A 144,179-nucleotide genomic window follows, 5' to 3' on the forward strand; every position below is an offset into this window, starting at 1 on the left:
GCAAAGATCCAGCCCAGCTATCAGCAAAGGGACTAATCAGCCTGTGTCCCTAAACCGCAATGCAGCATGCACATAGGCTAGAGAAGCACACCAAAGTCTCTCCCTCAGAAGGCTTACTAGCAAGGCCAGCCCCAGAATTTCTGCAGAACTGGCCTGGAGCCACTGCTAACTGTGCTGACTGTATTCGCGACCATACTCATTTTACCCATCTTCCATCACCAGGGGACTATGCCCCACTGGTGCTCATGTGAGCAAAACCTATTATCAGGGTCAGAGCGTTTGCGTAGTGCCTCCACTTTAGGATGACTCGATCTTGAAAGCTCCATAAGGTTTTTAGCAACTCCCTTTTCCAGCACCCAGCTACAGCCTCTCTGAGGGGAGATGGAGTGGAACGAGAGGAGCAATGTCCAGCTTTCCTCCTCACCCCAGACTCCAACTTCCTCCAATTTACAGAATGATTGGTACACCATCAACACATTGCCTTCAGGGAGAAGAGCAGGAGGAAGATGGTACGGATAATCCCTTTGCTAGTGAAATACTGCTCTGGGCCATTGTTTCACCTGGGGTGGGGGTGGACAGGATCTCAGCCCCAGTCCATCATGCTTGGGACTTTGGCAGAAAAGGGTTTAACTTTTCATTGACTAGCATTCCCCAGCCAAGCACATGTTAAGGGAGACTACAATACACATCCAGCTTCCAAAGGGTTAGCAGAGCAGGCAGGAGAGGAAAGAGATGGATTTGGCTCATAATAGTCAAATTTCAAGGGTCCTTTCTCCACAAAAAATAGGTCTGCAGTCAGAACAGCCGAAAGCCGCAGGGAAGTCAGGGGAAGCGGGGGCTGGTCTGGCTGTTATAAGTGTTTCTGTTGCTCTTCAAAGCTGAATGCTTTTTCAAAGGCCTAGCAATGGATATTGATTTCAGTCTGAGAGTAGCAGCCTTGTTCCCACCCACCCTCCCACCCACCCTGAAGTGACTCTCTCAGCAGGGTGCACTGTGGCTATAAGTCTTCTGCTTAACAGCAAAGCAACACATTCTGGCAACATCTTAAATATATTCATAGGACATCTGTGACTGGGTTTGGAGCGGAACCAAAAAGGGAAAAGGGAAGAGGAGTGAACAGGAAGAGGGGGACAAGGGAGGAAAGGGATGGGAAGGTTTAAAAATGTTAACTGTTCATGAAAGATAAAAGTCATCTTCTGATATAGCAGCACTTTAGCAGTCAGCCGCGCTGAGTAGACCCTGTCTGAGATCAACCGCATGCCAACTTTGTTCCAGAAACAAGTCTGAGAGCCTCTCTCTTCAGCAAGTATTGGTTAGGTGGATAGTTCTTTTGTCCTGGCATTGGCAGATAATTTAAATACTGCAGCTTAAATGAGTCCTGGGAACAAAAAACAGAACAAACCAAACAAACCCCATTTGTACTAAACCTTTTACCGATTTAAAAGAACATCTGATTGACCAGAGTGTTTGAGAAAATGAAGATGGCTGATCTGACAGCTCTGGAGCATCACTGTATATTTGCCAATCAATCAGGATACAGGATGTGCCCTATGACAGAGCATTTTCTTGGGGAAAATGTCACTGTGGACACCCCTCTGCAGAAGCCTGGCAGCTCTTCTACCATTTTTCCAAACTACTAACAGTAATGGTGCATGTACCCACCAAAGTGGGCAATCTTGCTATCTCACTCCACTCATATACATCAAATCCACTCTACAACTGACCCAAATATATGAAATATTATGTCTTCCCCACACTGTGTTAGCCAAGACAAAAGGGCAAGATGATGAGAAAACCATCCAGGCTCTGACACAGACAATTTAACACCCATGCTGTGTTAGAGAGAACGAGGGTTAGGCCCTACCAGTAAATGATTTTGCACATTGATGAAGCTCGATTTAATTTGCCTGGGCTTGTGCCTCAGTGTCTCCTCCTCTAGCCAAACTGTTCTCATGAATCAGCTTGCTGCAGAGCGAGAATGGTCACTTCAGAGGGACGGAATAAAGCTGATGCTTCTTGGCAAAACTCTCCTGCCTGGAGACAACTGCCCAGGGTCAGGCCATCTGCATCCCCTTGTTAGGCAGCAGCTGCTCTATTCAGTCTGCAGAAACCCTCTTCCTTCTGGACAGCAGCGATAGCTGATTTAATTATTGATGATGATGGACAGAGGAGGAGGAGTTCTTCAGGAGAACTCACAGGCACCGCATGCCACAAATCCTAAAATAAAGTCCCTATCCTAAGGTACCAAAACCATTCCTGCCCTTCTACAGGACACTGTAATTACTGTCCTACCAAGATGAGAAATACTGATAGACCCAGCTAGTTATTCCAGTAGCATGCACCTTTGAGCCTCTTTTTAATTTTTTAAATTTTTTCTTTACCTGTGCGAGTGTGAGGTACAGTGTAGTGTTATTTATCTTGAGATGTAGGTGTACGTTCTGGACGGGGAACGAGTGGATTCTGCTTGGGCAGCTGGGTCATTCAGAAAATCCCAGATGAGGATGGTGTCATCATGTGAGCTGCTAACGATCTGGAACTCATCAAACTGAAGTCGAAAGACTCTTCCAGAATGCTCCTAAATGCAAGTGGGAGACACAGCATGTTACTTCACAAACTTGCTGGCACCTGGGATGGAGCCAGGAAAATGAACTTGGGCTTGGATTCTAGTGTTATATTAATTTCTCAGTAAACCTCACATGGCACACTGTGCATCACCAACACAGAGCATAAATTAAACCCTCTTTCAGTGAAAAGGGTATGCTATATCTGAGTACTGGGCTCACAGGAAGTTTACATTACAGTTATCCCATTACTCCTTAAATCCCAATATTAGCCACGCACTATGTGGAACAAACCAAGCTCCCTCCACCACACAATTCAGTCTGGCAATGTGGATAGGAGCACTGTCTTTCTTGTTCATGGTGAAACTCTTTCCCAAAATCACAGCATCCCCAGATGCAGTAGGTTACCGGGGCAGAGATGAAAACTTTGCATTCAAGACTTCGCACCACTTCAACTGCTGAAGAGGAAAGAGCTTAATATTGGAGGACTCCAAGGAGCCTGTTGTAAAGTCCAGTGACACAGTAATAATTCCTCTTAAGCAGTTCTAAAAATATGAACTAGAAAGGGCATTCTTTATAGGCAGTTTGCATTCTGCTCTGAGGCTGAGTGGAAACGGCATGACAATTTGGCAAGAGTTCAGACTGTAATTAACAGGAGGTAATGGCAAGATCCTGGATATCAGAGAGCAAATTCAGTATGCTTTTCCTTTTGTGTTGCCTATTTTTTCTTGGTACTTACACTGCTGCAAGAGTGAGCAGTGGCATCCTCAGTCAGAAGGGAACAGAAACAATGCAAGTAGAGTGACCCCTAACTCTTCTGTTAACAAATATTTCTTTTTAGAGCTCACATGCTATAAGGGGTCTAGGGTCAGGAAAAAAACATGCTTTAAAATATTTTAGTACTGCAAGTACAGTTTCTCAAATATTTCGTCAAAAGAGAATTGTTAGCTACTAAGTGGGAAGCCTCTGTCTTATGGCACAGGACTACAAAAATACAGCTCTCTTTGCAAACCACAACAGCTGTTTTAAAGTGAAACTCTGCATTTTTAAATTAAAATTAACTGAAAATACACACACACAAAAGTCAGATTCTATTTTCAAGAGAAATTTTAAAAAAGGTCCAGTCATTGGAACCTTTCTGATCCTCTAACCTTAACTCAAATTTGTCTTAAAAACACTTTATGGGTTTCTGTCTTCCCACCTATTCCAAAGAGAAATGTTCTTCCAAAGCCTGCGTTGTAGCAGTGAAGTAAGTGAAGTTCTTGCTAAAAAATATCACTACAGCAGTCATATTCACCAAGGGACTGCTCACAGAGATGCTGAGAGAAAGAGAGGTTCTTCCAAATCCTGTTTCCAAAACTCCCAGTTTTTCCCAGTCACTGTAGGCTAAATAAGGCTGCCCTAGAAGTTCCACACAGCACCTGCCCTTTGCTGTTGCAGTGGCAATAAGCAGACTGCACACCCTCAGCTGAGGCCACAAGGACTTGAACCTCTTAAGGAAAGCTGAACTTGTGTGCTTATTCTGTGCCTGGAAAGCTTCTGTCAAATACATGTGGCTGCTGTTCCAGCTAACGGAAGACAAAACTGGAAGGGACCTGGCATGCAGCGAGCATTTGTTATCTGTGCACTTTCCTCCTACTGTTTGAAAATTGAACACGAGCAGCAGGAGACTCACGATGTTCATTGTGCAGCCAGGTTTAATTTTGGAGGCCGAGGGAAGAGAAAAAAAAACCAAACAAACCATGGGTAAGCGGGTATAAGGACGCCCTGTTGTCATAAAGATGAAAAGTCCTAAAAGCACCACATCAGCCTTCCCTGCCCCCCTTCTTCTGGCCCCCTCCAATGCTATCAAATGGGGATTTATGAGTATCCATGTGTTGAGGTTCCTACAGTGTTTCCATCCCACCGCTTCTGATTTATAATACAATTAGCTGGGGCACTTTGGCTGTCCACTGCTGGAAAATGCAGAGGAAATCACACCAGTTAAATTAAGTCTACAGGTTACTAGGCACACATTTGTCTCAGGCTGGAGCAGGAACACTGCTAATACCAAGTCGAAGTCTTAGATTCTCAGGATATGTGCTCATGAGCACAGAGTTGTTTCACAGTTTGCAACTGGGTGGCTGATGACAAAGGGTTTTTTTGGATTTCAGCCATGAAACTATTTGCAGTTCTGTTTGGCTAACAAGAAGGTTTTCCAACATAGTACCTGCAGGCATCCAAGGCTCTCACAGACTCTTACTCTGCAGCTTATGGTCCAAATACACGTTTGGAAAAGAGTTAGCATGGCTTAATCATCTACTGCCTGTCAGCTGAGTCACAGTAATCCTCACAGCCTGCACCAAATGTGAAGTAAAGTAGTTTAGCGAAATCTACAGCAAAACACTAGCAATTCAGGTGGCCAATGGGGGTGTGTGCAGAAGGTCAGCTAGTGCAGCTCAACTGGTAACCACACTTCTAGAGAATCAGACGGCCTTGGTGTGATCTTGGTTTAGAGCACAGGCTACAGTCACATGCCACAGCAGGAAAAGGTCTAACACACCAACTCCAACACTGCCCAAATATTTCTTATCTAAAAAATAAATAAATTTAGTCCTTCCTCTTCAAGGAGAATTTGGTACTAGATTGAAATCTTCCTTTATCCCAAGGGCAAGTGCTGTCAGAGCAGCAACAATACAAGTATTTGGGGGTGAATGTGATGGAGGAATGTTTCTAGGAACCTTCCCCACAGACTTGGCTGTACTGCCGTTTTTCTCACAACCTTCCCATATTATTCTAAGACCAGTGCAGAGCCACTGTTAAGCATGACTGTAAATGCTGTTAACGCTCACACAGTGACGTTTTAACCACACCACCATCAGACCTGCGCTAAGTATCAAGGGACAGCATGAGAGTAGCAGTTCCTGTTTAAGGATGATGCAATTTCATTGTCTCTTCCAGTCCTTACCTTCTCTTTTCTTGAACACCCAAAAGCCAGTTAAAAGCAATTACAAGGGTGTTTCTGTTCTTGTTCCTCAAGTTTGGAATGTACTACTTTGCTTTAAGAAATTTCATGTCAAAAATTCAGACAACGTACTACTACATCATTAGGTAAACACAGGTTAAAGTAAACCCACTGGCACATGGATTCCAGTACAGACAAGTCTCAAAAATTGATTTAGTTATTAACTTCAAATCACAGAACAAAACTGTTAAAAAGTGAAGGAAACATCCACAGGTTCTAATTTTTAATGCTTTACAGTTTGCAATATTAAAAAAAGGTTAGAGACCCATAGAAGCCAGACCCCTAGAAATGACTTCTAGATCCTGCAGACTGGGGCTTCTTGGGATTTCATGGCTCAAGATAGTCTTGAACAAGCACACTTTTCTGCCCCCTCCACCACCCCTACCAAAAGCTCTTACCACAAGGGTTCGCAAGCAGAGGGTCCCTGCTGGAGCACGGGGGTCCAAAGCAGCCACAAGATCCCATACTTTAATTTTCCTAGTAGTGAAAAAATAGACAAACACCATGGCTCTGTTGAAGGGAAAAGAGCAAGTGCTCACAGAAAAATATTAACTCTTAGTACAGCTTAGCTAATACACCAGTTCAAGGAAAATTACAGCAGTTGTTCTGCGCTTGAGACTTGGTTCTTGCATTTTCCCTTTGTAAAGCTTAAAGAGCTTAATGGGAGAAAAAAATATGCTGTCAACAAAGTAAACCACCTAAAAAGCAGGTGGTAATATCTAATAGAAACACATGGGAGCACGGACACCTAGTCTGTAACAGCAAATGGTCCAGAAGACATAACGACAGATGGTAAAGCTCATTCTTACCAGTGATTCAGCTAGAAGAGGTTTCAGGTAGAGTTGGTCTGATATTCTTAAAAGCTAAAGAACTGGACCACACACATCAGGTCACACTGACTTACTTCTAAAGATGAAAAAAAGGTATACTTTGTAGCATGGTCCTTGTTTACTGGCCATGAAAAGGTCCTCTTGGTGTGACAGACTGGGAGTCTAATATTTATAATGAAAATACAGCAAAGTGGGATGTGAGACACTGAGAGAGACAGGAAGATACAAGGTATTGACTACAGTGACAGCCTCACCCATCATATGCCCCGCTGACTATCCTCTTGTTATCAAAGCGTATGCATCTCACCAACTCTTCATGGCCTTCCAGTACTCGTAAACATGCCCCACACTCAATATCCCACAGCCTGAAAGAGAGTAGAAAGAAGCACTAAGAATTTTTGAATATTTGATCATTGCAATGAAATATTTTGTCTTTGCTTGTAGTTAATGGAAACTTGGAAGTAAAGCTCATGATGAAACAACAAAGAACAAACAAACTACATTCATCACTCTTTTCCTGCTGTTAAACGGATGCATGCTTCTCAACATGACCCTGTTATGATACAGTATCACATGGGAAATGAGTCAGAGATCCAAAAATTTTAAGACTGGTTGTGTCTAATATCTATTGCTCTAGTAACAGAGGGCATCTCCCAGTTATCTTCACAGTAAGCCTCATAACTTTATTTTACTGAAGTTGATTTTTCATAAAAGTATCCTGCCTTGATTTTAAGACGTTAAGAGAGGGAGACTTACCAATCCCCTTGTCAGCTTGTTCCAACTGCTAGGATCACCTTCACAGGGCATGTGCCCCCTTCTGTTCCCCTACATGCCTATTTCTGATTTGGAGACTGCCATCAGTCAAATTAAGACACCAATACAGTGGTGAAAGGTAAAAGAATTAACAAGCCCTTTTATTTGCCATTTCTCCCACTGAAGGTATGTTAAACATCTAGGCACCTTATACATAAGCTAAAACGGGCACTCTATGTTTACTATTTTGTTATTAATTTTCTTCTTGCTCTCAAATTATTCCTATGGCTCTCTGCTAGCTGTTTCTAATAATCCAATACTATAAAAAAGTTCTGGCACCAAAACCAGTACACATTGTCCCAGTAAGAGACCCAGCAATGTGTTATTTTCTCAACTGTAAATATCCCAGAGTTTTGGGCTTTGTGAAGTATTTTTAGCATGGAGAATAAACATTAATTTTTACACTTACTCATGACCTTGAAAAACACTTAAGAAATGCTTGAAACAGTTATGAAGTAAGCTTATTTGCTTTCCATATTTTGTCAGCTCTTTGACACAACTCCCAATTACCATGGATAAAGAAAGATTATTTGCCTACAAGAACCGAAATTCTTTGTCATGTATTGTCTAGAGGTGTTCCACCTCTGGCTAAGACACGCTCTCCTCATACAGTAATCTTTTAATAGCAGTATCTGCTGCAGCTCCCTAACACACAGCTAAAAGAAAGCAGCCACAAAGGTTCTTAAATGCTCATTCAATTAGCATTCAGACTGACATGAACTTCAAAATAGTGAGAAATATGGGTGGTTCAGGGAATTTCTCTGGGTGACACATCTCGAAACAGCACAGCTGCTGAGGGGTCAGGTCACTTTTCCTTGAGAGACAGACAAAGAAAGAGACAAATTGTCCCCACATATTTTACTCCTGAGGTCCCCCAGGGAATAATCCAGATCCAGTGGATGTGTGCCCAAGGTTGGTGGATAATGATTGCAGCTGTCCTGCCACGACAAGCTGCTCTCACTTTAGACAAGAGAGGAATGAACAGAACTCTTTTGTCACTGTAGAACTGGAAAAGGATTTGTCTATGCACACGTTTGAGGCCAACAAGGAGCAGAAGGTGATTCTTTGATCTGTGAAGTTGATCTTTCAGGAATCTGTGAAGATCATAACAGTTTTCACATGAGTACCAGTACACCAGTCAAGGTCAGAGCAAGCAGCTCCATGGCAGAGGTCAGCCAAAGGCACTCTGGCTGGTCAAAGAGCATTAAGTCTCTCAAGGACTGTAAACAGGATGGACAATGCCAGAAATGAACTGGTGCAGAAAGGTTTGAAGAGCAATCTTGTGCCAGGAACTTTTGTGCCATTTGTTTCCATTCCTTGCCATCAATCCTGAGATTGCCAGCAGCTCTGGGAGGCTGCATCACACTAATTCAGGTCTGTATTTTCAGTCCCAGCTTGAGGCTTTACCTGAATCTGAATGGGATTAGATGTTCATGTCCCTAGCCATGTGGGGAATGGGCCTTCATGTACGAAAGGGACAACTGCTATATAAGAGCAGAATCTCCTAGCCGAATAGGTGCCAAGGGCACCTCCCAGATTTAATAACCTTCTCAAATTTCTACTTCTTTAAATAGTCAAAGGACCAAATAGTAGGAGAACTACTCTTAAGGCTTAAGAACTAACTAAAAAAATTCACTACAAAGCATATGCAGTCAAAAAAAACCTGCTGCTCTTCCTTCCTATAGCTTTGGGCGAACCTCTGGAAGTAGAGATAAAGGCTGCAGTTATCTCAGCCTTTAATTCAGTGGAAGTCCTGGCAGAGCTGGAAGATGTACAGAAGGCAGGTGAGCCTAAATCCCCGTATCCTAGAGAGAATGCTCTTGTCTGAAGTCCTGTATCAGATCCCTATGTGTGCACACACTGGAGGTTGAATACACACATGCAAATCAACCACTCTTTTAAAAATTAACTGAAGATTATATAGTCTGATTCTATTTTCTTGCTCTGAATTTTCTCTTTCTTTTCATTTTTTTCTATACCACACTTGTCTGTAGCAATTAAGAACTTTGGCCCTAGAGGCTAAAATACTGAAGTGATTGGACTAAACTTGAGGGACTTGTTCCTACCAGACAGAAATCCGCACAGTGATAGCGATGCCTATGTAGCTGTCTCCTTTTACGCTGGTGAAATTCTGGCCTAAACCAAAATCTAAATAGCTTTTATACATGGGGTCTTCTTACAGAAGAAAGACACCAATTTCTCAGCAACTTCACACGTCCTCACGTTTGCAGTTGCAAAACTAGACATCACAGAGTCATTTTTCGAAAAAAGTTTCCCAGCAACTGAGGAACAATGAACTTCAAATTCTGTATCAGGAGGCAGCCTCTACTAAAGGCCAACACACAACATCTGGCATTTTACAGTGGATTAAAATAAAACATACAAAGCACCAAGCTACCCACAAAGATGACTTAGTAACCTGCCCTTTCTTAATCACCCTTCCACTGACTTGTGACCTCTGCTAATGGCTGGGAGAAAATGATGTGACCAGGTAAGTCTTGTGCCTTGCCCACACAGCTGCCAAACTTGGCTTCCATTAAGATTCACTGCCAACATTCCTGAAATTCTAGCACAATTTATCTGTCAGGTAGGGATTTTGTCCAATGTAAGCACAAAAGTGACTGTATTCATCTTTAGTGCTATCACTATCTTGACATGTATTTTTATTAGCATTGCAAGTCATATTTTAGATCCTTCCCTAACTCCTGTAACATTTAACTATTTGCCCAACTATTTAACTATAAGACCAAGTTTCACAGTACAATTGCAGGTTATTTTTTTTTCTATTTGGAGTGCAGGAGTTCTCACCATGTATAAATCATGTTAATCTTATGCAAAGTCTGTAGCAGTTCTTCACCTGATTAAGAGACAGAAGTTCCAGCTCTCTTGGTCATGCTCTCAGACAGCCCTACGCTAAAATCTGGCACAACGACCTGGTGATGTCAGCCAAAGGACCACCATTTTCCTACGGAATGTGAAGCATGGAGAGGCAGCATGTTGCAAGCGAAGTCCATAGGCAAACAGTAGCATGAATCGTTCCCACTGAGGAGAAATTATTACTGACATGTAAAAGCAAAGGGTTTCTGCTTACACTATCCAGCTTTCAAGTTTTATCAGAAGGCAGAAAAAACAAAGACAAAGACAAAAGGGAGGTTGCTCTTACTCTTGTTTGCACAACAGAGCCGTTCCCCTATGTCACGTACACTGCTATTCAAGCTTGCTCCATACACCCGAGATTAGTGGGACAACCCTCTGCCAGCAGCTGCAGGATGTAGGGAGAAATCCTGACACGATACCAGGAGGAGTTAAATCTCAGATTGCAGCCAGGGCAGCTGGAGAAGTGCAAAAGGCAGCAAACTGAACTTCATGCTCTAAACCAGCTGTTCCAAACTTAACCAGGTGCCAAGTACCACAAGAAGAGTTTGGCGAGAGTCCAGGAGGATTTCTGCAGAGGATTAAATGCCTCTTACTGCAAATCTGACCCCTTTAACTAGACACATAGCCCAATTAAAATATTGCAAGAGGACATCATAGGAAGTGGTACTTGCCAGCTCCTTCATACACCAGAATTGTCAGAGCAATGCAACTTGTGGATTAGTATGGGACTCTTGAGATAGAGAGGATGAAAGACAACACAGTAAAGCAGGCTTCTACTATCTCTTTCCAGTAGTTCCCAATGTTCTATACCAAAGAAAGCATATTTCAAAGACGACAAGGGTACAGAGCATTTGCGTTGCCTAACCTCTGCACATCCCAGGCAATCAGAGACAATGTGCTTGCACAGAACTCTGGAACGGGGAGTGTGTCTCTCACCTGATAGTATTATCTGAAGAGCCGCTCACTACTAGCCTGTCTCTGTACTGCAGACATGCAATGCCTCGTTTGTGGCCATTTAAGGTGCGCACAAATTCGCAGGTACTAGTGTTCCATACCTGTGACAGGAAGTGGGGAGGGAACCACACAGAGACAAAATTATTAAGAAGAGACTAACAAAAGCCGGTATCTGTACGATATACAGGTCCATCCAGAATGCTCTTAATTGAAGATGCCATCATTAACACCAGGAAAATTACCCCTCCAATGACTTGTGAATATAGCCTGCAACTGTTAGAAGCTTGGGTCAATGTACACAGAGGATCTTTGCCACACCGTATGAAAATTAGCTTTCAAAATCAGGCTTTAGCACTCTTGGGCTATGATTTAGGCTACACAGGATCTCAATTTTCCTCAGTTTTAATGCCACAGATTGGGATCATAGCAGAACGCTTAAGTGACTCCTATCCACTCACTTTCATGTTTGCCCCCATGCTGCCCTCTGACAACTGTTCGAATGACTGACACTGAAACAGATTATGGAAGTGGTCAAGCAAAAAATAACACAGAAAAAAAAGCTCTTCTTCAACTGCATCTGTACCTGGGCCTGATTTGCCATACAGCTCTGTAACCAAGTTGTGCAAGCTCAACAGAGGAGGGACGAGTAGAAATGAGCAGCAGGAAGAGCACTGCTTCTAAAGGAAGATCTGTGTAATAACTGCCAAGGACCATCTTCCCTGTCTGGTCACTGTTCTTAGTTATTAAACACCCCACTGCTGCAAATAACAAGCCCCTGAAACACCTCACCTTTATAGTTCTGTCACCTGATGCTGATACAATGTACTTGTCATCAAAGTCCACTACATTGACGGCAGCTCGGTGCCCTACTAGCACCCTCCTCAGGGTGATGTCTGTGGGTGAAGCCATGTCCCACACAGCAATGGAGCGGTCTTTGGAACATGTCACCATCATGCCATTATTGAAGCGGAGGTGCAGTACTGCTTCACAGTGGTGAATCAGTGTATTCAGCATCTCGCCTGCATTCACGTCCCATACCCTGCAGTTTCAAATTTCAAACCAGAGACAACAGAGTTAAAAAACTATACAGTGGATTTTCTGCAGAGCAAGACAGGAACAGAGAGAGGTAATTGACTCTCTAGCAATATTAGAGAAGCAAACACCAAAGTTATATCTACATCTATTAAATAGTTTATTAAAAGATGCATGATATAAACCTGTTGATTATGCACATATTGAGACAGTCCAGCAGCCAAAAACCCTGCAATGCAGTTAACACCATAAAAATAGTCCAGCCAGTACAAAAAAGCATTCTTTAATTAAGGGAATTTAGTGCTGAGGAAAGTTATGAGATTGATGGCCTTAAAGACTGATTTTCCTGGTTGTGTCAGCTTACCACACACCCCATTTCCAGTCAATGAGTACTTAATCATGACCTGTGGAGAAGCAAGTTCAGTGACAGGTTTAATTTTTGACCTCTCTCACAGGACTATCAACTCAAAGGATAATTAATACAGAAGCAGAAGACAAGATAATGCTTTTCAAACAAATATAAGTAATTGCCACAAGTTGCACCACGAATTCCATTTACCCTGCAGTGCATCTGGTACACAGCTACATTCCAGGAATGTGCTGAATACCCAAATTAAGACAGAGCATTTATGTCAATTTAATGTTATTGGAACCAACTGTTTCAGCTGAAAGGTAATTTAAGATGAAAGTTAGACAAAGGCTTCATACAGAAATGAAGATTTTAAGCCTTAAAAATGTTTCTTTCAGGCTATTCTGTTGGCAAACTTCTTTTACCCACCATAAAGAGATTTATTTTGGCACTCACACACCTATATCCCAGATACACTATGTGAGAGCAGAAAATGGCTGTATCATCAGGCACATCAGACATTGCAGAAGTTAAAACTTTCCTGTGCCAATAAGGCAAGCAGTAAGAAAAGGCAAGATGTGAGAAAGACTTCTAATGTCTTATTTTCTAAGTTATGGAGGCTGAAGTGCATCAACTTATGGACTATAAATGAGAAAGAAAACTGCATTCTGATTACAAAATGCAATGGAGAAAAACCCACAGACTGAAGACCTCAGCCATTAACACGTGAGCAGTTTGCAGACAGGGTTGCCAAACAAAACAGGAGCTGGAGACCTACTGACTTCTTTGGACATGTGCATCCCTGAGATCTCAGAAGCATTAAGAGCCCATCTGTACTGTATATTGGATGAAGCCCCTCTTCCTGGGGAGACCCAAGGATAAAAGTGATGCATCCTACGTGCCTCTGGGGTCTGCACAAACATTTATAGATACAGTGGGAAACAAAGTATTTCTGGGCAAGTAGCCAGTCTCTAATTTGGCCTGCCCGGCCTGATATGGAAGACAATAGTGCTTGGTACAGAAATCAGCCTCTGCTTTTGTGATCTGTTTAGCACAGTGCAGTTTCCACACTGTCTCCGGGCAGGCAGTGTTGCTGAAATTCTGGATTCTTACTAATGATAGGACCCCAAAATCTAGCAGCACCACAAGACTGCATGCGTCACATGCCAGGAACTAAATTTAATGGTTATTAGCTTAACAGTGGTAGTTTACATGCAAGCACGGTGATAATCATGAGGGGCTTGCAGCCATAAGAACACATGCTAATAGCTTCAGAAAAGGCCACTGACACAGCTTTTTGGTGTCTGTATGTTCACTGCACGGCATTGTTTGTACTCTGACAAGAAGAAAATATATAACAACATGGAGAAGACAGACTTGTTCCTTCACATCCAATTTCGTATTGCAATTCACTAACTCATATGTGCCTGTATTTACACTGAAGGTCTTAGGCTCTCTGGGATCCTGTAACTGTCTAGTGGACTTCACATGTGCACAACATGCACCACAAGTGCTGACTTGAGGTGTCCAGCCTTTTGCTGGAGACTGGACGGAAAGCAAGGTTAGAAAGACTGAATGAAAAGAAACATCATGCTGAAATTTAAAGTCACAGGAGATCTAGTCATACATCTTTTGTCAAAATTAACTGACAATGGATGACTAAATCTTCAAACTTGCTTGGAAAACTACAACCAACTTTTCTTAAAAGTTATTCTCAGGGAGAATTTAAAACATACTCAGGGAGTGTCAAAACATGCAAAACCTTGGTGAAATGCCAGATGGCCTTCCTAAGTCATCTTGACCTTGAGTGGCCTTTGCTTAGGTTCTCATTTCTCCTTGACAGCCATTTGCATGGACATCTGATAAACAAGGACAGTACACTCCTGAACAAATATGCTGAACTACTTCACGGAACCGACTGAAAAGCACACATTTAAGAAAAGGTCATTTCAGCAGCTAAGCAAGGCTAAAATCTTAGAGGCAAACAGAAAGCTCCAAATCACGAGCACAGACCTGACTGTTGAGTCCGAAGATCCAGTAATGATCACCCGTTCATCGTACTGGAGGCACAGGACAGAACCCGTGTGACCGGTGAGAATTCGCTTGCATTCCAATGTATTCTTATCCCAGATCTAAGACAGCAAACATTCAAGACCAGACAGCTCAGTAAGATTTTAATCTTTCAGCACTTACTGGTTTCACTGGTCTGTTTTTTACTACAACACATCATCCATAGTGCAGTTAGAACACCTTTAGTGGCATCTGTAGAGTCTTCTACAGGCTCTTTGGTGCAACACATTAACATCTTTGATATTACTGGCTTTACTATGAACATTGATTTTACCCTTCTCATCAGGGTACAGGGCACAGTAATTACATCCCCTGTAATTACTGATGGACAAACACTCTGCTAGCAAAGTCTGTGTAAGAAAACAGGGTCTCTCTTGCCAGATAAAAGAGGCATACATGCTGTGCAGGTGTGAGGTGGGGGAAGGAGAAGGCTAGGTTACTAACCAGAGATAGAGTAGGTGTCATTGAAATTAGGACACTATTATTTATGGCATAGACACTGCATGCCATTAGTATGCCCTTTTGGAGCATTCTTACCTTAATAGTATTGTCTCGTAGGCCACTTACTATCTTCTGATCATCATACTGTAAACAATAAACCCCTTTGCTTGTCTCACTTCGGCAGTGGATCCTCTGTAAACTGTGCCTTCCACACCGCCAGTTTGACTCTATTGTCTTGAGGAGAGACAGGAGACAACAGAGAGGTAAAAAGCACAGAACTATCTCCCCATTTTTTGGTTGTTTGAGAAGACAACAGATACTTTTCTTCACGCTTTTTCCTGCAGTCAGGCCCGTGCAATGACATAACTGCCTTCTAGAAGTAGTAACACAAATAACAAAACCAATTAAATGGACACAAGCCTGGAAAAAATATCGTGGCTGAACTTGTCTGTGTTATCTGGAATGGTGAGGGAAAAGTGACCTAAAAGCTTTTTTTCTGTCTCTAACCTTTAACCCCTGTGACTCAACAACTAAACAACTGAAGACAAAGTCTCATTGGAGCTCTAGGGAAGTGCTTGTACAAACTTGTCACAACAGTGCCTGAGCACCGCTTTTGCCATTAGGAAGCTAGCAGAACATGGCATTTTGCTCACACTAGATAGATACAAGGCAACCATCCTCAGTTGCTTCCTGCTTCCCTGTGTCTTAGGATTGCAGTCTTTAGCAACGCACTTTCTCCTTACAGAGCCCCGTAACATCTTATTAGGTCTCATCTGCACTTGGTAGAGTAAACTACTGTGGAACAGAGAAAATCAAGATGGTATGGTGTTGCTGTGACACCTGACGTGCAAGGTGTAGAGACTCCACCTGCAAACAGCTCACTGAACAACCCAACTCACCCTCTGTCTAAAGGAGCAGCAAAGCTTGGGACCTTATATAACTATCCCAGATCTACAAACTCTGGACAAAGATGGATACGTCAGGTTTAATGAAATATTTAATCAGAATGAAATGTTCTCAGAATTTCAACGTCATGAATAAATCAGGGAGAATTAAAAAGCCCAAACAACATCACCGCATCTGGAAGTTGTTTCTTACCTCTATGTCCTGTATAATTTTGGGATAAAGTGCTCTGTAGAAGGAGTTGGGTGGTGCAGTCCCATCAGGAGGTTTATTTTTAAATAGATATTGTCCCCTGGAAGACAAAGAACACTCCCATTGAACACAAATCATGTTTCAGCATTTTGGAGAAAGGTCCTCCTGGCATTTCACAAATGGGTAATCACTGTTGAAAAGCACAGACAGATTCATATTCAAACTTAATTTACTCAGTAAGACGGGGTGGTTCCTTGTTTGTTCGGCCTGCAACATGTCAGTGTTGCATTTTGACATTGAAATACTCACGAAAAATCTGTGCCTACTCACTCGGGGAAGGGAAATATATTATCTATTACGGACATGAGTCCATTCAACTCAACAGGAGATGAGAACGGTTCATGCCCGCAATACACATACCCATATCAGAGGTCACCTTTATTTTAAAGTGTACAAATAGAATGAAAGAAGCCAAGGTACCCTCAAACTCACCGTTCATTCAAGGCTAGCTTTTATCTGCATTAGCAGGAACATATCGGTTTTGGTACGTGGACATTTTATTACCACTACTATATTTTGGTAAGCAACACTTCATCTGTGGGGCCTCCCTCAATTCAACACTGATTTGGAATACTCATGTCCCAAGCTAGGTTTTTGCTACAAAAAAAATCTGTAAACGGCAATCACTACCTACTGTGTAAAAAACTTTAATTTCTCATCCTGAAGTTAAGAAGCCACCATACACGGTGTGGAAGCTAGTAAACCCCACCATGGGCGTACTAACTGCTGTTCTGCCTGGCAACATGCCTCACAAAACGGAGAGAGGCACAAATGCCTCCGAGTGTAATCCTGGCATCAGAGGCACAGAGTTTACACTGGGCCAGCTCTCCACTTCTCCCTCCCCTGCTCCATTATGGCATAATTAATTGTTCAATACTTCCTTTCACATTTCTTTCTTGTCCCTTCCATACAGCATACCTTGAAATTCATTTGAGAGACTACATTAGCTGCCCTGATGTACTTGAACTAGGGAAATCACAACAATGAACTGAAACTTTTAGGTTAGAAGGCAGTAGCAAATTATAGGACTGAACAAACAAAATAACAAATGCTTAAGATAAGAACTTCTGATAATTCTTTAAATAAAGTACTTCAAGTACGACTTGAGAGAAAGGTGCTTTCCACTTTGGACAGAGCAGTCATCTGAGTCTTCAAATACAGTGACCAGCAGCCACTCATATGGGGACAAACACATGTGAAGAAGTGACACATGGATGCAGCAAAACCACTAACTAGATGGTTGCCTATTTACTGTGACCCAGTCTGGAAGTACATACAAGAAAATTAAAATTACTGGCCCAGGGAGACAAAAAAATCCTTTGGAGATACAAAGAATACCTTGGGTACATCCTAGAAGACTTGGGGTAGGTCTACAACAATCTGTATACAAGCCTATGTGCCTGAAAACCTGTCTATTGTTTCCAACTTTACTAGCTGATCTAATACAAGGTCGTGCTGCTACCTATAAGCCCTGTCTTGCTGCATGTAGAGTCAGCTGTTTACAGCTCAGCTGAAGGATTGCTTGGAATTTCCACGGCATCCCAGTGGCTGTAGTGCTGTGGCTCTGGGATAAAAGGAACTATTGTTTGCAGGTTTTGATGACTGGCCAATTCAATCAAGTATTCAGATGGACACAATTGTGCCCAGATTTTGGGCTTCTGGTTTTTATTTCTCTAAATCTGTGTAACCCTTACTGCTTCCTGACAAGCTGTAAGTGAAAGCTACCATGCTGCGGGACTGGGTGTTTCTGTTATAAACCACGAGCTGAGATCGCTGAAATCAGACAGCCCCCATGCGAAGTGAGGAGCTGTAAGCAAACACCACCAGTCATCTATCATTCTGAACTGTCCAGTTAGTCACTTCCTTGTGCCATGCACAGTGATAGCGTTGATTACAAGCTATAAAGCTCTATCTGGCAGAAATGCAATTACACTGGATATTTCTTGTCTGCCTCTCTTAACAACCCCACCATGCCTGCAGTTGTATCTTTTAGAGCTAATCAGAGGACAATCTGAAAGACAGGGCACAACTTGCTCCTGTTGTGTCAAAGCAACCTCCAGGACACAGTGTAAACCTGAAGAAGAGGTGCAGTAACAGGGTGTGACTGTCCTTTGAGATGAGAAGCAGGATTTTGCAACTCTTTTTTTGAAATGTCATGTGTCTGTATGACTGGTAATTGATGCTAATGTTACTTCTAAAATCTGGAGGGAGCAACTTGAGAACTATTAGCTATGACCTCTGACGAGATGTAGAAAACAGGTAAAGTTCCACAGAACAGGAAAAAGACAAATGTAACTCTTGTATTTTAAAAAAGGGGAAGAAGGTCCACCAAGGAAACTGGGGACCATCCAACTCAACTTTGACAGCTTAGCAGTTCTAGAGCACACGGTCAATCAATGAGTGCCTAGAAGATGACATCGTGACAAACAACAGGCAGCACTGATCAATCAGAATACACCATGTCAAACTGACCTAATTTCTTCTCCCGGGCTATTCTCATGACTTCACAAGAGAAGTATGATCTTGGAAGAGCTCAGGGTGGACACACAAATGGCTGGAAAGGACATTTTACCGATGGCACACAGTCAAACAGGATGGCAATTGTGATCTTGTATGGAGTCTGTCCTAGATGTGTCATTATTGAGCATTTTCATTAATGACAAAGAATGGGACAGGGAGTGCATTTACTACCTGGCCAATGACACTAAAGCTGGGAGAAGCCACAAGCACTTTGGAGGACAAGATTAAACTCATAATGCTCCCGACAAAATGGAGAAATACCAAGCAATAAATAGAATCTAATTCAATAAGGACAAGTGCCAAGTTCACCACTGAGTAACAACATAAGTATACAACATAAGGAATAATCACCAAGTAGAACTTCCACAGAAAGGGTAATTTATTTGATAACAGTATTATATCACTGTTTAAAACAAAAGCTGATGTTCTACTGGAAAGCGTAAAATGGAGAGTCCTCCACATGGCATGGAAAGCAATGCTTCCCACACCACCAAACTCTGGTGATGCCTTGGCAGAATTAAGACACCCAGCTGATGACACCATCCTCCAAGAATGCAGCAGAGTAATTGGCGAGGGTCTAAACAGAGAAAACCAACAAAGACAACAGGGCAAGACAACACAGGATTATGGTTGGTTAGTGCATCCAAAATGGAGGAAACATGATCGTCTTCCAACATGGAAAAGATTATTGCAAAAAGGAGAACAAGAAACTGTCATGTGTGTCCACGTGGGCTAAATATAACATGCCAAACTGTAGCTAGGAAGAGTGTCTAGATTTTAGGAAAAGCTTTCTAACACTAAAGTTAGTGAAACAGTGGAATTCCTTGCCCAGGCAAGGCCTGGGGAATCTCCATCTGTGAAGGTTTTTAAGAACAAGTTAGACAAACATCTAGGATGACTTAAGAGAAACATAGTTCCGCCTTTGCGAAACAGGAGGCACTAAATAACCTCTCACGGTCCTCTTCGGACTTACGGTGACCTCAACAATACAGAGCAAAAACAGAAGTGCTGGAGAGAACAAGGGACTAAAGGGAATGCAGAAGTTACCACTGCCATGCTTGTGTTTATTTTACACTCTTTATAAACATTACACTATTGGAAGAAGATCAAAATAGTATTTATTTTTAAAGGATCTTTCATAATCCTGATTTACTTGCTTTTACTTCCTGAGACAAACAGTATAACAAAATTCACCATAAAACAGGAGTCTTTGTTTGCAACTCTGTATCTTTTTAATAGCAACCAAAATGCCTGAGCTGTCACTTTTATCTTGTTTATGAAATATTCATACCCAGCTTCCTTTCTGCCAACATCCTAGGGACACCCTTGGAAAAGAAAATTATGTATTAAAGGACATACCCCAGAGAGGGAAAGTTCTAATGAAATGTTAACAGAGCAGCTTCAAACTTGAGTGAGACCCACATTGTAGTAAGGCTATTCCAGATGATTATTAACTAATCTATCTGCATTTCTAAAGTCCCCTATTCTCCGCGGTACCTACCCTCAGCTTCCAGTTTGAAAATTAAACAGATATCTAATAGTGAAAATCTGCTGAGGAAAACAAACAGACCTATCAGGAAACAACTAATTCATAGCACATGCTGCCCCACTGCCACTCCTAAAAAAGCTCTTCTGCTCTGAACTGCTGCCTAGTTTAGTGTTCCCCTGGGGCATACACAGCTTCTTAATTCGAACTGAATGACAGCTGGGCTTAAAAATCTCAGCCTGTATATCTCACTTGTCACAGTGGGATAAGAGCATGATCAGACGAGGAAGGTGAGGAAAAAGCCCCACATTGCCTGCATAGCCAAATGATGCCCTACCTCCCCAACCCGCAAATTTTGATTTAAGCAACTGTCAGGTTTGGAACCAACATGATGTTTCAGGGTGCTAAATAACCCTCTTCAAACACAGTTTGAAACACACAGCACCTACTGGCCTGAATGGGGCCAAAAGAGGTAAAGATGCAGTTTCCTCACCATCCTCTCCTCTCTGACAACCCCCTCCACAGGGAGTCTGTCCTGACCATTCTCTCGATGAGCTTCTTCCACAGCATGCCATCTGACGTCACCCGGTACCATTCCTTGCAGACCAGCTCAGCAGCACACAACGATTTGGCATCCAGGTATGACAGAATGTTCTCAGCAATGTGATCCAATCCTCGCGCTGAGGTAGGAAAAAAAAAATTATTTGCTGGGGAGACACAGATAGTTTAAAACAACTCCCCTTTTAGTACAAAGATACCCTCTCTTTCCATCTCCTCTTCTGCATGCAGAGCTGGACCAAATGCACAGAAGAGCATTTGCGGCTAAGTTCAGGAGTGAACAGCGTTCTCCAACTTCCTTTGGATATAACACAACAAGTCATTAAAAATAATAAAGAATCCAAGAAGTCATTCCAATCTATTTCGATGGGTTTTAGCACTAGGGGGATATTCTATGGATGGCATTTCCAACTCAGCAACGCAGCCCCCAAAATCTCTCTATATTAGGACCATTTCTCATCTCACTGCTACAGCTGTTCTCATGTTCCAACGGCTCAAAAGCTGTTTTTGCTAAAGCAGTAGCTTTTAAATGTAATGAAGAAAAAAATATATATTCCCAATGTGTGCCCTGAAGGGTAGTGGTACCTTTAGACATGGGGGAGGGAAAGATATGCAGATGCACAGGGAAGTCGAGAGGGAAGGAAAGGCTGTGTAAGGAGAAAGTGAAGCAGGTTTACTAGTTTCATTTGTTTTAGTGGGTGGAGGAAAAAACATGCACCAAAATGGTATAATTTGCAAATATTTTCCGGTGAATACCAGGACTGGCTTTGTTTCAACATGGCTGGAGTGAAATGTAAAAGCAATTGCCTGGTTAGCACCAAGCAGCCCAATGTAACATCTGTGTAGCTGGGGGCCAGGGAAGGTTATGCTACATTTCTTAACTGTATGGATGTATATAGTAAAAATGTGCCCTTACCCACTCAAATTTAATCACCAGCAAGACTTCAAGAAAATAAGATGCCTATTAAATGAGATGTTACATAAATACAGCTTCTCTTGGAGGTTGTGTAATTCACAAGTGAGACACACCATCAAGAGATTATCTCACTTCACAGGTAGAATTCCAGAGGCTTTATGAAAGTTGTAGTTTAGACATCACCATCCCTCAGGCATAATGTTCAGACCAACCAAAAAGGAAGCATGGCAGATTGGTATTACATGCATCTTCCCCCGGTTCACATTTGGGACAGTTAAATACATCTTCTCTTGCTTTTAAAACAACAGCCTCAAAGACCAGGCCCTGCTCGTGACAGGGAAAGAAAAAGCAGCAAGTGCATTTTTACAGTCATATGCCTGTGCTTCAGCTAACCCAAATTGGGTGCAATCAGCTGATTCTGATTAGAGTTCATGAGATGCAAAAGGCCCAACCTTTGTTTTTGTTAACTGAAATATCTCAAAATTATCTCCCAATGCATGAAACCAAGAAAATTCAGCATGGCTCCTCCTGATCCTTTCAAACATCCTAAATTTATAATACATTTTGGATAAGACACTCTGCCCAGCATTTTATGCTTCCATTCATATGTACAAAAAGCATGTGAATGATACCATGCACAGCCAGAGAGTGCAGAAAGAGGTTTGACATTTCTTATCTTTATAGATGCAAAATTAAATGTCAACCTGCAAAATAAAAGCATCAGCAGCCTTTATTATGTATTTAATCTGAAAAGATATATAGAGCCACTATGTAAAATTATTTTAAAAAAAAAGAAAAAAGAGTGTTAGTAAGTTTAGATTGACTCTACAGCAATTCGTGGAAAGAGTGATACGATGTTTTAGTGAACTGGAATTTGCAGGAATTCTGCAATTTGGTAGGGCAGATATGGACATTGTGTCCCCCTGCTTCCCCACCCTAACACCTGCAGTCCTGAGCTCTCTCCACTTGGTGGAAATGGCATATTTGCTTTCCCAGTCCGTGTTGCTTCCAGACCCACCAGGATGTTTACAAATGCCTGCCTATGTAGTATCCCCACCAGTGGCTTTTTGTCAGCAGTGTCACAGCAAGAAATTATTTTATACAGGCAACAATCAGTGGCTTTAGCAAGCAGGGCTACATTGCATAAACTGGGCACAGTAATCTTTACCCACAAGTCTGCCTCTGACCCACCTGCCCCTTCCGGATCATCAGTAGCTGCACTTTAGATCTTGCTGCAATACAGTGTTGTAACTACTTCCATGACTGTAAGTCATCCTTTGCCATTGATTCTAGATCCTTGGCAGAGAAGGATACTAATGTTTTGGCATCTCCTCCTCACATTTATAAGTGGATAGGAAGAGCTATTTTGGCCTGGCCGCAAACTTAGTTTTGTTATTTCGTTTCTTTGGAACAGCACAACTCACTGAGACATATAACTAACAATGCATGGCTCCCTTAAAAAAGAGAAATCTCTGCTCACAAAAGTTTTCACTAAATCGATGTGAAACATGATTAGCCCTTCAGCCCTCCATACCAACAAGAATGTTTCAGTTATTTCACACATGAAACCCTTAGAAAAATGACTTTCCTCATAAAAAATGTTAAACAGCTTAGAAATGCTGAGCAGAGACCTTATTTTTCAGAAACAGAACAAAGTTTGTTAAGTACACAGTTAAGCTGCATTTTCAAACAACCTTAATTCTGTTCAAAGTACTGGGAAATGTTCTGAGCCAATTTTACTCTATATTAGTAAAATGTGCTCATGATCTAAAACTACCTTTAATTCTGGTCATTCTTTGGGACAGTGCTAGGAGGACAGAGATAAGATGCCTCATGATTTTGAAGTAGCTTTATTGTTTTATCTACTCAAGGGGGAGAGCAGGAAAGAGAATGAAGGAATAAACTCTCTCCTAGGCAGTTTCTTACCTTCCCCTTTCCAATTCCCCTCATTAGAAACCTGCCTATACTCAGGACATCCTCATCAGACTGCAGAGTCTGCGCCAGTGTAATTCATTGCCATTAATTTTCTCCCTTAGAGCTATATTCACTAGGACATTAGCACTTTGCAAATATGCAAATTGATGCACATACATTATTTAAGCACACAGTTCCCACAACTGTTCAAATACTCACATATTAGCTGCCTGATTCCTACTTGTTCTGCATTCTGAGATAGTAAAATTAGCTGCTTCCTGGGTAACTGTGGAAGGACTACTAACAAATATGGTATGGCTAGGAAATTTTGAATGCCTCTGAAAATATTTAGAACGTTTGCCCAATATTTTCAGGAAAAGGCCTACAGGATGAAATTAAGCAAGTGCAAATGAGATGTGTTGGCTTGCTTTGATGGAGTTTTGTGAAGAAAGGCCTGGAAAAACTGTATGTAACTATATGTATACTTCCACTTTAGAAGTGGGGAAACCAATGCACTTTCAAAATACTCGCTATTTTTCTGAAACAGAACAGCTCCACCAGTTATAATGCTGCTCTAAGTACATGAGATTATTGCCACTGGACTACTAAAAACAATCATAAAGCAGGTACTTAGCATAACTAAGATTTTTTTTTAAAAATGGTACAACAGCCATTTGATTACTGGGCACAATGAGCTTAAAAATCCAGTGAGTGTACATATTTAACTTCATAGCAAAACTCCTCCAGTGCCTTTATGCTGTGTACAATTCACGGTCAAATATGCATTTTTTCCATCTTTTAACCCTAGATCTTAAATTCCGTGTTGAGAATGCCCTTCTGAAGAGCGATCAAATGACTGGATTGAACAAATTATCGGAGTTCAGCAGTTTTCCAAAGGTATTCACAGAAGAAACTTTGGGCAAGAAACTCTCCTATTCAACTAGCTATTGAGAGACAACACCTGTAGCACTTCTTGCTCAGGTCCATCCCAAATCCCGTCTATGCCATAGGAATGCTAATCTATTATCTATCTATCTATCTATCTATCTATCTATCTATCTATCTATCTATCTATCCATCCATCCCTACCTACCTACCTACCTACCGAGGTATGACCTAATGGTCTGAAAAAAAGACCAAAGAGCTAGAAATTTCTGTCTGGTTCTGAAACTCTACTACTGTATATATTTTGTCTCCCACTGCCTCAGTTTTCCCATCTATAAGAGAGGGCCAATACAAAACTGCACGTACACTACTTTATGTGTGCATTCTGTGAGATACACCCAATGTCGCATCTGAGAACAGCTGGGATAATATTCTCAGTGGAAAGCACTACAGAGGTGCAAAAAATAGAACACCTCCATCCTTTGATATTAAGTCCTACATCCTCTATTAGCAATAAACACATAATCAAAGCAATGGCTTCAGGAAGGTATTTTACTAGGAAAGAGAGACAAAAAAATCTAAGTAAGAAAAGAGAAAACCTCAGGTGAACAACCAGAAAGAGTAGTAGTTTTAATTTTAAAAATTTTCGTTATTCATGCATCGTGGTGGGCATTATGAGTACAACTACTTGCCCTGTGGCTTGTGATGACTATCCTTATGATACATATATGAGCTACCATTTACTCCTAGCCAAACCATGGTGGTATTAGATCATGCCTTGAGAGACGGTAGGAATACAAAATAAAATACTACTGCATTTCATACTGGTATAGAGCTTTTCATTCAAAAAGCTATCATCTATTTTGCAAACTGACCCTAGAAGAGAACTCTCCAGCAGAGTAGGCCAGAGTGGAATAGTTTTCTGAAAGACAAGATGGAGGAGCAAGCTCCCTCTGCAGGCAGAAATACCTGGCAGTGCAGTGATGAAGTCCCGCTGTAACATGGGTTTGAGGTATGAGTTTATATGTCCGTGCTGGTAGTGACACATCTGGGAGATGAGATGCTCCACGAACTCCACCTGGTCAGACTCGGACCACTGTTCAAAATACTTGACGCAGAGTTCCTTCTCCTTCTCATAGCTTGCAGACAGTTTTCTTTGCTTGGGCACAATCATACTGGAAGTGCCATTGGCAAGTTTTGTCTGTAAACAAGAAGGAGAGAAACAACCCAAATCACATATATGAAAAGAAGTTCAAGTGGTTTTATGATTTTTGTTTTTTTTTTTTTAAAAAAAAGAGAATAAAAAAAGCACTCTGATACATAAATTTGGCCGAGGCCATGTATCCCATTTGGTGCTGTCAGTCGGAGCGCAGCCACTGCGAGCCGTAACCCCTGCAGGACAATGCTCTGGCTCATGCCAGAGCTGCACACAAAGGACTCTGGTTAGACAGGAAACCTTGAGTGGCAATTCAACATAAACACAATTTTATTTCCATCTTGCAGACAGTAAAATGCATTTGTATTCCTAAACTACAGTTACCAGTTACTTCAATGAACCAACAGAAAACCGCATTTGTTTTTTGGTTTTGGTTTGCATTTTTTTTCCCCCTAAAGAATTGGCTGCTGCTAAAATACATAAGGAATGCATGAAATGCATGAGACAAAAATTGATAGTGCTTCTTTTGAGTATAAAATTATACCTTGAGAGCAAAGCCAGCTAAAACACACCCTGATATTTGGTACATACTTCTTTCACAGAGTAAAAGGTTTTCAACTTTCTGAGCACTGTTAATATGTTGTCAGAAGGACTCAGCTCAAAGAAGAGTTTCAGGGACAAAATAAAACACTGACATTTCAATTTACTACTTGATAGCAAGACTTCTGCTTTCTAAACAATTTAACTGGAAGAAAAGTGCACATTTTGCATTACAAGGGTATCCTTTGTTCAAGTAAGATTAACTGTTTGCTGGGAAGTTATTTTTTCCCCATACTGGCCAAATAGTTTGCATTAAATGCTGAAGATGTGATTTTCTCTCTTTCATTGTAATGGTTTAACACCAGACAGCATTGTAACAGTCAATATTACTGTTTATACTATTTATAAAATACACTTAGAGGTTCACTATTAATTATCAAATAATTAGACACAAATTACAGATATCAGAATATATAAAACGTTTATGTAGGGATGCCATATTTCTGTTCTGTGATGATAATTCTAGGCATCAACCTCACCAGGAGACTATCATCTTTAAGAGAAAAAATGAGTACCTAAGTCTCTCTGCAAAGGTATCTAATAATTTAAAAGAAACACATGGATTAATTGATTTTACAGGAAAAGAAAAAGAAAACAAAAAAACCCCAAATCCCCCATTTTTTGGCAAGTGCCAAAACAGTGGGTTACTTACAGACCACAAAATCTAGTTACCAGAACTGGATTTAGAATGCAGGAATTCCTCATTTCTCAGGAGTAAATAATTCCTGTATTTCAATACTCCCCCAACCCTGACAGCAATCCTGATTTTGAAACACCAAAAACCTCATAATTTGAAAATCTACTCAACTAATCACCACTTATACTTAATTTTCTAGAGAGAAATCCACATAAATACTCTTTTCAGCATTTCCAGCAGAGCTGGACAGAGTGTAGAAAAAGACAGTAATTAGCTGTCATTTTAAACAAGCAATTTCTTCCATGTCTGAATTACGGTTTGACTTAAGTTTCTTTGACAACACAGAACACGGAGATCACATCATCAGGGCTCAATTCTGCAGCTCAGGGGTTTCAGTCTTACTTTTATCCCCACTTCTCCCCATGAATTTCTCTGTGTGTCCAGTAAGATCATGCAAGACAAGGGCTACAACTGAGCTACCCTTTCATTTGGTCATCACGTGGACAGCACTGACTGCAGGTGAGTGGCAGACCCAGTTAGTTACTGTGCAGAAGGTTAGAAATACTCTCTCTTGGGTCAACTTTTTATATAGGGATATCTCTAAAGGGACTGTGCACAGGAAGTCCTATGTGCGAAAGGCTGAGGTTATTCTAGCAAAGTCCACAGTAGGAAACAGCGTGGCAAAAAATAATTACCAATGGACTGCACTGCACATTGGTCTTAAGGAATTCTGGTCATTTTTTCTGTACTTAAGCTGCCTGCAAAACAGACATCCCTGTAAAAATGCTGGATTAAGACAGCAGAGATGTTGTATTCTACAAGCTTGATTTAATTTCATTTCTCATTTTGTTTGCTGTGCAGCCAATCTCACAACAGGCTGTCTCTACAAAGTATTTTTTAAAAACCTATACTTCTGCCTTTTAATTTGAGAGACTGTGAAGTCTGACTAATATGCTGACCTGGAGCTGATGCGCAAAGCCCACAAAAGGGGTAACTCCTTTCATGCGGTGTCACCATGTTCCAGCCCTTCCTTGTCTCCTGAGCACCCTTCTCTCAGCAGCCTTCAGCTCCCCAGTTACCTCTAAAACGTTGGTTTGGGGTATCAAATAGAAGCTGCAACATCTGCAGAAACAAGTAATGGCTTATGTATGTACAAACAGATGGCTTAGATGGGACACAACAACCCATTTTGCCTGGATCCCAAGTGAATACAAGCCTCTTGGGTGGGAATAATGAGTAAATTAAAGAGTCCATTGACCAACACTTGTAACAGATCTGGAAGTCAAACTCCAGGTTTATATAGTGGATCTGCTAAGAAAAGCACAATACATGTTACAGTGTTTATGGCCAAATTAGTGGACAGGAGAACACAATATTTTTTAGGTTTCTGCACGTACTTTGGCCTCATTCCGACAATGTCAGCTTGAGACCTGGTTGGTACCCTTGCCTACTCTGGTTTCCCATCAAAAGGAGCAAGGACAAGCCCAGTAGCCACGGTGTGCCCAGCAGGTCCTGTGGTCTATGCAAGCAGGGGACCAGGAGGATAGGGCAGATGACAAACACACCAGTTCTGCAGAGTAGAAACAGATGAATTCACAGGGCTCACAAATCACTCAACCGCAATACATGCTCACGTGCCTCCCCAGACCGTTTATAGCTACAGTTCAGAACAAAATTCCAGAATTTCAATTTGAAGATTCCTGAAAATCCACTGGGGGTTCAGTGAAAAAGGCCTGTTATTTAAAAAAGCCAACGACAAAACAGCAACATCAAGCATCTGTATTATTAAAGCACTGGGGAGTGGGTGTGTGGGAGGGTGGTTACTATCGGTAAGGAATCAGTTTGCTTCCTGAGAAATCCTGATGACTCAACCATTCTGATCCAACTGCCTCAAGTTAACAACAAACCTTCTCAGAACAATATCAGCAACTATTTTCTGGAGCACACAATTGTCTATAGCCTCTTCCCTCTCCTGGTACAATAATCAGGCCTCACCTGAAAAACAACGAACTGTCCCACATGCCATCCATACTGCTAGGGTAAATATCCATCCAAATGCACTGTGTGTGGTTATATATGTGTATATATATATATATATATATAAGCTTATATATATATATAAGCTTTTTATACGCTTCACCTTCAAAAGTGGCAAAGAAGAACAAGCACTGGTAGTCTGTCATCTGGGAGAAAGTTTGGGTATAACAGAGTAAACTACTAACTCAGAACAGATAAAGCTTTTCTGTCTCCCCTTTCACAAACCCCTGTGAGGGTTGAGAGGTGCCCAAGCTGGCTCTAGGCACAACAACTCATCTGTAGGAACAGCAGAGGTGTCCCCCTACAACGGTGTGCCTGAGCTAGTAAGCTGTGCCAGGAAACCCAGGGGACTGAGTGCCTCAGGTTGCTACTTGCTCAGGGATCTACGTACTATGCTCCATTGCAGCCCATAATTACAAGACCATTTCTCCAAATGGCTACATTTAACACAAAGCACATTTGTATGCCCAGTGAAGTAGAAGAGGACTAACATATGAAAGGACTTTAATCTAAATAATGGTTTTCAACTATAGGAAGGTGCAATATTTCAACACAGATAAATAATGCCTGGATAAATCTACTGCTCTGCATATAAAAGAAAACAGCCATGGTATATCACAGTTGTAACCCACATATGACAGCCAAGGTTACTTCTGGTTTTGTTCAGTACAGGGGACCAAGGATCCTAAAGCACAGAAAAACCAAACACAAGCACAGTTCTCTGATTCTTGGTTAGGTATAGTGTTTCCCCACCCATATGAGTGGTCACAACATTCATATATTTTTAAAGAAAATCCACCACGTCCTCTAATCACTGCAGAGGACTTTGTTAAGGCACTTTCCACACGGTGGATTAATTCAGATTATACATTTTTTAATGTAAGAAGACATCTCTTGAAGTCAAAGAAAAAAGAGAAACTGTCTCCTAGAATATTGAGAATGGCTTAAATGATTCCAGCAAGATTTGAGACCTTCTGAACCTTCAGGACATCTTCCTGCTGGAGCTCTGAAAAGACTGAGAGCTTAAACTACCACTGCAAATTTCTCAGAGTTTCTCTCTAGACAAAAGGAAGGGACTTCCTTTCAACGTTCCAGAACCTACGGTCATACTGGGTTTCTCCCTTCCTTCCTGGACTCCCTGGGACTACAGGCTCTGATGCAGAGAGGTGTCTTCTACTGCTTATCTGCAGCCACAGCGTTTCACCTCCAACTGCTTGCACCACCAGCCATGGTTAAGTCACTGATCTAGACAGAGCCACCTTAACAGGAATTTTGGATGGGTCTTAGTGAAGGGGAGGAAAAAAGAGGACATAATGTTTAATTATAAGAAATGATTGAAATAGGCACAGACATACCCCGGGTGCCTCTGCACTGCAGCAAGCTCTAAACTTGTTATCGTTAATGGTTTAAATTTCACTGTGCTAATCATTTCAGGACACAAGCCTTTCTTGATAATCTAATGAATTATTCCAACATCCTTCAGCAAAAAAAATCCTCCATGACAGCACTAATTACAAGACGTTTTCCCAGTGCTTATGTAAAATATGACAGAGCAGCAGCTTAGGGAATTGCAGAAAACTGCTTCTAATTTCCACTGAGAAACTGACAAACACCTCTCTTTCATCTCTCCCAGCTCTCAAGTAAGATTTAACTTTCTCATTTAGTTAATTACCGAGTGAGGATCATCATTTTCCCGGATCGGAGCGGCACAGAGCCTTTATCGTGTTAACTTGTGAACTTGATCGATGGCTGCTGCTAAAACTTAATAACTTCACCCCCTGGCAAATTGTAAGATAAATATAATAGGAGAAACTCTGACAGTAAAAACCTGCCAGAAATGAGCGCTGTGTTTATGTTTCTTTGCAGGCAGCAAAAAAACAACCGACAGCTTATTACTGGGTGCGTGTTACTTATATTTAAAAGACTCCAGGCAGTTAACTTTCTGCGTACTGTTCAAACTTTACTCACAAGATAAAAGACAGTGGGGAAAAAACCAAGCAATGGAATGACAAAGAAAGGAACCATGGAGGTGTATGTCCAGAGTTAGGGGGGGAAGATGGGAACTTCACAATGAAAGCAAAGCCTCACTTGTCTCTGTATCCTGAGTATTCTTCAAAATTAATCACATTAAAAACACCCACAACAGTGAATCCAGACACAAAACTAGTTTCAGTAGCAGCACAAAGCCCAGGAATTTTGGAGCACGTTAGAAACTGTGTGGGAAAAGCACAGCGATTAAAAAGTACCAGCGTGGCAGTGAGATGATTCGGTCTGATGCCTGTAAAGCTGCTCATAGCCAGGGAACCTCAGCATGGCTGGTCTTTCCAAAGCTACCTGTGTGGCCATGAAACCGCTTGCTACTGCCCATGATGAAGAACCACTCAATACCACTCCCACGTCACAACGTAACAAAAATGGTGAAACAGAGCTGAGAATGTATGCCAGGCCTCGGTGCTAAAGGGCAGAGCTAGTATTTGAGAATCCTGTCGAAAGGGTGTTGTTTGCATGGCCTAAAGGAAATAACAGCATAATTAAGAGGATACAGGTTCAATTTCTATGGCTGACTTCTTATTTTTTAGGCTTGTAACTACCAAATGCTGCAGAACTGATTCCCAGACTGCCAAGGATAAGCAAAGAGGGAAGAAGTCCTTTGCAGCTCTTTACTGGCAGTTTCCTATTAAAGAGCTCCTTGCTTTGAGAATTGGGGGGCGGCAAGGGGGTGTCTCACCATAAAGAGCAGGATCTTGTGAGCCACAGCACCTGAAAGACATGAGTAGGGTAGCCAGCTCCTCATTTTTCTCCTTTGCAGGATGAACCTGCTTTTCCAGCGTCTGACTTGACAGCAAAGCTACAATGGCTAGGTCATTAAACAACTCACTCCATTTACTTTTATTTTAAAAGCTCGGTTTAGAATCTACCCATTTCTGTCTGCCTCCATCTCACATAACAGTCTCTGTGAGGTTAACCATGGGTTTAGCACATATATGGACTTACTCGTTCAGTACTGAATTAGTTTCCACGCTGCAAGGCTCACTGAAACATTCTGAAAAACGAACATAACCCAGAAGTAGATGATCATCAATCACATATGAGAATCAAAAAGAAAGCACCATGAAAGCAACCACAGCATCTTTACTATTTATTTTCAAGAGAAAATTCAAAATACATGCTCACACTGAAATTAACACTCCCCTAGATACCCAAGGAACTAGCAATTTTGACTGTCTGGGGCTTTTAGCTGCTTGTCCACATCTGGTTTCTAATCACACTGCAGGAAAACTTTGATAAGAAAGGATACATCTAGATGAAAGATCACTGGAATTATGCTGGACACAGCAGCCCAACCTGCTGCACTTTCTGAAATCCTGAGGGGCCAATAGTTTTCAGATGTACCATCTTAGTACCTACGATATGGTGTCAGCTTGGAGGGCACGTGGTTAAGGATATTACCTCAGGCACAGAAGAAAGGGAGAAGGCTGTTTTGGTTTAGGGCCAGAGACAGCTGCAGACACCAAAGAAGTAACATACTGAGTCTCTCCAAGGACTGGGGAGGCAGGAGTGAGCCACGGGCACTTGCACACCGGCTGTACAAAGAGCAGCAATAATACCTTGCCAGAGAAGCTGCTCCCCTCCCACACTGCTACACAGTAAACAGCAACAGGGGGAGGAGATTAAAAAACTATTCTTTTAAGCTAACACTTAATGTTTCAGACAGACTTATAAAGTTTAATTGTCTGGAATCTCGTAGCTCTTACTGTAAACTTTCCTTTGATATAGGCCTCCCATCTAGATTTTAAGTGCTGGCAAAACCCTCCAAAATAAAATTTCTCTGATGCCAGCAATGGATGTGAATTGGGACTCTCCTCCTCCTCCCTTATCTCCAAGTTGTCTTTGCAAATAACAAGCACTGATGAGAAATCTGCTTGCATCAGCACAGCACTGGCATATGTTACTTTCCCAAACTACGATCCCTGACCAAATGCATATCTAGACATATGGGGGGGGAGGGCAGACACCGTCACTCTTAAAGAGCTAGGTTTCAGAGTATACCTTTTATTAATTGTAAAGTGATCGCACAGCAATTTCAAAGCAGGTCCTCCAATAACAACAGTTCACTTCCAGTGGAAGTCACCAAAGGAAATGTTTTCTTCCTCAGCATGGCTACCAGAACCAGAGTTGAACTGCTGGGACCATTACACGTTATTATTGTTAATGGAGAGGAGGAATATGCACATTATCACCTGGAGAACCAGTCTACTGAAGTCATCGGGTAATGGCCAGTAGCAGCAAAGGGCTCACTTATGGCAGGGAAAGGCATAAGCTATGCTCTAAGCAGCAGTTTCATAGTTTTCTGGAACAGTTGCTTCTGTTTTTAAAATACCCAAGCATGATCTACTGCCTGAGTGAAGTTCCTCTTTATGGGTGTTATAGTTGATTTTCTTTTTGCTCCAAGTACTCCCTTAACTCAGAGAGAAAAGCACCACAAACAGGCAGGTGGACCAGAGTGATTCAAAACATGGCTGAACAGTGAAGACTACACCACCAGGAATAAGACATGAGTAGGGGGGAGAATGACCCAAAAGACCTGTTATCTCCTCTCAATAACACTACCGAGATTTTCAAATCACTGTGGTTCTGTCTATGCAAAGCTTTTATCATCAAGAAACTCAAGCCCTCCAAGACAGTTTACACAGTATTATTTTCCATGAGTTTCCCCCTTGGAGATGCATTTTGTTACCAAAAACAGAGAGGGCACAAGTGCACCAAACTACCTGGCCAAGGCAAGATGAGAACTGCAAGTCACGAATATACACGCTGGATATCATATACCATTTCCCAGGCGTACTGGAGAGGTGCAACAAGCAAAACGCAGCACTGTCTGGAAGAACCGCGAGATTCATGTATGTGCTTTGCTCCCACTGCAAACGTACTTCTTAGATCTGCTGGCAGAATTGGCTACACGAGCACTCCCTAACCCATTTCAGTCAAAATAAGCTTGTTAGCAAAGACCTGCTATTTAAACTGTCTAAGCTAAAACACCTCATCTTAACTGAAAGCAGCTTTGCAGTTTTGCTGACAGATCCTGGAGGGCAGCAACCTGCAGCAGCCAGACGAAGGCTGAGTGGTATTCTTTGCCACCAGTACAGCTAGATCTAGAAGAGGACATCCGATCAGGTCACACTAATACCAATACTACTGCTGTTAGCAGCCACCACAGAGGCAGCTGTAAAAATCTATGAAATACTCTTGCACAGTGTCAGATAAAGCTGGTCAGTGGAATGCAGCCAAAACCTTGACAGATTTTGCCTGGTAGCTTCCTACAACCCCTACAAGATCATCCTATAACTCTCACTCGCTAATGACCATTGTCTTCTTGAGATGAGCTGTTCCGCTAACCTTGGAGTCAAACATTACCTTGCTGGCAAACCGGGGTGATTCCCATGGAGGACCACTAAGACTGATAGGGGAGCTGGATGTGTTTGGCCTGGGGAAGACTGAGGGCTATCTACTAGCCTTCCACTACCTAAGGGGAGGTTACAGAGGAAAGAAAGATGGAGTCTTTTCAGAGGTGCATAATGACAGGGAAAGGGGCAACAGGCACAAGCTGTAGCAAGCAAAACTCTGGACATTAAGAGTGAGATTTTCAAAATATGAGTGGACAAGGTCCCGAGCAAAATCAGCTGGTTGTGAAGATAATCCTTCTCTGAATAGGCAGTTGGACTGGAGACCTCCAGAGGTTCATCCCAACTTAATGTTTTCTACGACTTTTTATCTTAAGATTGTGTTGGTCCATTCTTTCATTGGTACCTGATAAGAGATTAATAAACTGAGGAACAGACTCCAAAAATACAAGCTAAGGACATTCTCTAATGAGTATGCTATCTTCAGAAATTGCATTAGGTTGGGTTAGGCCAAATGCTGTTGATATGTGAAAGGAGATAATAGAAGAAAGGCAAGAAGCAGTACCCTCTGCAACAAGTGACCAGCTCCGACCATAACAGTGCTTCAGGAAGGCATATTCACTTTCACAGTTGAGCAGACTTTGTCCCTATCAGCTGATATGCAAAATGCACAAGCCAGAAGCCCACGTCACAGACTAGTGCACCAGGGATTCCTCCTTGGCTTGGTGCTTTCAGAAAAACTAAAGGAGGAAGGGAGCCTTCCAGTATTCCACTCCCTATAGCAGACTCAGTCAAAGCAGAAATGTTTGAATATAACATATAAGCAACATAAAAACCCCAGTAAATTGGGGCAGAACAGGACTGCTAGCCTCGCTTGGTCCTTCAACATACTATACTTTCCACATAATGTTCTTTCACTCAAAGGCATGATTCCACTATTCCTTTTCATGAGATTAATAAACAGTGAAAATAGTATCAATATACCTGCATTTCCCTTTCTATAAATACAGGCTAAGTTTTCCTTTCGTTTTTTTCATCCCACTTCTGAGAGTTACTTTCCTGTCATCTCAAGAATGTCTTCCACCCTCATGCACTGACGCATCCCATTGTAAATTTATCTAACAGTTACCAACCCTTTCTTTAACTTCTACATTAATAATTGGCTAAACATCTAAGAACGAATTACATGCTGCGTAAAGTAGCTTTTCCTTCCAACAGTTTTAAATATATTCTCTTTTAAACATTGTTATGTCTTCTATTGTGAGAATTGTCCTCCTTTGTGAAAGGAAAGGAATATTAGACTTTACCACTGCACGCTATTTTTTAAACACATCTGTGCTATCTCTCATTCGTTTCCTGTATTTTCAGCCAGCTCACTATAGCCTGTATTAAGTCTAGTATTAGCATACTGGAAAACACTATTTGCATCTCCTCATCTAGGAAGAGCAATTTGGGATCATGCCTGGAAAAGACACATGCAACCTTCCAATACAAAATAAAATCAAATATCAAGACAATTCAACATTTTCTACCACAGACCAAACTAGGCAGATGCACCATTCATAGCCTGTTCCCATGATCGAGGGGTTAGAGCTCCCTCTAGCACTCTTGAAACAGAAGAGCCATAGATGCTAAACTGTGACTATCTGGTCTCAACCAAAGCAGTCTTGCGTAGGGTTGTCTGTAATTTTTATTTGATTTACTTTTTACTGTCACATGAATAATTAAGACTACATCCATGAGTTTATCTGAAATTCAGGAGAAACAAGTGTCAGGAGAAATTCCCTCTATAACCGATTAAAAATACTCAGATTGCTATAATTAACTGATCTCTATTTTAAAACGTAATTTAGGACCAGCTGAAGGATTATCATGTCAGCTGTGTGTACAATGTGAAATGTAGCAAGAAATTAAATGAAAAAGTTGTTGAAAATATTCAATTTTCACAGCATAAAAAAGTCGTCGCTACCTCACCCTCCCTTGCAGCTGACAAACATCCCAATGCAGCTGACAGGCCGCCTGCAGTTGTGAATTACATGTTTCTATTTCAGCATTAAATATTGAGTAACGCTGCTTAAGTAAAACTCAAAAGGTGTAACCCTGCTGAATTCTGCACAACACTGAAGACAGCGAAACACCTCATGACAGAGTGTCAGCCCTTTTTAATCGTTGGTTATTACTTATTAATTCTTGATAAACTGAAAGCTGGCAGTACAATGTAAAAATAAGAAAGGAAAATGGGAGCCAAGTCTTTCAAGTTTTGCTCCTAACTTTCCTACTTCCTTCTTGTGCTGCCACAGGCAAGTCACTCCTCTTCATTTCACAAGTCTATCTGTTAAACAGATGCATCCTAACACACTTTGCACAGAGGCAAAACACAGCTTAATGCTAGGAACGTCTCCCGAGGCCTCTACACGAAAGGTGCTTGGTGAGGGCAATGTCACCAGGTGACACCACACCACACTGTACACAAGTGCAAACTTCCCCTCAAGTTCCAGCCAACTGATTTGTCACTTAAAAACTAAACAGACTTGTTAGAAAAGGCATGGCTTCTACTTCACCTATCAGAAAAAAATGCAGCTGTACTAATCTTTCCAGCAGCCTTCCAAAGCAGAATCAGAAGTCAAGTGCATTCAAAAAAAAATTCACCTCAGGTTTTCTCAAACTGAGACACCACTCCTAAAGCCAAGACAAACGTACAAACAACTTGCACACCCCCGAAGGTAAGCGCCCTACGGAGGTGCGCTCTAGCTAAGTTCCTTTGCTCATCACAGCAATTTCAGTATGTAACCACCGGGGGACTTCTGAGCATTGCTTGGGTTTAGAAGTTTGCAATTTTAATATTAGTATGTGACAGAGATGAGGAAATACAATAGGATGTGTTAGGCTATCCACAGCTATGTTTTTATGTCTCTGATGAGCCCAGTAAGAAAGATTAGAAGTAACTAGACCCGAGTAGATGACAGAAGCACCTGACAAAAACTTCCTGGCATCGCCCGCTGGTGTCCCTCAGTCCCGGCTGACAGCTGTCCTTGCCGTTCTGGGCCCGAACTCTGTACACAGTCCTGCTGCTGCACCCAAATCCTGACACACAGACCTTCCCTCCCACAGTACAGATGGCACCCAAGGCCATTCCTTTTATCCCCTTAAGAGGACTTGAAGAAAAGTGCTGGCAACAACTTCTCTCTCCCCACACCTCTCGCACGTGGCAGGAGAGGATTACAGTCCAATGTCTGACCTGTCCGGCAGGAGTGAGAGGACATCTGAAGTGAAAGCAAGACCTCCGCAGTTGCAGATCTGTCAGTGATGCTGGCAACCCTCAGCTGCATGCCTCTCTAGGCTGACACTGCAGGCCACCTGTTCTCCCCTATATCTCCAAATAGTTGTGGCTTGGATCCGAATCAGAGACAGGTAAGAGAAAGGTTGTGCTGACCCCACTGCATTAAGACATGGCATCAGCAGCACTTCCCCACACACGCATGCCCAAGTACTGCAACTTCTGAGCTCTCTGATCACTTCTGTATATTAGAAGCAATAGATCTCCCATCTTCATTTAGGAAGCAGTTTGCAGCCGTTGTTTTTGGGCCTTCGTTACTTCCAGACTGCAAAACTTAATGAGGTCCTTGGTGCTCTCTTAGGAGATAAAGGGAGGCAGCAGCTAGTGCCAAATGTAGCCCTTCTTATGCAAACACATTACATACTCCATGTGTTGGCTTCATTTCCAGGGGCAGTGGGAGACTTTGAATTGTAAGGTCGATGTTCTGTGTATGTAAGACTTGGGAGAAGCAGGTACCTAGCAGTGGACGTTAACTGCAACTAAGGAATTCCATACTTACCCTGCTCTGAGCAGGTTGAACCTTCTGAGGTCTCTTCCAACCTAAGTGTGTTTCTAACTTCATAGTCAAAGCTCATCTACACTTCCCAGGGTTTTGGAGAGAAAAGCAATTTAGATTGTGACTGAAGCCAAGTTACAGTTGTCTGATGTCAATATTTCATTTATCATAAGAAAAATCTGAAATGCTTTTTAAAAGATACTACATAAAGAATTATGTTTTTTAAAGGCTTTCCAGCTCTGGACTTCACACGCCTTTGCTATTTTATCATTCATTCTTTGCAGCAACTGAATAGCAAGTTTCAAAGAGTACTGCAGATAACACCTGCTCTCTGGCTTTGCAAGTTGAGAGCATGCAGTATTCAAGGGACCTGTTTGGACATCCAAGTTTGACTTTCAACCCCATCCCCCCAACTATTTAAAATTTTTCAAAAACTGTTAACTTTGTTATAATGTGTGTGTTCTATAAGAACTGCAGCTGATTCTCTCCACAAATGATTAAATTCCAAACTTATCTTCACTTACGACCTGAACAAGTTTCAAAATTCAGATCTCAAACAATGAATTAATTACCTGTGATGCCTAATCATCTGCAATCTTCTAAATCCAATCTCAAAATACTCCCATTACAGCTCACCTCAGAACTGTCCGGGATTACAAATTATGATCCAGGACAGAGCTGACAGATCTAAACAAACAAGGCAGGAGAACAACCTGATTCAACTCACACAATTCACACAATTTTGTAAAATCCAGTGACTTAAAACAACACATGCACATAATTGGCATTAATTAAGCAACATTTTTATTACCTACAATCAAAGACTTATAAGGAAGGCTTACTTGTCAGAAAGAGGGCTTTTTTGGCTGAGAAATTACAAGTCTTACTTAATTAACAATCTGATTTTTTTGTAGTATAGTTGTTAACTTAAGTATTTTTCACTTTTATTTTCTTCTAAATGAACGTTAGTCTAAGCACACAAGCTAGTGTTTAAATTGACAGAAGTGGGGTCAGACAAAACAACACTGAAATATTTTAATCATCATGTATTTTAAATTCTCAGTTTGTGGTCACTGTTACAAGGGTTTCATTTTGTGTTGAGAAGTAACAGGAAGATCTCAGGCTTTAACAGTACGAGAAGACAGTTAAATCTAAGCCTGTGCACACAATTAGCACAGACCTATCATATTTCACAAATTCAGGGCATCATGAAGGCAAGTTTGCCTGTTGGCCACAAACAGTCTGGCTACATACAGTGCCCATTTCATTCCCTAATTTCAAAATACTCTGAGCTGAACAGGTAAGGAGTACTTGCCTGTCAAGATTCACTATTATGGTAAAATAAGTAATTGCAGTTACTTTGAATACTCTTTTCAGGTCTGCAGGATCAACTACTTGGTTGCTCATTTTTAATTTTCCTCAACAATTAAGGTTCAGCAATGTATACAGTGAGTACTGCTGTCTGTCTCCAAGCTGTAGCCTCAACTAAGCCATCAGTCACACGCAACAAGTGACTGCCTGCCTTGTTGAAGTTATCTGGGATATGAGCTTCCACAGGCAGACTAAATTAAATCTATTTTTGTAAATTACAGGTTGTGTTAAATACACATGATGGAAAATATGGAATGGTTTCTTTTACTGCACAACATGAGTTATTTCCCATTCCAGGTTCCCTCTGAGAAAACTGTAAATTTTAAAATCTGCTAATTAATGGCAGTGACTACTGGTGAGACCTAAACCAGTCAAGAAGTAGTATTCGCTGAGTACTGCAAAGGGCAGAACAATGTTCCAAGATAACAAAGGGACCAGGATACCTGACAATAGCAAGGAGGAGCATGCAGTCATTTGTCCAAGCTTCCTTTTCCTTTCAGAATTATTGCAGGTTCTGTCACTGCCTTAATGTGACAGTTAAACCATAAGCTTTGCATCAGTCAGAAGAATTGCATCTTTACCGTCTTTACATGTACATATGACTGTTAATAGCTGCAGTACAGTTTAGGGCAATAATTTGACGATCTCTGTGTAAGAGAGAGGGATCAGAAAAGTAAACATAAATAAATTCCTCCTAGAAAACAAACTCCTCAACCACAACTGCTCAAACATCTTCACTGTTTCTCTTCCCTCATTTCTTAAACTAAGCCAATTCCCAAGGACCATTCAATTTACCCTAATAAAACAAAGAGGATATGACTGCTCTCTAAAAATATATATCTGGATAAACACCAAAAAGGGAAGAGGAACTATTAAAACAAAAGGAAGAAATAAGCCGAAGAACCAGTGGTACAATCTTTCCCTGAATAAGCTAGCTTAGAAACTCGGAGAGGATTTCCAGTCATTAGAACAATTAGGTCCTGGAATAATTTTCTGATGGAAACAGAATGGAAAAAAGACCTCAGACCAACCTTTTAGTTGTTGTAAGATGAAACTCAGGTCACTAAAGGGACAAAGTAGTATCTGCAATAGCAAGAGGCTGGAACCAGCGACCTGCAAGGTCCCAGAAGGCAGAATGACACAAACCAGGCAATGCCTTCTTCTGCAAGAGGACATTCCTCACCTTATAGCTCAGAGTATACCTAAGAGGGCACAGATGCAAACTTGTTGGCTGGTAACTGAACAAGCTGACTTTCAATGAGTAGAGAGCATTAATGGGACTGTGGGCTCCACTCTGTGAAACATACAAAGGTAGGGCTTCATTCCCCTGTGGGAATGGGCGACTGCTTCACCCTGAAAAAGAGCTGTCAATTTTCAGTCTGGCATGTGCCCAGTGAGCTTGAGCATAGCCAAGATTTATGACATGTACAACCTACACCCTTCCACTAGGTGCTGTACTGCTGAGTTGCACATCACACACAGGAACACTATTTATTCTGGTATGGTTTTATCCATCTGTCTCAGCTCCAGGTGACTCACAGGTAACTTCCGACTGCCCTGAGGCTATATTTACTGTGTCTGTAGTTGGTTCAACAGGATACCCCTCATGGTCTCATATGCATTTATAACAAATGTATTACATAGTAACAGAAAATATTTCCTTTCATACCTTCACTGCCTTCACTCTCATCGGATCTGGGGCAAATCTTTAAGCTGTTCATTCATGCGATGTCTGGATGTTAGATGAGGATAAGATCTGGATGTTAGGAGCGCACGTCACCTTAAGAGTCCCTGGTATGGAGGCACTTTTGCTGGAGAAGTTACCTTCAAGTCACTTACCACTGACTGGGAAGATTAGGCTGTGACCTGCTGGGCAGTCAGCTGCTGTGACTACGAACTCTATTGTCCCTAAGAACAATCATCATCTCCATAATTAGAAGAAAAGATACGTGGCTGATTTCAACACTGTTGCTTTCCTCTGCTAGCTTCTACCTTTAACAGACCATTTATCTGGGTACAGGTTACAGTGAGTATCTGCCATTCTTGGGACCGTGAAGAGCAAAAACTCAAGACAGGTACCATCTGGAGCCTGGCAGGACTCCAAATCAATTCTTATGACCAGAAGGATCAAAACTTGTCCTGCCATTCGATGGTGATCCACTTTGAGAGACAGAATGATGGAGGCAAGTGTCTGACCTACAGACAATTTATGTTGAGCCATTTGAGGCCCAACATAAGATGAAGAGTTCTTTAGCTCAGTATCAGGAAACTGAAGGTAAATATGTCTCCACTTGAGGACAGGATTTGAAGCCTGTTGATCTGGTCTTTCATATCAGAAGGAATTCTAAGTGTCAGCACTTGATCTAAAAGTTACTATGATGACAAATGGTCAGAAATGAAGGTAAAGACGGTTACATATTTGGAAGTAAACCAAGGGTGAGACATCAAGTTCTCCAATGAGAAGTATTTTATTCCATTAAACACTATTGTAGGATGTGAGACTGCAGACTCAACAGTACTGCTCCCACTTCCCAACTGGTGACTTATTTATGCAACCTATAAATCCACATTTCTCTGACCCCACCTTCATGTGAAATACAAGAAATATTTTAGGGACTAGTACTTTAATATATGTATTGATTTCATTAGTACCGCTAAGATTTTATAATCTCTCTAGAGACAAGTTACATTCTGCAATGGCTTATAAATAACTGTTTAGCTATTAAAACCTTAACAGGTAAACTTACAAAAAGTTTAATGTACTTACATTTTATAGATCAGATACCATGTTGCATTACTTGAGAAACAAAGTTACCATGTATCACATTGACTCATACTGTGTATATGAAAAAGGGATAGTGAAAATCAAGTGAAAACTTTGACTCTTCCAAACTTTGAAGTATTTCACCTATAAAAAGATACTACTGTAATTTTTAAGCAAGGAAGGATTTCTGGGGAATAGTAATATTGATTATACGGCTGAAAAAACCCATACAAACCCTTTAGATATATGTGACTTGCTATTATTTTTTCAAACACACACAAAAAATCTTCTATGTTAAATTGAGTCTGAAAATTGTGACCCAGTTTAACCTGGTTGGGGGGGAGGGGTGCAGGGGCAGGGTATACTTTAAAGGAAATGCTGCTGTTGTTCTGTCAACAGCTAGACAGTCTGCTCGCCCTCACAGTGCAGAGAAAGATATGGATAATTGAAAAAGTAAAATAGAGTTTACCTAGAGGTAGGAAAATTCTAACACATAGCACAAACAGGCTTAGTTTGGGCTTCACCAACAGTATTCAGGAAGGCTTTTGGTGTGCCGGACAAAGCATATCTATTCTAGGAAGTGCACAGGTATAGGATCCATGGAGCCTAACATTCTGCGTGGGGCCAGCACAGGGGAAACGCTTTGGGAACTTTCGTTACTTAAACATGGTCTGGTGTGTGCTTTGTTGCCTGAGCATTTGTTTCTAGCAATGTGTTTACTGAGGTTGTGGGAGCTTTTTGAAAGCTACAGGGCAGGGTGAAAGAAAGGGAAGAGTTCTGGGAAAACTTCTTCCTGTATAGGCTCTAATTACTCAATGATTTTCTTTATTAGATCCAAACTAGGCTGGCTTGTCCCTATGACTTGTCCTGCAGCAGTACGCCCTGCAGCAGTTTGTGCAGGGATTCTGGGTAGTGTACTCAAAGATGAGAGCCGCCTCTCTAGAGAGGAGTCCTAGCTGGGTGAGGATCTCTTTAGATCACAGAAGCCAATATGGCTGTATCCTCCTCAGAGCACACACAGCATAGTCTGAGAACCCAGCTGTGTATCAAAGCTTTTGTGGTGGCCTCAGGTCATCATTAACTTTACAGAAGTAGGTATACTGCTCTGTGGGTTCCCTTTTGTGTCCGTCCTGATGTTCAGAAAGTTACATTCATATGAGGAATATTTTAGAGAGAGTTTGATGAAGAGGTAATGGTTATTGAACTTGTGATAAAAATCAGTGGAAGTCCAGAGGGCGAGCACATACCCCTGTGAAAAGAACGATGAACTTGCAGTTAAAGCAGAAGACTAGACTGACAGTAGAGCTAAATGACAACTTTCACTCCTGGTTCTCCTCAGGTTTTGGTCTGAGCCTGGCTAAGACACACCTTGTTCTCCTGAAGTACTATGTGGTTACTTGGCAGGGTGTTGCAGAGATACACTGAGTCAAATCCGGTTGGCGGCCGGTCACAAGTCGGGTTCCCCAGGGCTCAGTGTTGGGGCCGGTCCTGTTCAATATCTTCATTGTTGATCTGGATGAGGGGATTGAGTGCACCCTCAGTAAGTTTGCAGGTGACACCAAGCTGGGTGGAAGTGTTGATCTGCTGGAGGGCAGGAAGGCCCTACAGAGGGACCTGGACAGGCTGGATTGTTGGGTCAGAGCCAACAGTATGAGATTCAACAAGGCCAAGCGCTGGGTCCTGCACTTGGGTCACAACAACCCCATGCAACGCTACAGGCTTGGGGAGGAGTGGCTGGAGAGCTGCCTGGAGGAAAAGGACCTGGGGGTGCTGGCTGACAGCCGGCTGAACATGAGCCGGCAGTGCCCAGGTGGCCAAGGTGGCCAATGGCATCCGGGCTTGTATCAGGAATAGTGCGGCCAGCAGGAGCAGGGAGGTGATAGTGCCCCAGTATTCGACACTGGTGAGGCCGCACCTTGAGTACTGTGTGCAGTTTTGGGCCCCTCACTACCAGAAGGACATCGAGGTGCTGGACCGTGTCCAAAGAAGGGCAACGAAGTTGATGAAGGGTCTAGAGAACAAGTCTTATGAGAAGCGGCCGAGGGAGTTGGGGTTGTTTAGTCTGGAGAAGAGGAGGCTGAGGGGAGACCTTATCGCTCTCTACAACTACCTGAAAGGAGGCTGTAGCAAGGCAGGGGTTGGTCTCTTCTCCCTAGTAATAATCAAAGGACAAAAGGAAATGGCCTTCAAGCTGCGCCAGGGGAAGTTTAGGTTGGATATTAGGAAAAGCTTCTTCACCGAAAGGGTTGTCAAGCATTGGAACAGGCTGCCCAGGGAGGTGGTTGAGTCTCCATCCCTGGAGGTATTTAAAAGAAGGGTAGATGTGGTGCTTGAGGATACGGTTTAGTGGTGGACTTGGCGGTGATAGGTTAGCGGTTGGACTCGATGATCTTAAGGGTCTTCTCCAACCTTAACGATTCTATGATTCTATGATTAAGCTGACTGAGCCTCAAGGAGAAGACACTAAGTAGTAATACCCTATACACAGCTCTGATCCTGAAAGATGGTAGAGAAAAACTTCAGAGAGATCAAGCAAAAAAGGTGAAGAAAAACACCCCAAAGAATGACTTTTCACCCAGCAAATGTCCCCCAGTGTTGAAGCAGCTCTCAAATGAAGAGGCCAAAACAGGGAGAGCTGCATATGGGCAGGGGGAAGAGAGAGGCAGGAAAACTGCACAGATAAACTGCAAAATACAGACAACTGAATGTGAAAAAGATGTGAAACGTTTTAAATTACATTAACAGAAAACAGGATCTAAAAAACAGCCAAGAACTACTAGCACTGATAAAATCATCCATTTGCAAAACCCAGCCAGGAGCTAGAACAAAATTATTTTATTAGGTTAAAAAAGAATTAAGATTATCTCTATGTTCATTTTAACATGTATGTAAACATTAACAATCCTTAGGCTGCTTATTAAGTCACATGTGGTGTGTTTACACTATTTATGATATTATACCCCATGCTGGGACATCCCATTACAGAGTCACGGTACTGGCTCCATACTTAAGGTGAATTCTGCAACACTTTGCCTCTTTCCTGTTATTCTTTTGCAGTAAGATTACTTTTGGGCAAGAATTTACTATGTGGTTTCAGCCCACAAGGGAATCTCTCTGGGAACTGACAAACTGATTTAAGGAGCTGTGGAATAATTTACCAGGTTTTGTGTTTTATTAAAGGAGAACAAAAGGCTTTGAGAGCTTTTGGTGTTTTATGCAACAACAACAAGCATGTTTGGCTTAGAAAGTGTCCGCTTTTTCTTAGAGTTTCCCCTTGACTCCCATAAGGATCATATTTGATTGCAAATTTGACTGCAACCATTGGCAAGTGCATCATTCCCAAGATGCATGTCTAACACAGGCTTTTAAAAATGCAGACAGACCTGGGGAGAGAGAAGGTGCCAGAGGAACAGAGCCCAAATCATCATTAGGTGTATATAAACAAAAATAATACCTAAGTACAACTGATACCATGTTTCCAGATCCCCAAACGTCTAATAAGGCAACGTTAAACAGCATTGTCCCCTTTTACAGACAGAAGAGCTGAGATGGAAAAGCAGAATATGACAAAGACAAAAGATGTCTCAGAATCTGGAGCTATAATTCCTAATCTAATATTCCTCCTGTGAGACCTTGTTGCTTACTATAAACTATCTCCTCCCTAGATTTCAGTAGTGAAAGTAACTTTTGAACTTCTCCACACAAAAGGGACTCTTGTGAGCCCAGCCCTTGCCCCAAGAAACACTGGAAGGATTAATTAAAGTTTGTGAAGCACTTGAACTACAGGGGAAACACCCACCAGGAAGTTTGTATTTCCATATTCTGACCAGGGCTTGAAAGGCATGCAATAAACACAGCCCAGGGCACAGAACAAACACCACAAATAAAATAAAATATTGACAGCTGTTCATTAAGTGAATACTGTTCATCCCACACACCAAACTTTATTTCTGCCTCAGGCTGCAGGAAGTGGAGGGGAATCAGATTGAGGCCAAAATCAAATTTTACTTCAAAGGATTAAATAGTTGCGAAGTTATAAAAAATTGAAACCATTTCTTATAAAGGAAAATTAATTAGACAACCTTTACAAGCAGAACTGCAAGCCCCACTCATCATTGTATTAGAAATACAGCTGGTTTAGATAGTACAAAAGGTCTGTGATTTACTAGGTTAACTTTTTTACAGAGATGCAATGTGTTTAAAGCTCTAAAAACTACATGGATATCACCGAACTCATACAAAGCCCCCTCATTTTTAAAGGAGGGAGAGAGAGGTTACATCAACGTTAAAAAGTAAGAAAGATCAAAATACTACAGGAAGCAAAGATGGTGAGATCTGCCTAGAACTAAAAACCGAAGAAACCAACCTCACTTATGCAAGCTTTCCTTTCTAGCACATCTGTTTACTGCTACCTACCTAAAAGCAAGCAATGCGAGTTGACGGGTGTGTGAGAGCTTACAGCAGAGCTACACAAACAGCCTGTACAGTTTGCTGGGTGCAGTGTGCTGATTTTTGGCTCCTCTTGCAAACTGGTAAGATTTTACTTGCTTTTCAGTATCAGAAAGTGGGATACCTAGAAGTGAAGAGAGCCTGTGTCCTGATTTAAAAAATGAAAGAAAACCAGCATGGACCCTGTGCACAGAACGACGGAGCCTCACTCTTCAATCGTTAAAACTTCTGTGGGAATTATGGGGAAGGAGAAAAGATATGCCTGAAAAACACAATGCACAGAGCAGGGAAGGAAGAACAGGAACCGTGTTAATCAGAAGTAGCTGGACTCCCCTGCACTGCAGACATTAATATTATTTCATAACATTTCTTACTTTCCTTCCCAGAAATCGCCCCCAATATCACTCCTTTCCCCACATTATTTTTTCCCCTTTAACAAAAATACCAGTTTTCCTAAGACTGGTATTCAGGTCTGACAGTCATTAATTCCAGTGTCTATTTTTAGAATGTGCTTGAGAAAATTGTGATTTTACCAAACCACTAGGAAAAAAGAAAAGATCAAGTCAATCTTCTTAGCAATTACAGCAGCCAAATATTTCAAATTATAATTTCTTGTTGGTAAGTAACTAAACTGAAAAATATTGGTGCAAAAAAAACCGCATTGACAAAAAAAACACAAACAAACAAAAAACCAAAAAGGAGCATTAGGAAATCATCACAGTATTTGATCTCTCCTGTTTTTTTTCTGCTGAAAGCCACATGGCACGCGTAGTATTTTTAACTGAGGAGTCTCATTTCAAATATATGCCAAGGAATCTTATTTCAAACATACACTAAATAAGGAGGGGAGTAATAAAACAGGCAGTCCCTTACTCTAATTTTATCCATCTCCCTCCTCTTCTTTCCTTGATACAGTGAAACTTTAAATCCAACACCAAACCCTGTCTCTCTCTCTCTCTCTTTTTTGTAAACAGTGATCAACATTTTCCTAAATGACCCCCGAAAGGACCTACTTTGAAACTACTCATTAGTAACAGCCACGTTTGCAATATTAACCTGGATGCGGCTGTTTATTAAGATCTTTTAAGAGGTTTAGAATGAAGACACACTGCCGGTGTACAGGGAGCACAGAAGAGGTAATTTAAAACCCATGTTTTTCCTCCCCCTCACCGAAAACATGCCCAGCATTGTGCAGCTGTGCTGCCAGCTTCATCACTCCCTCCATCTCCACTCTTGCTAATTAAAAGGTTGATCACAGAACAATGCTCTTCTCATTAATTTCAGCTTTCTGATTGGGCAGGATTCCTGCTCGCTCCGCCTGATCTTTTCCACACTGCTGAAGTTAATGTGACAGGAGCCCGAAGATGGATTACCCGCTGCCATATTGCCCATCACCTCCAATCAGCAGCTATCTGGGTAAACTGATTGTTCTAATTTGCTCTCATTATTTTTACAATATCAGGAGAAAATAACGCACACAGCTCACTGTCAAAGCCGTGAAAATCAGCCATTAGTTAAACCCAGACACTGAGTGGCTTTATTAGAAGCACTGCAGTTTATTGATGCAGCTTCAGTAAACTAAGATAATACCTGCCCTCTTTAAACACAGTTTTTAAGGCGTATTTATGTTGAAAGAAAATATTTGTTAGGATACTTTTGGAAACGCTTGCCGTCTCAGCCTGTTATCTTGATACGCTGGCAGACAACGAAAATTAAGAACAATGGAGGCATGACTTCCACATAAAGAAGAGCAAAATATGCAGCATTATCCACACGGCAGCCTGCCTGCACATCTCAGCTACTATTTTACAGTTCAAACGAAAATCATCTCAGTACTAATATGGCAGGAATATGTAAATACACCCCAAAACCACACAAAATACGGTACTACCGTAAAGGCAAACACAGTACAGGCATAATTGTGTGAGCTGTATGTACACGGTCAACAATTTAGTTTTGGGTTTGGTTTTATTCTTTTTGCTAAGCATAGGAGCCTGCATAGCCCAGCATCAAAACACAGAGACTGAGAGCAGGAACTCCAAACGATAAGGCTAACTGTTCTGTACGGCTGGCAACTATTTTTTCCCCTACAAAAAGACACTGTGCTGCCACAACTTGAGAATGAGTCAGAGCAGAAATGTCACTCCACACTGAAGCCTCACAGGATCCCATAGCAAAGAAATGAATAAAGTATTGTTAGCGGTATGAAGTAAGGCATTTTTACACCGCAGCAGTGGTAAGAACTACATCGAAAATCCTGGACCTCTGACAGTCTCTATGCTGTATATAAAAGGACCTACATTATTTTGCCTGCTGCCTATCTGCATCTTAGCAAAGGGAAATGCTAAATAGAGGGATTAACAGAAATATGATATCTTAAATCTTGCTAAACATAAACCTTAAACTGGCATCTACGATGCTGTAACTTGCAATATGCTCTAAGAGTGACAGGCAAAGCGCAGCAGACTGATTTTACTTTTAAATAATATCTAAATTAGATTAGTTCTTTGTGTAGATCTGCATGAACCAGAGGGGACATTCATCATTGTGCCAAAAAAGTTAAATTCACTGGGGTACGCTCAAAGTGAATGGTCCTAGACCTACGTTTTATCTCTCAGACACATCATCAAGATGCTGTGCCAATATGCATGAAGCCAGCTAGGAGCTGCAAGAAAGACAACGGGAGAGTAACTGGATACCAGAAAAGGTTTAATTTTTCCCTTTGTGGATTATGAATTGCCTGGGACAGGATCCGTGGCTTCTCTGTCTTGTAAGCACAGAGCATTCCTTTCAATTCTTGAGCTTTTTAAATATTTAAACGGCTTCAACATAAGGAAGGGTATTCTCCTCCCTTCCCCTCCAAAACAGATGTAATTCTAGTTCCCCCTCCTCCTCCTGCTGTAATTGAAAACGCTACAATTTTCATTACTGCTTTTTAATATTTTTAAATCCTCATCAGCTCCAGCCTTGCATTTGGTGGTTGATTTTGCCTCCGTCCTAGAAAAGCCACCTCCCAGCTTTGTTTGGTATCTCTTTTGACCCTTGCTAATGGTTTTCTCTTGGAGGGGCGTGCCATGCTTTTCTCCTTAAAATTCCTGCACTGAAAGACTGCACCACACCACACTCCACAAAACGTGCTGATGGCACAAATTACAAGCCCCCAGCCGAACACTCCAGCCCCCACCATTCGGGCAGATTTATGTGGGCTCTTGCCGACGTTATTACAAGTCAGAGTTTATTGGGAAATTGTTACATTATGCGGAGTGTCTAACAAATTGCTTATGCTGCTATAATTGGATTACAACAGCCGCTTGCTCCCACCGGTAAGATTAGGCAAGTAGGACTCCTGCCGATCTCTGAGCGTTAGCAGTAATTTTATTTGCCTTGCCTCTCTCTTTCCTAACAACATGCCTCTTTCCCTGCCAGCTGTCTGCTGAAAAGGCACAGGCTTGTTCCTTGGCCCTAACAATGCAATTACAGCCCTGCAGATCGCACTGTTTGTGCATTAAGTACAGAGCCAAAACGAGGCGAATTGATCGTTTGACTTTTGGAGGAGCCATGTGATCTCTGCGTGCGGGTGATCCGGCATGCATCAGTGGGCAATGCTGCAGTACACGCCTGATGATGAACTCACTCCACACTATTTCCCCTCCCCTGTCCGCTCCAAGAGCAAAGACGTTGGAGCCTACCCCACGTTAACTCCCATCGCTCTACAAAAACGGGCTCATTTTTAGCAGCTCTCTTGCTAGGCTAGCCTCAGAACTCACTCTACCTTCTGAACTGTGACACTTGGCCACACCAATGGCTTCCCTGCAGTGGGCTACACTATGAAATTATTATTCCAGCATTTCACACCACAAGCTTTAGTGCAAAAACTGGACTTATATTTCAAACAACTTTTCCAATTCTTGCATTTGAAAAAATACTGAAAACATATCTAGTTAACATCATGTTAATGGTATTTGTATTCTCTACCATCTGAGGGAGCTGCCACTGCAGGTGACTACTTAAGAAGCGATGCTTCTCTTCATGTTTGCCACAATTTACCACTAAGGCCATGAATGATTTGGATTGTAAACTGTTTCACAATTCCAGCACAAAAGATTCCAAAGCATTTCATAAGTGCAAGTGCAGTTTGTTTCATAACTCTTATCCTGGTGAACACTCCTTACAAGCTTAACATGACAGGACATGAATGAAGACCTCAAGGCTGTAATTCTTTATGCAGAGTATCAATCACCAAACCAACACACACTTGGGGTGGAACTACAGCATGTGACACTACACAGAATACAAGTGCAGGGGAATTTTGATTAAGGATGCCAGGTCAAGTAGTAAATGTTAAAAGATTTCTATTACATCTTCACTGCTTGTACACTGGGAGGACCCCAGGATGATTCAGTTCAGAACGGACCTCAGTTCTCCAGCCCAACCTCCTGGCTCAAAGCAGGGTAAGTTATGAGGCCAGACCAGGTAGCTCAGGGCTTCACCTAGCCTGGTCTTGAAAACCTCTGAGGGTGGAGGCTGCAGAGCCTGTTCCATTTGACTGCCATCACCGCGAAAAAGTTTTTCCTTATAACCAGTCAAACCTGAGAAGGAGTTTCTAAAATCTGTGTGGGAGCCCTTCCAGTATTTAATGAACTCACCTTCACAGGTAGCACAATTTGCTTTCTCAAGATTCCAAACCCAGGGCTCCAAAAAGTAGAAACATCTCCATCAAGTTGACCGAACTTTGGAAATGATTCTGCCTATCACCTGATCAACCGTCCTTACTGCAGAGCTTTGAGAACTGATCTCCAGAACACACTTAGAGACACTCAGCTGTAAATCAGTTTATGAGTTAACTATTATATTACTCTTTCTTCAAAGTCTCTTTTGCACTTAAAAAAACCCAAGAGTAATTATTTTTTAATTCATGGCTTCATTGACATGCAAAGTCATTTTGGGTGGTAAGAGAAGCAGAAATGACAACAACTCCACAGTGCTTGCCTAACTGAGGACTAAAGAAGCCTGTTTACATGTAGTTTAACACTCAAAAGAAACTCTGAACAGCTGAAATGCCTTATAAATAGCTCAGACCCAGAGGAAGTGCAAACGTCTGCATTGTGAATTGTAGATCTTAATTACAGACAATGGCTGGTACAGCAAGTAGCACGGAAAAAAAGTGAAACAGTTGCACTGTTCATGGTTGGCAATAATTCTTCAGGAAAATATTTACTATCAATCAGTTATGAGAAAAGGGACTCTGCGCTCATAAAACAGCACGTTGCTTCTCATACCAGGACCATTTTGCTTCAGCATAATCTGAATTTAAACAGCTTGTTTCCTGCGGATATAATTTTGGAAATAAATAAAACAAGTCTATCAAAATCTGGAGAATGTGTATGGTGGAGTGGGGTGGGGGGAGCAGGAATATCACATTTCTTTCTCAGTCATTTGCAAAGAGGTTATTAGACCAAGGGGAAGCTAAAGCATAAAGATTGTCTTGACCTAAAAAAAAAAAATAAAAAATGAGAAGCTCACAATTAAGATAAAAGCAGACCTATTGCTACGAAAGGAAGATCATCAGTAGGTCAAAGCTTTTGTATAAGCCTCCGATGTTGTTTTCTACTTGTGCTGTCTAAATACTAAGTATTCACAGTTTCAATGCACCTTTTGAACATTAACTAATCCCAGTAATGTCCCTGCAATACCCGCCATTCACATGACCCCTTTTACAGGGAGGACACCTACAACAGAAGGGTAAAATGACATGCTTAAACCTCTGTTAGCCAGTGCCTGAGGTAGCATTTATCCGGTTTGCAACAGCCTCAAAAACTGTTGTCCCAGAGAAAGGTATACCAAGCCACAAAAGGGGACATTGCAGCTGAGGGGTTTGGAGCTGGAAGCATGTCCACTAACAGCCCCTCTGCATCATTACACAGAAGATTAATACTAAAAATTGAAGTCTGGAGAAACATACTTTCTCATTAAAACAGTGGAAAGAGTATCAGGAAACTGAATGTAGCTAGTCAAATAATATTTGTTCATTATTAAATTGCTCTAATTTCAATCTCAAGAACTGGAAAGGCTTCAAAAGTTCTGGAAAACTACGCATTATCTGAAGATATACCGACTCAGTGGTATATCACAGCAGAATTCTGAGATGGTTGTGTTGTTCATGCAAAGTAAATGCAGGGACACTCTCAGGAAAGAGAAGCCATCAATCTGTGACATAAAGGGAGTTGAGAGTACAAGTGGGACACTCTTCAGCTCAATTTGTCCTACTGCCAACTGGAACATCCAGCCTGGAACCCGAAATGTTTGTTTATTAAAGGGTACTCGTGGTTTCTCCTTTAAATTCATATAAAAATTCTGAGCTCAATGTTATTATTGTGCAGACTATTTTTATTCTAAAAATTTGGAAGTAGCGATGCAGAAAGAACTGACAAAGGAAGGTAGATTTCAATTACCAGCTATTTCCCCTACTCCTTGCTTTAGCTGAATCATCCTTGAATGTAAAATGTGTAGCTATAGCTAAATAATACTATGCATCTTTGAACGAAAATTTCACATGGCATACCTGAAGTGCCAAGGCCTCTTCTGTGTTTCCAGAATTGAGCAGAACACGGCTCTGTCCCATTGTACGCTACAAACAGCTTGCTGAGCAGGCAGAACATTACTACATCCTTAAGTAGGACTTTTCATCCAAGGGTCAAAAAATCATCATACAGTTAAACTTCACAACATTTCTGCAAGGAGAGTATTATTCAGCTCACTTCTTCAAGAGGACCAAGAAAAGCCATCATGGTCACAGAGAATAAAATCACAGTGCTAGAAATAAAGGGTATGAACCCCTTCTAGTTTCCTAGTTCAAATACTGTAACCACTGCAGCATGCACATTTAAATGTATGATGCAGCAACTAAAGATACCCTAGAAGATATAACATGCTTAAAAGACCCTAAGAAGCCCCTTAGTCTGCTGGGACTTTAAAAAGCAGGACCAGTTATATCATGTGGGTAGCAAGGAGTGGCCTGAAACAGAAGGCTATTTTTTCAAGGGCAGTGTGCTTGGTTGCGTTTTTCTTCCTCCAATTTCACTTATCTCAGGAAAAGATAAGAGGCAGAGAACTTCTCCCAGCTGCTGCTGAGTTCAGAACTAAGTAGAAACCTGGGGATGCTGTATGTCATTTAGAAGGTGTCTTTGTGCTGTCTCTGGCAGGTATGCCATAGGGTGCCTATCTCTGGCACACATAGGAAAGAATCAATGTGCAAAATGAAACTGAGAACACTTCTTTATGTAGCAGATACAGATGAATTGGAAATGACTGCAGGAGTTAAACAACAGTAAAGACCTATCTAATGAATCCAGGAAATGGGTATTGACTGTAGAACTCTGTGAGATCAGCTGTACGCCAGCCTCTTGCTGGGAAAGAAAAGAGCACTTTGAATCAGAAGGATATTTCCATGATCAAGGGAAATGCAAAATCTCACGGACTCCAAGTGAACAGCAAAACTCAAATCTAATACAGCCCACATTATGAAAGGGTGAAAAGGTAAGACCTCTGTCTGAAAAATAGGAATATACATATAATCCATTAAACCAACAACTTAGCCAATGAGACTGGAGGAGACACATCAGAGCATCCCCCACTGCAAAGCAAACAGAAAGTGTGAAGGTCACCACAGAAAGTAAGTGGTTCTGGATGCAGAACAAAAGAGAAACTTGTTTGCACACCCAAGAGCATCACAAGAATCCTAGTGACATACCAGATGCCAGGGGATTTTTAACTGTGCTCCTCTCTAATTGAGGATGAAGCACACACCAACACCATTATCTGGCCTGAAGATACTAGCTTACAAAATATGGAACAAACAATAGGAACAGATGCTCGTTTGGCCAGATTTCAATAAGCCTCATTAAAACCAAACACCCTGTCTTTGGAGCTCAGGTTCATGCTACATTTCTACCTTATTTAAGCACCTAGCACCAACTCCTGAGAAAGCTGTCCACTTGTGATTGCACACCAGTAGTATCACAAACAGAAATCCTCTCACAGCCATTTTTTTGTTTCTATAGAGACAAGCAGGAGGATTATATGTGTGTGTGTGTATGTGTACACGTATATAAAAACACAATTAGAGATTGTATTTCCTTTTTGAAAACATTAGGTAAAATATGCATCAGACCTGTTGATCACTCAAATGCAATAGGCAAAAAGATGCCAAAAGATTAATGGAAAAACTTCTGAGGATGGAAGAGGACTGATGTTACAGATCACACAGGTGTCATCTGTGCGTCACAATATATAATTTTTAATTCAAGATCCCACCTCTTTAGTCAAAACATGTGCACACTTGAAACAATTTCTACTGCTCCTTATTTGCTTCTACCCATATATGCCCAAGTTCCATCAATGGCGTTCCAGAGGACAAATACCAGAAAAACACAGCTAAGGAGAAAATACAAATATTCATCAGAACATGATATTCTAGTTTTATTTTTAAATGCCTGACTAAAACTAGATAATCCATAGGTTCACAAAAGCCACTGAGCACCTGGCTGCACAATCATCATAACATTATACAGAAAACCGGGCAGACAAGGTTTCCTAACAAACTCAGGCTTCCTTGAGTGGTCAAAGACGACAGCAGCCCTATGCTACTGTCTGTACTTGAAAATGCATATATGTTTATTAAAAAAAACTTATTTTCCCTCCATTTTAGAAAGAATTCCAGTTGTTAGATTGGTAAATTACACCTGACTGTCCTGTACAGAAGCATTCCTTCACAGAGAGCTTGATGGATGGACAGTGTTTCAGTCTGAAAAAAGATACTTGATATTTCAATAGTGATGCATGTGGCCCCAAGGGAAACCGCACATCATTCTTTGAACAAACTTTAGAGGGATCAAGCACACGATCAGCGAATAGCATTAATACACTCTTAACAGAGCACAATTTTCTTTTTTGCAAGTAGGTGCAGAATCAGAAATCCTGTTTTCGGAAAAAACATCGTCCCTTGCGGACTGACTGATGCTTCTGACAAGCATGTTGCAATGCTGACTGTGGCTTCCAGTCAGGGCTGATACTGCACTGCAAAAATCAGAAAAGGTAAATCATGATTTCCAAAGTACTCCTTTTTGTCTTTCAATGACAGTTTAAAAAAAAAAATGTAAACCCCTTTTCCAAAACTGTTGTAGATAATAAAACCCAGTTATACTTTCCAGTATTCACCCTCTTGACAAAACATTTTAAAGTCCAAGGCTGTAAGACACATAAATCATGGAGGATAAAACTCACCATGTGTGTAAGGCTAGGAGAAGGCCTCTGAACTCCTTAAATCCCATTTAAGCCCTTCACCTAGGGAACATTTAACAGTTGTGCCATTTGCCTATGCCATCGCTGAGCCATCTGCATTTAGCTAACTGGATTTATAAATGCTTCAGTACTTCTGGAATTTGAAAGACAAGCTTTCTCAGAACCTATTTCATTTTGGTTTGTAGCTGGGAAGGCAAAGGAAAGGAGTACAACAGCCAGGCAAGCTAGTACTAGGGGAAATATACCCCCAGAAAAGTCCATATGTTTTTTTCATGTATATATAAAATAAATATATGAGTGTATATATATGCATGTATACATATGTTTTTTCGTGTGTGTAGTGTGATGGCAGATTGTCCTACAGCATAGAGACACAATACTTTAAAACATATGCTTTATCATCTCCAGGGTGATGGTTCAAATTTACCCTCAATAACTTGAAACAAGTGTTGCTCTTCCTGCTTTGAGCCCTACCCAACACCTCTAACCATAATCCCACTGAAACAAAGTTTTAGGAGAATGTATTATTTGGGGCATTAGCATGTTAAAAGTATGTCATTTCAGCTAAAAGGGGCATCACGTAAATTAGCTGTAGTTATTGCACATCCTTGCTCCTTAGTAAGATGATCAGGTCAAACAAAATGCTATAAAGCAGATGGGGTTGAATAGGCTTATTCTAGCTAGCTTGCTGTGAGCTGCTTCATGGCATCAGACTGATGCTGTACACTGATATAATTCAGTCAGAGCTGCTCTGGTAGCTTGCTCAAAGAGTTTCACCTACTTTGTATCATAAAGCACCTTAGGAAGCAGTGTGTGATACCAGTCGTCTTAAGCTAAGAATGGAAGTGTCATTATTAAATATTACCAATAATAAAGTACCAAGATTGGTAGCTTCTCTCAGAAGTGCTTCTCCACTGGAGGTAACCTGGCATGTCAAGCACAGTTTACGAGCACTACGCCACCTGCAAGCACCATGACAAACTTTTAAGATGGCCAATTCTCCAACAGGAAAAAAACTAATGGAACATCCAAATTTCACCAGCAAACTCCCAGCAAAGATTTAGCTGGGAAATTATCTTAAAGGTCAATACAAAAGCGGGGCCGGAAGGGACAAGGCACCTTTAACAACCATTCAAAAGGACTTCAAGAAGATCAAGGAATAAATAACTGGAAGAGAAAACAGGCTTTTGAGTGGTCAGGTTTGTGGTGACAGAGGAGCAACAAAATGCCAGCTGGTTTTGGTAACAGATGGCTGCGTGCACTGATCTGTCCTGCATGCCCATTCTGAACTTCCTTTCAGTGGAAATACAAAACTTACACAAGGCTAAATGCATCCTTCACACAGCCCTTCTATACATATTGCATCACGGTTCAAATGTTTTCCATTCACAAACAGCTCTGCATGTATGTTATTTTACTCTAGCTACACTAAATGTTAAGAAAAGAGGGTGGCTAATGGCACCTCATCTTTTCCCATTGCATCTACTACAATCCTCAAGGAATGACCTTTCTCTGATGGGCTAATATATCCATTTTCTTACCATTCTGACTGCCACATCTCCCTTCTCCCGTTCCCTTAAATACAGCGTTCACTGCGTTTTAATTGAAAGGTCTTTCTTTTTGCACCTCCTCTCTGGTAGCTAAGAAAGGGAACCATGATACAAAGAGCTCTCATGGAATATTTTTAGCATATATCTGGGCAATTATCATTTGAAGTTGCCACAGCTAATTACATGGCAGGCATAGGTCATCCCACTGGAAAAGACCATCAGCAGAATGAACCCTTCAATCCTAGATAGCACAGGACTCAAGTAATCATTTCCAGCAGAAAAAAAAGAGTAAGTCTGAAAACTCTACACTGCAGGAGAAGAAAAGCCTACCCAAAATACTAGCTTTCTGTTTAAATATTTTTTTCTAACTAATTTTTAACAACAACTTTTTTTTTTTTATTAACAACGAACAATCTGCTAAAAAAACCCTCAAAACCAAAGCTGTTCTCTTACTTACTTTGGCCACACAATTTTCAGTCTTCATAGCAGTGCTTCCTAGACATACTGTTTCCTGGTTTAAGCACAGTCTGGCACAGCTGTTGTAGGTCTGCAGAAAGATTAAAATTGTTATGAATAGAAGAACACGATTTTCTTTCAGGCATCACATTTTTGGCACAGGAACCCACAACAACTCTACTACATTACCTTTTTCCTAAGGTGTAAATGTTTTGAACCAGAATATACTAGTTTACAGCGAAAGCCTATGTTGAGGGCATGCGTGTCCTCTGAGAAGCTATATACAATTTTACAGTTCTGAGATACAAAGAAAAAAACAAAAATATTTTTATCCTCTTTTCTTTTGAAAAAGGAAAAAATATCTGATCTCAGTTGTTTGGTCTTTCACAAAATGCTGCATAACTGAGCAACTAAAGCAAGGGGATTTCTACATGCTAGTTACCGTAGCTAATGTCAAATGTTAATAAACATCCCGTCTTTATCAGGTAAAAATACACGGGGACAGTACAAAGGTTATAAAAAGAAGGGGGCAAATGTAGACCACATCTCACGTCAATTTAATTCTCCCAATTTTGGAAAGCTTTTTCTTTTGAAGTAGAATGTCTTTTTTCTTTAACTCATGCACTGTACTGCCCAGAGGACCCTCAGCTGAGGCTGCAGACTTTCGAGTCTCTGCAGAACACCTTACTCGTAGTTTCCCCCTTTTTTAAGGGCAGTATATGAACAGACCTTATGAAGTGTGCTTAAAATTGTACTTTGGTTGATTTGGCTATTTAAACTAAGATGCCTGAAGCATTCAGGAGTTTCTAATGGAGGTGTCGTGTCCCCCCCCAGCTTTCAACATATTTTAATTACTACTTGATTAAGCTCACATTTTCTAGCAGGAGGAGTAGCACAGTAGCACCTAAGAACTCCAGCATTGGATTAAAACCCCAGTGCCTGTCACCATTTACAGAAAACTGCTCCCAAGCAAAAGTGGCAGACCAAAAGCAAGCACAAACTTGCTTTGTTGCAAGAGTAGTAAGTGGACCACAGAGAAGATGTTGCTACCTCAAATAGTTACGTAGGGAAAACCCAAGAAGCAGGTTGAAAGAGAATGATATTAAACTTGCTGAAAGACATTTCCAAGAGCACTAAAGTAAAACATACTAACATCCATGGTATTTTTAAGATTGCCTTAAGGTGAGGATGCACAAAGATTTGTAGCGAACTCCTGTCAGTTCTCTTCCTGTAATATTCACTGGCGATCTATAAAGATCCTTCTTTCAGGGCTTGCTACGTATTTGCCTTTGTTTGATTTGAAACTAATTCAACCCCAAACCTGCCATAGGTTACAAAACCTGCGTGCAACACTAGTATACTAAGCGCTCTTAACCTCTCCCCCTCTGCTCCAAAGCTACATCATCAGCGCCAGATTCCCTCAGCGCTAAGCACCAAACGAATGATCTCCCCTATTTGCCCCTCTGCCACATGCCTGACTGCGCAAGGTGCAGGCAGTAGCGACACACAAACCAGCAGAGGAACACATTGCAAAGGACATCAGAGGCAAGAATGCAAAGAAATGAAAAGGGAGTTATGCTGAGTGATAGGAGATATATCCACAAACTCGGTGTTCCATACAGTTTCTAGCTCAGGAAGACACTAAGCACCAACTGATGGGAACTGAGTGTTCACGATCCGTTTATGACGTTATTCACTGAAGTTCTTTTGATCCTTATTCAACACTCCTTACTGCCCACCATGGGACATACTGATCTGGCACAGTACAGACACTCTTGCGGAAATTTAGGAAATCGCGGTCCTTTCCACCTTACGTCTTTACAGACCCCCTTTAAACTTCATCATGAAACAGAAACAAAAAGGAGCACAGAAGCCCTATCTTCTCAATCATTTTAGCAGTTGATGTTTTCATTCTCAGTGAGCTCTCTAACCAGAAAACAACCAGTGACAGACAGGAATGCAGAATATCCTGACTCCAGCAGATCTGCTTACAAGTTATAACATTGATATCTACTGCAACTAGCAGTGAACTAGCACTTTCTGACTCTGTATCCAGAAGGAGAAACAGAAGAATTCCAACATATGAATCCCTTCAAAGTGCCGTGCAGATGAACAGGGTGCATCTTTCGGCAGGGGAGGTTCAGATTCAAACTGCGTTTAGGCCACAAGCAAACAGAAATCTGATGGACTCAACTTAGCCTCTTGCAAATGTTTGCCAACATCATAAAACCATTGCTCTGGTATGCACAGCACTTTCTCCTCAAAAGAAAGACCAGAAGGGCATAAACTATAACAAATTGTGGCTCAGATGCAGCGACCCAGCTGGTGGACAGAAAGTTTGACACCATCTGCCTTGTACTCGCGTTCGGACAACACCATGCAAACCTCATTTTATAAGTATCATGCTAAATTCAACCAGATTTTGAAGATGAAAACCCATGAAAAGTTTATATGATTCTTTGTTCATTGTTTACTTTTGTGTAATGTAACACATTTATCATAAATCTGCAACTTCTTTCATTTGCAATTTAATTCCTAAAATTCCAGTAGCAGTATTTCTGCATGAGGAGCCCTGACTGAAGAAAGCTACTAACTCCACTTTGCAGATGAAAAGCTCAGCCACAAAAACAATTTACTGAAAGCAACAGGGAAGCCTGTGGCTCCGTGAACTGAACCACGAACCAAACTCAGATCTTGTCAGTCTTTTTTCCTCCCAAGACAGGTATGCACAAAACTTGGTAGCAAGCCAGCTTTTTAAAATCCAGGCTTACCACAGGCTTTCTCTCACATTTATAAATGGGAAAGAGCAGACAATCCAAATACACAATGTGAAATACTAAATGCTAAATCTAAAAACCCTAGAACCTTCTGAGAACAAAGCTCCACTATTCAAAAGTTGTACATCAGAATGTAGATGCAAATAATTATTTGAATGTATTGCTTAATTTTTATTATTTTCATCCACACAGTACATCTTAGTGTGAACAGCACCAACTGAATTTCCAGCATAACTTGTTCATCAAGTCCCACAATACCAGGACGAGCAACACTTGATGGAACTAGTAGAGTATAAATTTGAAGCAGATAAAATTAAACACTTCTTCACACAGCAGGCAGTGACCTTGTGGAGCTCACTGCCCCAGGACACCATGGAGAGTAACAACATCAGCATGCAGAAAAAGGGATTAAACAAACTCACGGACAGCAGGTCCACAGAGTACTCGGCAGAGATATCCCCCAGACATCCCTAGTGCAACAGCAGTAGATGCTGCAGGAGCGGGAGGAGAACGGAGCACAGAGAGTGGCCAGACCCATTTGCTCTCATTCAACAGCATCTTCCACTGACAGTGCTGGAGTCAGCACTGGATGAGCAGATGTTGGGTCTGACTTACCTGGGCATTCCCATGCTTTCAGTACCTCTCTGCCCTTTCACAACATGCCAGTGATACTTAAATCCCCCCTTCCCAACCTTTTCAGCCACAGAAAGGAGACGAGAACATGCTTTTACTGTGAGAATCAACTTTTACACATGAAGTGCCAAATTACCTGATGACCATTTAGTCCTTCAGCAGCTCTTTGTTTCTCCATAAAAGTAGCAGGGGGGGAAAAAAAAACCCCAAAATTAAAAGGAGTATGTATAATGGATTCAACCCGTCAGGATGCAGATTTGAGAATAAAACATACAGTGATCTTCAGTTCAATGTCCATTACTATGTTCACAAAGTTACAAAGTTCTTCTGCTGTTATTTTCATATTCTCACAGAAGAATGCATTATTAGCCTTGTGGGATGAATAAAAAAGGTAAAGAAGATTCATGTGCATGTTCTACAATATGTTTTAAAAGGTTTCAAGCAAAAACACAGATGAAAGCCTAGTTCTGCCTTAAAGTCCAGGGGGAAAAAAGAGGTAATGTCACTCTACTTAATAGGTCTCAATGGAAACGTAGTGATAATGTTGCAAAGCTGCATCTGGCTCATGAAGTCAAGTCATGAGAAGCCGGGAGAATATATTGTGAAGGTAGTACTATCTGGCTGCCCTCTTCTAACATTCCTCTGTAGGCATGCAGCTGCTGGCTATTGTGAGACACAAAATTACTGCTGGACTTGGAGATTTGATTTCACCTGGTATTGTTATATTTGTGTTTGTACACTAAGAGTTACTAGTGAATAGACCTAACGAAGTAGAACGGATGTCATATCATCAAGTAATAATGCAGAGTCCTACATTTCAGGTGAAACATTTGATGGTGTCTCATGCTACACTGGTATATCAGAGTACCTCCTTTGGTTTGTTCTGATGCCTATGGGAACATTAACTAACCTGGAAGAAAACCAAGAAATTCAAAACCAGAACCAACCCTCAGAAAAGCAAATTTCTCAAGCTCACCTTTAAAGCTCAACCTTTTTATGAATCTTATCTAATTTGCACCAAAACTGTTCAAGTTTCTCCCCACCTTTCATCAAGATGAGGTTTCTTCGCCAAGGAAAAGCTGTCTGAAATGGTAGCCTGGTGCAACGCCACAGGCAGATAGCTTTGCGTTGGAGTGCTTTAATATGTTTTTATACTGCATATAAAGCATGCAAACATAAACCAGTTTGTTGAAAACTACCCTCTTTGTGGAAGCTGGCTGTAATTCTGAACAAGTTTTCAATTTTCGCACTGCTGCTAGGGTAAAACATTTTAAAGAGTTTAATTTTTACAGTGGCTTCAATGACATGAGATTATCTAACAAAGTAATGGTTAATCAATAGAGGGCTTAGTTGTCAGGTGAAACATATAACACACTAAAAGGGATTGATTGCAAGGCTCCTCCTTATTTACTGGGAGGTATATATTTAAAATGACACAAACTTGTTACCAAGCTGCATTCCTTTAACCTTGCAAAAGCCGTTTGAGAACAGTGTTAAGCAGCCCTATAGCAAAACAAGCTCTAATGAAAAAAAAACAAAAAAAACAAAAAACACAAAACAAAACACACAACCCACCCCTACAAATATATGGCAGCACCAAATCATGTCAGAAGCAGGGGAACCACAAAGCTGCATTCACTCTCAGCCAAAAGCTTAAAATGCCACAGAGATGCTAGACTATGGTTCACTAAAGATAGAGCTGTATCTGATCTCATTCCGTAAGTGTCTTTGGTTACATTTTTCTTTTTAAAGAAAGTATGATCCTGCTTTCTGACATAAACACATAAACATTTCTACTCTTGTCTGCATAGCTCTGGACGAACGCTGAATGCCAACCTGAAGCCTTGAACCTCAGGCAGAACTTGGTGTATGTGCACACGTGTGCAGCTTTTCCACCAACTGAAATCCATTTCTTAGGCCGTTTATTCGAAGAATCCCCAGTCCCTGAACAAAACTCCACTTTTTAATAGAAGCTGCAACCCAGGAGTTCAATAAGATTTCCCCCCCAATAGTTAATAATTACATGATTTATCAGAGAAAGATAACACTAATAAAAACACAGCAAAAAGACAAAACCCATACCCTCCCTTCAAGTCATTTTCAGGGAAAAGATTATTAAACTGTTCTTTTTGAACAAGGGCTTTTGTAGCTAAGCACAAATTGCCAAGCGGTTAGAAAAAAAGTTATTAGACTCAGAAGAATTCAGCAGAAGTGGGAAGTTATATAAACAAATCACTCCAGCAGTTTTGGAAAGATCGCTTTCATCTTACTTAGAGTCTTAGGAGACTTGCATTAATTACCCTTTAAAGGTCTTTCACATGGACTACTTAAAATAAATGCAATTTATTTATTTATTTCAAATGAGGTGCTTCTTCTGAAAGAATTAAGTAATCTCAACAAATTTAAAAACGTTTTTATAAGCAGGTAATTAAAAAGATGACTAGAATTAAGTCAAGCTGTAAGACATTACCCAGGATTTGCCATGATTATTTTCTTAAGACGAAATTTTTGTTATCCCTAGTCCAGCCTGGGGAAGGCTAGTCTCCGTGGAAAGTCATAAGACAAAATAAAGACTAGCCAAACAAAAAACTAGATCATTACAGGATTTTCCCTAAAGCACAGTTTGTCATATTGCAATTACACCTTGCCGACTGTGAAAGCCAGAGTCCTTAATATTGCCACTAGAGGGAAGACGTGTCTCAACACATGGCAATGGTAGTTGGGGAGTGGGTTTTCTTGAGCAATTACCATAACAAAGCTCCCTTGGCTGTGTGTACCTTCTAATTACTCAGTACAATTAAAATGACTTACCTAAAACAAACAGGAAAAAAAAAAAAAGAGGCCCCTAAAACAAAAAACCTCAAGACAATACAAACAAAAAGCCTTACTCCAATCTGCCTGTTATCTGAAATTACATTAGAGCTGAAGATCTTTTTTCCTCATCCATCAATGCACAGGGAGGGAAACAAAAAAAGTATGCCACAATGCCCAAACACCACGGGGTTGTTCAGCGACCTAAAAGCATTAAAACAAACAAAAACAAAGAGCAAGAAGAACTAGATCTCTTGTTAAAGAAAAGAAGAGGAAAAAAAAAAGAAAAAGGAAATGTCGTGGTATTTAGCCATCTGGTCGCTGCTTGAAAACAAATTGTCCTCAAAAGAGCAGAAATACAGTATGTCTTCTCTCAGTTCACTGGCTTATGAATCAGATTTTTTTTTTTTTTTTAATACAGACGTGGTAACGTTAGACTTCTGTGCTGCTGCTGCTTTCACTTCCCTCTTGTCCCACTGTGCAAACATAACCATGGTCATCCCAGTCAGATCCAGTTTTTCCAAGTTGGATGCATTATTCGCAGTATTTTGGGATACATCTTGTTGGGCCCATTGTTCAGAATCCCTCAGGATATTTTTTTCCTGACAGCTACTTGCTGATTTTTAAACCCGTAAATCTTTCATTTTATAAGGCATGTCATTAAGGGAAGATGGCAGCCAAGTGATTTTTCTTTCCATTGACAATTTGTGACATTTTTCCAGCAGCGTGCAAGGTGTTGAAAACCTGGCAGCTGTTACCTCCCGGGATGAAGATCCTTTTTTATCCTCCCTTGACAGTTTAACTCAATGGGTCAGCACCTTTAAAGACTGCAAAGTACCACTGAAGTGGATGGAGGCTTGAATTACTGCTCCCTCCCTAATCAATGTAAACCCTCACTGCAGGTGAAACTCTTCATCTATAGAGGTGCATGGGGGAGGAAAATGTAATGCCCTGAGCCAGATGGTTTTCATCTTGTTTTTTAAAGAAGAAAGGAACAAGCTAACAAGGGGACAGCTACTTTGTTAGCTTCTTGGCCTCTCTCATGGCTTTGGATCCCCAGGGTTCCAGCCACACAAGAGAAAGAATACAGAAAAACATAAACACTTAAAGAAATATAACTAGGGGGCTGGCAACACGCTGCTTTCAAAGAGTTGAGAGCCCTGTTCAGTGCTTTATTTATCACTGCCCACGTTCTTCGGATGGTAAGTGGACATGGACATAAAGGGCAGGGGCAAGCAGACAACACTTGCAATTTACTCAATTACAGAGGAATGCAGAAATGCAGCGGGGTGACAGATTCCTATTAGCACTAATGCTGAAAGAGCCCAGTGGCCTTTCTGCTGCAAGGCGGCATTCCCATTGTAACTTAGACTCTGGTACAACCCGCCTTGGCTAGTTTTTTAGCGTGCATTAAGAGGAATGGAAATTATTTTTGTTGTTGTTTGAGAATAAAGAAAAAAATTAAACAGAAATAATAATCTTAGAAGTTAGATTAAGGATGTACTTCTAGCAATTTCAGCAGGCTTTTCAGCCAGCCACTCCTTACTAGCAAGGATTAATAGCACAAAGAAGAGGTAATCAGGATAGCTTTACAGACCAGGTACATCCTGCCTCATCCAGCTCTCCAACAGAAGTCAAATGTCAACTGCAGCGTCTTCCCCAAAGGGAAGAAAGGAGAGGGAGCTGAAGCACCCTTACTCCCTCCCCACTGCGAAACCTTCCCCACTGGTCAAAGGAGGGCTTCAACTTTGCACAGCAGAAATACTTTTGAGGAGGAGAAACACCCCTGGAGAGGAGCCCTAAGCAGTGGGATGGGGCTACCAGCTGGAAGTAAACGGTTGACGGTTGCTACTGTTTGTCTTTCCTTTGCTCTCCCTTCTTTAACCGCTTTCTGCTTCTTACGATTTGCTTGTGTATTGGCTTTAAACTCTTAAGATCAGACTGTGCCTATTTTAACTTTGAAATAGCACCTAGAGCATGTTTTAGGTGCTACATGTAATTTTACAAAATGATCTCAAATCCATAAGAATAAATTGAGGTAATATTCTGTGCCAAAATGGTAAGAGGGAGAATTCATGAAAATGCTATGGGGCCCTTTTGAACGGGGTAACAGACAGGGATTTTTTTCCCCCGGACTTCCATCTGGAAGATTAGAGAAAGACAACAGAGTCCAACGTGAGGTTTGCAGGAGGTTCGGTGCAGCAGCCTCGCTGCTGCCAGCATTTCCCCACAAGGCACCTTCGCCCACAGACAAACCACAGCAGCAAAAGGCACTTCATTATTGCTCCACCAAAGAGAAGGGAGGGAGGATTTTAAACAACCTGCATTGTGCCTGTCTTCTTTAAAAACCAGCGGGGTAATCAAGTTCAGGGCAGCCCCGGACAGCTGCCCTGTGACCTATTCATGCTGACCCCCACTATTCATCACTTTCCTTAGGACTATGAGGGCAAGCTCCTGGGGAGTGACCACCACAATAGACAGATACGAGCCAACAATAATACGGTTCCTGCAAAAAAACCAGATGGCACTGCAATAAATTTACAAATCTGCATTCATGGCTCTGTTAAAAACACCCAGAAGCTAAAAGGCTGGAGGGGCCCCCAGAGAGCTTCCCCTTCAGAGTTTCTAAAGGCCGGCTCTCCCCACAAGACTATTGAGCTCATGTTCTTCATAAATGAAGAATGGAGACATAGCCCTTAAAATAACAAATGCCTGACCTAATCAATCTAGTGTTTGGGTCTAACGCTAAATGATAGGCACTGAAAACTAATTATGTTTTTTGGCAAGGAAGTTGAATTAAAATGGAAACACACAGGTTAAAAAGGCACTGAAGCATTTGTGAGTCCCTTTGAAAGGGCGGCGCGCACACACACATGCTCACACGCAGGTCTTGAAACAGGAACCTGATTCAATAACTCATGCATTTATTTTTAAAATGAATCAGATTAGTCCCATGTGTGACCTGCTGGTCCATCTGTATGAGCTGGACTTAATGGGCACTCTTCTCACGCTTACTTCAGTTTGAAGTATGAGAGAGATAAATTTAGTTTAATTTTCAACAGATCAAGCTATCCATTTTCCAAATGGACCATCTGGATCAGCCTATTAAAATTAATTTATAACTTTGCAGTGTGAAAATTCGTTTGTTAGCTTAAATAAAGTTGCCAAAAACTTTTGCCACTTGTCATTGTTTCTTCCTGAAGTGTTTTCACACTATGATTTTCAGTTTACCCCTTCAAAATTTAATTTTGTCAGATCAAGCACTCTACAAGAACTGAATGTTTGCATCCTTACTGTCATAGCTTAGGTCTTTTCACTGTTCCAGCCAACAGTGTCAAGTTCATTGCCTTTTTCTATTTCATTTCCCAGTGCTAAGCTCCATGTCTCTCCTGCCTTCCTGCCCCACATGCACCTGAGAGTGGCCATGCCTCCCACTTCCAGCACACCAAGGGGACAGCTCCACTTGTTGAGATTCTGAAGACTCCCTTCTCCAAAACCCATTTTAATCAACAGAAGAATCGCATTTCTCCTAGTAAGAGGTCCATAGCAGAGAGCAATGGGTGTCTTCAGCCCCTGCTTATAACTTCAGATGCTTAAGTAACCATTACACCTTCTTATTAGCTCCATCTTCTGGTATGTCTGTTCCACAAACCCACCTGAGAAAATATTTATGGCTAAGGCTGCATACCAGCACAACAAACAAGGCAAGAAAAGGTAATGCACCTTTACTTAATCTTGTCAGCAGCTGAACATGTCAAGACATCATAGTTCCCTTGAAGTGGTCTGATGCATCACATTAATTTTCCAAAACTAACCGAAAAAGTACTAAATATGTGTGTAGACTTCTCCTCTCCCCACATACACATACATGTGCATGTGGGTCCATGTTCACCAATAATAAAATTTTAACAGCAGTGCCTTAAGGGAAGGATAGAAAATATGAAATTTTACACTCAATATTTACCAAGTTAGTATCTTTCCACTAAGGTACTAGTACAGAATGCAGCCCTTCTTGTGTATTACTGCTATGACAGCATTTGCAGGTCAGATCTTTTTGGTTTTACAAAGTCTGGAGAGATGGAAGACAGGCTAGCCACCCTGCACATGTTCCTGGAGGAGATGCAGATCTTTCCAGTAAGTATCACTCTACTCATTGATTAGGACAGAAGAAAGCACATGGCTGTATATGTGTCTGTTTCCTGCACCTAGCTGGAAAACTTCCCACTGCTGCTTGTCCATCACTAAGAGAGGAGCAATCAGTTTCCAAAATGCACTGACAGCTTCTATTTATGCCTACGTGAAGAACCAGAATTCCTTCTACCACAGGCTAAAAAACATGGTCAGCCACCTCCTATGATCTAGAAAAGACGAACAGTTGCTTTCAGACTACATCTTGCACTTGTCCACAAACACTGTTTTCAACACAAAAGGCTCCAGATAGCAATCAGGACACCCAAGGATTTTGTCCTGCATCTGTCACTGTAAAGACTGAACACAAAGGTGGAGACTGATACAACATCTCAACAATATCCTGAAACACAACTAACCATCTTTGTCGTGCACAATGTCCATGTGAATTACTTCCAATATAGAATATTTGGAGAGTACAAATGTTTTTTTAGGTCTATTATAGGTATCTACGCACCTTGGTTACAATGAATTGTGGGCCTGTGGGAAAGACACTAAGATCCTGTACACTAAGCATACTTCTGCAGACTGAAACATAACAAAGGAAACTCAACTCAGGAAACCATACCTTCTTGATCTATATAACACTATTCCTGAATATTTGTCTCCCCTTAACCAATAATCATGAGGAAGGACTCAGTGCGATGAGAAGGCGCACAGGACAGGTAACTTGTGTTCCTTTTGACCTAACATCTCTTACTACACAATTTTTCTTGGAGAAGAGATATACGCCTTTTCTTATTGAACCTGGAGGTTTGCCATCAACAAGACAACTCTAAGATGAAAAAAACCAGCCAGCAAGGTACCCAGTGCACCAGAAAACCATCTTGGGGATACACAGTAGGAACCAGGTAGCTTTGCCCTCTTCCTCTAGCTCTTGTTTGTTGCTGAATGCCAGAAACATTTTAAGGTTGGTGTAATGTATTTAATCAATTCTACAAGGTAATTTTCTCAGCAATATCTGGGACCTCGTTTATTATCACAGCATATTGCCTCTTGTCTAAAAGACTTAGGCAGACCACGTCTGGTAGATGGACCTGTCTTAGCCACAGAGAGTCCTTCACATGACACCTACTCCCACAAAATCAAGCACTCCTAATAATATATTACTAAAAAAAAACACCCAAAAACAAACAGAAAAAAATCCATCCCACCACTGCTCACAAAACCAACTCTGAGCACACACACTCTATATCAAAAAGATATTTCTTTACCGTGGTTTTGACCCACAATTCCTCTTGGAGTTCACAGCAGTGGGGCAGTGTATTACCACCCTATTCTTCTACCTGAGACTGCTGCTCCTGTAGCTGAGATGCAGAAGAAAATGTGCCAGTTCCTCAGCTGCTGCAATGTGTGGCCTGGGGTATTCACTAAGTCACCCTCATCACTTGTTTTACTCTGATATACCAGGCAGCAAACTTAGGCAGCTGAGGCATGGACATATTTTTGCTTCTTCTGCTGCCTGAAGGTTGCAGTGGGAAGAAAGAGCAAGATGCTATGTAAAGCAGGATCTGAAATCACTAAATCCAACTTAAACCCCCCAGAAATCACAAGCCGGGCCCCCTTTTTTGACCACAGGGATTAAAAAAGCATTTGTTTTGAGTTGGTAAGAAGTTTGCTTTACTATATATAAAAGGCAAACAGATTATGTTTTATCAGGCTTCTCCTTTCTACTCACTAGTAATTTATGAGTGTTAAAGAAACAAAAGCAGGTCATTTTTCAGGTTATTAACCTGGACATCACCCCCAAAAAAATGTACCTTCAAGGGCAATGAAAAGCTTAACTGTTCTAGGACACTTCGAGATTCTTGAACGCATGATCTGAAGCAAGGCAAAATATACCAGAAGCGAGACAGGAATGATTACAGAAGAAAAGGCTGAAGAGGTCTTGATGAACGCCAAATGGAGAAAGGTAAAACTAGAGAGTCACAGCTGACTGCACTGTGCAGAATCTAGATTTCTTTAGAAAGAGTCACAGAATCACAGAATATCAGGTTGGAAGGGACCTCAGGGATCATCTAAGTCCAACCTTTCTGGGAAGAGCAGAGTCTAAACAAGATGGCCCAGCACCCTGTCCAGACAACCCTTAAAGGTGTCCAACGTGGCCAAGTCAACCACTTCCCTGGGGAGATTATTCCAATGGTCGTCAGACTCTCCTGAAAGCTAAATCTGTGTGTCTGATTTTGCTGGGTAAAATGTCACTTGTTCAGACTTCAAAGGAGAAAAGAAAGGATTTCCACGAGCACAAGTCAGACTTCAGCTGCCAGAAGCATTTAAGGATTCAAATAGCTAGAAAGTTTTATTGCATTTTTAAAGAGACTGATCACATACCTGTCTAAGTGAATTCTTCTCGGGAATGATCTTCCTAGGGGGCTCATCATTATTACAGTCTTCTCTCTCAGAGGAATTCTGTGAAAGAAAGTAAGCTTTAATTCAGTTCTTATCCCTAATATTACTCTGCGAGGAGAAAAGAAACAATATTTGTACCACGCAGACTGTAGTACTTTATGCATACACATACCGGAGGCTAACTTGTACTTTTAAGCCAAACAACTTGTTATGGCAGAGAAAGAATTTCTCCTCCTCAATACAACAATGCACCACTGTGCAGGAATCTGTTGAAGAAGCCTGTGCTTTGGGGATTTATTCTGAAACTACCAATAACGGCCACTTTAAAAAGCTGAAATGGTGGTTGGATGAGCATGGCAACACCAGGGCTCCTGAACACCCCAGAATAACTATTTAAAACAGTGGAACCTCTTGAAAACAAAAGGTTGTTAATGGGTGCAACTGTTGTTCTCTATGCCCCTATGCTTTTAATGTGCCTAACAATTATTAATTGCACTTAGTCTGCTTGGTGGCCAAAAATCATAAGAGAAATTATGATAGAGCTGACTTCTGATAAAAGAGGTTGTCAGGAGATCCCTCAAAAAAAAAAAGTTTAGATAGCATATGATATCATGGCTATGTTTTTCACTCCTGCCCCCTGACTCTACATACATGTACAATTTCTAGGAAGACCAATGCTCCAAAACTTAAGCTGCCACCTCCAGAAAAAGAGCATCAGTAACAGAAGAGAAGGTGGACAAGAAGATATACGAAGGCTTTTCCAGCATGAGTAAGGAAGAACACCAGGAGAGTTTTGTCCTGTTAACCTCATGACTAAAACCAGTTATTACTTGCTTTAGAGTAGAGAGAGTCTTTAGTTTATCTCAGGACATGCACAGTCTGTAGAAAACATTTGGTTAATTGGAATGCTGTCCTCACTGCCAAAGTCAGCTACTCTGGAAGACGGCGTTCCTTTGCATGGATTCAGCCACCGTGTTGACAGAGTAATGACAGCCAGCTTTGGAGGAATCCCACACACACATCGAAAATCAGTTTGATCACCACAGTATTCATAGCCTTAGGCCACAATCCCAGGCATTCAGTAGTAAGCAACTAAACAGGTTTTAAAGAGATACAGAAAAACTGCTTAGGGAGAGCTCTGCCAGGAAAAGGGTGGTTTTCCAGTTACTTGCAGACAAGCTCAGGAGCATGTATATTATGGCAGAAGTTTGCATTCTGTACCTCTCTCCCCTCGTCCCCCAAATAACCTGTCCTTCACTGAGCACGGCTCTGCCCAGCTTCTCACAGAGCCAGCTTCCAGCCCGACACCTCAGGAGGCAGAAGTGGCATCTGTTGGCAAAGGAGAAGCTGGGCCCTGCGAACAGCCAGCGTGGCAGAGCAGGGCTAGCAGAAAGCAAGCAGACTGCGGGAAGCCATCAGAAGAGCAGTGTGCTTGTGTGCCCACTGCAGTGGTGCGTGATCAGGCGCCGTCTAGGCAGCTCAGGTTTGCTGGTCTGGTGAAGGGGAAGAAAAGGTACAGCCAAGGAGGTAGGACAAGGGTAGATGCTGTTTGCTGAGAAATGGCAGATAAGGGGAAAAAACAAAAACAAAAACCAAACCACCACCCCAAAAGACCCCACCTGGAACATCATAAATTGGTGAGGAGGATTGTGGTAAATCAAGGCTTGCAGACCAACTAGTGATTTAGTCAGTTTGTTTGTAGTTTAGTGAGTTTGTTTGTTTGTTTTTTTAAACAAGATATAGAACCCACAAGGTACCATGACATCTGGGATGCTGTAACCAGGGTTTTATAATGGAAATCAATCCTAAACAGGCCTGACAAATTGCTGTAAGAGGCCAGCTTTTAAAAGTTTTTGTATGAGGTCTCAGCCAGGACCAAGTTATTACATTAAATCCACCTTAGAAAGGACTGCGATCGTAAAAACATACAAGCTACAATCACATATCTCCAAAAAGGTCAGACATTAAAGCTGCTCTTTTCCACTCATGAAATACAGCTTAGTAAGTGGTTAATTCAAGTAAGGATTTTAATTTTTGCACTTTAGAGAAAAAGACCAAGTGTGATAAACATAAAAATCTGAGGTGAGTTACTATACATTTCCAGGAAATGCATTTTTGGGGGGGTGAGAGAATTGTTTACTATTTCTGGGTGTTTTTTCAACATCCACACCCTTCCCTACAGTAAGTGCCAAAACTATTTCCCCTTCCAAATAATCTTTCTACAACAGTGAAATCTTGCATTCTTCATGCCTTTCAAAGCCATTAAGGATCCTCCCTCAAAAAACATCAAAAAGCAAGAAAATCAGTGCTGCTGGTGAACTGTCAGCCCTCATTTTGAAATTTGTAGTTACTGCAAAGCATCAAGTTATCCACTTTTTCTTTAAGCTGAGCATCTAATTTTAAGAGCAAGCAGAGGACCATTTTGCATTCATTATCTTTATAGGTGGCAAGGCTAAGAGGTTGGCTGAACAAAGACCAGACAAAGACTGCCAAGTGCATATGGTGGTTCACAGCTTGGTGTCTCACCATTCTACAGCACCAACACAGCAGCTCCGATAGCAGACTATTAAAGAGGAGCGCTGCTCATGCACTTTTGTCGGCAAGTAAGTTACGCTTGGTGAAGACAGAATGACTGGAAAGCATTACACTTAAGAAAAAGCACAGATGTTTATAACTCCCGCTCATTTCTCAGGAATAGGAAACCCATCAATTCAGGTGCAGGTACAAGACCCTGCATATTTCAGGACTAACTGTAGCTGCGTGAAAGTGAATTTCACTTTATAGGACAACACTTAGCCATGGCCGTGAGAAGAGCATAACGTAATCGACTGAAACAGTACATCTATATTTCTCCTTGCTGAACAAGGTGGGAGGAGGGATAAACATGCACGAGGTCAGAATAAGGTTTGCTTCAGCAGGACTTCAGTGATGTTCTTGGCCGCAAGAGAGGCAGACAAAGGGAGGAACCACTCTGAGCACCCTCTTGTGGTTACTGAAATGCACGTCTCGGGCACAGATCTGGAAAGAAGCATTTTGTATCCAGACAGTAAGCTGGGTGTAGTCACTGGAATATTAAAGATCTGCAGCAACTGTACTTGACACATGGGAGAGGAACGATGGAATTTGTTAGGGTGAAAGAACTGAAGAAAACCGATGCATACAGAAAGCTGAAAAGCCATACAAACTGCAGTCCACCAGGGAAAATTTTTAAATCCTGCAGGTAAGCCTTCCTTCATAGATTGGCCAAAAGTGTTTGCACTTGCGTGCAGGGGTCTCTCCTTTTGAACAAGTACAAGCAAGGTAAGATGAGAAGTGCTGAAGTCTCCCTCCAAAGCACAGATTGATCAATCTTGGTGAGATAAATACTGCTCCCACCCCGTACCTGTTTCTACAGAAAGGTAAAATTTTTCTTTTTTATTTGCCCAAGGTCACACAATGACAGTGGAAGCACTAGGAAGAGAAGTGAGGAAACCCAAGCTCATAGTTCTTGTAACCTTCAAAATTTCTCTCTGGTAGGAGGTTCCTGTAAAGGGGCTCTGCCCTCCATAGCTCATTTTTTCCTAAAATGGCTACTGTCTGTAATGAGACCCTTTTAAATCGGATTTGCATTTAAAACTTCAACCTGTAATTAACAGAATATGACTCCATGGCAGGTTGTCTTAAAGACCACTACAAAACTATTACTATTTAACTCTCCCCTTGAAGCCTCCACCACTAAACACAACATGCTACAACGCATATGAAATCCCTAGACTGAAGCGTTTGATGGGAGGTGACATGCAGTATTTTGTGTACACAGCCCAGCAAAACACTGCTGGGAGCGAGATATAATACACTGAGAAATGCACTCCCAGGGACTACCAATTGGGCAGAGCTACCTTTAGTACCGCCTCGCTCATCAAGGTGGAAATCAAACCCTTGCCAACTGGGGGAGGCTTTCTTTGGTGCTGTTCTGCCCAGCACTAATTATAAAAGAGTACGGATGCAGCCTTTTTCAAAGTGTGGGGAGGTGAGGGAGAAGTGCGTGTCTATGAGAAGAGCACAACTATTTTTTATGCTTTCAAATTCTTAATCCTGTTTGGAGCTGTCAGTGGGGGTTAATGGAAGCCTTGGATAGGAGAATTCCAATCTGGTTGGCAGATGGATAGGTTGGTTATAGCTGCATAACTATGTCTTGCCTGCAGGCACAATTCAGAACACTGTTAAAGCAATATAAAGTCTCTGTCAAGCTGAACCATTTGGATCAGTAGCAAGGAGAAATAATAATAAAAAAAGGAGTTCATTTCTGGGCCTTGCGCATTTATGCTAGTATGCAGAAACTGATTAATTGTCATCGTGTGCTGGTCTGCTATACCTCGGATTTCTACTTCTAGAGTAGATTTTGCATGCTAATATAATCATTCTCCCTCTTGAGACATTAGCAAATAATCAAATGAAAAACAGGATCATAATTTACTGAGATTCGGGCAATTCTCTATGCAAATTTGACTTGTTATTGCTGCTGCCTCGTTAATCTGAATGCCTTTGACAAACTCCTTTGATTTATGAACTCATGACAACTCCAATGTGTATATATTTTGCTAGATTGACATTATCATTAAGAGTGGGTGGACTGAGCTCACATGAATGGCTGATTTTATTCGCTGGTGTCTGCTGCTCAACAGCTGAGCATCTCCTTCTCACAAAGCCCCTGAGCGCCAGGCTCTTCCCATCTACCCATCCATTCATCATCTCGATGTTAATTGGCCCAGGCTTTAAGCAAATTTTCAACACGATTTAAAGGCACGATGACACTGATTACTGACCCTCTGCCATACGGTGCCTATTGATTAACCTGACAGAGATGATGAGCTTGAGGGAAACTAGGTGTGTGTGGACCTGCGGGTTGCGGGGGGGCGGAATATATATAGATATATCTATATCATTTATGCAGGCAAAATACTTGTCATTATCCCAAAGGCCAGAATTTGTGCTGCACTGGCCCTTAAAACACACTATTGCTTTAAACACCTGCAACCAATATAGAAAATGCTTGCTTGCTGTGGAAAAATGATTACAAATTTCATGTCATGTGCAGTCTGTATTTTAATCGAGTTCCCTGATAAATAGACCCCCTCAAGCCAATCAAGTCTCACTCTAGCCATTGCGTGCGTATACATCAGCTCAAACAGAAGCCAGGCCAGGGTGTGTTTTTAGTGGTATCAGCAGATCCAACCGCATGCAGGAAATCTACTTGGGTATTTCAGGTCTCTAAGCAAATAATACAGTGGGAACACAGTGTCCAAATAGTTACAGTATAGTAAATGTTTCAAGGGCAAACTGGATGCCAGACATAGCTGTCTCAGTATTTCTGTTGCTACATTTAGAAGAGATGTTTTAGCACATGCCAGCGCAATAGCGCATTTCCCCTTTTCCCGTGCAAACTGTTGATACTACCTGACCCTCAAGCTCCTAGGTGCATCGAGTGAACGCAGCATTTTAACAGAGCTTGAAGATAACTGACATCCTCTTTCATGTTTCTTGAAGTGTCCCCACACTGCACTTGGTCCTCCTCACCAAGGACAGAGGGGTACTGCCTCAGCCAAGAGGGAGGACACACTGAATAAAGTAGGTACATCAGCATTCTGCCTGCAGACTGATGTTATATGAAAGGAAAAGGAAGCAGAAGGCCTGTCTAACCCCCGCCCAGCCCCAGGTTAAGCCTGTCAGTCAACGCACACTGTTGTTCTTTCCCAGTTCAAGCCAGCCACCTGCCAGCAAGTCATGATGTTTCTCTTGTTTAGGATGGGGGGAGCCAGGGGGATGGGAGGGTTACCCTAAGATGCTACAAAGTTAGCTGTCTTCTCATTTACATCAATTGCTTGCAGGAGACAGGACAAGGAATCTGTGGGTAAAGGTATGGAGAAACTAGCTGTGATTGCCTGATGCCCATGTCAGCCAGAGTGGACTGAAAAGGGGAGGGGGATGGAGGGAGGAGAGAAAGAGAGAGATGTGTGGAAATACGTGCCAGTCTAAGACTAGAGGCACACATAAGCCTTACGTTCCCTTTCCAATAACCTTTGTAAGTGATAGATGAGTCCAAGCCCATTGTTATCGCTAAGGGACTGTCAGCATCCTGATTTTATAAATGCTGTCTGTCAGTTTATAAATATCTCAGCCATTTCAAACAGTGCTAGGATGAATCCTGGCATAGCCAATGTCAGCCTGAAAGCAGTATTACCACTAAAAAAAAAAAAAAAGTCTAACATCCACTAAAAACACTGAAGGATAGCTTTGCCTTTTTTCTCTTATCATGAGGCCCAAAATGTTCAAATTCATACTTATTTGGCTAGTCACTACAATACTACAATATATAAAAGCAGTCTTTAACGTTGGTAATGTTCTTTGAGAAAAACAAGTATGAAAGCTGCAAGTTTGAAGGCAATTCTCTGCCTGTTCAGAAGATAAAACAAAAATGACAGCTGTAACACACAGGGAGATCCACAGCAATGAAAATGCAGAGATAAGTATCAGACCCCATTCCTCCTTGGCATTTGCTGCTCTGAACATTCACCGAGATTAGATCCTTTTAGAGAACACCATAAATTGCAATGTGTAGGCACAAGGGGGTGACTTCAGCCCGGAATGAAGGCACAGACAAGTTTCCTAGCTCTTACAAGTTTAAAGTTAAATGGTACTTTTGCAAGGGGTTTATGGCTAAGCATTAGAATGACGGAAGGAAAGGGCAGAGAAACTGCAGCCTGCCTTGCAGCGACCAATATTGGAAAAGGAAAGGGAATAAGCTAAACTGGCCTTCCAGTTTAGTACTTGCTTTGCAGACCGCTATAATCACGATACGCATGTGCATACATCTATTACCCTGTCAGCTGCACAGAATCCTGGCTTTTTTTCCTCCAATACATTTATAAACTCCCCATGACAGGGACTTCACCCCTATCCCAAATTTTTGCATGCCGCTTAATGAAATGAAGTTCAAATTCATGCCTGAGCAGCTCAGGTACCTACTCTAATCTAAATTCTTAAAATTGAAGCTCTGACTGCAGTGAAAATGGAGAAGTACAACACTGCCCCTCCAACCAGACACACAGACGCATGTTCACACTAGCCCGTTTGGCCTGCACCTCTGTTAATGCTGCTGCCGCCGCCAAGAGTTTCACCAACCTCTCCTGCAGCTGAAAACCAGGACAAGATCCTGGTTTTTACACCTGTAAGACAGATCCTTCGTGTTTTTCATTCAAATCAATAATTCGGAAAAAAACACATTTTAAAAGCAATGAGACTTGAGAATGGAACTTCATGACATCAAGAGGAGGTTTATTTTTAACTCATTAACTATTGGTTGGTTATAAAGGGTAAGTGAAGGGTGTAGGGAGTCTTAGCATTACTAGAACAGTAAATTCAGCACAAATGTCGAAGATCTGATGAACAGGCACATTTTTAAGAGCATGAATCTAGTTGTAGTTAAAAATAAACAGAAATCCAGGTGGTGGGAACAAGATATTTAGGGAAATTTTAAAAAGCTAGCTTCAGTTCATACACATTTCTCAAATGAGACAGAGAGACAGAGAAAGAAAGAGAAAAAAATATAGCTAATGAGAACAGTCTTTCCACGTTCCCCGGGAAGCAGCCCTGCTTAACACTTCTGTTCTGTGAATTTAAGAGAGTCAGCAGTGGTAAATTTGTTTTTAATATTCAAGCTTTCAAGCCTTGCAAGCTAGTTGGCCAATGGCCCTTTCTATTCCAATGTTTGTTGGCGCCTTATTTACACAAGCATTACATCCGGAGAGCCTTTGAATATAATTTCACGTGGATTAAGGGAAGAACATTTGCTTCTGCTAATCAGGACATCTGGTTATTTTTGTAACTCACAGACATCTGCATTAGGCAGTTCGACTTCCCCATTCCTCATAACAAGGTTAGAGCTTAAGAAGCCTCAAGGACCTCTAGTTGAATTTTATTATTTGCATTTTTTCACAGCCAGGTCTGTTTCAGAATTTCATTTCCTAAATAGCACAAATCCATCAGCACCTTCACAGGTATACATGTGCTTTTATTGCTTGCACTTTCTATGCATGATTTTATAGCGTACATCTTGTACTCCAACATTTTATAGTAGTTCAGAGCTATCTACATTTTTTTAAGGAACAGAAAGCACATATTCCCAAAAAGCATGGATGAAGACATCCAATTAACCTTATGATACACATAATATGGGTATACTTCCAAATATCCAACCAGGCCACTTATGTAAGACTGGTGTCAGGACTTGTTCTGAACCGTGTTATCACTGTGCTTTCGTTTGTTTCTTACAAGCGGCTTATCCTGCATATCTGCTCCCCACACTGAATAAAATAGCATTCTTCCCTTTCTATTCTTCAGGACAACCTTAAAAATTTTGCAGATCTTTTAAATTCTTGCTCAAATTCTTCTTTAAATAGTTTCAGCCAAGATTCATCTCTCTGCCAGACTGCAGAATTGTGCCACACATAGTTCAGGAAGAAGGATTTTGCACGCAACAGAAGCTTTTTAAAGAAGAGGAGGATCAATCAGGGCTCAGCTCTCACTTCTTTGTTGCTTTCATTTTGCTACATTCCTTTCACAAAAATTCATTTTCAACACTCATCCCAGGGTGTTAAAGTACTAAAGTTTGAAACTACATACTCAGCTTGCAGGATTCTTCTCTCCCACAAATCATAGCTTTTATCAGTGCTTTTGTATGCTGGAATAATAGATGTTTTTTATTTTTTCCCCTACATATAAGGGGACAGAGAGGGGGAAAAAAAAGCACAAAGTCAGCTTTTACAGGCTCTGAACGTAAGCCAACATCCAAAAAAGATGTCAAAAACATATTTCTAGTACTAACAAGACTTAGCAAGAGCCAACGGATCCATGGAGAGTTTTTAAAAACTTTTTATTTATTAAAATTCTCTAGATACAGATTAACTTTCTTTGTACGATATTTATTACGGCTTCATCTGCATAGGAGCTGCAAGTGCTCTGAGAAGTGGGTTGTAAAATTGGGTAGTTTTGCTGTAGATTTCATGTCCTTCTTGAAGCACTAACTTTTTATAAATACTTCCCTTGAAGGACCAATGTCGCTCACTATAACACCCCTTCCCCTCCCATCCCCGGTCATCACCTACACTTATTTTTTAATTTCCCCATCCCCCCGAAAAAAACCCTCTCATTCTGAGCTTAGGAAAGCCTTTTGTCAAGTAGACAAAAAGACCTCCACTTCTCATCACACCCCTTCCTTCAGTCTGTGGCCTTCTCACTCCCAAACATCTAATTCAACCACACTGTCCTCATCTTGCTGTACTGTTTTATGCTTTTCTTGTTTTTAACTTCCTATTTTTCACTCCAGGAAAGGGGAAAAGGAGATAAAAAACAAGGGTATGAAGCAGAAGTTATCTGCCCAAAGTCAAAGCGACAGCATGGAGGAACAAGCCCCAAATTCTGTGTCCCACACACTGTTAACTTTTTAGGCACAGTTTCTATCTGAAATAGTGAATGAAAGCAGCTCACTTGTTTAAAGAAATAACTACCCAGCGGTCTCACCGCAGCATAAGATAGATGTGAATTCACAGCACATTGTCTATCCAACAGTACGTAGAGGTGCCCGTGTCTTTATGTCTTAGTGTCAGCCAGGTGACCCTGCAGCCAAAGCGACTTGGTTTTCAATCTACAACAGCTTCAAAGTACCTACAGAGCCACCATGGAGCAGGTCAGGCGACACAGGTCCACCTCCCCAGAGTGCCTCACAGTAGTAACTTGTCCATACAGGCAGGCCTCGGTGCTTTTTCCAGCTTCCAAAGCTACATTTATTACAGGAAACATCATCCACCACTGGACTATGGAGCAAATTTAGTTAACATCCAATACATGGTATGTTTACTTCCGCACAGTGCTGTTAAAAACTCTAATTGCTGAGATAAAAAAAAGTGCAAGTCTAAACATGTCCCTACCTTCCATCACATCAAGCAAAATTTTATACTCTTCTAATAAAAGAATGGAAAATTACGGATTAGGCACCACACATGATAACATTTGGCTAGCAAGCACTGCGGCTTTTTAACAGCTGCCACCCAAGAAACAAACCCCTGGGTCCTCCTCATTTGGCTTTGGTTGTGTGTGGTAACACAACCACCCCTCCTGTAACTTTTCAGTTTAAAAGCTCACTATTCGGTTCTGCTATCACAAAATAATTCCAACTCCAAAACACCATTTTCTTGAACTAGAGCAAGGAGTTACAAAATGTTATTGCAAATCTCACTCTGATGGGTAAGGAAGAAGAGTTGGACCTGCTATGGAGACCACCAATTGGGTGGGTAGTCAAGCAATCAAAGAAGGAGAGATAAAGGTGTAAATAGTATCTCACTTTCAGATACCTTGGGGCTAGCAAACATTTTGTTCCTATAGGAAATTACGCAGCTCTAGATCGCTGCCTATTGAGATCCACTATTCACAGCTTTTTGCTACAACATGAATGCCTTATTAAACCTACAACATATCTGTTTTAGTTAACTTCTTGGTAGAGAGGGGCCAGGAAAACAAAATGTACTTAAATGCTGAATTTTTTTTTCCAGGCTGAATGCCTTTCATCCAATAAGACATTCAAAGCAGTGACCCAGCAAATGGATTGAAAAAGCAATCTTCCGTCTCAGTGCCACATTATCATTCCTATTCAGTATTCTCGGTGAGATATCTCAATCAGCTGGATGTGTGTGTAAGTGACAGCGCAGCCCATTGCTGGGTTAATTAAACATTTGACTTTAACACCCTCCCCATCATTAAGCAAATAAAAACAGATAATTCAAACTGCACTTCATCCACGGGGTACACAACATACATGTCAAAATTAAGAGAGTCCAAGGCCCTCAGGGAGTTCTACTCGGGGAGGTAATCAGTTTAAATCTTATCTGGTTTATCAATTATTCTATTGATTAAAGCAGGGTGATTATACAAAACTCCTTCTTGCCACATGGGATACATGTCAGCAGAGCAGGACAACACAGGGAGGCGCAAAAACGATTTAAAGAAAATACAGACAGATGAATAAGTCTATTAGTACATGCCAGCAATCCATAGATGGAAAGCCAGATTCTTCTTTTTAAGCAAGTGAATTAAAGTCCTGCCAAATTAGAGTGCCAATGTTGTTTCCTTGTCTGCTTTAAAATCAGATCTATATGTCGAAAGGGCAACATTTCTTCGTTTTAAGCAGATGATTTCTTGTCCAGTATTTGAAACATGTTTTATTGATACTGGTCTTGGAACATAACAAAGACACCAAACAAGAAATCCCAGATTTTTAACAGGCATTATACTTATCTATCAATGACTCCAAAAGTAGACGGAAAGGGCATTCTTAGTACTTGAACTCTCCCACACACATACATGACATAGCCATAAGTAAAATGTTGTATTTTAATGATTAAAATGTGACAGTTCATCTCAGACATAAAAAGAGTTCTGGAGTGCTTTAGAGTTCTGGAGATTTTTTTGTTTTGTTTTGCAGCCCTCCAAAATGAGACATTAGCAGATGTGGGAGCTGCCACAGACACATTATCCTGATTTTCACAGGCCCTCACACAAAAACCCACCACGGCAGTCCTTACTGCAACTTCTCTCTTGCATTCAGCCACAGTACACAAAGCAATTCCAGTTACTTCTCATGTTTTGTTTCCAGATGAAGAAAGGTTCAAAGGACCTCTTCCAAGGTCTGTTTGTGTCCTAAGTTTGTGACCACAGTCCCACTGCCACTATCTTCCCAGTAACATTTTGTTTCAAGTTTTACTGTCATTTCCTAAACTGGTCTGTACAAGACCCTGCCTCACACACACAAACCAGGGACCTTTGCAAAATTAAACACTGCAGTCTAGGAAAAAACAACAACTGCAATTTAATTTAATTCTGTAAGTTCCCTCAAAGCAAACAATTAGCAGCAGAAGAAAGATCAGCCTTAAACCAGGGACTTCCCCCCCTCCCCGCCCCGTAACATCTCCTGCAATCTGTTTCATAAAGGTCAGACCAGTAGCACAAACCATTTATTAGTCATCTAATCACATCGCCATTTTTAACCAGGACAGAGGGTATGAACCACAGTGGTCAAAATGCCGACAAGCCAGAGAGCCCCGATGCCCCAGTGGCCAATGCTGTTGGAGTTACAGTCAGAAATTTTAAGAAATAAGGACAGCTAAAAAGAAGGCCCAAGGTATGTTCTTGCCCTTCACCTTCAGAAAGGGATTATATGCCACTCCATACTGGCACTGTGTGCATCCAACCAAACTTCAGCCTCTTCTTCATAGATCCCTATTCTTCTTTGGAAGCAAACTAGAAGCCTGCATTAGCATGCTGTATTCTACTCTCACCACTAGCAATACTGAGGGGTGCTATTTGTAATTGTATTCTTTTAAGAAGTTTGTTCTCTGCAGCTGTTTTCTGCTTGCAGTGTATTTTGTGTAATCAGCACATCATCATAAATACATTGGCTGTTCCCCCGAGGGAAGCTGTCACTGTTTAATTTACAGAACAACCTGGCCAATGTGAATTCTAACACTACAGCACTATGGCAAGAAGTTACCACACTCAGAAAAACAGGTTTCTATGAATTTTTATATCAAGAGCTGGTCCCAGGACAATATAGGTTCTAGAAATAGATTGTTTTTAAAAGCACTTTATACACTGGATGGGATGGATTCTTTCCCACTTACAGCTTCTTAAGGCAGCCCCAAACTCACTCCCACATTATTTTAAAGGTGACAACCCCAATCCCCACAACACGACCACCTCCACTTCTGACTTCTATCAAGAGAAGGCACTGTATGTACGTTATCTTCTGCTACATACCTATTTGTTCCTATTCTTTTTAAATGAAGAACCACCCAAAACATCAATGTGTTAGTTGTCTTCATTTCAACAAGGGAACATACTCTGTTGCAAGGTCAAATGTTATTACCTACATCAGAAGGTTGCTGCACAGTTTATTACTCTGAAGATGCGATTGAAGAGCAAGGCATATTCCTGAAAGAGTAAAAACATATGCAGCTTTATTGGCTGAATGAAGAGTTGCTTCCTTTGTTTCCTGGATATAGGGTTGTATTTTGAGAGAATGCATCACAAGGATTTTGTAGAAGGTAGGCAAAAAGGCAGATGGTTAGTATTACTACATACAGACACCATTTAGAAAATTACATAACAGTACCAAATTATATTGGCAATCATTTAAGAACTAAACATGAACACCAAATAAATATTTGGACATGACCAATGAGTTACTTGGATATTTCACTAGCAATGGCTACTAGAAGCAGTCTGCCTGACTACTTGGAAAGGGACCCAAGAAGGCTGACAACCTGATTTTATTTTTTACTTTTTTATATTTATATATGTGTGTGTATATATATAGTTATATACAAAAAAATAAAAATGCTAAAGAAACAACTACTAATGTAAATAAAATAAAAACCAATTTAATTGATAAATTTGGGAATTCTCTAAACGCAACACAAAACTATTTCGTATATTTTTAAAAAATCTGCTTTCCATTTTGGGGGGCAGCAGATTGTTAAACAGATTTCAATGAAACTGAAAATTCCCAAGTTCTGTGTATAGCAGCACTTCGCTAATTCTTGGCAGTAATTAGAAGCCCTGTTTACCATCACCAGACACGGGGCAAGTATACAAACAAAAACAAAAATCAGGCACATCAGAGTATCTTTTATGTATTTTGACAAGCATCGTTTAATTTTACTTAGTTTGCAGAGCACTCTAGTAAATTATTTTCATCCATTTGAAAAGTAACAAAAACTAAGGAACCACCAGTGAAGAAACAGAAATACCATCTTACCTCCGATACGGTTTATGAGAATGATCTACCAAACAGAGAAAGCTGGAGGGAAATGGCTGAAATTTTATGGGAAACTGAGTCATTTTGTTGTCTATGGACAAAAGAATACAGGAAAGAATATCTGACTATTTTTATAGACCATGTAAGCAGTAGCCAACAGAAAGCAGAAGAAATAAAAAGAACTTCACCTGACAGTGTAGCAAAGTATCTCCTCAAGCTCTGAATTTTAAGATTTAGCAACTGCATTTCTGCACTAAGTGTTTGGGTTTGTCCCCCTGAAATTTGCATGCGATCACATAAATACCCGATTTCAAAGAAGAAATATTTTCATTTTGTTCTTCCTATCAGCGCATGCATTTAAAGTTACTCAGCAGTACCTCTGCGCGTATACTTCCCAAGAGTCACTGAAGTCTGGCTAACATTGCCTTAAATGCTGCATTGTAAAGTACTTCATTGCTTCCCTAAATTTGTGGTAAAAATCCATATTTTATTTTTTAAATTATTATTTTAAAATATTTAATTTATTATTCTTTAATTATTTAAAATATTAGCTCACTTCTCCAGAACTAGGTAAAACCGATCTTGTGCAACCGGCTCCCTCCAAAGCGCGGCCCGCGGAGCCGGCAAATTCAAAATGGTAACCGAGGAGGCACCGAGCGACTGACGGCGGGCGACGCCGGCGCTAACCGCGCAGAAACGTTTGTGAGTGCCGGGGCGGGCCGCCGTGGGGAACACCGCATGCAGAGCAAGCAAGGCTCAGCTGAGACCACGGTTAGAGTGTTTGGAAGAGCACGGGCAAGTCACTCTTTTTTTTTTTTTTTTTTTTTAGTAACAAGGAAAGCCGGGGCGTTAAGGCACGCGCGGGAGCAGCGCCGCCGCCGCCGCGGGGGCCCCGCCGCGTCCCGCCGGTGCAGTACCGGCCGGGGCCGTGAGGGCGCAGCACAGGCCGCCGGATGGCCGAGCCCCCCGGGCGCGTGCGCCGGGGCGCGTGCGCGCACCCCCACAGCCCGATTCTAATTCAATTAGTGCAGCCTGCAACTCCAGAAAAAGAGTAATTCAATTAGTGCATTGTGGAGCTCTACAATACCTCCAAGCAGATGTTCACCGTCCTGAGGAACTGGAGCTAGCTTTAAAAATACCTGTATGCCTCCAATGTGGCGCTGCATATGCCGTTTGTCACTGTGGTTTTATACACCTTTCTGACTTCTAACGAGGGAGGAAAGAAAACTCAGATGAGTTTTGTTTCATTTTTTTTACACTAATCAGCCATACCGATGCCGGTGTGCTAAAGACCTTGCCCTCTCCGTACCTTGAAGAGTGCATTACAGAGTAACCGGTTCATTATTGCACAGGCTGAAGGAGGGGAAGCTTTTTAGCTGCCACGCACTTCAAATTAATCATCACGCTGGGCACACTGGGGTGGTATTTCTCAGTGACACTGTCACACTTCTTGATACTCAGGCTGAGGAACTAATAACAGCACATGCAACTTTTGACAATCAATACAGGTGCAGAATAAATGTTGATTTCTAATTACTAAATCGTCTACCAAAACAACCCCAAACCATCTCCACTGCTCTGCAGAGAAGGATTTCTTTGCCATCTGAAAGGAGGGAAGCGCCTCTTGTCATTGTTGCTGCCTGAGCGCTGAGATCTTGCCGCACAACCCTGGGGCTGTCAGTGTTTGGTGGGCTTCCCAGCACCACCGAGCAACAGCACAGGTTATGCCGCCAGCCAGACAAGGCCATTAGATTTAAAGGGGGATAAACCCTAACTGTGTTTAATTAAGCTGTTCTCTAGTCATTGGGCATTTATTTTATTAAAAAAAAAAAACACACCAAAAAAAACCCACCCTGGTTAGGATAACCCTTTTGGTCCTCCCACAGCGAAGATCCCAAAAGTCTGAAACACAGATGGGGGCTGGAGTCAAGTGCAAAAATTATTCCGTTAATTTGACTTTGTTCCTGCCCCTTCTTGTGTCCCCTCTCATGCCTTTATAATTGCTCCTACTAGGTGGTAAGATGAGTGGAAACAGGAGAAACTGCTGCCAAACACCTCCAACAAGAAACTTTGCTTTAAAAAAACAGGTGTCACATTGTGGCAGTTCAATATTTCATAGCCAATACAAGGAATGTGCAACAACACTGCAACTTTAAATCTTTGCCTCCCGTGTCAGTCTCTCTCCTCTCATTGTAATGCCAAAGGGAACAGCAATCAGAGTGGAGATGTTCAACGTGATAGAGGTCAGGACACCGGTGGATCAACGTACCAGAAACACGACCTTGTTTATTTTTTTCCCCAGTATTATTGTTTACAGGGTGCTTTGCTCATGTACCTTGTGGTTCTTAGCTAAAAGATGAAATTACAGCCCAGGATGAAGCGCCCAGGCACACATCCAATTTGTGTTTCCATCTCAGAAAACAAAAAGCTTCTGAGGCCCTCGGGCTGCCATTCAAACTTGGAGAGGCTGACATTTTTAACAGCATGAACCAGAGACTGGCAGAGGGAATGATCTAATGCATTTCTGACTTGTCAATCAAAGATCTCACCTCTGCTGTCTTGTAAACAGTTGGGGGCCACCTAACTACATTCATAACCAGGGGAGAGCCTGCCGCCAGCCGGGGGGTGCTGGAGCCACACGCTCCGGCTATTAGTCACCAAAATCATGATTCCGTTTTAGAGGTGCACTGTAAACAGCCCACGGGCAGATTTCACATGGCCGCTGGGAGATTGTGAGGGGGGAATACAAAGCAGGCTTGGTCGAGGGCAGCCATGTCTCCACACTGATGGAGCCTACTGACCGGCCGCCCCATCTCTCCCCCAATTAGACACAACCATGCACACCAGTAAACGTTTGCTCCAAAGCCGAACAATTTCCTTCAAATGCTTTTCTCACAAATGCATTTCTGAGCATGCACAGCTTGCCCACCCCAAGCCTTTAGCTTTAGCCTCCTGTGTAACCATAAATAATGTACTACTACTCACATATACGCTCTTTTTCAGCAATAAAATGTCAACTTTTAAGGCAAAAACACGTGAACAGGCTGAAGGAAATTTACAGAGACAACTGTTTCTAACAATTTACTGCCAATGCTTCTTCAACAAATATTCTACTTCGTAACACAAAAATATAAACATTAGAAAAAACAAGACGTAAAAATAATTTGAGAAATGAGCTCATCTGTCTCATGGGTGCAACAGGCTTCCATCTCTACAAACCATTTACATCTTTCATATTTTCACCTTTCTCCAAAAGCGATCTCAGTCCAAGAAAAGAGCAGTGTACAGTATGTCCCTGCTGCACAACCTCAAGTGTGCTTCCGTTTACCTCAATTTGCCTCGCTGAGGACACCCACGCTTTCCTCAACCAGGACAAAGCTTTCTGCCAAGACCAAGGAAGACCCACCTTGCTCCTGCAAAACCAAGCAGAAGGCGGTCCCCCTTCACCTGCAAACTGTGATGTGCAGCTCTTTATGATCAAGACCTTCACTTCGGATAAAAAACAAAATGTGAATTGCTGGCATGCCAGAGGGACAGACACTTCTGTATTCCACAAGATGCTGCCACCTCTGCCACAGAAGTTAATCTCCCTCTTTGACTACTAGAGCCTGTTACAGGAATAGAGTTCCAGACCTGGCAAAATAAAACTGACAACACAACTCTTCACTTTCTCCCTGGTGCCAAGGCTCCAGACAAAGACGTAAAAGCCATGACTCTTGTCCCAAAAAGTTTACAATCAAAACTGGAGCTGATATTTGTGAGGGGTGTCAGGTAAAAAGGAAGAGCTGGACTGTTCTCAGTGGCTACCCTGATATATAATCTTTGGCAAGACTTTTAAATTGCTCCATAAATCTCCTCATTTATCAATAGCTTACAGAAATAAATTCAAGGAAGTACTATGCTACCTGAAAGGATTAATAAAATAATTTCTTTGGCATCCTTGATCTCTGAAAATTCTTACTTACAATTTCACCGAACTGCAACTATTAAAAGCAACACAAACCTAGCATTGTGAGCATGCATGGAAAATATTTTTAAAAGGGAAGGTAATTATCTTCCAATGAAAAATGTCATGAAAACAGACACCTGTTGACACATCTGGAAACTTCCAAAGCATGGATTTCTATTAAAAAATATATATATACTTTGCACGCATTTATTATTATTAAGATAATTTACATGCAGCCTAGTTTTCAGCTGCTTCGCAGAACAACAGTACAGTAAAATTTGGCATCCAAGACACTAAAAATGGAAGGGCTGGTCTTTTTCTCTTGATAAAATATCCTCTTTGACTCCTTCCCACAGTGCCTTTTAAAAGCTCATGTTCCAATTTGCTGCCATCTTCCACCATGATCTCTGTGAAATTCAGTTACAAAACAGACTATCAGTTGCAAATCCCTTTGAGATAAAAGATGTTTAAAAGAACTGTTTCTAGCTCCTTATTCCCCCATTCCTGGGTTTAGCCTTAAAACCTTTCCCACTGCAGGAAGATTGCCAAGCAGGGCTGAGGAACCAGAAGATCCTGTTTTCACACAGTGTCTCAAATAATAAAAACACACAAAGAAGAAAAATGAAGTTATCTGACATATTAACAGAATCATCTCTAAATCAACTATCTGCCAATGTTTCCCATGAGGAGGAGTCAGCAGGGCTTTAGCTGAGCTATTCAAAAAGAGTCTCTTTCCACATTTCTGTCTGAGCATCTGAAGGTAAGCATGTAAATAACTAGACAAATTCAGCAGTGACTAAGTAGCCTTCCAGATGGCATCTCCTCTTTTGCCACAAGCAAAGAACATTGATATGCTTCTCCAGTTACTTCAAGCTTGCTACAGAAAACAGAAAATAACTTAATATGAGAAAATTTGCTGGGCTACAAGAAAGTCTAATTCTTTCCTGAACATTTGATACCCAAAGAGGCATTAAAGAACGATGAAATATTGCAACATCACAGCTTTGAGCAGGCTCCAAACCACTCCCATGTAGACTTCTGCACTGGAAAATGCAGAAGACTTGCTTCACAGAGGGGAGTTTTCTTCAAACCATGCAAGTTAATAGGGATCAAAGCCCATTGAAAAAAAAGACTGAAATATGGGTGACTCATTGCTGCAGAAGCTGTTGCTGGCAATTTAGTTTCTCTCTCCATTGGCACTAAATGTGTTCCTCAACACAGGAGTCAGAGTGCTATGGAAAATACCAGCTACCATTTTAGAAGGCAAGTGGGGCAGACTTCCCCAATTCCCAAAAACACACATGGAGATGTCTCTCAAAATCTTCAGGAATGCAAATGTCAAAGTCCTAGTACTCTCCCAGGAAGGCAGTGCACGGTGAATGGTTATGCAGCTGACTCATTTGACCCCAAATATCAATGCGCTGCATTAGCAGAAAAGTTATTGTTCATATCTATCATTAGCAAGAACATCTTGAGCTAAAAGAGGCTAATTTCCCTTCTCCTTTGTAATATATGCTTATTCTAAGTAATCAAAAATAATCCAAGGAGAAAGAAAGGAGTCCCGATTTGAGTTTAGAAATTCCTTTCCATATACTGCTAAGGTTCTCTAAAACCTGAGCTTAAAGAGCTCTGAGATTTATTCAACAGCAGAAAGCCCAAAAATTAGGCCCATCCGATTTAGTCAAATTATGCAAATCAGGATTAGAAGTAGGAGTCTAAATTCTGCCTGTTGTCTCCGGAGTCCTCTTAGACTAATAAAACGTCATCTTCCCCCTCCCCCACGGAAAGCTCCACTAAAAGCTTGCTTCAGCAAAGGAGGCCTGGCAGGACACCTTCCAGAGTCCATCAGTGCTACTGCTGGGTCAGCAAAAAGAGTTGCAGCAAAATGATGCAAGACACTTAAGCCTCCCCCTGAGACTGCGAGGATTATTTCCACAGTACTCTCCTAGCCCTGGGAGCAAGAAACTAAATTCAAAATAATCTTTGCATGCTGTCCTTTAGAGGCAGGTAATGAACTTTGACCAAAATGATATAGAATTTCAGGAAGATTCTAGCTTATTCATTATGTCCAGTTCTGCAAGATGCTGGTGATTAAAACCCTCCTCTACCACCATTTAGGTCAGCAGCAGCATAATTCAGCAGCATAACCTTGCCGTAAACATTCATGATACCACAAGCTCCAATGAACGTGCAGCCTACCAAGATACCCCTAAGGTCCCTGAGTCACTGCAGTTCACACAGAACATCTCAGAGACAGAGTATGGAACATGAACAGACCACCTCTGCAGTCCAGTCTCTGCTGCTCTCCTGGTTATATCCACATGTCATAGTAAAATGCTCGCAATGATCTTGAGAGCTTGTCTAGGTTTCTAGATGCTCACCCAATAGCTGCCTCACTCTACCCACAGGAGGGTGGCTGCATTTTTTTAAGATTCCTCTGTCACTCAAAGCGTCTGAACAAACCTGTTTGGCAGAAAGCCATCTCATGACAGAGAAAAGCTTGAATCTAACAAATTCAGAGACGAAAGGGGAAAAAAAACCCTTTATTTGCTTTTTGATTGACAGCTTACTTGTACAATAATTTTCTGTAGTCAAAATGTCCTGACTACTGCTAACAAACCTGAAGCAAATAAATGCTGGCATCAATTATCACTATGGCAATGAACCCACCCCCTTGGTCCTCTAAGAGACATTCAGAAAATTTACATCAGAGGGGAATCACTGCATGAATAGCCAGATTGGAGACTCTGTGATGGATACTGTTTGCCAAATATAATTAAGTGGTATATTTTTGACACAATTGAAAGCCAATGGAAAAGATTATGGTACCAAGCCAATTTAGACAAAATAATTACATTACATCGAGGTTATGGAAATGCCCCAGAACTGAGCTGCCCTGAATCTACACAAGATGGGTTTAAATACCAGAGGAGGTCTGCATGACACAGGAGAGGCATACAGTATGAGGCAGAATAAATGGAGGTAAAGCAAGCAAGGAAGTAAAGAAGGAGGTGCACACGTACACAGATGGAGAGAAAAGGAGTGGGAAGAGACAGAAAGTACCTGGAAAGCTGGGAGTGCGCCAGTCCCTGGGTTATACAGGCATCGCAGTGAGGGCATGCTGTCCGCCAGGCTGGAGCAGCCCAGCCACAGAGATCTGGGCATAGAGCACTGCAGAGAAAGGACAACTATGAGATGGGACTGTATGAGACAGGATGGCACAGATTACAGGAACTTTCAAGGCTTAGCCAAATAGCATCAACACAACTGCACCTGGCCTTAAAGACTGAGACATCTTTAAGAGAACACAAACTGCTGATGACTCTTTTCCTTGAAAGAAGCTTTGCAGATGTCATAGTAGCAAGAAAAAGGCACTACGGATCAAGAAAGTAAATTTTTGGTCAATTTTCTACACCAAAGTGTGAGTTTTTTCAGTAAGAAAAAGTTTCTTTCCAATTAATATGACCTCTTCCCCATGCACAGCCACGCTCCAGGCACAACACAAAGCAAGCAATTTTGCAAGGGAAGCAGAAAAGGAAATGACGACTTTAAGTGTCATACTGGCAGGGAAAGAAAAGGTTTTGTACGTTTGGTTTTTGTCTGTAAAGGGGATAAAAGAAAAAAACAGCAAACCAAGGTAAATAGGAATTTGGTGACACTTCATAAGAGTTTCACATTTCTGCTTGCCGTGTTATTCGTTAAATAAAATACAAACATTATAATAAATTGGTTCTGTTCCTCCAGACACAAATACAAAAAAGGAGCCAAAGCAGCCAATCAAGGAAAATACTAGCCTTTTTAATGGTTAACGCCATTACTCCCTGAAATATAGAGAGTTGCTTGTTCCTTTTACACCACTACTATTAAATTTAGGGATGCATTATGATAGCAATTGCTTTTACCAGCCACAGAGGTTTTGATGTCATAAGCACTGCTGCATTTGTCTAATTACTGGCAAGGCAGGAAAAAAACAAGTCTATTTTAAATTGGCAGATAGGTGTGAAAACTGTAGGATCTGATAGATTAGATGCTACAGATTTCAAACTCACTCACTCTTTTTTGCAATTCCCGCCCCCCTCTTTTTTTAAAGGGGGGGATGGGAGGAAATCTGAGTGGAAAGGGCAGCTGGAATGGGTATGAAATGACAGCTGCCTTTTGAGCCACCGTTTCTTGCTGCTCTTAAGAGGGTTAGAAAACCTTGCACAATCTTGCACTAAATTAGTATGTAGGAGCAACGTAACCCATCCTTGAATAAGCAGAAAGGTGATCACCAACATCCATAATCTGGTACTGTGCAGACAGCCACAGAGAGATTAACCCTGTCTATCACCACATTCTTTGCTGTACTTCGTCGCAGTTTACACTGCTGTTCCAGAAATGGTATTAAAAGACTGCTGGGGAACATAACCTATACAAATGTGCTTATTAGAAGTTTATGATACCTTAAAATAAATCCCTCACCTCATTTTCATTTAAAAAAAAAACTCTTCACTTAAAGATACTGAAACTTGAGAACTTGAGTACTTTGTATTATTACATGTCATACAAATTTGTAGATAATGCTCATCCTGAAGATGAAAAAATTACATCCATAGTACTGTAATGAGCAACAAAAATCTGAGCCATATGTCCTTGTCTGCCATCCTAACCTCCCAGAAAGCAAACACTCCCTCAGACAAAAACCTTCCAAATGCCAGCAATCTTTTCTTTGTAATGTAATATGTGTCACTTCAGCTATTAAAAGCTGTTGTGACAATCAGCCTTAAATAAATATATATATGTGAAGTGGATGTCTATGGCTAAGCATTTCACTGATTTAATAATACATTCACTTAAATCGAAGTTGTTGATCAGTCTCCAAGAACATCCCAGTAACAAGGGAGATTAACTACAACACAATACCTCTGACAATGCAGAGCAAATTCAGTAGGTAAGCATCGGCTGCTTACCATTACCCACCCTAGGATTCATAACACAATACAAAATAAATATGGGGTGATTTTTTTTATTTTTTTTTTTTTGCATACAGTGCTATCAGTCTTACCCCAACCATTTATTCCCTCTTACTCAGGCTTCCCCATCCCTTGTGTTGGCTCAAGTTTTCGTGCTGTGGTAATGAACTCAAAGAACTGATTGACATTAAAAAGAAACTGACAAGATGTAAGAACTTACTTTAAACATTAGTATTGACCAAAGCATAGAAAGACACAGAGGCAGGAAAAGAGGACCAACCACCTTGTCAGCGTAGAGGCAACCTTTTGTTCCCTCAAAATTTGTGAGATTATGGCTTACGCCTAGAGCCACTACAAGCTGCAGGTATGGCACACCATTATGCCAGAGCACTCACAAGGTAATGAAATATCTTCTTCTAAAATTGCCACAATAACAAAGGAAAACATTAGAGGTCTATTCTGCAGAGCTCCCTGCACCTACAGAGGATTTTGTTACTCACCTATACACTCTCACTGGTTAGTATTAGTCCAGAATTAGGAAGTATGTAATAAAAAATTACCAACGCCTTAGGTAACTTCTGAATCTGCTCCAGTATATAACAAAATTTTTATTACCGACACAGTTATGTTACCTATCTTAAAAAAAGAAGTGTGAAGTTGCATACAGTGTGGGAGAAAATGTCATTCCTGTGCTTGCCTTTTACCTACTGAAGGAAGCAAAGACGGCTAAATTACTGTTGGTGACTGAAAGAGGCATATTCACAAGCATGAACAAAAGGCCCCAGGTGCTTCAATAGAAACAGCTTGTGTGTAAATCAGATGAGTGACCCAACGGAACAACTTCATTTACAGCCTGATCTCTGAAAAATCTCAACAGCCTCTATCCCCATCCACTGAGCAAGCCACGTGTCAAACCCTGTCAGCTCCACAAACGAGGGACTGGCCTCAACATTCACTACTTGAAAGCTGACTGACAAAATCCTCTCCTGAACTCAAGTCAATCTACATTGATTCTTCAAAACAAAGATACAGAGGCACAGCGTTTGGACTACAGCCAAATGGGAATGCTGATGTTGCTTGCTAAGTACTGGGCCAGGATACAGCAGCCTCTTTACCCTCCTGACTCCTGATTGCATTAATAGGTCAGATATCTGCACAACTTTCAGACGCAGAGATGCAAAGCTTTTCATTTATAAAAGCTAAGCATCTTTAATACAGAGTGGCATAAGATAGGGAATTATTTGACAAAAAAACACTTCCTTTTTCCAACTGATTTTTAAGTCCCATTCCCTTAACTCCGAGATATATTTTTCCCACCAAAGAAATACAGGGAATACAGTTTCAAACAAGACCAGCGTCCTCCTCCTGACAGAGGCTAGTACCACCTGCTCCACCAGTGATTAAAAAGGGGTTGCCTTATTTTGAATTAAAATAGGCTATAAGCATTCACAGTTACTGGCTGAGCTGAGTGGGCAGTAACTGTGAGCTGAAGGGAAGCCATATTTTAACCTGTTCAATTATTCTTGTAACTATATTGCAAGAACGTTTTTGACTACATCAGATGTTCTGCCTCTAATAGCCTACCCTCTCTTCCAATTATTTGATGTCCTAAAGACAAATCTCAATACACGCTCAATAGCTAAATTTTTGCCAGTGCTAAAAATTGGTTATTTACTTTATTTGCTATTGCATTACAAGATTATGCATTACCATTTCAGACTGCGGTTTTTTTATCAAATTTGCTCTCTTCTAGTCCTTCAGCAAATACAATATACTAGGGGTAAGTAACACAGTTTTAGTAAATTGTGTTACAGGTCAGAAATATATCACCTTGTCCTGTAAAACTAAGTGGCTCTACATGGGGAAAAAACAAAAGTTCTTGGACTACTACAATTTACAGCTATAGTGCACAGGTGTAAAAACACAAACTCACTGTACTGAACTCACTGTAAAATGACAACAGCAACAAAAAGAAAACATTAGTTTAAAGATATTTTCTTTATAAACACTTCAGAGAAATTAGACAGTAGTATAGAATGTCTTTAATTGTGGTGCATTTTAACATAACAAAGTGTAATAACCTGCTGTCCCTGTCTGAACCCTGCACTGAACCTTATGATAACCTGCGTGCCTAAGACGCCTTTGATTTACAGACAACCTAACATATTTTTGCACATCTTCACAAGTTAGTGGCAAAGCCAAAAAGCAAACCCAATTTTTTTCTAAGGGCTTGTTTTTGGTCAACTGTACATAATACTAATTTCAGCTGCTAACCACATCTATTTCAATCCTTCCCTAGTTCAGAATTATTTCCCTTCTAGGACACTGCCCAGTGCTTTATGCAGCTGAACTCTAAAGATGAACCAGTAACAATTTCTACTTCTCTTGGGAGATGGGAGTTAAGATCCTGTTCACCCAATATTTTCATTAAGGAGCATAAACAGAATATGGCACACGCTGACAAGAGCTGAAGAGTTTAAAAACTGAGAGAAATGGGGCTTTTTCTGTTTGGTCCAACTGATCATAAGCCAGGGAACTAGGTATGGTTATACAAAGAAAAACAGAAACAAAAGTTGTAAAAATCCACAAAAAACAGCACAAGAGGGGAAAAGAAGTGCTAGAAATTCTACCACCCAAACTGAAACAGATAAAACATGAGGGATGCTCTGAAGAGTACTGAAACTGCATACACCAGACCTGAGCTTGATATGAGGAGACAGATCTTTCCCCCCCTCTTTTTTTCACCACTTCACAAAACGAATATGGGATGGCTGGCAAGTACAACTCTCCCTGAAAGTCTCTTTTGGAGTACTGTTCCCTGCATGCTCTCTAAAATCTAGTTCTCAGTATATGTGCCTTAGGAATTTTGATCCTTTACGATGCTTTATCAGACATATGCTCAGATATTACTAGGATTCCTAATATTCACAATTATTTTTATAATATGACACAACAAATGGGAGAACAAACCCCAATACTTTTCAGTCTCACTCAGTTCCTCTTACACTTTTTTTGGCCACATATTTAACTAAGCTAACGCCAAAAATATAACACACATCACTTTCACGATGTGTCCAATGTGCACTATTCCTGTCACCACAGAATGCAATACCTTGTACGAAACATATCAGCAGCTGCTATTTACATTTAAAATGTTGGTCTGGTCTTTTGAAACTTAATAACAATTCCAGATATTTACTTCTGGCTAATAAGTGATAACGGTTCCTTTCTTTGGTCTACTTTCCATCCTTTCAATGTCTCACATATACATAAAAATAAAGAGGTATCTTATTTTTCCCCTCCAACGTTCAGAGAGGTGTTCTCTTCGATTAAATATATATGATATAAGCATTAAAAAAGAAAGTAATTTCCCAGTGCATCTTGTGTACTTTCACAATTAGAAAACCTGCCATATGTATTTCACTTTTTAGCTTGGGTAGCACTTGATCATATAGGCTTCTTATCTGAGACAAAGGTACATGATACAACTTCAAAAAAGCCCGGCAAAAATGGAAGGAAAAAGAATATTCTCATATTTTAGTAAATTTTTTTGTGGGGGGTTGGTTTTTCTTTTCTTTTCCCCCCATCCCAACAGTGGATACAAGGCATACTAAATACGTAATTACATGAGAGAGCCACCCAGCTTTCAAAGGAGCCATTCCAGTGAATTGTGTAAATAATATGCCTTTAAAAACCCTAACATATGAACACAGATTTACCAGTTATGGAGCTGTTATATACCTGAGAGACAAGAATACCCATTTAAAAAAAAAATTCTGCCTAATTATGAACTTACCAAAGAGACTAGCATGGCTCAGAGCAAATTAATACTTCTATAATTTTCTCCAGAAGTTTTTGTCTGTTTTCAATTGAAAATAAGAAAAATACATAAATCTGTAAGTCTTAATCACGCCAAAAACAACAGCCAAAACCCATACAGTTAGAATTTACACCTCCTTACACTGAAGACCACTGTTCCCTGCACTTACAACTAGATAATTCTTACTTTCTTTGTCCCTGGCAGTTTTCTTTAAAGTCTTTCCATGGTAAGAAGACAAATTTATAAAATGAAGAGGCAACTACAGTACTCCTCGGAGTGTGACCATGAGAAGGATCTCCCAGGGTTCAACTAGCCCACAGGCAGCTCTTCTAGCTGGCACATACTGCACCAGAATCATGTAGGGCAATGTGCAGCTGCTGTCATAACCAGTGCTTTTCACAATTTCTCAGCTTCTATTGTGTTCAGACACATTGGTCACGTTTCCACAAGCATGTATGGGGATGATTAAAAGTGGTCTGTGCCCCTGTTTTGCCATAACAAAAGTAACTGAGCTATCTTATTAAAAGACTCTCGAAGCATTTTCACAAACTGCAAATCAAGCAACCCAACACCTCACTTACCTCACTTACGGAACGCTGAGAATATGTTCCTGGGACAACTGTAGGATCTATCTTCAAAACTATTAGGTCTCACAAATCAGAGGCTGAAATACACTACCAGGTTTCAATTGTAACACTCTTCCTAGATTCCAAACATAGGAAATACTAGACTTCTTACTTGGGGCTACTACATTCTGCAAGCTTTGCTGTGCACACGCAGCTCAAACTGCTGTAAATGATTCCTTTTCCTTCAGCCTCCCACTTTTCATGTAATTGCTCAGTAAATTTTCCTTAACATGCATATTATGCAAATTCTTTTCTAATCTTCTGGTAACTCCCTAGCTTACAATAACCTTTTACAAGAGATTCCAGTTCACTAATTTTTCTTAAAGATCAAAGATAAGGGACATAGAAAAGGGTTTACGTATCCAGATTATCCAAATAATTCCTTACCTGAATTGGATCCAGGAGGATCAAATCACAGCTTTTAGGTAAATGTTTGCAAAGAAATATTTTCCCCAAAGAATGGTTACCAGAGTTCAACCTCTAGGATTCCAGGTCAACAGAAGTTACACGGCCCAGAAAGGGGTCAACTTCCCATCAATAAGGTGTACAGGACTCTCAGTTCCCAAGCACTTGAGGAAACTTGTGTAGATCATATCTGAACTAGACAATACTAATGTTTTTGTAATTATAGCTCTTTAACCCATGAAGCTGATAAATCTAAACCAGTGCACCTGCAGAGCTTTAAACTCAGGTGCTATACCCTTCTTTAAGGAGTATAATATGCAGAGACTTCTGTGTGCTTCTTTTAGCAACACCAAAGATGGGGATGTTAAAAGCAAGTGCTACCCAAACTTACTAAAAGCAATCTCAAAGTCTAAAGCATGAATCTATTTGAAGGCTTAAAACTGAGATCTTACAAGACCAAGAACATTAGGCTCTTCCATAAAACATATGTTGCTGTTAAGTTCCATCATGTCCAAAGCCTGATTTTGCGGTAATTCCAAACAATTTAAAATCTTATTATGCCATAAGAGATAAATGTAATTCTTTGACACAGGCACTGTGCATGAGTTTGGGCAGAGTAACACAGCATCTCAGTTCCACATCCACACAACACGGACAACAGACATACCATGCCTAAAAGAGATATCAGAGACTGAGTGTGTCCTTCATTATGAAGCTCTGACATATAAACACCAAAAACTGAAGAACAGGGAGCCAAGAAGAGAATGGTGAATCACCACCTTTATAATAAAAAGCAGAAAGAGCAATATACCAACTGCCTACTCATCAGTGAATCTGAACAACTATGAGGCTTTAAAAAAATACCCAACCCTACCCTAAGAAACGTGTTGAAACCTCTTCAGCTTGGGACACTTCTACAACTTCAGTCTATATCTCCATCACACAAACTGCAGAGAACAAACCTATATTGGTGGAGAGATGAAATGGAGGTTTCATTAGGTTTTCCCTCATCTCTAAGTTCCATTTAATTCCATAACAATAATCCTGAGATTTTATGTTATGCGCCTACCACACAAAAGTGTTTCAAGGATAACTGATATGTCTGCATAGCACTTTGAGAATGCAAAGTGCTATATGAGTGCCAAGTATTAATAATGAACTGCAGAAAGAACACTTATTTCTACTTTCCACCCAAGGAATTAGTATCTGAATTTTAAAAATCATATGGATCCACTGAAAACAGAATATATGTTGTAGAAGTTAAGGAGGAGATGCTAAATGACAAAATTAAAAACCCAAAATACTTCCAGAATCATTGCATTTTTCTCCTAGGTAAGTGCAATTCTAGTGGAAGAATCCTATTTTCACCACAGCCCTGGTTTTTACACTCGCTTTTCCAGCTGACTTGGCTGAAGTGCAGACCATTAATATCTGAAGTGCCTTGTTTTGATTATACTGGCCTTTGCAGGTATCAATCTAGTTAAGGTAGCACCAAGAATTTCCAGCATAAAACACATTTACAGGTTTATAACTTGGCTCTAAAAATTCTACTCCAAAAGACAGTGGGAGGCAGAAAGGCTCAGATGAGTGCATTATATTATATATCCTATGTGATGCATACTTGCTCACAATGGTATGCAATGGGGAGGTATTAGCTTTAACTCTGAATTACCATGTTTCACAAGCCACCTGAAGTGATACTTTTAACTCCCCCATTTATGTAATCAAAATAATGTTTTGTAAGTGTTTCAGCTAATTAAGAGTTTAATTTGCCCAATTTCACAGCTTGGCTTAAATCACAGAATGTGTCAATATAATATAGGAATTGGAATGTCATGTCTATTGATCATATTTATACACAAACATTCCCCCCCCTTCCTCCCCTCAAAAGTCAATTGCAGCTTGTCTTCAAAGGGTCAACATCTAGGTGATGTGATGTTACAGACTGCTAGCAGTGCAACGCTGCCATTCAAAGAAAGGCTTAAATGAAGATCAAGGCTGAATAAATTAACTGTAGGTGTTTGCCTTTTTGTAAAAGATAAGCTTACAGGAAACAGCCAGAGGAAAAAAGAGCTTTGTAGGTTACTTAAAATGCTATTCTTAAAGCAACATGTATTTCTGGCTATCAGTATTGTATTTCCTTTAGCCCACATAGGAACACAACACAGCTCTCCGCCGCAGCACAGCAAATACAAAAACCTGCCATTAAATGGCAGAGGATAACGGCATCAGTGTGGGTGACCTATGCTCAGGTAGTGTTCAATTATCTCCAGTTTAAGTAGGCTGAAAATACACAAATCCAGCCAGCACTGGTTTTAGATAAAATTGTCTGGTTTATGGATATTTATAGTATGTGTCCAATCTTGCAGAACTTCATCTTCCTCCACCTCATCTGTAATGTAAACTGCTTTTAGCCCACATTAATGCAGTATGTTACTGGGATACTCTCACATTCTGTATAAGCCAGGCAGCAGATCAATACTCAGCTATGCTGAAGAAAAAAAAAATCATTACATTAGGATCCTGTTAAACACAGACACTGGGAAAATAAACCTGATGCACAGACACCATTCCATCCGGATGTATATGTAGATTACTGCTTTTAAATGCATCAAAAGTGGCTTGCTTTCCAATATACAGTTTTAAAGAATCCGACAGGTAGGACCTTTGGTATATATCCTACACCAAACCAGTCTCACCTCAAAAAAATTTAACTTCTCTGCTTCTCATGAGAGCTTTTTCTTTTGATCAGAAGTTTCCACCCTTTGTATCAACTCCCTTACCCATATACTTCCTGTTGTGAAATCACAGCACTGAAATTGGAATAGCAAAGCTATTTCCACAACAGTATCTGCTCATGACACAAGCTCAGGTTTATAACTTTTCCTTGGAACAAGGAGGAGTAAGAAGATTTAAGACAAAGACTTTAGAATCAATAGCAGTAAACTAAAAATCAGAAGGAAAGCAGCCACACAGAAAAATATTTTTTTTAAATATAAGTTCTACTATTATTTGAGGTGTCTAATGTGAAAGTCTCCTTGGAAAATTCATTAACTGAGCATTTTGGGTTTTTTTTCCCCTCAGTATTTTTCAGAGTCAAAAAGCATGTATCCCACCCACCTCTATCAGAGCATTGGTAGTAAAACAGGGCAAGAACAGGTTCAGGACTGTTTGCCTCAGAAGTAAAGAAAAACAGAACAGCCACACAATCCTCTTCCTATTGTTCTCCCAACCTACCACATAAGAAACAGAAACTGATGCCATGCCCCATAGGTCAACAAACTTGAGCTCTGAGATGATAATTGCAGAGTTGAGATTCCTCTGAGACACCTTGCCTCCAGCTCAGCAAAGTTTAAATCAAGAAAACATCAGTTCAATGTCCCAGCTGACCTTCACTAGTATGGACTTAAAGAGAGAGAGACATGGTCTCTCAGAGGGAAGCTCCAAAGCACGCTTCACCTTCGCAACACATCACTTTAAGAAATGGTTTGCAAATGTAACACAGGACTCAATGTCCATCTTCTTATAGGTGTTCAAGCCCTTCTCAGTTTCACAGAAGTCAATATAAGTTGACAGCAGTAAGCAACTTGCACAAACAAGTCGGTATCTTACTACTAGTAAGATACCAAGACAAGAGTGGAGAGAATCAAAGCCATCCTGTTAGCACCTGCAAGGAAACTCTTGTGTTTTAAGGGGTTTTGTTGCTGTAGTTTTTCATTCTCCCACTCAAGTGACTTGGCTCTTTGTTTCTGTTGGGCTCACAGTTCCATAGATCCATCCCTTCACCACGTTTCATCATTTCACAACTCCAGTTGCCACGACAACAGGATGCAGCTTATCTGTGCTGTTTTCATATTTCCAGTTTTTGTTGCCATAACAACACAATCATTCTGGCTTTCTAAAAAACCAGCAACTTTAAGCCACATATTCTCAAGGACACAGGATTAATCATACATGGATCTTCATGAGATAAAAGATTTGTACAGGCAATTTGTAAATTAAGCTATTTTTTCTGAAGGGGGATTTTTCACTCACAAAAGTGAAAAGCTGACAGCAATTGCTAGAGGCAGACTGCTGAGACATCTAAAGCCTGGCCTTTAATAATAGCCAGAGTAATATAGCACTAGGCCACTTCCGAGTGGGGACTCCCCACAGTGTCAGATTGTGTCAAACTGCACAATTGTTATGTGATGTGAGTAAGTGTCCATACTTGTTTCACCCAGGCAGATCTGAATTAGATGCTAGATGCAATCCTCCTGTGTTTTAACCCAGTGGCCTCCCCATTATTACCAGCACCACCACCATGCAGCTTTGTGTTTGAAGGCCCATTTTAATTCTGTAATTCAAGCTGCTGTTGCAGATTTCTTTTCAGACTCTGACCCTTTTTCTTTCAGGTGACTGCATTTTGAACTTTTACTTACAGGAAGTGCACATTCGTAAGACTGGTGAGAAAGTGTTATACAAACACAGCATGCATAAACACAAAACAGTGATGGCTATGAGGGGTATCAGCTAACATGGCACTGTAACTTCATTACACCCTCATTTATGTACTTCACTAATGAGACAAGCACAGGTGTCCAACACGGTCCCTCACATGAGATGAATAACAATAATACAGTCCAACCTGCTTTAGCCATGCTTGGTATCCAGAAGATATAAGTTGGAATCCATCTTTTGGCATGTGTATTCGGGGCTAGGAGAGAATAGACATAAAGAGAGACCTCCTTTTACACTGGGACCTAGCTAACCTAAGTCTAAATTCTGGAGCATTTTAAACAATGCAGATTTTTTTAAGCCACATATGAAGGTTTAGTCCCCAGGCTAGTTCTTATTTACTCCTCTGATATCAACTGCTTTAAGAACACTTTTCTGATAAAACCACCACCATTTTTGATTTCCACCATTTTACATTTCAAGTCAGTATATATATGTATTTCTTTAAAATCTCCACACAAATGCACTTGGATAAGCAAAGCCTCTGGGGTGGGTACAGTAGCAGAGACTAATGGTCATTAATGCTTCTACCACTATGTAAAGCTAAACGGTGTCAAAACAGCAGTAGTCAAGCTATAAGAGTGTTTTTGCAGTCACCATCCTCAATATGGTCAGACCAGACACTGGACAACATGAAAAGATTAAGGAAAATCCCTGAAGAGGTGCAGCCTTAATGCTAGGGTAACAAGAAACCATGCTCACACACAGCCAAAAATTATGCCTCAAACTGATAGGCAAACATGATCTCCCCATGTACTTTTTTCATGCTTTACTGGGTTGAGGAAAAGACAAGACATCCAATTGGTCTGGAAGCGCAAAACATATATAGCATAATTTACAGCTAGGAAAACGTATGCAACAACAAAAAAATAAAACACTGCCTGTCATGACATTCATTTGAAGTTTGAAGACATTCTCACAACCAAGTGCATTCACCTCTTCCCCCTGCCCACCCAAAAAACGGAAATGCTTAGAAATTAAAATCACATCAAAGCACCAGGACCAGACAGGGTGTCTGTGGATGTCAAGTCCAGAGATCTTCTTTACTCCTGAAAATTACTTCACAATCTCTTTCTTAATTCACTGTACTTCCCTCCAAACCAACAGACGTGCACCCCTACCACTCCTTCTGGAAGGCTGGAAACATCTTTCCCATTTTCAGAACAGCTCTGTTCAAAATGAGTTTATCCTCATTTGTTCTTGTGTCAGCAGAATATTTAGTTTGTACGAACTGTGTCCACCTCAGTACTTGTAACACTAAAAAATACAATTGGTTGGAGAGAAAAAATGTGTCACCACTGAATGATGAACCATCACAGAATCATAGAATCGTTAAGGTTGGAGAAGACCCTTAAGATCATCAAGTCCAACCGCTAACCTATCACTGCCAAGTCCACCATTAAACCACATCCTCAAGCACCACGTCTGCCCTTTTAAATACCTCCAGGGATGGAGACTCAACCACTTCCCTGGGCAGCCTGTTACAATGCTTGACAACCCTTTTGGTGAAGAAGTTTTTTCTAATGTCCAGCCTAAACTTCCCCTGGTGCAGCTTGAGCCCGTTTCCTCTCATCCTATCACTTGTTACTAGGGAGAAGAGTCTGACCCCCACCTCGCTATAACCTCCTTTCAGGTAGTTGTAGAGGGCATTCAGGGAGTTGTAGCAAGAACCCTCACAGCTATGGTGGGTAGTCCAGCCTTGAAATTTGAAATTAAACCAAGAACCAGAACAGACCAAAACCTTGCCTCTAAAGAAAAGTACACATACAGGATTTTACAATATACTTTGAACATCAGTTATTTTGTCTTCCCTCCAGTTTGAACTGAAACCCTCCTAAATCTTTCAAAGCAGTAGTAAGATTATGTCCTTCTGTCCTAGCCAGTAATCTCAGTTAAACCTGAATTTTAATAACCACCATTGTACTGATAAATTAAAGTCAAGTATATCTGGTTACTGCATTCACCTGCTGAGTTTGGACTTGCAATGCTTAACACATTAACAAACTATGTTTTATGGGACTTCTCACACAGCTAGAAGCATCATGCTCTGAGACCTAATCCTTACTTCAGCACTAACTTCATGGGTGGTTAGTCTCTCTACTACTGTAAAATGAGGACAGCACTCATTTAACCCACCTCAGGTTTGCTGAGAGGAACTGCTGACATTTCTACATGCTTCGAAAATGGAGGAAGCTATATGAAGTGCTACGTACCTAGCAAAAACACTACAGAAACCTACATTTTACTTCTGGCTCAACTGTTTCAGTTGCTTTTTCAAAGTAGCACAGCTTAGTGTACCTACCAAGAAAAAAAAAACCCACCCATCAAAAAGCCTTCATAAACAAGCAGAAATAACCACCTTTTGAAATCACAGTGTCAGGACTAAAGAGACCTGAATACCAGCATCAGACCTGCCCAGGTTTACACAACAGATCTGTGAAAAATAACTTCATTTCTTTCTGTTTCTGTCACCTAACTTACAAATTAAAGCATAACAGTGAAGCTTTCTCTTAGGACCTCTTAGGTCCTCAGGACGTAAGGACTTCTCTTAGGCAGGCTGCTTAACATTTGTAAAGCCCATCAGTCTAGAGTGGTTTAAGTAATTGATTTAAGACATTTAATTTTAAGACCCTGGTCCTGCAAATATGTAGGTGTATTAATAGATCTATTGCCATCAACAGGATTACTCTCAGGCAGAAGTGTCTCCAATATCAAAGATAGCACTGTATTTCCATTCAGACAACTCTTACCAAGATACGGTTTTTGTGACTTCAAAATAATGTTCCTTTAGTATTAGCAATAGAAGTAATCAGGACTTTCAGTAGATTAGAAGCTACTGTAAACTCAATTTATTTTTCAATGGTGACAAGTTAAGTATACAAATAGGAGAAACTAAGACCCATCATCCATCCCTCAGCACCATACTTGTAAAATCCCCTCAGTGAAATGTGCCCTCTACATTTGATAAGCCTACCCTCATTTAAGAGGAAAATAAACTATACAGAAGAGAAGCAAAGTTTACCAGTATGAGGTACTTACAAGCATTTAATGCACACAGACTCACCATTGACTAAACTTTCACAATCGATCTCCTAAATTTTACATTTCTGTGGTTCTCCTAGACATTGTGAATGACCCCCAGGAACACCTCCTTCAGCAAAGACAAACAATTAAATAAGTACACCTGGTTAAAACTCTCCAAATTTCAGTGTTTGAATAACAGCAGACATGCAACTACAAGATTACAGAGGAGGAACTTAATGGTAACTTAATGCTTGGTAACTTAAATAAAATAAAAATGCGTATCTTCCCCAGCCTTTAAAAGATCTGGGACACAGACAACTGTCTTGTTTGAAAACTACACTATTTTATCAATCGTTACTAAAATCTTCCACGATTATGATTCATTCAAAACAATTATATCAGCGATACAATTAATTGCCCAGCAGGATCTACTCATTTTTGTACTTTCATGAACACACACTGCTTATGCTCATGGTAAGCGTAGTATTTTCTCTTAGCATCTGCTCCAGCATTTTCCATGGCCAGAAGTCAGACTGCTAGGGTAATTTTCCTCTCACTTTCAACAGCCACCTCAAAAAGTAACTCTGAAAACACTCTAATCACTAACTTCTATCACGCTATTTTGTGAATATTTCATATTTTCATCTAGGTGAGTGACTAATTTGTAATACAGCCTCAACAACATTCTTTTCCAAGACATTCGCGTTCATTGTTGAGGACTTGCTTTAAAAATGAGCCTTCTATCACTGCAGATGGCTTATTCTATAACCATCAGCGACTTATTCACAGTTCTGAAATGCAGTTTTACCCTGCATGAAGTGCCTACTGTCTCTTTAAGTCTTTTTGGTGGCCACAGAACTTATCATCTATATATTATCCATGTATTAAATAATATTAGTATATATATTGCAATTGTTTTTAAACCCATGAGCTAGAATAGCTCACTTTGCTCACCTTTTATTCTGCAACCCCTGACTTTTTTCCTGTAGTAATCTACTCTTCCATTTCTAATCCATGTGATTTCTGCAGTCCCTAGCAAGGCCCAGAACAACAGAATGATTTCTGAGAACAAGTCAGTAATTTAAAATTCAGTGGTACCCTCTTCCCTTCCCTACAAAGGCTGATTTTTAGAGGACATTTAATTACAGACCTGAGTTCCTATTTTCTAAGCCTAAACACAACCCCTGAAGGCTTACAATATTTGAGTCACAGCTGGAGCTGCGGTTACTATACAGTTTAAATATCAGCCTCTTTACTGTGCAATTTGTTTTGAAAATCAAATCAGATGCCGTGTCATAAACAAGTGCTAATTAAGTAGTGAGCAGAAATTGGGCTTTTTTGTGCAAGAAGGGTTCTTAAATATCTGCATCTTCACTTCCATAAGAAAGGATAAATATGTCAAGTGTGATAATTATAAAAAGAAACCTACTATGGTACTTGCAAGGCAGTACTGCTGCTTCTCCATTTCATCTGCTTTCATGTAAGAAGAAATGGGGGGAGGGGGGAAGTTGAGACCCATATGAAATATATATGTACTATGGATCTTATGAATCTGATCATATAACCCATAATGCTTCCTTTTCCCTCAGAGAGGACATTCACTCTGAGTTTCTATCACATACGATTTAAACAGGCAAGCTAAACCCATCTCTCTCTGTCACTGCAAAGCACCAGTGAAGCTACTTATATTTTCATTCATTTTAAGTTATGATCTACAAACAGTATTTATTTGACAATAACATTGCATTCATTAGATATAATACCTTGTTTGATAAATATCAAATCAAGAACAGGAATAATACATTTTAATATTCCAAAGGTTGCCTCTGCCTAACAATATTCACGACTCCATTAACTAACAGGCTCTCGGCTACAAAGGCAGAATTAGATCTGTCAGTCACTGACATGAGAGGGCATGGCCAGTTGCACTGAAGATTGTCCAGTTGAGATGACTTCCACAGCAAAGGAAAACATCCCCTGTGGCCTAGAACTTGTTACTGAATTTGTATGCATTACAGCAATAAATTGAATTCCTACTACAGAATATACAACTTCATGGCCCAGATACCTTACCCCACTGTCCAATGCAGCACTCAAAATAAAGCAGTTAGATCCGTGGACTCTAGTTCAACAAAACCAAAGACAGGATTTCAAAATTTTCCATTATTATTCCAAGAGAAAACCATGAGCTATCCAATTCTAAAACTGTAATCTGACAATATTTAAACATGCTCTTTGTGAGATTTTGTAGAAGGAATGAACTAACACTGAGTCGGTTGACTGTCAGATCTCAGAGTTTGATACAAACTTGGTCAGAAGAACACAGCTCTCTCAAACCATAGGCTCTGGCTCTGCCTGCAAACTTAATGAATTCATCACACATGGTGAACATGGCTACTCTAGTCCTTTAGTGAATGTCTGGAGTACGTTGACCAGGATCTGCTCCAAAACAACTCCCACTGGAGAATGCCTATATTCCTTGACAGATAAAAAGGCACAAGCTCTTATATACTGCAAGAGCAGCAGCTACCAGGAAAATGACTTTTGTAACACGAAACACATGGATACCTTCTTAAGGGTTCACAAGAATACTAACCTACAGTATTCCAAACCAAGTGGAGATGAGTGACAGCACTCCATTAATCTTTGGACAAAGTAACAACAAGCTCTGTGAACACGCTTACTAGAGAAGCGTAAAGAGATCCTCTTTGTGCCCATATGTAAAAATATGCTTGATTTCACAACCACTTGATATTTTAAGTCTGAAATTCAAGTCCTATATTCAGCCTCCTTCAGGACTACAAGATCTGTGGTGAAGAAAAGAGAAGCTACATTTCTCATACTACTGTCTGAACTTGTGCCAGGTAAGTATCTAACACGGACTGTGGCATCCACAGTGCAAGCATTATGCATAAAACAGAAGCTAGAAGTTTGTCTAGAGATCAATAAAATGAAGCTGATGCCTTTCAAGTATCTTTTCTCTTTGTAAGTCCACAGAAAAGTCAGAAATCTCACCTGGATTCTAATTTTTCACCAAGACACAGAGCATCAGGAATAGAAAATTTTGTACTCAAGGAAAAAAAATACAGTGAAGGTGAACAAAATTAAGAAGTCTGGAAAACTATGATCTCCATAATCAGCAAAAGAACCTACAGTGCTAACTTTCACCCTCCTGATCTCTGCTGAGTTTTAGGTAGCAGACAAAAAAGCATGCAGAAGAGATGGGCTAGAGGTCTGTGCCAACTGCCCTGGAATGAAATCTGTAATTCACACATTAAGCAGACAAATTTCTAAGAGGAATATCATCTTTTTCTAATGAAGTAGAAATGCTTTCAAGAGCAGACTTCAGCACTCAACCACATTTCCTGTTTAGCTAGTGAACTCTTGTCTTCTGAACAGGCTCAGCACTCAAGCCAAACATTTTCCTGTTCAATAAAGTAACCCAAAAACTGCCTTTTTGCAGAACGGCCATTCTATCCCAAATCATTTCCCTCACAAAGCACTGTGCTACAGTTACAATGTGGGACCTATTCACCCACCATAAGTAACTTGGAATCCATAACTAATTGCCCCAAGTACTTACCAAGATATATTAAATTTCCTTTCCTTATCTAAATGCCCTGTACTGAGTTCAGCTCTATGGCAGTTCTCAACTCCTTGAGACTGGCACAAGATGCAAACACTCCTTTGCTTGGCTTAACTAGAGGAAACTTCTCCTTAAAACAAGAAGTACCAAAGCAGCCTGCTGTCTCAGAGGACTGTGATGCAAGAACGAGGCAAGAGCAGCTGAAGCAGCTGAAGATAGCTAATGGGCAGCCTCTGGCAGCATTCCCATGCAGAACAAGTATCCGTAAGAAGACTAACCAGAATGGGTATCAAATGTTGCAGAATTGACTGGCCAACCTTATAAAGAAAAAAAAAAAAAACCTGAAACAGACCAACAGTACGTCCTGTCTCCCAAGAAAGGAAATGAGACTGAGTACTGATAACTATTGCAAAAATGAAGCAGTCACCATGTGAGGCCTAAGTAAATCTACTCCCAATTTAGAACAAATTAGAATTAGTGCTAGACTAACCCAATCTTATTCTTTAAGAAGATCACTGAAGTCCAGACAAATTAGAAGCAGTTAAGCATTTGATAGATGACATGTAGGAAGTTACTAGTTAAAATGGAGAGGATTAGGATTAATACCAGAGTTGTAAGGAGGATAAGAAACTAAAAAGGGTAGAGGATCACAGGTTATTTTGAAAAGGGAACCATCAAGCTGTACAGAGATTGATCCTTGTTGAAACCCATTATTAATCTTTAAATTAATGTTAAAATATTCTCACCAATGGCTAAAAAAAACCAAGAATTACCAACATGCTAGTGAAGTTGGCTCAAGACAAAGTTAAGAGACATCATAAACACATAGGACACAGCACCTTGAAGACCTGGGTAACAGAACCAACACAAGATGTACATAAATTACAAAGTAATATTATTTACATTATAGCTAGGGATTCATTAACTGAGAAGGGGGGAAGAGGCCCTGGGATATGTTACTCATTAAATAATGATGCTTCACTAATAAGATGCAGCCATGAAGATAGCAAATACTTCTATAGGATACTGTATAAAGTGAAAAATTCCCAGAGGAGACAAATTAGCATTACTGCTTTTGTACAAGGAACAAATGAAACTTCTTCTGGAATATTCTGTCAAATTCTGCAGCTGTTTAAAAAGGTCTGCTAAGATGATCAAGAGTTATAGGAAATGTCTTATGATGAAAAGAAGAAAAAAAACCCACAAACTTGTTTAGCCTGATCGGATCCAGCTCAGAGAATATGATTGCTCTCCACAAATATATGCAGATGAACACAGGAGCAAGAAGAGCTGTTTAAACTCAAGGACGACATTGGCACAAGAACAAACCAGAACGAATTAGCCGTGAATGAAGTTAGGCTGGAAAATAAGAATGAGGATTCTAGCTGTCAAAGTAGTCAAATTTGGAATAGCTCTACAATGGCATAGCAAAGAAAATTCTACTCGCCTAAGAACTGTTTTGAGTAGCTTGCAAAAAGGACTAGATGGTACACGTCTGCCAATATCAGACTTGAACCCATGCTGCACAAGACCTGTTCCAATCCCATGTGGAGATGTTTCCTCTCACTGACAGGCTCTGACTGTTTTGCCTCTGCATAAAGTCTTATTTTAAAATCAGTAAGATATAGATATACAGGAATATCTTCTTAGCAAAAAAACTTTCAGGACATCCCTACTTGTCTACAAACAACAGCTGTGACAAGTAGACGAGCAACACACTTCACTGGAGTCTTCCCAGCCAAAAGGAGAAAAAAAGGGAAAAAGTTACAAAAATAAAATTAACAGGAAATGTAGATTTTTGTTCTTTTGAACCTACTAGCAACAGAAAACACCTTCTGTCATATTTGAAAAGAAAGAGTGTTAACATTGTCTGGATTTCTTCAGAAAACTGTTGAGATCCTTCCAAGACCCATTTTCTGAAACAACATTGATCCATCATTTCTTGAGACTATACCCACTTCTCAATGTTCTGATTTGCAGGAGATGAATGATAGCTGGCTGCATTTCTTAATCCCGTTGAGAGTTTCGGCATATAAGATGGGAGGGCATTGAGCAGACCCAAGGAACAACCCCCCCGGAGTGTCACCAGCATCTTCCTAACAGACAGACTTCGAGGCCAACTATCCATAAACTAAAAGCAACTCCCACATATACACTGTTCCATTCTGCATTGTTCTCCCAATAAATTACAAACTATGTGTTTAGAGAAGGAAAGTGACTATATTGTATGATGGACTTTCATACTAGATGATTTTTCTCTGAAACAACTAGAGATTGTTTTGGTTGCTATATGGGCAAGCCTGGAAAGGCTAAGATTTTCTTTTCTAGTCAGAATGCAATCTAACCCTGCTTGGTATCCAGGCGAAGACAGACATCATCTTTCTCCAGAGTATTTAATTCATCCTCCTATATTTGGGGGGAGGAAAAAAAACCCAAACCAAAAAAAAAAAAACCAACAAACCAAAAAACTCAACAATCTGTAAAAATAACTATGTCCTTAGCTGGAAGCATCACAAGAGAGGACTCCTCCCAACAAACTGGGAGAATCCACATGTAGGCACAAAGCCATCTGATGGAAAAACCAACACCAGAGTTCTGCACTGGCTGGTATCTCCCAAACTCCCTTTCTACAGTCATTTTCAGATCTGTTTTGCTCCAGGTGCTTCTGAAGAAGATGGGCCATCTGGACTACAGTTAGAAGTACACTTACTACTGTTCTGCTAACATACAACTGCACTTAAGAATTACTTCTTCATAGTATGTCATTGCAACTTTTCCCTTCTCACCATGGGATGAAGAAAATTAAACCAGCACTAAGACACTTTGCTTCTGCTAGCCCAAACTGGTTACTCCAGTAGATTCTGCCAAGAGGTTGCATGGCTCCTGCTCGCAGACTGTAAACACTTCTGTCCTTCCCTCAAGAAGGCTGAAAAGCCCCCTTGCCGAGCTTTCCCATTCCTCCTCATTCTCTCCTTCCTGCTGCTTTCATCAAGATGAATGCACAGACCCTGTTTAAGCAGTGAAGGGAGGGAAAATTAAATCGGATGTTTCTCAATTCTAGTAGAGGAGGACTAGAAGCAGCTAAAGAGTGAAAATTATGATAAATCATTTGTTTCCACACAAAATCACTGTGGAGAAGTGAAATAATTTAAAACTGAAAGTCTTCATTGCCGCTTCTCAAACCTTCTGCTATCACAGCTAACAAATTTGGCTGTGCACACACAGCTGCAAGCAGGCTAAGCACCCATTGGTTAATGGAATCACAGAACTTGCAGATGAAAGAAAAAATGAATTTTAATGCAGTTTTTAGAAATACTTGTCATTGTTTCAGCATTGCCATTTAGTGAATGGGACCGATTTCTCTCTCAGTAGGGGATGATATTTTAATGATGTAACAATGTACTTCCCAGAAGAAAGACAAGCCTCATGAGGCAGATTAAAACTAAGAATATTCAGATCCCATTAAAAACAGACAGTTTCAAGCCATTTTTAAAATTAATTTTGTTTAATGATAAAATGTGTTATCTTAACAGGTGGCTAGCCAATTGTAAAATTAACCAAAACATGGTCAGAAGCACAAGGCTAGCTATTAGAAGAACAGGTTTCCTTTTATTCTGTCTTCTATTATCAATGTACCACATGACCCTACACAAATTCCTCCAGTCCATGACCCCAGGCAAATTTCCGAGCTTCAGTGTTCTCTTTCTGCAAAGCAGGGGTAATATTTGTCCAGCACTAGAGTTCCTCAAGACCTCAGATAAAGAGACATTAGGAAGTATTGTTGTTTAATAAGCAGGGACATATTTAATGCAACTCCCAGGATGTTTATTTTCAACAGTTTCTGTGGGATCAGGAAGTTTTTCTCAGCACTAACCAGCACCCTGTCAAGAAAACAGCTTCATGTTTGATTGCTTATTAACTGTATTTTGAGCACTTAAATATTTCACTGAAGCCACTGGACTCTGCAATGTTACAAGTCATTTTCAGCTTCCACAGCTAAACACACACTACACTACATTCAGCCCTTCTGTGCAAAATCACTTAAAATACGTAAATAATATACCTTGTTGAGCATCTCTCGAATTGTAGGAAGGAGGAAATGAGGAAGACTGAAGAAAATACTGAGCATTAGAAACACTAGTTGGTTTTCCCCTGAGAATGGTTAAATATTACACAAATCTCACCAGCAAACATTGAGGCTAGAGATGACACAATGTAAGCAGATGAGGAAGTGAGAAAAGAGCCTATTCCATCTGCGTTGTTGAATTTAACATTAAAATTTTTATACAACAAAATCAAGTTGCTCAGCTTGCTGGTTTTGCTGGTCTTATGTGATCTGATCATTTATACCCTAAGCACTGTTGCAGTGATCACTGAGAAAATTAATATGGCAAGAAAGTGTCTATACAGATGAAAAGAGTCAGTGGAATCCCTTCACTCAATTCTTAATGAAAATTCATAATTTCCAGGTATAAATTACTTTCCTTGTGGTAGAAAATAAGTGCTTTTCATTAACAAGTTTTATGATACAAAAAAAAGCACAGTAGCAGCACAGTAAAATCCAAAGAAAACAAAACAGTGGATGAACACATCCACTTGACAAGTGTATCCAGTCAACATTTGTACATCAGGAAATACTTTCTGATCCCCACTTTAAACGTTTTTAGAGCGTGAAGTGAATTTTAAATGAGACCAGACCATGAAGTTGCCTCTGCCATTTAACATCTAGTCTTAAGTCATTATTTCTCCTACCTCAGAGGCTGTTAAAGCTGAAAATAAACAAGTCAATGTTAACACATTTTCATCACATTTGTGGCCCAGAGATCAGAGCTTGGCTGGCCACTGGAAATACTCCAAAGATCACCATTTCATTTTTTCTTCATTAGGCACCTTAAAGAGGCGATCTCCAAACACTGCACGTTCCTACCTTACCTCTAGATATAACACAGCCTAATTTTATTTTCTTCCTCTAAAATCTTCATTACCTCTTTCCACATCAAAAACCTCTACAGAATACTGAGAATGTTGAGGCCACTGTGCATGTCTTGCACCTCCAAGGACTATTTAGGAAACCCTTTGCCTAACCAAACTTTGTGGTTAAAACAGTCTGCTTTATCTTACTAATGAGAATGATAATTTAGTACCAAATACTCATGAGGAATTATAGCTCTGCTGACTGGCAAATAATTTGCCAAGGCAGATTAGTTTAGCTGCATAAAATAAATATCCACCTGCACATACTAGCACTAATCAGGGCGTGAAATTAAACTTTTTATTCAGTGGGAAATAACTGCTGCAAGGCGGCGATTTAGTCTGGGAAGCAAATATTAAGGTCAGCCTATTCTCTCTGATGTTTATAGTATGTATTACAGCATGGAGAGCATGGCGCAACAAATTCTGCTTTTTAAGTCTATGAAACTAAATACTTCAGTGATGCGATAGCAAATTTGCCATTTGCTTTTCTAATTGCATACATTTAATGGAGCAAAGTGGCTGAAATGAAACATTACCAGAGAAGCAAGGGTGAAGTTACGGAAGTAGCAAAGGCCTGCACCAAGTGCAGAAAAACCTATGGCACAGAGTTTAGGGTAGAAGAAGATAAATCAATATTTTCCTTACAACATACTAGTCTCAACAAATTCTCAAACTAGGAGGATGTTATTTCAGTTCTATTGGAAAAAAAGTACTAAGTATATCTTTAATATTCAAACAGGATTTGCAACCCTGCATTTAGAAGGCAACTCTCTACTACCCCAGCTGTTTTACAAAATTATTTTCATTGCTTTTATGCCACCCTTGACTTTGGGTACCCAGGATTCTCTGCTACAATGACCATGATACAAATACATTGTCCCCTACACATTAGGAAGACTATAAGGTTCTCAAAGCAGAGTTCTAAAACAATAGCTAGCCACTCCTAGGTCTTAAAAATCCCAGTCCTACTTACACCATAAATCATACAGGTACAGTGCAAACAGAACCTCTTTTACCGTATAAGCCTTTGTCCACCTGTTCCATACACACACACACAAATACAGAGAAGAAAAAAGAAAGAAAAAAACCGAGATTCCAAATCTACTACCCTTCAGCCTCCAATTACACTGACTATTCCTTACTAAATTACCTGCCAGTTATGTGGGAGCTCCTACAAACATCAGACTATAAAAATTAAGGAACTTCAGGGTTTTCTATCATTAAAAAAACCCCAACCAACCACAACCCACAGATGCATCTTAAAAGACAACCAAAAGGTTTTGGTTCTCCTGTGAAACTGGATGGCCTTCAGGACCTCCATAAATCATGTCACCCAGAAAGAAAATGGTAATTTGGGGGTGAAACAGAAAAAAAGACACTCATGAAGAATGCTAGTATCAACATCTTCCTATTCACAAGCCAGGAAATTAAATAAAGAACTGCAAATTGATTCATTCGGAAACACTGAAAAAGTAAAACTTCATTAAATATCAAGCTATTGCCTCCTAAACCATCCTAGATAGGATCCCAAACTGGTCAGGTACAGCTCCAAGCACTGCTAATTAAACACAACTGAAGTTGTCACTAGTCCATTCAAGAAAACAGATGTTGCTTCGTAGCGCTTTGATATTTTTCTTAAATACCTTTCAAAATGAGGAACACAAAATATGAACTCTTATAAAAAGGGCTTTATTGTATTTTTATAGCATATTACATACCTTGTAACAATCATTCTGTTAAGTGTGAATGTCAGTTTTATTTTCTGTCCCTTTTTTCCTGGCTATTTACAAGCTTTGTAAGAATCGTTCCTTAATTAAGTCTAAACATAGTTTTATATAAATGGATTCCTGGAATTAAAAACGTTCAGACTTAAGAAATGATTGTTACAGAGACTGTAACAGGCTGTAAAAAGGAATGCCACTTTAAACAAAGATTTCTCATTTTAATTAAAAAGATAATCATCAGAACATTCGTACACTTAACAGAACCATTTGAAGCTACTTTGAAAAAATATCTACTATTCTATGCAGGCATATGTAGTTTACTTTATATGATATTTAATCAAAGTCTCAGTTGAGCCTATTGTGCTCATACTTTAAATACTGTATCTAGAGTTTTAAACACTTTATTCAAATACAAAAGTTACTTATTGAGCACCTCGTTCCTTGTGCTTTCGTAAGTGGTTATGACAAGAGAAATCCCGTATTCTTGAAGGCATAAAAACAGAGCTCTGTAAGGCAAGGGTTTTTGGAAGGGAGCTTTGTGTGGAGTTTTTTTTAAGCTAACGGGCACATTCACCTCTCCTTTTAGCTTGTGCTCTTACACACTGTAAAAAAAGTGCGGTTTTATCTGCAGTATTGTAGAAACATGAAAAGGGGCTGACATGAACTGTGACAGGTTTCACTCTGGTAAAATCCTTGGTATAGCTGCAGAACACTGGGCTATATAAACAAGACCATATTTTTAAGTCTGAACTGGATCTCATTCAAAAAAAACTTTGGAAGATGACATGTAGAATACATGATAGAAAGCACTCATTCACCAGCAAGAGAGAGTCTTCCCTGGTGAGCAGTTTCTTATTATTACATAACACTAATATACAGCAATTTAATATCAGAAATAAATTAGGCCTTCTTAAAATGTAGAGGTAAACTGAGTAGGCAAATGAAGTTAAATAAATTATTTAAATCTTAAAGTATGAGATTATATGTATTGAAGTTGACCACAGAAAATTAATTAGGAAACTAGCAGCAGATATTAGCTAAATGCAATATTGTTTCATTGACAAGTAATCAAGCCAATACCAGCCAGGAGGAAGGTGGCCTTCTTTTACTCCCATCAAAAAGTTACACAGACATGAACACACATTAAAAAGAGTTCTGTTTGTCTTTCAAAGCATCAAATACAGATACTCTAAGGCAAGATCATTTCATTCATAATATTAGCATTGGATGAAGTCTTCACATCATATTTTTCTATCAGAGTTAGAGATTAAATAAAAAACAGATCACCAGGTCTGTCTTGCCTGATACCTTGTGACTCAAGACAGCTGCTCAAAGACAATGCCAAAAATTAGGTACTGACATTGTTAAGTGCGGAAAGTATTATTCTCTGGAGAAGCACAAAAAATACTACCACCTACAGGGCTGCTTTTCAACATGAAATGAAGCCTACCACAAAGCCATATCAAAAACAAAACTACCAAAAGCTGGAGAGATAATAGGTCTCATGGATATGAGTATTTACCTATGATGGCACTTGGGAAACTCTCAGGGAAAAATCAATAATTAGTAGCAAAGGCCACCTGAACCCAAACTGCAAGGACACATAATAAGATAGATGTACACGAAGTGTGTCACACACTTGGATGAACAAGATAATACACTGTGAATGATTCAGCATTAGTTGAGAGGAGGCATGAGTGGATCTCCTACCTCTATGTAGATAATTGTACCAATGCCATTACTGCAGTACCTAAACACTTTCTGAGTGCTAAAAGGCAGAAACAATAGACGCTTCCTAGGAGGGCCAAGCTGCTACTTGCACCTGATAGCTCATGTATCAAAACAACCTACCTGTGCTGTACCTCCACAAACACCAAAAGACGCCCCCCACCAAGTCTGACAAAAACTTTACTTCATCAGCATAACTAAAGTAAGAGTCATGTTCTAGACAGACGTGCACTAAAGCAAAAACCTAAGATGTGTTAACGAAAAGCTTTTTTCACTCTCCTCTCAACCTGTAAGCAAAAATAACTTAAGAAGTTCAGAGGGAAGTCACATCTTTCACTGCACTTTTTACTAACATTTTGCTTAAAAGAGGCACTTTAATGAAACATTGAGGAACTTGGTTTAACTTTTAGTTCCCAGCGCAGCCTGATCTTGATAATTCCTCCCTTTATCTGGTGCTCTTAACAGATGCATCTCCTGTAAGAGCAGCTCTCTCATGCTCAGGTCTCTCCCTACTGTCCAGGAGCTTTATTGTTTGAGTGGAACACAGCCAGCTGCAAGGTGGGCAGGTATTCCCTCTGGTCCCAGGCCCAATCTTATGGAAGATCTTGAATGCCTGGACTAAGCCCTTGGATAAGAATCTTAGCACAGGGCATGAAAAAAGCAGCACACAAGAGGTCAGCATAGCATGTTCACAACGCTGTTTGGCAGAAGACAAAAATGTTTCAGCAGAAACTTTTCAGGATACAAAAAAACTCACTATATAGAGGCAGGCTGTAATTACCGAGCTTAGACAAACACAAGTGCAGCAGGTTCGGGGACACTCCTTTGGCCAATCACACACCAAAGAGGGTGATTTATTATTACTAAGTATTACCTTGCCTATGTAGGTATCCATAGCATTTTCCCACTTCACCGAGCCTCTATAAACCTGACAAACTCGGAGACTACTAGCAAAAGGGTCAAAAAGTCTCAAGAGGAACAAGTTCTACAAGATTAAAATTCAGAAGCCAAACAAGTCTTTTGAAGCTCAATTAAAAATTAAAATTTGCAACTAGCATTTCTTTAACTTCATTTTGGGCTTATGTTCTGGAGGTTTAATAGAACTGCTTCTTCTTGATGAGCTTAGATTTAATTCTGTACCACTGGAAGCACTAATCCAAAACAAACTTTTAGCAAGTGTTGTCAGTCATTTAAACTATATCCTTAGGGGAAACAAACAGTTTTGGGCACCCGAAATTTACATTCAATTCAGCTGGCATCAGTGTGTTTTAATTTCAAAATCTTCTGTTTCTGGCCAAAACACTTAGAAATATCAACAAATTAAGAAAGAGAGAATGAAACTACAGTTTAAGTGCATCACGCCTCAACTCTAAGTAAACTAGCCACATTTGAAGAGCACCTGGGATACAAGTACTCCCAAAGTGGTTTTCCATGCCAAAGGCCAACTCGCAAACCTACACAGTGTAAGAGCAATTCAGGTTCGCTATCAATGATACACTGCTGCAGCAGCAGCAAGTGAAAGATTTAAGTGTCAGTATTTACAGCTCTCATGACAGAATGGAAGGAAAACCAAAATAAAACTGCGGAGACACGGTGTGTGGTACAGAAAGACAGTCTAAGCTATATGAATAAAGAGAGAAGCCCCAAGAACTACAAGCGCAGCCCCTCCCGGTGCCTCTGGGCCTCTCTGCCAGCTCCTGACTCGCTCGAGTTTAACTTCTCCCGCTCCCAGGTGGTACCTGCAGGCCCCCGCCCCCCTCCAACATAAGGATGCTTCTCGGCGAGTTTGGGGGCGCCGCTCCCGGCAGGCAGCCCCCTCCCCTCCCCGCACCCCACGACGCCCCTGGGGCCCCGCTCACCGCCCTCCCCCCGGCCCAGCACGCCCGAGAGGCCCGGCCTGCCCTGTGGTCCCCTTCCACATCGCCCCCAGCCCTCTCTCCCCCCCACAGGCCCTCCCCCACAGCCCCTCCTCACCCCTCGCCCCTCCCCCCGGCTGCCCCACACACACACACACACACACACACACGCCCACCCCCACCACCGCCAAGAGCCGCGGTCCCTCACCATGAACTTGAGGGCCTTCTCCTGCAGTACGGCCTCGGCCGGGTCCATAGTCCTGCTTCGCCGCCGGAGCCGGGGCCGGGGCCGGGGCCGCCCCTCCTCTCAGTGCCAGGCCGCAACCAGCGCAGACAGGAACCTGCGCTGCCCCCCTCGTCTCCCCCCCCACCCCTTCCACCTCGCCCCGCTGCCCGCAGAGCGCATGCGCCGCCCGCAGGCCCACGGGAAATGGAGTCCCCGGCCGTGCTGCCGGCAAGGGCCTGAGCCGGCGGTCCGAACTACAAACCCCAAAAGGCTTCGGGGCCGGGGGTACGCCGGGTGCCGGCTGGCGCATGCGCTGTCTGCGGGAGAAGGGGCTGATGGGAGTTGTAGTTCTGCGGGACGGTGAGGGTATAACGGGAGGGCAGGGGCGGGGGTGGCGTCCCTTGTCGGGGCGGGGGCGGGACGGAGGGGAGCCCCCCTCCGCAGGGGCCATGTGGGCCATTTCCACCCCACCCTTCCCTGGTGGGGTGCAAGGCTGGCTCCAAAGTCACAGCCCTGCGCTCTCCTCCATGAGCATCTTATATGTGGCTAATGGCGGGGCGCCGGGACGCTGGCAGCAGGGTCCGCTCGCAGGATGCCTCACCCGCAGAGACCTTGGCTGCTCCCATATTTTGCTCCGGTTGCACTCGATGCTTGTACACTGCCGATTTTCAAGTCAATTGTTCCTGGTACACCATCTAAAATTAATCCCGTGCACTGGCGTACCCCTGCGTGCCTAGAATGAGTACCAAAAATATCCAGTGACTTCTGCAGGGAGAGAAAGCCGGTCCGAAGGGGCTCTTGCTGCCCCTTGGCAGGGGATATGAAAGGGAAAACTTGCATCACTGGAATGGGTCAAGCAGACTTACATCATTCTTGAAAGATGTTTGTTCAAATCGGTCCTATAAAGAAAACTCACATAAAGACCCTCCCATGGTGCTTCAATGCCCTTGCGCCTAGCTTTTTTTTTTCTGATAATGAGCCCAAATCAATTTTCCCTAAAAACTGGGCCAAGTTCTCCTTACTGTACCAAACAGCAAACCAAAAAATAATTGATCAGCACCCCTTTAATAGCAGTTGCACATAGACTGGAGGGTATTTACCATATCCCCCTCTTTAATCTTCTCTGTTGCACACTAAACAAGACTAGCTCACTCTTTGGCAGCCACCGCTTCTAATCTTCTCAGTTTTGTTAATTTTGTCTAATCTTTTTCCAATTTTCCTACATTTTTACAGTGTGCCCAAAAGCTGAAGCCACCTCACATGGAGCAGCAGAGAGGAATTACCTCCTGTGTCTTTAGTACTAATTATAAGAGCCTGATAATTTTTTCCTTTCTCTGTAGCAAACATGGCACTGTTTCCTATGCAGTTTTCATCCGATAAAACATTAGGATTCTTTTCCTTGCTGCATTTTTATATTTAACTCTGCATCTTATGTGAGTTACCTGAATTTCTTACTATTTAGGTGAAAAGGAGACAGCCACAAACATCAGCATTTGTGTGCTGATGTGTGGCTTAAACCCATTCTAGAACAAATTCCTGTGCTTGACCTTCAAGCCACAGGTATGAAGCCAGAGTCTCCTGTGTACCAGCCCCTTCCCTCATTTTCTCTAAACACCCCATCTCCTCTGGATTTTTAAACAAGATAATCAGACAGAAAACAATGCAGAGACTATGCCCATTACTGGATTCCTTGCAGGGAGATATGACCTGGGTGGTGCCTCATGACCCAGTGCCCGGAGTGTATCCTCCAGCCAGTGACCCAGCAGAGGTGACAGGGAACATCAGGGGGTGATGCTGGGTTGAGCTATGCTCCCAGAGCAGTGGCTCAAGAGAAGGAGGCAGGGACAGCCTTATGTCCTCCCTTTACAATCCCAAGGCATAGAAACCTTCCAAAGAAAGCTTTCAGGTCACCAGGACATGGGCTGCTATTCTTGGACTGGCCCAGCCACGCTCTTGGTCATCATACTTTAAGCCCAGACTCTTAGCAGAGAAACGCCTGAAACGCTTGGCTGTAATGGGGCTGGGCATTTTCCAGACTGCTGACAGCACTGAAAACGCTTACCACAATTATATAAATAACAGTAATTATAATGAGGGAGTCCTTTAATTACAAAGAGACAGCTCCTGTAACAGTACTGCAGGCAGCCAGGGGCTGCAGGCGCCTGGGGCACGGCTCTCCTGCGTCTCCTCCCTCCGGGTATCCTGCAGTTGGCTGGGATGTAAATGGATCCTCTTCATAGCAGCGTGACGTGCTCAGGGCTTTGATTGCACGGTTTATTTGTCAATAATATCTGATGCTGGCCTAATTGTAGGAAAATTGAAAAGTGTAACGCTTCAGCACTAGACACCACTGTCCCAAAGCCCTCTAGGCTGATTGATCTGTCTGGACTGTAACTTATAGGGGATTAACATCTCTGGGTCATAAAAAGCACGAATGAAGTGGAACCAAAACTAGTGAGTGTTTAGGTGCTGGGCTTAACCTTGGTGAAAGAAGTGAGTGGCTCAGTTATTCTGCTACGCTGCCGTCGTGCCCCATGATGCAGGATAACTGTGGAGGGACGATGCGAGAGTCTCCACCACAGCACAGACAGAGGAAGGACTTGGCAGCACTTGGCCCTGCAGCACTGAGCATGGAGGTAGCACCTCACCGTGTGAACCTCGCCTGGATTCCTGCATCTGCGGCCCAGCCTTGTGGCCTCTTTCCACCACAGGATGCTCACTGCATCTGGACGGGTGGCTCTATGCCCACCAGCTTGCTGTGTCCACTGTGGCCCAGAGCCGGACAACAGTCAGCACACCAAGCTATGATTCACCAGATCCCTGCTACAGCCCTGTGCCGTCGGGGTGTCACATCATGCAGCGGGAGGAGAGGCATTGCAGAAGTCTGTGGTGTATAAGGCAGAAGGAAGGAACACTCCGAATTCAGCAGATTTACAACCAATTAAATAATGATTTGTTTGGCTTGCAGGAACCAAGGGCTGGACATGTGTGGTCAGTGCTATCTCTGCCACAGTAGAGCTTCCCTGACCAGCTCCTCTTACTTTCCCCTTGAAATAGCAATCATGTACCCCCCTTCCTGCCCTCCACACCCCCACTGCAGAGCATGTTGCATGAAGCAAACCATATAGCACAGAGGGAACTCACCATCCTTCTGGATGAAGGATGCTACCTAACAGTAAAGATATTACTGTGATTATTTTTGCAATAGCATATTGCTCTGTGCATTCTGGACTCTGCAGACCACATCCACGCCTGGTGTAACGCCATGTTAATTTGCTGTGGCAATCATTAATTGGGTAAGGAACAGCTGGTGCTTTGCTTTAAGTGAAGCTGATTGGGTCAGTAAGTAACTGTTTGGTTAAGCGATCTACAGCAGGTACAGCCCTACCTCTCTCTCTGCTCCAGAGGGTTTTCACTTCTTGTCCCAGTGACCCTTGGAGGAAGCAGCAAGATTTGGCTATGAAACATTAGGGAGCTTTAATCAGTGCAGTTCCTTTGGGCATTATTGCCTGAATTTTAATATTTTGAATAATAAAGGATGATTTTAAATTAAATTTGTGGGCTCACCATCTGTGTGTGCTTGGCCTTGTTTTCCTCTGCTTTGGCAGTCCTTTGACTTCATTCTTTCCAAGTTGCAGCAAAAAGGAAGGGAAGAGAAAAGCGGGAAGAGAACCAGTGGAGGAACCTGTTGTTATTCCCTTTGTCCTGCAGGATCTTGGCAGCAGCAGCAGCCTTTATTGCGGGTGTGTTTCAGAATGCTGAGCACACAGACAACATCTGATAGCATAAGAAGCCTGCGAGAGGGAGACAGGGACCCCTGCACCCAGAAATGTCCCAGCGGTTCAGCTCAGCCTCTCCACCCCAGCTTGTGCATGACAGCCCTGTGCTTTGTGCAGGCATCTCAGTTAAAGGGGCTTGGTCTGCGGCAGCCTGGGCAATCAGGTGGCAGGATGGCTCACTGCAGCCTGTGGGCAAAGCAGCTTCTTCAGGTCAAAGGGGCATTACCATTCAGTCAAGCAAGAGCAAAAGAAGAGAGTCCAAGACCACGTAGTATGAATTACGTTCATGGTATGGCTGGAGCAGGACAGTATCCATTACCTGGTAATAAGACGTGCAAGGCTGCACATGTGGAGGGGATGACCAGAGAGAGAGGCATGTCTGCAGAGAAACCAGAACAGTCAGGCCATGGATTGATATTACAGGTTGAGTTGAATTTATCCCTTATGCTGCTGAAAAGGGGTGCTGCATCCCCTCTCCTGTCTCTGCCAGCCACGTGCTTCCTCCTCTCACCTTGTGCCAGCTCTGACGCTTGTTTGCTAGCTTGGTGAACTGTTTTAATTCACTATAGTGGCAGAAGAATTATAATCAGGAAATACAAACTAAGCACTTCTTTGTTGGCAAGTCAAACTGGCTTTTCCTGTGATCAGACAAATGGCAGAGTTACTGCAAGGGTGGGTGGGAATTGAACTCCAGGGCAGAGAAGGATAGGATGAGGCTGGTCCGTCTCAGTGATGGGGAGCTGCTAATTCAGCAGATACTGCCAGGGTCTCTTGACCCTCCTGGGGGTTGAGAGCCCTCCCTGTTCAAACAGCATCATCGCTGCTGCTGGAGGCTCTGGATGGCCAAGGCAGAGACTGGGGGCATGTCTCAGGAAGGCCATATCCTGAGAGTTTGGGATCATTTCCCAATTTCCCATCTTACAACTGGGGCTGCATGGTTCTGGTTCCCCCCTGGATTTGCTTGGTCACCAGGAAGCAGGAGTTGCCAAAGCCCTGCTCCCCGTCCTCTCCATAGACTCTCTGCGTACTTTGTTTAAAATACAGATTAAAAGAAATCAGGATGACAGCAATGTTCTTGAACAGAGGCTATAGCCCTTGTCAGCAGCCTTCCCAGTTTCTCCCCCAACCTTGCTGGAGGCCCTGCAGGACCTGTGCACATACAGAAATACAAACCCCAACTTGCAGCCAGCCGGTTCCCCCCAGCACAGATCTGGAAGCGCTTCTTTACCCCCACAAGCAGCTCCTTTGCTCACTGAGGCTTAGCCACCTCCCCACACTCCGGGGATGTGTCCTCTGCCATTTGCAGCACCTTCTGTCAGCCCATTCTTGAGGCAGCCGCGATGACTAATTCACAGGTCCTTCAAATGCAGGAGCCCAGAGGAGCATTGCTGGGGACTCAGCATTGCTGCCTGGAGGGTGGCGAAGGGGGAAGAAAGATTTCTTCTTATGAGGATGAAAAACAAACCCAAACCACCAAACCTGACCCGACAGAACAAAAACAACCCCAACAAGTACCTCGTAGTCAGAAAAGCCTTTTAAAGCCTCATGAATATTTAGCTTGTCCTCATGTAAAATATATGACTTTGTGCAAGGATCAGGCAAAGGAGGTGCATGATTTTTTTCTGATTTATGGGCCCAGCAACGGATTATTCATAGCAGAGCAGCTGTGTGGAAAGATTCATCCACTGCAAAATGTGATTGTACATCAGGCAGTGTGAGGGAACAGAGCTATGACTAATGGCTACTTTACATATAAATGAGAAGGTTTGCACTAGGAACTGTAAAGAAAATACAATCGTTCAGCTGACGGCCCGGCCTCTTTATCGCAAGCACTGCACAGGGGCCGGGGAAAGATGGGAACAAGCCTGCCTGAAGGCGCTGCCTTCCCTCACATCCTCCAACATGCAATAAATAAGGCAACAGCAGTCGAGGTTTCCAAGGGCCAAATTTGTTGCTGGTGTCAACTTGCAGGCTGCTATGGGGGAAGGCAGATGTGGCTCCTCCTGACTCTGATGCCCCTAGAAGTGTCTCCTGGATAGGCTGTGGTGGACCCCCTTTGAGCATCGCGCTCAAAGGCAGAGGGGCTCAGGGTGGGGGGCAGCACAACACAGCCCTGGCTTAAGCCCTTCACTTCCCCTCCCTGGTGCGATCACGGCCTCCCCCATGCTCACTCTCCTAGCCGAGACGGGTTGTCTAGACGTTGCAGATGTGGACAGATGTTGGGGCTGTAATTTATAACAATGGCCTCCAGAAGGCAATTCCAATTTGTTTCGCTAAAGCTTTAAGTTACAGGCAGCAAGATCTCCTGTAAATACTCTTTACTTACATAGTAAGTACATTAAGAGAGTTTGCCTGGCAAAAACCCACTTGCTACAGCAATTATAGCCTTCCCCATGTCTCAGAGAGACATTATGATTCATAGGTCCAAAAGCAATTGCCCTCTACTCAACAAGTCCAAGAGTGACCTGAGTTCCAGGAGCAAACATACATGCAGTTCAGAGGTCACTTCTCTAGCATCATTCACCTGCTCAGGGAAGGAGGTTGGGATCCTGCCTGCAGAGCCAACCCCCATGTGCTATCTTGCTCACAGGGCATGGCCCTACCATTCAGTGCCTGAAGGACAACTCAGAAAAGGACATTTTCCCAGCTTTTTAAAAGGTCCCCTAGAGGGAAACCTCTCCTGAAAGCAAAAAGACTCTCACATGAGAGGTTTCCCCCTAGGGAACCTTTTAAATCCAAAAGGGAAGTGGAGCACATAGCCTTGCCTCTGTCCAGGCTCCTACCAGCCCAGTTCAAAGCAGCCCGGAATAGGCACCACAAGGCCTTCTGCCTCTGTCAGACACCACCCAATATCCCAAACACACTCATGTTGCTGCTTGAATCTGCCTGTGAAAGGTGATCATGGTCCCAGCTTTGCAAACCTGGGGCAGATATCATCACAAGTGAAAGACATACTAACAGTGGTAAGCCTGCAGCCATGGGAGAAGAGGGTACCAGGAAGGGTACAGTCATAACCAACTGGTTTGTGCACTTCTGTTGTTTCAGGCTTGCCAGCCAGGGGTACTCCTGACAACAGAAAGAATATTTCTCCAGCACCATTTCAGAGGACATACAGTTCTTCTGCTTGTCCTCAACCCAGAGCCTGGGTTTTCTTGCAGAGTCCAAGGGGAAAGAAGAGGAGCCCATACCAATTATTCGCTCCCATAGTTGTGTCTGTGCAGGTTGTTCCTAAGTTGAGCAGCATTGACTTTTTCACCACTTCTGAAGGATACAGGGGACTAAGATGCTCTGCAGGACTATATTGATGTGTGTGTGTGCACCTAGAGAGGTGTGTGTTGCACTGGAAGCCACTCCAGCAGTCCCTAATAAATTACAAAAGCTGATACTAACATGCAGAAGCCAGACAGGCCCTGGATATCACACCCTGTAGCGGATTTAGTCATGCTAGCTGCAGTGTAAACAAAGCACATCATTCTGCCCAGAGAGCTAGCAAACTCAGTTGTTTCAGTCAACAGATTTCCACCTGTGCAAGGCTGTCTGTCCCATTGACCTCTGTGGCTTGGCCATAGTACTAGTGAGAACCTGCAGAAAAGCTCCACACAGATAAGACCACAAGACAACAGAGGCATGAGGTTCCATCTCATTCTCATCAGATGTGAAAGTCACATCTGGAGACTGGGGTATAGCATATGGCTGAAATACCATCTTCAAGAGTCCCAGTACAGGGCATCAACCAAGAAGTTAAAAAACACATATATATTCATAAAAACCAAGAGCATACAGCATGTTATACACAAAGTAGGACAAGGTTGGGAAGAGTTGTTCCTTGGAAACTCACAGTTTTCATCTCAGAGGTGAAAGCTGGAACACAGCTAGCCTCTATGGCAATTTCACCCATTAAGTGATGTTGTAGAAAAACAAGACTTTGCAAAGCCTAAGAGCCACAAAGTGCTTTGATTAAAGGTTGATAAACCTTTGATAAAAGGTTTGGTTGGGATTAGAAACATGCTCCCTTTGGATTTGCATCTGAAAGTCTGCAGCCATGCACCACCCTGGTAAAGTCTGAAAGAGAAACCCACTGGTGTCCCAGAGGGGTGGGAGCAGACACCAAACCAGCACAACTGCAATTTTAAACTGCACTTATAAAATTTCTGTCACTTTTGTTCCAAAGTTTGCAATTAAAGCAACAGGAAAAGGCAGTTTTCAGGTTTTCAGCCAAATTAAAAAGTCTTCCTTTCCCCAGTTCCCAAAAGTTTAATCTCAGATTTAATGAAACATTTAATTTGAAGCAATATATCTTAATCTGGGGGCAAGCAATTTTTTTAATTAAAGTAAAGTAATAAATTATTTATTGTTCTTTAATTTGGAATTTGTTTTCAGCAATCAGCTGAATTCAAGGTGAAACAAGTGTCTGAGCCCCCATTTACCTTCATCAGCAAAGATTTGATACCTCTTTCAGCTCAGTGTGGGACAGCAGGTCTTGCAGGAGAGGCTTGTCCAAGAGAGGATCAGGCTTTTGTCACCCAGATCTTTTTGCAGCCAAAGGCGCATTTTCATATTGCTTTGCATGCCTGTGGAGCACCTCAGTGCTGTGGAGGCACAAAGGTGCTGCAGCTCATTCTGCTGGCAGCATCCAGCCCAGCCCAAGGCAGAGGGATGGTTGCGTCCATGGGAATCTGACTTGGAGAGTTTTCTGTGCCCTGAAGGATAGCATGGGGATTGGAATCCAACAGTGGATTCACTCCCCATTTGCTTTAAAATGGAAAAGCAGAGCAGGCCTCTCAAGTTCAGGTTACTGTCCCAATATATATCCCAGTTGCAAATGAAATACCTAACACCTGCACCCATCCAGCAACTTTTGAGCCCCAGGCTGGAGCTGTGCTGACCCTGTCCAGGGAGAAAACCCAGCAGATTTTCATGAGAAGGGACTGGGTCAGCACAGAACAGACAGGACCCATATGTCACTTGCACACAGAGCTTTGTGCCCTGAACTAGCTTCCAGAGTAAAATGCAGACTCAAATACTGCCTTTTCCCAGCCACTTTAGACCTGCATCCCTCCTGACCCAGCATTTCCAGAGCCCATGTGGGATCCTACCTACTGATGGTGTAGGAAGCCAAGGTTGGGGCGCACAGATGACTGCAAGGAAGCAAACCAGCCAGAGCCTGCAGCTTCCCCAGCAGACGACGGGATGGGGTAGCATTGGGACCAGCCAGCCCCACAGGCTTGGAGCCTGGGGACAGCGCTGCTGCTTCCAGGGGGCTGGACCAGACTGCTCCCTCCCCTGCTTGCTCAAGCACTTCCAATTAAACCCAGTGGAATTCAATCTCTTACTCTTAATAAACTTCCTTGTTTCCTTGCCAACTCCCCTCCGGACACCAAGACGCTATTACTCCAAACACAACAGGAAAGGGCTATTTTTTTCTGCAAACTTTCTGACTGAAGAGGCAAGCACGATCCCCCCTAGCAGGATCCAAGCCATTAGGATCCATGAAAATTAACTGCAAATAAACATTTGGGGAGGGGAGGATGGGGAATGGGGCTGCCGAGCCACAGCAGAAGGGATGTGCACGCATTCAGGCACTTCCTGAGTCACGCAAACACCCACGGCTGCTGACCAGTGTGTGTCTGCACACAGGGACCCAACATGGAAAAATAGGAAATTTGTGTTCTGCTGTGAGCACATGGATCTCCAGGGATGCTGGACCCTTATCTCCACACCACTGCAGGTCCCTTCTCATGCATCCCAGGCATGCAATTCTTGGGGTGGGGAAGATCTAACAGCCTCTTCCCTATCACTGGCGCCACTCAATACAGTGTGCACACGCAAGGGAGCTGTGCAGCCCCCCTCCTCCAGCCTGGAGTCTTCATCCCCACGTGCTGCATCTCCACTGCACAGACCCAGAAGATTAATGCAGCCATCTACCCCTTTCCCAAAGCCCTGGTTGCAGCTTTGCAAGGCAGGAGCCTCCTTCTCCACTCTCCTCTCCCTGACAGATGCCTCAGAGCCCGGGGCCGCAGTTAAGGTGACAAGATTCAGCAATTCTTTATGAACATTTCATTCCCGCTCGCTACACGACGTAAATTAGATGGTGTGTTACATTCGGGCAAGAAGCACGATATGTCACTGTGGCGCCGGCCCATTGGATGGAGAGGCTAATCCTGCCGTGAATTTCATTACTGCTTTTATGCCGTCGGAATTAGCTTGGTGACAGCAAGCCTGATTGTCTTTCACTAGGGGTTTGCTGGGGCGCGGGAAGGCTTCCTCCCTGATGGGAGCACTACAGAGTGACCCCGCTCGTGGCCACACATTCCGCCTTTGCCAAGGCAGGGAGAAAGTAGTGTCCAGCTCGTGGGGAGCTCTGATATTCCTCCTCCCCAGGGCTGTGATAAATAAGATGTAAGGAGCCCCTTGCATGGGTAGCTGGCCAGGATGGTGGTAATCCCCCTGCCTATAATGGAAGGGTGTTGTGTGTATCCCCTCTTACCTTTACACGCAAATAGGTAGTTATTCTGGGGACATTATTCTTTCTCCCAGCACACACCATGCCAGGTAATAGCATGCAAAAATCTGAAGCCTGGAGCCTGAGAACCAGGGATGCAGCCTGATGGCTGCGATCCACACTGCAGCTGGGCCAAATTCAGTCCTTATATCAGTCTCTGCGCTTGTGGGTTTCTTGGCCTTGGCCAGTGTGAGAGGAGATGAAGATGTGCAGCGCCATGTTTCCATCACTGCCCACAGCCTCCTTATGTATCCATGTTCAGGCTCAGTTTGGCTGAGCTGCCTCTCTGGAAGCATCCTCATGGAGGATACCAGGAGTTCAGGTGACTCAGAGCAGGTGTTGTCTGTAGTGAGCGAAGCTGGGCAAGTTGAACCCATCCTGTACCTATCCCTACATCTCTCCTGTTATAGAGCTACTGCTAATCAGGGAGCAAAGCCAGGAACACACCAAACACTTCCCAAACAGCCACCACTTACCTACAGTGAGATTGGTGAGAGGTCAGACACCAAAAGGGTGGCTTTAAACAAGAAGTAGCAGAGAGAAATCTGGGAACACCTGGAGAGCCCAAGTGAAACACAAATGTGGGGCTGGCTGCATGCACAGGGCAAGTTGCTCTGTCCCTGGTAAAACAAGGAGTGTCAGAAACATGTGACAAGCTGTCTCCTGACACCACCTCCAGACCCAGCTATCAAGAATCCCCTGAAGCTTGCCACCACGTCTCATAGACCCAATGATTCCACTTCTTCAAACCTAGCTGCTGAAAACTTTTATCCCTCAGGCTGTGTGCTGTGGCTATGACAGCCCCAGTTCACTTCTCTCTATTTTTATTTCCTCTCCCACCCCCAGTTTGCACCCCCACCAAGCTACCTTTGCTACCTCTCTCCCAAGTTTAGGTGTCCCCATCCACTTAACCAGCAAACAGGTGTGCAAACCCATGCCTGCCCAAGTCTTACTGAAGCACTTGACTTTTCTCGTGGAGTCACTCAGCACTGCTGCCATGTACAGGGTTTAAAATGTCAGCGTGATGCCCTCCAGGGGTCCAGAGGATTGAGCTGCAAAACACTGGAAAGTTGCAGATGAGGTGGGTGATGGCTGCCAGGCTGATCCAATTGGTTCTGCACCCTAGCACAGGTTCAGAAACAAGATTGCAGGAGCAGGGATAGAGAGGCAAATTGGTCATCACTGCCGATCATCCTAGTGTGTCCCCCAAGTCCAGGCTGTGTGGTTCTGCATGGCTCCAGCCTCCAACCCTCCAGTGCTAGGTGCACCCCCTGGGAAATGCACAGGAGGCTTTAAAGCCAAAGCACCAGCAGGAAAAGTCTTTCATGACATTCTGGGATGAAGGTCTAGGCATACAGCAGCTCCTGAAGTGCCCTCTACTACCAGACAGAACCCTCTACTCTCCTGGCTGTCCCAGTGTCTTGTTTTAGGGCAGCTTTGGGTGATCCAACACTCAAAGCAACCATGCAGGTACTTCACTTCAGAACATCCCCCAGGGGACTGAAGGAGCCCTCCTGCACTAGGTGCTGCACAAACACAGCATGGGGAAAAAGCCCTTCTGCCCCCAAGCAGAAAAGCTCATATCTCTAGCTGGCAGAGGACTATGTTGCACCTACTGGGAGTCAAATCCACCTGGCTGGGGTGTTACCAAAGGGCAAGTTAGATTTGAAACCCATCCTGAAGGGTGCATCTGAAAGCACTAATGGTCCAACGATATAGCACAGTCTGGAAACCCAGCGAGAGCTGGTGATACCAATATTTGGAGCTCTGCTCTGGGCTCTTGGGCCCCTCTGCTTGCTCTCAGGACAACGAGGATGCACAGCCTTAATGCACACCTATTAGTCAAAGTGCTCTCCCCTTAGGTAAGCACTTGGAGAAGCTTGCCTAGTCCCTGGCACTAATACTCCATTAGACCTTCACTCTAAATCTAATTAGGGGGAGGAGGAGGAGGAGTGGGAAGGGATGGGGAAGAGGGGGAGGAAGTTAACAAACCAATTTGGGATGATGAACTATAAGAGGTTTGTCAAAGACAGGAAAAAGAATAAAAACAGTCAAATCTCAGATGTTTGCAGGACAAATGCCCAAAAGGTAGACAGGAACAAGGTGCAGGAGAAAAAGATTCCTGAGCTCCCCCCCAAAAGAGGGTGCAGGATGCAGCCTTTCCCCTGGCCTTTGGGGTAGGTAGGCAGCAAGCACCCAGAGCTTGGATGGGAACGGCAACCCATTGCCAACAGTTCTGAGGGTCTACTTTGTTGGTTTCAACTGGGATGAAAAGAAAGAAAAATAAATTAAAGTGAGGATGGAAAGTGATGTTGTAGCCATCCTCCCTGAATCTGGGGGTGCCCAAATCTGGAGGAGACACCTGTGATAGGGGTCAGTCTCTAGATAGGCCCAGCAGGAACGAGTCAGTGGAGAAAGCAACTGTTTGGGCACCCATAGCACATGACCCTCCCTCAACCCAGCTCTGTCTACCCGTCCCAAACTGTCCCAGCAACAGCAGGAGAACTGGGTCACCCCCAGCACCCAGTCCAAGACCTGGGAAAGCCCCACCAGCACTCCAAGCATCACTTCACTCCCCTCCAAACCTCTCCTCTTTTGCTGTTCTGGTCCCCCAGGCTTCAGGCAGAGCCTGTTTCACAGAGGCAGGTCTCCCAGCAGCTGAGAGCAGTCTCAGCTGGATTTGCCCCCAGATGCGAGGAAGCCTTGGACAGATCATTCATCGTACAGTCCAACGCAGCCGAGACAAGGCCAGGAGCTGTGCACAGCAAAAATAAAAAAGTCACCAGGACTCCCCATATCATATATATATCAGCCAGCAACGGCTCCATCGGGAACAAAGGTATTCAAGCATTGGAAAGAGAGTGCTTAGCAGTAAAATAGGTCCTGGAAGCCCTCGGGCACTATTTACTGGGGAATGAATCTACCTTGGTGACTGATTGCAGCCTTTTAACCTGGATAAATCAGATGACAGATAAGAGCATCTCCCAAGTAGCCCTGCCGGCAGGTACCTCCATTACAGCCCCATCCATTTCAGCCAGCTCTGTCACCCACCAGGGGACATGTTCCCTGCCGTGTGGGGTAAGCCCTGCGGGGGGATCAGGGGAGAGACGTGCCTGCCAGTTTTTGGAGCACCTCTGCTCTTCTCTTTATAGCCAGGAAGGCAAGGGAGCCATTGCCAGCTCAAGCGGAGGCAGAGGCAGCTGCAATGCTGGGGACTCAGCCCTGCCTGCCTCCAAAACCCCCAGAGCACCCCACATCCCAGGACCGAAGCACTGGGGGTGGGGAAAGGACAAGCGATGGTCCCCAGCATAGGTTTCTGAAGTACATCAGCCCAGCATGCTTTTGTCATCCACAGAGAGCATTTTCAAGGCTGCTTGCAGCAGTGCCCATTGCAGTCCCTGGATCAGTCCATCTCACACCTGAGAGACAACAGAGATAGAGCCACCCCCAAAGCCACCCAGACTAAAGGGACAGCCACTAGCTGTGGAAGAATCTTGATTTATATAAGGGCACTTATAAGCTATGAATGCTTGCAGGCAGGAGGGAGCAGCAGCCTGTCCCAGTCTTTCATTTTGAGCAGTGCCCAGTCCACCACCCCACTGTACAACCTAACCAGGAAGGTTCAACCTTAGCTTTTGCAGCAAGTGTCTTTGTAATATAATATACAGCTTCCCTACACATCCCATCCAGAAGAAGGGCTGTGGGGACAGAATCTCCCTTCACCCTGCATGGGTCTCCAGCAAAACAATCAGGAGCAGTGGCAATGCTGCACAGCAGCTCTGTGAACACCACAACCCCTGGCTAGATGCTTTCAGGCTGAGGGTGCTCAGGGCTGGCTTTGCATGCATCCATCCTGCCAGGTCAGCCATGGCCTAGCATATAGCAGTAAAACATTGGCACAGGTTAGCAGCAGCAGAGCCTGCCCTGTGTAATCTGTCACCCTCTCATGCACAGCAAGAAACCTGTAGCACAAAATTAGGGTGTCACCACTCCTTTCTGTTTTCCTGACTGTTTTTCCCCTATGGGCACTCAAAACTCAAAAGCAAGACAACTCACTTGATTTCCACAGTTTCAGCCACAACATCTACACCCACGCTCCATGAAGTCTAGGCAGCATCCTTCCCCATTTCTGGTCCCAATTCCTTTTATTGCTGCTTCAGACACTCTCTGGAAGACACCAGTAACTCAACACTCACCCCACAGCTCTCCTGACACAGCAGGGAGCGCTGATCAGGAACATGGTCATTTTAACAGCCACTTGAACAGTGGAACTTGAACACTTGAACTTTAACAGTGCTTGATGTGTCTCTTCATCTTACAAAGAAAGCCAATCCCTTCCACACTGCATCTTGCCCATGAGCACCTTCTGGAGCTCAGCAGGCAAGGATCTTCCCTCTTTCCCTCTCCCACTTTACAGATTTTAGGGAGAAAACAAGAGGCACAAACAGGTGTTCTTGCATCTTATAACCCAATCCTATGCTCTGCCGTTCTCCCCAGCACAGGTCCCACCCAGGACCAGATGCTGATGTTCAAGAGAATTAATTACCCACCCCAAGATAATAACCCTAACCAAAGCACTGGGTGGTGGTGAGGTAAAGGAACAGTGCTTTGCTCTGGTATGGAGCCTGGGGTTAGAGAACCTCACAGTGCTCCAAGCCACCACTGTCCCCAAAGAAAAGACTCCTACTGAAAGCTTCGGTAGCAGAGAACAAACGGGGAGGATGTGAATGAATTTAGCTTCGGTTTTGCATGTAGGATCAGCATGGCCTGGAAGGGGCAAAACTGCTCCTGGTTTTCTGTGCCTTGGCATGGCAGTTTCTGGAGGGATACAGAGCAAGACATGTAGTACTGGGCACAGCAGATAGACCATAGTGATGCTCAGCCTGATGGAAATCACCCAAATCAGTCAGTAGCCCTTTTCTGGCTGGTTTAAGCTTGCCAGGCTGCAGCTCTGGAGGTGCCAAAATGAGCAGGAACTCCTGGTCAGGGTTGTTCCCTAAAAGGCTGCAAAAGGGGTTTCTCCTCTGCAGTGGCCCTTAATGACATTGGCAGTGCTGGGACCCAGGAGAGAATGGGTCTGATCCAGCAATTTGCTTTTCAGGGGCAAAATCCAGGCAATTCCCTGGGACAGCCCTGTTTCATGTAGTGGGTTGGATCAGGGACCTGATCACCCTGGGAATTAATTTTTTTTTTTTTGTGATAGGGTGTTTTCAGCCGGATTTCTTCCCTGATCTGGCTTCCCTAGGTCCTCAGGGACAGCAGACCTGAACGGGGTTAGACAAACAGCTTGGCTGAGCAGCAGGGGTGAGCAGCCGAGGGTGCCCCAGGGCAGGATTAATCCCAGCTTGACACATTTCCCACACACCAGAGCCTTGGAGCAGAGATAGGGATGCTCCAGGGACTCAGGCAGGGGTTGGGGGGCTTCAGGGACCAAGACGACCCCTTCACCCAGCCACACAAGCTGCAGTGTGTCCCTGCCTTGCTCCAGGTGCATGACACAGATGGGGCAAGAATCCAGCTACTGCCCATCGGTCCAGCCAGGTCTGCCTGTCCACCTGGATTCCACATATTCAGAAGGGTAAAAGAGAGATGAAAGCATGCATGCGAGGACCTGAGAGCACAGGGGATCCACCCAGAGCCTGACCTTCCCCCTCCATCAGAGATCGCACCCTGGAAGCCATATTCAGCCGTCATTAGTATGCAAAGACTGTGATCCGAGAGAGGGGGAGAGAGAAAGAGAGAGAGAGGGAGGGAGGGGGGAGAGAAGGAAGGGAGAGAGAGAGAGAGAGGAAAAAAAAAAAGCCAGTTGTTTTATTCATGGCTGGTGATATTATAGACTGAGTGAAAATCACATTATCGTAATGGGAAAGTTAGAGTTGCCGTGATGATGCCCTGAAGCTTGTGTGCTGATTGGGGTGTGATTGCTATCTGTATTTATATGTAGAAAGCAAAGTTCACTGCCAGTTCAAGATGGTGGAGCCTGCTTCTTCATGCTACATAATTCTTCAGTAGGGACAAACTAAGAGCAGCCGGGGTGGCTGAGCAGGCGTGGGGGGCTCCTGGAGCGCTGGGCCGCAGGCAGAGATGGTGGGATGGTGTGTGCTGCCCGCCAGGCTCCCAGCACAGCGCTGCTACCGTGCTATGACGGGGGTGGGGGGCAATGGGTTTGAGCACCCGGGTGTGTTTGCATGTGAGTCCATCTCACAGCCCTGGTTGTTGGTAATGCCAGGGGAAACTGAGCTGCGGTTCCAGTTTTAGGGTACGGCATGATGGTGGGTGCAGAGCATTGAGAGGAGGGAAGCAATGCGAATGTCATGGTGCTGTTTGCAGGCTGTGGTGGGCTGCACAGGGCTCTGGGGACTTGAGTTAATGATGCCTGCTGGTATTTTCTGTGAGATGGAGAGTCAGTGTGACAACCTGCAGACCCTGCATGTCCTGTCCATCATCCAAATTTCCCCCTCAGCCCCCAGAGACTTCTTGGGAGGAAGAGCAGCCTTGGACCTTCCTGCTCCAGACTCTAGCCCCTGCTGCTGCACCTGGGAGGGCGCTGGGTTTCTATGCTGCAGTAGGTAGTGGGGATGCAGGTAAATCCTCATGGCATAAATCCACCCACAGAAAAGGATGATGCTCAAGGAGCTCTCAAACCTCCAAGCACAATCCTCCTCTGCCAGCCCTGGCACTCATGTCTGGCTGCTGCAGGGCCTGTCCCCTATCCTGCCCCAGGTGCCCCTGAGAGGCTGTACGCCCAAGAGTACACTCCAGTCCAGGAGCTGCTATCCCTCATACAGTAGCACTTGGGAAACATCCTCCCGTGGGATGAGGACATGCTGTGTCCACCGGCTCCCCCAGGCACTCACACAGGGGAGATCCAGGGGTGGAAAGTCACTGCTCTGCTGGGGACTCATGTCCTGATGCTGAAGCACAAGGGAACATCCATTCACCACTTTAAGTTTTTAGTTTCTAAAGTGACACACATTAAAAAGACAGTCCATTAACCATACATCTGTCAGCAGTAACGCTGACGTTATACCAGCATCCGGGCATCACTGGCACCTCCTCCCAAGGACACACCTTCCAGCAGGCTCCTGCCTCTGCAGAGATGTGTTGGTGTCCAAGGGGTGCGTTTACCTTCTGTTTCTAGGATCCATTTGAGAGAATAACAACAATCCAAGTTTGAGGGAAACAGAGCTCTATGTATTAAATCACAGAAGAGGGAAATAAAAATAGCCAGTGTTGCAGATGGAAAGTGGGGCAGGTCATTGGAGAAGAGGGAAAGAGCAGAGGAATAGGCTAAACCTTCTCTTTGCTGAGTTCTAAGAGGGTTTATACCATTAAATGTGCTCCACTTCCACTGGGAAGCCTTCTCCATAGTCAGCTCAGCCTTATGCTTCCCAACTTGCTGTTGCATTTCCCTTTCAACCCCCATGAAACTCTTCAGTACAGTAGTGGGAATTTCTTGTGCATCTTCAGACTCTTCACCTTTGGTGTGATGTACAGTCATTTGCAGAGATAGCTGGGGTGCATGAAATGCTCTTCCAAGGTGATGCTGTATCACCCACATTTTGCACTGATGTAAGTAATGGCACAAGGCACAGGGCTCAGAGCAGCGTCCCCGCGATCTACTCTCACAGCTGGGGGCAAGACACAGCCTGGGAAGAGACAGGCAGAGGCCAGACTGTCCCCAGCCTGCACGGAGAGCTGCAGCAGAGCAGAGGGACGGAGGGATGTGGTGTGTCCGCAGAGACTGCTCAGCCCCAAGGTCAGAGGGAAGGGCAAGTTTCCCTTTCCAGGCAGAGCTCAGCCCTGGCCCTTCCAAGGACACGTGGTGGCAGAGCCAGCTCCTGGGTGCCAAACCCCCTGTGCCCTCAGCGCACCAGATGGATGCTCATGTTCCCGAAAGAGCAGCCGTTACCTTGCCCGCCTCCCTCCCACTGAGGGAGTCAAATGTGGCTCCAAACTGTGCCATGCTGCAGAGCAGAGACTGCCTCCGACCCCACCTGTCCCCTCCACCAGCCAGCACAGCACGGCTGCCAGCCAGGATGCCCTGTGCATCGGACACAGGGTAGGCTGGGACTGCAGGAAAATGAGCTGGGATGGGCAGGAGGCAGCAAGGGGCTTCCTGGATACACTGAGAAATGGGTAAGCGTGAAGGCTGCCATCTAGGCTTGAATACAGAAGAGGTGTCAGTGGGGCACCATGGAGTGGGGGACAGGGCCAGCAGAGGCAGAGTGAAGGTCAGGCCATGGGCACAGCCAGCTGGGGAGCATCCCTGGAGAAAATGCAGCCCAGGGGACCTTGTGACTGCCTCTGCTGACAGCTACTGGGAACTGCCCTCGTAGCTGCAGCAGCAGGCCCCATGCACTGGCTCCCCATCCCTGGGCATGGCAGTCCTGCTGGCCATGAGAGCCGGCCATGCCTGGGTCTGGCTCCAAGCTGACCCCTCTATCCCTCCCCAGCCACAGGAGAGGCTGTGCCAGGGGCACATGGGGAGAGGGGCTGCTCTGAGCTGCCTTTGTGCTATGCAGACTCTGCCATGGCCAACAACCAGAGGCCACAGCCCACCCACCTCCTTCCTCAGGAGCCTGTGTGCAGGCATTTGGCTGAGTGCGTGTATGGGTGTGGGACACACGCTCTCCCAGCACACACGCGCCTGTCAGCGGGATGAACAAGCGTGCACACATGCATGCAAGAGGAAGGAGCCCAAGCTCCAAAAACCTCATTTCCCAGCCCTGACTTCCCCCAGTGCTTAAGATGCAGCACCCCCGCTCATGTCTGTTGCTGGTGCTTGCAAACAAAGAAAATAACATCTCACAGACACAGACCTTAGCAAACACCTACACAAAACTTGATGTTTCCTCCTGCCAAACACCCACACCGGGCTCTGCCACACACAGGAACACACTGTTGTCCCAACACACCCACGCAGGATCATTGCACTGCGCCGACTGCTACACAAACGTCTCAGCCCAAGTCGACACGGGGTTTGCTCTGTGTACAGAGACATCACCCACATGCCCAGGCGCTACCGACCCACGTGTGAACAAGGTAGTGGGAGCACGGCAGACCCAGGCTGCACACCCTATGGTGATCAAAGAGGTATAAAGGTTTGGATATTCCCATATGCACATGGGTGTATGCGCACACATACACAGACACACACAGGCATTTTGTTACCACAGATGCCTGGGCCAGGATGCCCGTGGCTCCCCTCTTCCCATGACACTGCCTCTCTCCTCTCCCTAACTTATCCGTTTTTCACAGTTTAACCAGAATCAGCAACTTCTGTCACCTGCTGCTACCTGGCGTGTCCCTTCCCATGCTGGCTAAATCTGTTTGAACCCACAGATGTGTGATTAAACACGGCGAGTGTTAGTGGCGAAGCACCGCTGCGCGCTCCCCGTATGGCTGATGAGCGTGCAGCTGGAGCAGAGCTCCCTGGGGTACCCTGCTGCTCGCTCAACACGAGCCAGGTCGGGGGGAGGAAGGTGTCGACATGCCGGGGAGGGTACTTAAGCATTAAGCCATTTCTTTTCCCTACAAGGATCCTGAAACTGCAGCTTTTCCTGCCTGGGCATGTCTGGCTGAGCCTCTGATGGGGAGACTGGAAAAACTTTCTTTTGTAGAAGAGCAGGAGAGGACAGGGAAGGGGAGAATGTGAAGGGAGAGAAGAAAACTGTGTACAAAATAGCAGAGGGAGCTGCCATGTCTTCTCCCAGCCTTGCAACACAAAATTCAAGGGGCTTCCAGGGGAACCAAACAGCAGAGTACATGGGGGTGACACAAGGAGCTTGACTCTGTACCTCACCGACACATGATAATGCCGATACCAGACAAGAACATACTAAACTATATGTTTCCGAAGAGGATGAAAACCTCGCAAGTTCCAGCATGTAGACCACCCTTTAGCTCCTCTCAGCATGTGTTCCCTGAATCCTGGGGAGTTTCGGATCCAGAGGACTCCCCTGGCTTATGTAGCCTGTCACCCAGGAGCAGCCTGGCTGGCTCCAATGTGACCTGTGCTGCAGGGGAAAGAGGGACGGGAAGGGAAATGTGCCTTGATCCAAAGCACTAGAATAAGTCTGTTAGTGACTTGCCTAAACAGAGCAAATCATGAGCTCAAAGCAGGGCACCTGGGTCCCTTTTCCAAGCTCAACAGTGTGAAGAATTTTGGGTCAGGTTTAAGAGGCATCAGGAGGCACCTGAGGATAGATCCCAGCAAAGGGGCAGAGATGTTTCATGTTTGCCTCAAATAAATAACAACTCTCAGGTTTCTTGCAAGGCTGGTCCAAGGTGCAGAAACACAGGGACACACTTGGGGGTAATGCAATAAAACCTTCTCTCACAGAACAGGACTGATCTGCTGTCTCCTTGCCGGCCCATGCCACGGTCCCTGCCACCAGGCCCTACCCAGCTTCTCCACTGCCCTCCCAAACTGGACACAGCATCCGGGCAGCCTCCCAGTGCCGCAGGGATAGGATAACCACCTGGGCCATGATGCTGTCTGCCTCATTCCTCATGGCTCACATTCAGCATGCCAGCCACTGCCACCCACAGCAGCTCCGGGGGTATGATGGGGAATTCTATGGGCACACCACTTTGGAGCACGCTCTCTTGCCATTTTCCTGCTGAAACACCAGAGTTTCTCCTGGAGAGGGAAGACAGCTGGAAAAACACTGACAGAGCTGAGGAGCAGCGTGGGACAGAGCAGCCTGCCAGGCTGGGGAGTCAGCAGTGTCACTCACCTCCAAGGGACACAGAGGCTGGATCTTGCTGCCTCTCTTATTACCTCTCCCAGCTCCTTCTTTCCCTGGGGGACCCCTTCAAGACACCCATGCACAGCATGAGCCCATCTGCTCCCAGTACTGCAGCTGCCAACGCTTTGCTCTTCTCCCTCCTGCCTATTTCCCTGCAAACACCCTGTATTTCTCCTGTCCTCACCTCTCCCCACCAGCTATCTCCTATCAGCCTGCGTCCAGCCCCTACCTCTCTGCTTCCATCTCTGCTCTGTTTGCTCCAGGTCTTGCTGGCCTCACCACCAGCCTCTTTGCTTCCCCATGTCCTGCATTAATGGGGAGCAAATTGGGTGCGATGCTCCTCTCCAAGCAGGCCCTGAATCAGGGAAATGCTGAGGTGGCTGTTCTGCTACGTGCAAATGGTTAACACGTAAATGACAACTAGAAAGCCTGTAAGACCACGAAGCATCATTCCTGGGGAATTAGTACCGATACAAATTGACATTGTGCTCTGCAGCTGGTTTCCTCTGTGCAATGCCTTGTGCCAACAATTACTGCAGGCAGGAAGAGGAAGATAAACTGATGAATGGGTGGTTCATGGAAGATGCATGGATGGAGGGATGGATGAAGGGCAGCCCAGATGGATGGTGGATCCAGTCAAGGCTCCGGTGTAAATTCCCAAATTCCTCGTATTAATTTACTTTCCCATCTGCTGTAGTGAAACCAAACACCCCAAACTTTTCCTTATTCCATAGTTTTCCTACTTTCTGACAACAATTTGATGCCATTCTGTTGGTGCCTTGCTTGTCAATCCCTTTCTGCATGGCATGAAGTGCTGTAGCAAAGTAGACAGGATTAAAATCCTTCCCACAAGTGCATTGTCCCCTCAGGGCCAGATACAAGATACTCCTGAGTCTGTATTTGCCCCTCTCCTATCTGTGACACTGTGTAGTCTGATCAGCCACCAAGACCTTTGCACAGATCTTCTGCACCCTGAAACAGGCATGAACACTTAAGGACTTGGGGAAACAGAGAAGGTTGCTGGTCCCTGTCTCCCACAAACACTGTGTTATTCACACATCATCAAAATAGTCTGTAGACCTCTGGGGTGTGAAGCTAATTTTCCTTCACTGGTCTGCAGCGTGGTTGCAGTTACCAAGGGACAGAGATCATTGCACAAGGCAGCAGCAATCCCCCATTTTACTAGATTTCAACCTCTTGGCTCTCCACATCTCACACCTGCTGCCTGCTGTGGCAGCCAAGCTGGTCAGAGGGCACGCAGGGATCCTGGAAGGGTGGTGTTTTGCATGCTGTGAGTGGTTTTGGGGCAAGGAACAAGGTGTTATTTGGATGGAGTCAGTGGAGTCATAGCCTTATTTTCCTCATGAGATGAGAGACAACAGAGCTGGTGACACTGATGACTTAGCAGGGAAGGGCAGAGGATAACCCTGCTCATGAGCTCTGCACGTCCGCAGCAAATGCTGATGAGGGTGGGTGTCATGTTGGACAAAACATTTCTTAAAGCAAACCAAACCCTTTGTGGAAACTTTTCACTTAAGTAGAAACCCCCTTGTTACATATTTATAGTTCTGTAAAGCCCTCGTGTCCAATTTGAGTCTCAGCAAGAAAAAATAAACAAAAAATTACAACCAGAGGTTTGTTCTGATTTTTGGAAAGCCCAGCACATTTAATAAAATCTGGCTTTTAAAGCTGATTTGAGGAGGGAGGGAGGACGAGTTGCTTCTAGCCGCTCATCCATAGGAAAAAAAGAAGAAAAAGTGAAGCCATTGGCAGTTGCACACGAACTTGGAGAGGCAGAAGGAAAATGTCAATGCCATGTCACACAGCTCTAGCTGGCACAAGACAGCTTTTAGACAGAGATGTGAAAGGGCTGTTTGGGATCATGTACCCTCTGTTCCATAAATTACGGGTGAGTTGAGGGGGGTAGAGCAAAGCTGGGCTGGTCAGCGGTTTTGGGAGGAGGTCTCAGCCGGTTCCTATTTCATCCAAAGTGGGTCACCTGTCCCGGCTCCTGTTCCCTCTCGCTTTCAACCTTGGCTTCCTCTAGCAAAAGTTGCGGTGTTGGGTGCCTCACCACAGTGTTTCATTCTGATCAAAACCAGTTTTGATGTCTCTCCCTTGCCTTTCTGAGCCCTTCCTTCCCAGGAGCCATTTGTGGGGTGGGCAGAGCCAGGGGGATGAAGCCAGCCGCCCCCATTGCCCCACACTGCTTGGGGTCCCACAGCATTGAGGCCTCGTGAGGCAAACAAGCGCTGGCACGGTGCAGCTGGGCAGGCTGTCCTGCGGGCTGTAAATCATGCCTGCACATTCTTCTGGTGGCATCTCACTCAGGACACATTCCCCACCAAAAAAGTACAGCAAGCCTGCACCCCCCACCACCTCCCCCCTCCTGACCAGCCAAGATCCAGCAGCCCCCACCCTGGGGACCAACACTCAGTCCCTTCTTGTAATTTTTGAGCATGCATTTAAATTGTAATCCACCTCCTTGGCACTCTTATTCCTTCCCTCCTTCTCTTCCATCCCCAGTCTCCTCATCCTTCTGGGCCCATAAATCTTAATTGTGTCTGTGACTTGGGTTTTTGTTTCCCCTCTCTCTTGCTCTCCTTCTGTCTTACTCTTTCTTTTTTTTACAATGTTAATTAAGTATGTTTAGGCCTGGTCCCAGCTGTGACCACAAGGAGAGTCCCTTGCCAGCCCTCTCTCCCCACCCCCAGACCAGATGTACATCACTTTTTGATAAATCCAGCCAGTTGGAGGAATTCTTTGATTGTCCAGCAGCAGAGACACTGGGCAATTCATCACGCTCCCCCTGACACCTCTGTGACGTGCCACTTGCAACTCTACTCCCATGGGCTGTGTCCACCCTGTCCCCAGCTCAAGGAGTTCCTGCCCCAGTGGGGCTATAGGGGTCTTTCTGGTCAGAGAGATGCCGTACATGGATGGGAGCAAGACGTGATTGAGGGGCTCCTGTCTCCGGGGCCTCATCCCTGCCTGGGATGAGGGCATCCCTGCAGAGGGGAGAGCTGGCCTCCCTCCTTGGGAAGCCATATGGTGGGCAACCTTGGCAGAGTTTCTGGGGGCTCCAAATGTAAGATCAGGACCTGCAATCAGCAGCCTTCCCCTGCTCTCCCATCCCCTCACTTCTCTGCAGTCAGCTGCATCCTCGCCTGGCACTGTTCCCTAGGAGCAGGAGTGGTGTTTGCATCAGCTGACGGGGCTGGCACATCTCTGTGCCACGTGGCACCCTGCCTCC

The 144,179-nt window shown here is 42.6% G+C and overlaps 1 protein-coding gene across 6 annotated transcripts; it reads right to left on the reverse strand.

Moving 5' to 3' along the window:
* Positions 1 to 1,033: 1,033 nt before the first annotated feature.
* BTRC (beta-transducin repeat containing E3 ubiquitin protein ligase) lies at positions 1,034 to 120,048 on the reverse strand. 6 transcript variants are annotated; one of them, XM_075108310.1, is made up of 16 exons: positions 119,874 to 120,024; positions 102,904 to 102,972; positions 91,537 to 91,644; positions 70,661 to 70,738; positions 57,922 to 58,011; positions 25,335 to 25,566; positions 20,586 to 20,772; positions 16,030 to 16,126; positions 15,028 to 15,165; positions 14,434 to 14,552; positions 11,829 to 12,078; positions 11,022 to 11,140; positions 6,650 to 6,760; positions 5,964 to 6,042; positions 2,382 to 2,575; positions 1,034 to 1,378 (listed from the first exon to the last, which is right to left on the reverse strand). In XM_075108310.1, exons 1-15 carry the CDS (start codon positions 119,919 to 119,921, stop codon positions 2,414 to 2,416), a joined length of 1,887 nt encoding a protein of 628 aa, XP_074964411.1. In that variant the 5' UTR covers positions 119,922 to 120,024; the 3' UTR covers positions 1,034 to 1,378; positions 2,382 to 2,413. The 6 variants fall into 6 exon arrangements, with proteins under 6 accessions (XP_074964411.1, XP_074964414.1, XP_074964412.1 ...); XM_075108313.1 differs by lacking the exon at positions 91,537 to 91,644 and having other exon boundaries at positions 119,874 to 120,048; XM_075108311.1 differs by lacking the exon at positions 102,904 to 102,972 and having other exon boundaries at positions 119,874 to 120,037.
* Between the last annotated feature and the right edge of the window lie 24,131 nt (positions 120,049 to 144,179).

This window comes from Phalacrocorax aristotelis, chromosome 12, assembly GCF_949628215.1.
Source record: "Phalacrocorax aristotelis chromosome 12, bGulAri2.1, whole genome shotgun sequence".
NCBI lineage: Eukaryota > Metazoa > Chordata > Aves > Suliformes > Phalacrocoracidae > Phalacrocorax > Phalacrocorax aristotelis.

Coding starts and splice junctions, on each gene's coding strand:
- BTRC (XM_075108310.1), bottom strand. CDS start 119,921: ATGGACCCGGCCGAGGCCGTACTGCAGGAGAAGGCCCTCAAGTTCATG. Junction 102,973..119,873: donor AGAAGGCCCTCAAGTTCATG/GTGAGGGACCGC, acceptor ATTCTCTCCTAG/CCCCGAATACACATGCCAAA. Junction 16,127..20,585: donor TTGTCAGAGAGGAGAGGATG/GTGAGGAAACTG, acceptor TTTGTCTTCCAG/GGGACAATATCTATTTAAAA.